This window comes from Apodemus sylvaticus, chromosome 5 (assembly GCF_947179515.1).
Source record: "Apodemus sylvaticus chromosome 5, mApoSyl1.1, whole genome shotgun sequence".
Classification (NCBI taxonomy): Eukaryota; Metazoa; Chordata; class Mammalia; order Rodentia; family Muridae; genus Apodemus; species Apodemus sylvaticus.
This window is the reverse complement of record NC_067476.1, coordinates 46,416,777-46,560,955: the sequence shown is the minus strand read 5'-3', so window position 1 is coordinate 46,560,955 and position 144,179 is coordinate 46,416,777. Positions and strand designations below refer to the sequence as shown.

Here is a 144,179-nt window from a genome sequence, read left to right as displayed (position 1 = left end):
GAAATCATCATATTCAGAATCATGATGGAAGACTGCATTTACTGTTTATAGATTTCAAGACTATAACTCATATTACACACACTTGAGATAATTGATTGCCAATTGGGCAGTATAATTTTTTTTAATCTGCTGCTTAAAATATTCCCCTGGGTATCAAGAAGTGAATCTAAGAAGTATGATCTTTAAAAAAAAAAAAACAGACAAAATAAAACAAGAATTCCCATGATGCACTCATAGAGATTGCTTTCAAAAGTCAAAAAAACATGGTTCACTATATGCAAAATCAGACAAGAAAAGTTATAACATGTTTTTCAGTACAGACAGTAAAATTACTATATGTGACATTTATCTGCAAACCACAGTGACGTGTACCTGTTCTTATTACTTGGATGGACATCAGGAGTTAAAATGCATTAAACAGTTTAACCCAGCACAGTCTCAATTTGATCTAGAAGAGCAATTTTACTATCCTCTTGTTTATAAAAAATGTGTCTAAAGTATTGAGCACTTTACAAACCTTTTGGTTATCTCTGCAAAGCAGCCTCCACAGCTAACTCTCATAGCATACTGCCATATCCCCCTCTACTCACCACAATGAGTTAAAGGCAGACCAAGCCCTCAGCAGCATCCTTTGCCGGGTTTTTTTTTTTTTTTTTTTAACAAGGCCTCACCAGCCCCTTCACTCCAGAAGTGATGGTTCGGGAGTTCACAGCAGGCAAAGTCCTCCCCTCAGGTTTGCTGCACACTCCAAGAGTGGTACCCTGCATTTGCCAGGAGATTTAGCTTTCATGCTTCTGGTCATTCTTCCTACCCACAAAATGAGACCTATTTCTGGGCTATTCATAACTCTCCTTCCAAAACGTTTCAGAAACGAAAAGCAAGACACGGTGCATGATTTCCGTGCAAGATCTCAGCCTGCCTGCCTGCTTGCTGCTGCCAATACTTCTTACTCTTGCTGGTGATGACATCGTGCAAGCTCCACAGCACTGATGCTTCCTTATGTAAGTCTGTCTAGGTCAAGTGTAGGAGACTCACTACCGGCCTGTGGAAACTCATGGAACTCTTTCTTCAGGTTAACACTTCAGGGGCTATGAAGGCTGCAGGAAGCTGAGCTTTAACAACATACATCTTTTGGGGGTAAATATTTTTTTGCATGATTTGATCTTTTTTTTTTTAATCCTTTGGCGGGCTCCTATCAACCAGGCTGATAGGTGCAGGTAGGCAATGCTAAGAAGTTCCAATTCTGTCAGCATGCTTGAATAAGCATTGAAAGTCTTGCACTGATCCTAGCTTTAAGACACGATTAAAAAACATTCTAAGTTGAAATTTGCTAAGGAAGCATTTTTATGGTGTTTATTTGATGTTTAAACCAAGTAGGATCCGTTTGATCTGAGGCATCGCAGGAGAGCATTGTTAGCTATTGCTGTGAGAGTGAAAAGATTTACTGCAGTTCTCCCCTGCCTTGCTGCCCTTGTTCGCTGAGAATTTGCTTGTCTTGGAAATGAGCCCTGTGTCTGCTGCACTTGTCTTCTGCCGTGCGCCTGTTTGTGACAAGAATGGAGCTTGAATAACCTGGTAGTTAGGGGACCTCTGCAGATAATAAATCCTGCCTACTTAGTATCAGGATGAATACTGCAGCGGCTTGAGTGTCATTTGATACTAGCGCTGAATGCGGTTGGGTTAGCCAGCCGCATTGGGGCAGGAGGGGCTGTGCTTAGGAGATCTGGAGGGCTGAGCCCTGGTTTGATGTGAACAGTAACTCATCAAAAAGTAAAAAGTAAAAACAGAGGAGAACTGGTTCTGTTGCAGACTATCTCGCTTTGTGTCCTGCTGCAGGAACTAGTTAAAAACGGCAGACTCGGACTGCACACTGCAGAACTTGCAGGGCAAGTCTCATGGTGCGGTTGCCGCAGCGGTGTGAGATTGGCAGGAAATTTTCACACAATTAAAAACGAGATGATGACACAACAGAGGGCACCTCATTTAAAAAGACAGAGGGAGTTTAGAAGTTGGAGGTAAATGCAGCATGTTTGAATGTTTGACTTCCTAAATGTCCTTGGCAAGAGTCTGTGATTGGAACTCGATTGTCAGAGTTAAAGGCATAACGGCTCTGTAATCTGTCTCGATTATCTCAAAAGGCAGAGTGGAAAGTTTCCTGTCATTTGCTTGGGTGTCTTCAAAGGAGCTCTGGTGCAAGACGGGCTAACTATGGGATGTACTCTGGGTAAATCATTGAAAATTGCTTTAAATTCTGCGCACTGTTAAATTAAAAGAATGAAAATGAACGTTATGGAAATCAATTTCCCTGGGTGCCATTTTCACACTGCTAAGCATGATGAACAGGGGCGTGTTGATCATTCGGCTGAATTTGTGCTGTATTTAATTGACTGAAGATGTACACATTTTCCCAAATCATTTGAAGAGACAGTTACGGCTCCCTAAAAGACTGATTTTATATTACTGATGTCAATAGCAATGATCGCCATGGATACAGCTTGGCTTAGCTGACCCAATAGATCAAGGTTACTCAGTCTAGCAGAAATAAAATGTTAAAAATAAAGAATACATACAGAATAGTATTTATATTATTTTCTTGGATGTCTTCCAATTTAGGGTATTTTATATATTTTTCATATAATACTTATTATATTTAGGGTATCACTCTTCTCCTTAATGTTATCTCCATTGGCTACTAAAAACCTACAGATGCCTTCCTTTTCAGATTTTTTGAAATTTGAAATATGTCTAAATTAGTTTGGGGCTTACCACTTATATGATTATATTCCTTTGGGTGAATTAACGTTAATCACTCTATATTAAAGTGAGATTATATGAAGGGTGAGATTCAAGTTTACACACCTATACACTTAGGCCAGCATTTGTCATTTCTAGTCAAATGTTGGACAGTGGTTCTCAGTGGTCTGAGAATGCTAGCTACATCAGCATCTGAATGCAACATTTAGAAATGCAGTTCTTTGAGCCTCAGGGCAGGCACACTTAGAACTTCCCTATATAGGTTCTAGAAATACAAGTTTTTAACCTCCAGGCAGTTATGAGGTATGTCAAGATTTACAAAGGACAGTAATTTGGTCAGGTATGAAAATAGTTTTGATACGATATCTGAGTATGTGTTACATAATTAAATTCTTCTTGCCTGGCCTGACTAACGTTAGCCGTGGACTGATGTTGGCCATGCTGTGTTTTAAAGGTTTGTGCAGTTATGTACTGTATATGACGTACACAGTGTTGGCAGCAATACTGGCTTTTCAGCAGGTCCGTGTGGAATGCTAGCTCTTTGAAGCTAAATGGTGTGATGGAAGTGAGCGAGAGGACTCACCTCTCCTGTTTGCTCAGTGGGACTTTGCACGTGTCACTGGCCCCTTTAATGCTCAGTTTCTGTCTGTAAAGTAAGTAATTGTTCAAACACAAGATTCAGGCTGGGCCTAATTGGGTGTCTTAGTCAGGGTTTCTATTCCTGCACAAAACATCATGATCAAGAAGCAAGTTAGGGAGGAAAGGGTTTATTCAGCTTACACTTCCACATTGCTGTTCCTCACCAAATGAAGTCAGGACTGGAACTCACACAGGACAGGAACTTGGAGACAAAGGCTAAAGCAGAGACTATGGAGAGTTACCCCTTACTGGATGGCTTCACCTGGCTTCCTCAGTTTGCTTTCTGATAGGACCCAGGACTACCAGCCCAGGGAAGGCACCACCCACAAGGGGCCCTTCCCCCTCAGTCCCTAATTGAGAAAATAAATGCCTTACAGCTGCATCTCATCAAAGCATTTCCCCCAAGGGATGCTCCTTTCTCTGTGACAATTCCAGCTGTGTCAAGTTGACACACAAAATCAGCCAGGACATTGGGGTTTGGGGTTAGGAATTCTTAGCAATGGGTCTATCTTGGGCATAGCAGAATTCTGACCACTATCACTGACTTTGTACTGATGTGCTGGTAGAGACTAACAAATGTCCCCTAAAGGCAGAACTGATCCCACGTGCCAATTTAAGCACATCCAATTTAGATTGGGGGAAGGAAGAGGACTTATGGGACTTGCGGGGAGTGGGGACCCAGAAAAGGGGAAATCATTTGAAATGTAAATAAAAAATATATCAATAAAAAAAAGATTATCTTTCCTGTGAATAATTACGTTGGAGTAAACAAGACAACAAATGTGTTACTTCTCCTGCTGGTAAGTTAAATTGACATAGAAATGAGTATATGCCCACATATGTGATACACTAAGTTTAGACTGTATCATGTTCATGAAAGTGCATATGCAATTCAATCAAGTCCTAGCTGACTGTGGAAAGTTAAACTCTTTCTGCAACTTTCCAGCAACCTAGCTCTTCATGACCCTGTTTGTCATGAAGTCTGGTTTTATGGACCAAGCTATTCTCCCAGATGGCCCAGACTCCCTCTTCTACTAGTTTATTCCAAATATTTAGCAAAGCTAATGACTTTTAGATTTAATAGATTCCACTGAAGATAGGGATTTCCCTCCCCTCCTTGCCATCCCTGCAGCATCCAAGAGTCCCCCAATTTCCTCATGTGCCATATACAGTAGTCTGTCTTTCTATAGCTTTTTTTTATCCAGATGAAGATACACAGACTCATTTAAGGACACAGGCAATCAAGGACCTCAGTTAGGACTATGCACCCAGAATGAAATAGATGGAATATATTATATCATAGAACTAGAAAGAATGTTATATTCACAATCTTCTTTGCATCCAAGTTATATTGACTCTCGGGGCCTTTCAAATTATGGTCTATGTTTGAGCTTCAGAAAGTCAAGGGATCTATTCCCATAAACTATTATCTCAAAAAACTTAGCAACATAGTTCAGATATATTCTACAGTGAATATGTATGGTAGAAATATACAAACTTTGCAAAAACACAAACGTATACATACATGCATACATATACATTAGCACATCTACTCATAAATACAAGCAGGCACATGTATACAAGAGCACACATGCACACACACTTTTTCTCCTTCTAAGCATTCTTTTTTGATATCCTGTTCTACAAGTATAAGCTGTCTTTCTGAGATATCAGTGAACTCAGGAATCTAGTCAAAGATGTATATAGCTCTATTTCTATTAAGCAAAATTATTAGCTGATAATTGTAATATTTTATCCACATTTCTAGGTAAATTCACACATTACATGCTCTAAGAACCACAGAAGTATAAAAAGATAGGTTCTATTGATGCTATTATTTTTGAGAAAGAAAATAAAATTGACATCCCAAGGTACCAAATCTACTTCTCTCTCTTCTGTTCTACAGAACAAAACAGAACAGTGTTAACTGTGAGTTAAAGTAGAATCCCCACATGAGCCATAATCCTAGGAATATAGCTAAAGAAACAGAATTTTGTATTTCAAGACGGTTTTTGTATGACCCCTTCAGTGCTTTTCACAGTAGCCACAGTGTGGTTCCACGTAGGCATTCACCAATGGGAACTTACCAGGAGCAAGAGCCTGGGGCTGTCTCTGGCCTTCTTTAACACAGTGACACTATACTCTTTTGTGAGTTTTTATTATATATATATATATCATGTAAGAACAAAAGAAATAAGACATGGAAAAGCTGCCCAAATTCTGTTGAAACTATCCCATGTGGGTATGAGTGGTATCCCATATGAGTAGAACTTCTTCCACATGAGTATATCAATCTTCTATATGACATTTCCTAAAACTAATATCGTGGTCTTGTAATGTTGGAAAACAAGAAAGGACCAATAATAGTAAAGATTCTCTGGTTTCCAGTGCCAAGGTTCTATTGAAATTGTTAGAAATAGCTTTGTATTGAACTGTACAATGAACTGAGGACAGAAAAGGTATTGGTTTGTCCTTCCAACTTACTAAACATTGTCCTCCTAGCAACCAACCCTCTCCCGCCAATATAAGTTCTCAACTGTGATTTAAAAACAATTTAGCCAATCAGATAAATGCTACTATTATGTCACTGTCCCTTCAGGAAATAGAAATTTCCCTCTTACTGTTAGACTGGAACACTGTAAGTACTTGGTATTATCTTCTTGGCACGGTTTTCCTGATTTCCAGGTGAGCATGGCTCCAGTTTTCTGTCTTTGTCAGATGCTCTGGGCCCATGGGATCTGGAATTCACAACCCTCCTGCCCAGCACTAGCCACGTGCTTGAATCTGACCCTTTTTCTGTGCATACATAACCGTCACCTGATTCTACCAAAAGCCTCAGGTACATTTACAAGCAAAATCAAGGCTTGGCCTAGATGTCCTCTCCCAGAAAACAAAACAAAACAAAACAAAAAACAAAGCAAAACTGTGTGAAGGAAAGGTTACTGATGGAGTAGTAAATGGTACTGCACCTTGGCAGGGAAGCTGGTTGGGATCTACCAGCGTTTAAAAGCAGATGCATTTCCTGAGAATGTGTTTCAGAGAACATAGTGGAAAGGTGCTTTTAGGTTAATAACAAAGAAGTAAATGAGGTCATTTAAACCAAACAAGTTATGTAGCTATATATAGTGCATGGTATCATTATTGAAAACCCGTATTTTGTATACTTGAACACATAAAGTATACAAAATACATAAAGTTTCAGAAAAAGAATTGTTTACATCTACTGCCTATGTAGAATCTGCTTAGGCAATAAGAACATCGAATGCTAGTTTCTCTTTTATTAATTTATTTTCCTCCATATATTGCAGTTCACAGTTCACGGTTTACCATGTCTTCTCTCCCCTCAGTCCATCTCCTGAACCTCCCCTCTGCCCCATCTCATCTACTCCTCTTCCATTTCCCTTAAGAAAAGGGCAGGCTTCACAGGGATATCAACCAAACATGACATATCAAGTTGCAACAAGACTAGGCCCCTCCCCTTGTATTAAGGCTGGACAACGTGACTCAATGGAAATAAAAGGGGGAGCCCAAAAAGCAGGCCAAAATAGTCAGAGACATCCCCTGCTCCCATTGTTACAAGTACCACAGAAGACTAAGCTACAAAACAACATAATATAAATGCAGAGGGTATAGGGAAGTCCATACAGGCTCACTGACTGTTGATTCAGTCTCTGTGAGCCCCTATTAATCCAGGTTAGTTGATTCTGTGTGTTTTCTCATGGTGTTCTCTGGCTCCTACAATCCCTCGTCCTTCCCAGGATTCCCCTAGCTACACCTAATGTTGGGCTGGGGGGTCTCTGCATCTGTTTGCACCCATTGCTAGATGAAAACCTCTCATGTTGATGTTGCTAGGCTCCTGTCTACAAGTATAGCAGAATATCATTAGGAATCATTTTGTTGAGTTATTTTTTCAATAGTGTTTGGTTCTACCCTAGGTATCTTAGATATCCATCTGGGTCCTGACCCTCCAGGCAGTATCAGCTCTGGGCTCTCTCTTTCTCTCTCCATGGATCTCAAGCTGAACCAGTCATTGGTGGGACACTCCCCCAATTTTTTCATCACCACAGTACATCTTGTAGGCAGGAAAAATTGTAGGTTGAAGGTGTTGAGGCTGGATTGGTATCCCAATCCCTCCACTGGATATGTAGTTACAGGATAGAGCTAGTTCATCCTCTCTATCCCCACTTTTTAGGAGTCTTAGCTAGGTCACACTCGTAAATTGCTGGGAGTTTCTATTGTGCTAGGTTTCTGCATCACTCCCAAAATGAATGATGTCCTTCCCCTCATTCCAGTTCTCTTTCCAGTTCTCTCTCTCTCTCTCTCTCTCTCTCTCTCTCTCTCTCTCTCTCTCTCTCTCTCTCTCTCTCTCTCTCTCCTCTCCTCTCCTCTCCTCTCCTCTCCCTCCCTCCTTTCCTCCTTTCCCACATGATTCTTCTTGTTCCTCTCCCTACCCACCCTAATCTATCCATAATAACTATTCTATTCTATCTTCCAAGAGAGATTCATGAGATTCATGTGTCTCCCCGCCCTTTGAGCCCTCCTTGTTTCTTAGCCTTCTGGGTCTGCCGATCCTTTACTTTACAGCAAATATACTCTTAAAACTGAATGTGCACCATGTTTTTCTTTCTGAGTCTCACTATGGATGATTTTTTTTCTAGATTCAATCATTTGCCTCAAATTTCATGATAAAGCTGGTATAAGTATGTTGAGCAAGTATACTTGTGGTAGGATAGACTGTTCTTTGGGTATATTCTCAGGAGTGGTATAGCTGAGTCCTTAAGGAGCTTTAAGACAGGGTTTCTCTGTGTAGCTCTGGCTATCCTGGACATCCAGACATCTATATAGACCAGTACGACCTCACTCAGAGATCTGCCTACCTCTACCTCCAAGTGCTGGGAATAAAGGTATGTACCACCATTCCTGGTTGTACCCCATTTTTAATTGGATTATTTGGTTTGATGATGTGTAGATTCTTAAGGTTTTTTGAGATTTATGCCTGTACCATGTCTTTTTATTATGATAGCTCTGTTGAAGAGTGTGCAGTGATGTGGATGCTTTAGGAAGTTCTTTTATTGTACAGGACTTTTTTTTAGTTATCCTGGGATTTTTGGTTTTCCATATGAAGTTGACAATTGTTCTTTCCAGGTCTGTAAATAATTTTGTTAGAATTTTGATGGGTTTGCATTGAATCTGTAGATTGCTTTTTATTATGTTAATCTCACTGAACCACGAGCATAAGAGATCTTTTCATCTTCTGACATCATCTTCAATTTCTTTCTTCAAAGACTTTAAGTTTTTATTATATAACTGTCTTAGTTAGGGTTTCTAATTCTGCACAAAAATCATGACCAAGAAGCATGTTTGAGGAGGAAAGGGTTTATTCAGCTTACATGTCCACATTGCTTTTCAATGACCAGAGAAAGCCAGAACTGGAACTCAAGCAGGTCAGAAAGCAAGAGCTGATGCAGAGGCCATGGAGGGATGTTACTTGCTGGCTTGCTGTCCCTGGCTTGCTCAGCCTGCCCTGAACTGAAGACTACCAGCCCAGGGATGGCACCACCCACAGTGGGCCCTCTCTCCTTGGTCACTAATTGAGAAACTGCCTTACAGTTGGATCTCATGGAGGCATTTCCTCAACGGAAGCTCCTTTCTCTGTGATAACTTCAGCTTGTTTAAAGTTGATACACAAAACCAGCCAGTAGAATTGGCTTTTCTGTTTCTTGGTTGCAGTTACCCCAATATATTTTATATTCTCTTTATCTACTGTGAAAGGAGTTGCTTCACTGGTTTCTTTTTTCTCAATCCATTTGTTGTTTGTAAGGCTACTATTTTTTTATTTTTTATTTTTTTTTCAGTTTATCTTGTATCCAGCTGCTTTGCTGAAGGTATTTATCACCTGTAGGAGTTCTCAGGTAAAATTTTATGGGTTGCTTGTGTATGCTATCATATCATCTGAAAATAATAATACATTAACTTATTCCTTTCCGATTTGTATTCTCCTTTTGTTGTCTTATTGCTCTAGCTAGAATGTCAAGTACTATACTGAAGAGATATGTTGAGAGTGGACAGTCTTGTCCTGGATTTTCATGAAATTGCTTTGAGTTTCTCTCCACTTAATTTGATGTTGGCTATCCACCTACTGTATATAGTCTTTGTTATGTTTAGGTATGTTCATTTTATCCCTGATCTCTCTGAGACTTTCATCATGAAGGAGTGTTGTGTTTTGTCAAAGGCTTTTATAGCATCTAATGAGATGATCATGTGGAGTATTTTTCATTCTGTTTGTTTGGTGAATTACATTGACAGATTTTTATATATTGAGTCATCCCTGAATCTCTGGAATGTACCCTACTTGGTCATCTTGAATACATATTTGATGTGTTTTTGAATTAAGCTTGTGGGTATTTTATTGAGTTCATGAGGAAAATTGGTCTGTAATTCTCTTTCCTTGTTGAGTCTTTTTGTGGCTTGGGTATCAGAGTGACTGTGCCCTCATAAAATGAATTTGGCAATGTTCCTTCTATTTCTATTTTGTGGAATAATTTGAGGATTATTGATATTAGCTCTTGTTTGAGTGTTTCCTTTACTTGGGGCAGGGGGATTGGGAACTGTTTTAAATGATCAATTCCTTGTGATTCCTTCCTTACAAGTTATAGGTCTATTTTAATTGTTTATCTGATCTTGATAAGTGGTATCTATTGAAAAAGTTGTCCATTTCTTTTAGATATTCTAATTTCATTAAGTTTTTGAAGTATGACCAAATGATTCTTTGTATTTCCTTGGTGTCTGTTATTATGTCCCCCTTTTCTTTTCTGATTTTGTCAATGTGGATATTTTCTTTGCCTTTTAGTTGGTTTGGATAAAGGCTTGTCTCTCTAGTTTTCTCAAAGAATTAACCCTTTGTTTCACTAATTTGTTCTTTTGCTTTCTTTGTTTCTATTTTACTGATATCAGCCCTGAGTTTATTTCCTGCCATCTTCTCCTCATGGGTGTGTTTGCTTCTTTTATTCTAGAGCTTTTAGGTGTGCTGTTAAGTTGCTAGTACTAATTCTCTTTAATTTCTTTAGGAAGGTTTTTAGTGCTATGAACTTTCCTCTTAGCACTGCCTTCATTGAGTGCCATAGGTGTATGTTATACATTCATTTTCAATGAGTTCTAGAAAGTCTTTAATGTCTTTCTTTATTTCTGTTTTACCCAGTAGTCAGTCAGTAGAGAGTTATTCAGTTTCCATAAGTTTTTAGACTTTCTGCTATTTCTGTTATTGTTAAAATCCAGCTTTAATCCATGGTGATCTGATGAAATGGAGAGTTGTTCCAGTTTTCTTGTATCTGTTGAGACTTGCTCTGTAACAGAGTATGTGGTCAATTTTGCAAAAGTTTCAAAAGTTCACGGAGAAGAATATATATTGTATTTATTTGGGTGAAATGTTCTGTAGATATCTGTTAAGTCTATTTTAGTCATAAAGTCTGTTATCTCCATGATTTCTCTCTTTAGTTTTTGTCTGGGTGACCTGAAGCCTCCCACTATAAGTATATGTGTTTTGATGTGTGGTTTTACAAATGTGGGTACCCTTGCTTTGAAGGGCATAGATGTTTGGAATTGAGAAATCATCTTGCTGGGTTTTTCCTTTGATGAATATGAAGTGTCCTCCATCTACTTGATTAATTTTGTTTTGAAGTCTATTTGTTCTATTTTAGAACGGATACACTAGCTTGCTTCTTGGATCCATTTGCTTGAAAAAGCTTTTTCCAACCCTCAACTCTTAGATAAGGTCTAGCTTTGGCGCTGAGGTGTGCTTCTTATATGCAACAGGATGGGCCCTGTTTTGGTATCTGTTCTGTTAGCCTGTGTCTTTTTATTGGGTAATTGAGTCCACTGATATTGAGAGATACTAATGATTAGTAATTGTTAATTCCTATTATTTTGTTGTTGTTTATGGTAATGCTAGTGTGTGTGTGTGTGTGTGTGTGTGTGTGTGTGTGTGTGTGTGTTTCCCTTTATTTTTCTGTATAAGATTATTATTTATTTCCTCATGGGTGTAGTTAATGTCCTAGGGTTGTAGTTTTCCATTTGTACCTCTACAGGGCTGAATTTACAGGTAGATATTGTTTAAATTTGATTTTGTCATGGAGTATCTTGTTTTATCTATCTATGAGGATTAAAAGTTTTGCTGGAGAGCTGAAGAGATGGCTCAGTGGTTAAGAACATCGACTGCTCTTCCAGAGGTCCTGAGTTCAATTCCCAGCAATCACATGGTGGCTTACAACCATCTGTGATGGGATCTGATGCCCTCTTCTGGTATGTCTGAAGAGATCAATTGTGTACTCATATATATAAAATAAATAAATAAATCTTTAAAAAACTGTTGAGTATACTAGTCTAGGCTGGTATCTATGGTCTTTAAGAGTCTGTAAGACATCTGTCCAGGCTTCTGACTTTTAGGGTCTCTGTTGAGAAATTAAATGTAATTCTTTTTTTTAAGTATTTTTAGTTTATTTTATCGCTTTTATTTCATCACATTATCCTTCTTTTCAGGCATTCTCTTTTTGCTTTTTTTTCTATATATTCCTTATTTACATTTCAAGTGATTTTCTCTTTCCTGGATCCCCCCTCCCTGAAAGTCCCATAAGCCCTCTTCCCTCCCCCTGTTCCCCAATCCACCCTTTCTCACTTCCCTGTCCTGGTATTCCCCTATACTGCTGCACTGAGCATTTTCAGAACCAGGGGCCTCTCCTTCCTTCTTCTTGGGCATCATTTGATATGTGAATTGTGTCTTGGGTATTCCAAGCTTCTAGGCTAATACACACTTATCTGTGAGTACATACCTTGAGTGTTCTTTTGAGACTGGGTTGCCTCACTTAGGATGATATTCTCCAGTTCCATCCATTTGTCTAAGAATTTCATGAATTCATTGTTTCTAATGGCCGAATAGTACTCCATTGTGTATATATACCACATTTTCTGTATCCATTCCTCAGTTGAGGGACATCTGGGTTCTCTCCAACTTCTGGCTATTATAAATAGGGCTGCTATGAACATAGTGGAGCATGTATCCTTATTACATGCTGGGGAATCCTCTGGGTATATGCCCCAGACACACTGAAACTAATAGAAAAGAAACTGCGGAAGACCCTTGAGTACATGGGCACAGGGGAAAATTTCCTCAACAGAACACCGATAGCTTATGCTCTAAGATCAAGAATTGACAATGGGACCTCATAAAGCTACAAAGTTTCTGTAAGGCAAAGGACATTGTCAAAAGGACAAAACAGCAGCCAACAAATTTAAAAAAGATCTTTACCAACACTACTTCTGAGAGAGGGCTTATATCCAAGATATACAAAAAACTCAAGAAGGTAGACTCCAGAGAGTCAAATATCCCCCTTAAAAATGGGGTACAGAACTAAACAAAGAATTTTCACCTGAGGAATATCAAAAGGCTGAGAAGCACCTAAAGAAATGTTCAACATCCTTAGTCATCAGGGAAATGCAAATCAAAACAACCCTGAGATTTCACCTTACACCAGTCAGAATGGCTAAGATCAGAAACTCAGGAGGAAACAGGTGCTGGAGAGGGTGTGGAGAGAGAAGAACACTCCTCCACTGCTGGTGGGGTTGCAAGCTGATACTACCACTCTGGAAATCAGTCTGGAGGTTCCTCAGAAAACTGGGAATTAAATATAATTCTAAAAATTCTGCCTTTGTGTGTTATTTGGCCTTTTCCCTTGTAGCTTTTAATATTTTTCTTTTATCTGAATGTTCAGTGTTTTTTTTCCTTTTTTATTGAATATATTCTTCATTTATATTTCAAATGTTATGATCAGTGTTTTAATTATTAGTTGACTAGGGACTTTCTTCTCAAATTCAATCTATTTGGTCTCTTAAGAGGTATTTCTGCCTCTTAACGTTCTTGTTAACGTTAAGAAATTTTTTCTATGATTTTGTTAGAAATATTTTCTGGGCCTTTGAGCTGGGCAATGATTGATGTGGGTGATAAAACACAGAACAGAAGTCTACAGAGGGTGCCTTAGGGATCCAAACCAAGGGCATGGGAGGTTTCTGAGTGCAGCTGGAGCTCCTACTTGTTCTCATTGCCTGGCCTGAACCTGCACTCTGGACACTCACCTGAGTAGGGGCAAGTGCAAGAAGAAGGAGCAGGCAGTAGGGTGCTGGCGTCGGTGACTAGGGTCTTTAGGCTCTGAACCCAGGTTGCAGGAGGGATCAGATAGAAGGTGGAGCTCTTCCTTTTCTGGCTGGCATGGCCTGCACCTAAGCAGTAAATAGGAATGCTAATTTTTACTGAAAGAGCTACCATGGTGATCTAATTTTCAAATGCTACTTCAAGAGTAGATTAGGAGATAGTGTCTCTGGGTTGGAGTAGGAATGCCCAGGAAATGATGAAAGGAGATGAATTGTTGAGTTGCATGTTCTGGGTACAGAAAAACAGGTAGCCTTATAAATATTAGGTCACATGGGGCATGAAATCAGAAGGGAGGTTTATTTAGGAGGAGAAAGGAGACCCAAAAGAAGTTGGAGAAGGGGAGAGGAGTATGGGGTAAACAAATAAAACAAATATTTGTTATATACATATACACATGCACATACACAAACATATACATATACCTATGCATATACATATATATCACGTACATATGCATGACATACACATATACATCATATGCATTATATACATCATATATATCATATACATCATATACATATGCCTATACCTATAAATATACATATGTATATTATAACATTATTTTGCATACCAAATTAAAATTTAATTAAAATTCTTAGGAAAGGTGTAAAAGTACTAGCTTAAGTTGTGATGTATCCACCAGAGAAGACTGCATGGTCATGGGTTTAAGACAACAGAAAGTCTCTATTAGCTGGATTGAGACTACACCGGGTGTTTATGATCTTGTACAATACTGAACCTTTCTCAGAGTGACCATTTAAACACAAAACCACCTCCTGAATTGACACACCTCTGTTAGTAAGAACAGTTAGCCAAAAGCAGAACTCCAGAAGCCAAAAAGCAAAGGTGGTGCATTTAGAGATTGTCCTAGAACTATCAACTTTGGTGGATTGGATCTTTGTCTTTGTTGTGGCTGGCAGTGCTGTCTATGCTCTGGGTTTTTAGGCACTAAATCTGTAGTTCTCAATCTGTGGGTCATGAGTTTTGCACAGGGATTGCCTAAAACTATCCTGCATATCAGATATTTACATTACAGAAGCAAAACTACAATTATGATGCAACAACAAATAATTTCATGGTTGGGGCTCCCTACAACATGAAGTGGTATTAAAGGATCGCAGCATTAGGAAGGTTGAGAACCACTGGGCAACATGGTCCTTGCATAATGACATCAATTATGTTCAAGTACCTGTTGTGACAGTACTCTACAGTACCACTTTTAAACAACAGTGTCTACCGAAATCACATAGGGCATTTCATCAAAACATAATTTCTGATCTGGCAGATTGTGGGACAAAAGAAATGGTCCAAAATTTCAACAGGCCCCTCAAAGATAGAGATGTTGTTCCACTGCCACACTATGAGAAGAAACATGGCTTTAAAACTTACAAAGTTTTATGTTCTCATGTTATCTGTGTCTTCACAGATAACCGACAGAGCCAGAAAGAAGTTGCCTTTTTGAAAATGTGCTGAGAAAAAGAAAGACACAACACTAAACATGATATTTAAAACATGAATCATTGTCAGAACTTCATCAGTGTGAACCTCTCATGCTCAGAAAGTCTACTCTTACTGTCACCAAATGTAGACTTGTGGCTACTAAGGCTCTGACAGACAGACAGATTCTTCTTCTCTTAATGCTCCTGTGGAATTAGCTGATGTGTTCACTTGGCAAGGGTATTTCCAAACAGCCATATCCTTTCACATGCAGTAGAATGAAGAGTTATGTAGTCTCGAGTCCACCCCACCACTCAGCATGGCCGCTTGTGAAGGCTGGTTGGGAGTCTCCAGAGCCATGGGGTTCGCAGGATCTTGGACATCCAGGGAAAGGGGAGTTCCAGCTAGTCCTTGTGGAGATAGATAGTCCTTGGCATGTTGGTGGCAGGCCTGGTGGCTATCATGGCTGAGAGTGCAAAGAGGCCTTCTATGGGATACTAACTAGACTGTAGATCTCTGTAGGCGAAGGCCTTCTCCATGGCTCCCCACTGCAGATCACAATGAAAAGAGGCAGTCCACGGTTCTAAACAGTTTATTGTTGTCATGGCGGAAAATGGATATGTAAAACCATACCCCCAATTCTCAGCGTGGGCGTGAGATGATATACCTTTTGCCGGGAGAAATGTCTGGAAAGGAAAGCTTATTGGCGTGTCCTCTGGACCTCTAGGTACCTCATTAGCATGGAGAACTCTGTTTGGGGCCTACTTGACTTTGGTCAAGTCTCTTTTCTTATTGTCTTGGTCTGAGATGTTAGGGATGCCTCATCTTCATGAGAAAGGACCTTGGGCATTGGCCTTCAGGGATGACCACAAATCTATGGAGGTGGGGCAAAGGGCTGAGACTGCATGACAGGGGCCTGGTGCCAAGAAAAGGTGAAGCTCCTACTATTGTCTCTTCAGGGTCTCTGGGGCTTCAAGCCTTTGGCTCGACCTTACCAAGCTTCCTCTTATGGTCCAAGCCAAGTAAGAAGAGGTGTCATTTGCTACTTTCCTTCTTGGCCACATACACCACATTACATTTGTCAGAACTTGGCTGCTGCTTTTTCTTTACCTCAAAATCCCCTTTGCTTGGGCACATTTAGAAGTGTGTTTCATCTGTGTTGTCTATGTAAGCACAATGTGATCTATTCTGTACCAGTGAAGAAAAGATACATCATCTCCTACTTTTCCCTTGGATTCCAGACACTTGACAATAGGTTAACAATAATGTGGTACTACAAAGAGATTTATATAAAAGAAGAATCCTACTTTGAAGATAGGTTGTTATTTTCCAAATGACATTTTATCTTCTCCTTGGCCAAAATAATCAAGACTTCTGAGTTTTGGTTTTGTAACCTATAAAATGATGGTGATAAGATCAATGTCATGAATTTCCCATGAGAATTCAAATACTCATCCTCTATTAAGTCTTAGCAATAATCTCCATATCTTTGAAATCATTATCAGATGTAACCTGGAAAGAGAAATATTTAAATATCAATACTTTTTTTCCCCTGAGAACCGATCCTACTACAGGAAGGTACTAAGTATCAAGGTGCTAAGCAGAGCCATTTACCATAGAGATTTTATCTCTATGAACTATGCTAAACCTATGAATGCTTTTTATAGTAACTAAAACTGTTTTCTAAGTTACAATTATAACATGACCCCCTTTCTCCCTTCCCAACTCTTCCCATCTATCACTCTGCTCTAATTCAAATTCATGGCATCTTTGTTATTTAATTGTAGATAGATAGATAGATAGATAGATAGATAGATAGACAGATAGATAGATAGAAAGAAAGATAGACAGACAGACGGATGGATGGATGGATGATAGATAGATAGACAGATGGATGGATGGATAGATGATAAATAGATAACAGATATATATATATATATATATATATCTGAAACACACAGCATTCAATGTGATACTTGAAACACAAACCTGTTCAGTCCATATAATGTTACCTGTATGCATCTTATGCCAGAGCTGACCACTTTGCAGCAGATAACAACTCAGGAGCTCTTCCCCAGGGAAAACCATTTCTCCAGCTCTCATTTCCCTATTGATTATAGTTCTTCCTCTACAGTGAGCCCCCTTATCTTCCCCATTTCCATGTTAGCATCCCCATTGGTGTTGTCGTTGTCCAGGTCTTGTTTAGGCAGCCATGTTGATGAGACGTCATGGGCGTAGCCTCTCTGACATTCGAAGAGACACAGTCTCGCAGAAAGCTCACTGTTCCTCTGGCTCTCGCACTCTCTCCAGCAACGATTGCTGAGCCATGTGAAATAAGATGGCACTTAGCTGTAATCACCTGCACACAGTGTGACAGCTGTGGGATGTTCCTAGGAAGGTCAGTAGATGTTTCCTTTCAAACAGGAAAAGGAAACAATGTTACCAATAAGCCTTCAGGGGAATAGGAAGTTAGCTTATTCAATAGGAATTACATATTTGCTTATACTAATAACAAAGTTCAGTTTTATTTTGTAAAAATGAGTTGTCTTCATAAATATCACCAATTTCCTTTAATATAAAAAAAAACCTGTATACTTAATGTGAGCTAATCTTGCATACACAGTCAAGTGCTGTGATTGATTTTAGAATATAGTCAAATGGAAAATAGCTATTTGAAATCCAATAAGTAATTGATGATATTTTGTCACAGTTTTAGTTGGCTTACCCTTGCAAAGGAGGAGGATTGCTGAGAAAATGAGATGAGGGAGGAACCCAGGGAATATATTTAAACGACTTGCTAATGTAAGAGCGAGTATTTGTAAGCTCAGAGGAGAATCCAGCATCATGACCAAGTTCCTTATGACTCCCTGTATCTTCGTTGTTTCTTGTTAGAGTTCCATTCTCCCCTCACCCCTCTGTGAGCATGGAACTGGGCAAATTAACTGAAATACTGTAATACACCTAGGTCCTGCCTTCAAAGCCAAGGTCTAGTCCTTCATCTGTTTCCCAGAGAGGTATACAACATAGGCATGGGCAGCATAGCATTTTATTTTCCAGCCTAATTACGTGCCGTCAATCCTGGCTATCTGAGAGGCAAGACAGAAGGACCATTTAGGCCCAGAGCTTTGACAGTAGACCAGACAAGATAATGACTTTGTCTCCAAAAAAAAAGTTTCTTTGTTTTCCTGTGATACTGATTTATTAGCTAAAGAAACATAAACTCTGTTTTCAGATTTTAATGAAAGTTTAGAACCTTGGAACAATTTTCTTCCAGGTTTCTCCTTAGACTTGAATGAAAGCCATGAAGGTTGTACTCTCATGTCCTTGAGTTTGAGAACTTTGTGGTCAAATTTTAAGAACTGTATGAAAAGCTATGCATGGGGATGATTGCTGGTTTTTATGATTTGCTAAACTCAATATTGGTTTAGTCCTTCCCCTTTGCTTAATTCACTTTACATACGATTGCAACCTTTCTCCCCCCTCGCTTCCTAGGCCTATCCTAGGACATGCTGCTCCCCTCAATGACACCTCACCTTCTCCTCAGAGAAGGGGAAACTCCCATGGGTACCTACCCACCAAGGCACATCAAAGCATAGCAGTCTAAATGTATTCTCTCCCATTGAGGCAGACAGGGCAGCCCAGATAGGGGAATGGCATCAAAGGCAGGTGACAGAGTCAGAGACAGTCCCTGCTCCAATTTCTAGGGTATCTACATAAAGATCCAACTGTACATCTGCTACAAATGGGTAGGGGGTCTAGGTCCAGCTCCTGCATGCTCTTTGGTTGATTGTTTAGTCTCTCTGAGACCCCATGGGCTTTGCTGCTGTAGAGCTTCTGGTGTTCTTGACTCTTCTGACTCCCTCAATCCCTCCTCCTATCCTTCCCCAAGCCTCCCAGAGTTCTGCCTAATGTTTGGCTGTGGGTTTCTGTATCAGTTTCCATCAGCTGCTGGATGAAGCCTCTCATAAGACAGTTATGCTAGAGTCTTGTTGGCAAGCACAGCAGAATATCATTAATAGTGTCAGGAGTTGGCTCTCCCATGGGGTGGGGTCTAACGTTGGGGGAGTCATTGGTTAACTTGTACCTGAATCTCTGCCCCATCATTATTCCTGCACATCTTATAGGCAGGGCAAATTTGGGGTCAACGGTTTTGTGGATAGGTGTTCCCCTCCTTCCACTGGAAGTCCCACCCAGTCCATCACCTTTTGTAACAATAACTTCTATTATATCCTCTATTACATTCTTATCTGCCAAAACATGAGTGAAAATCAATCATGGTATATTTAGACATCCTCCACTCCTTCCCATTTCACTTCTTATGTGCCAATGTTGTTGCTCAATATTCATTTTCTTCATCGTAAATGGGGAAGAAGTTTGAATGAACTTTTACCATTCCAAACTGTCTGTATAGCCTTGAACAAGGCATACTATCTCTCTGGATGTCACATTTCTATTATCGAAGATAACAATTGTCTTCTGTATGGTCTGAGAAAACTTTGCAGCTCCACAATTCCTTAACAATAATCAAAAATTATATTCAAATACTTGTTATCACAATGCATGACATTAGACATTATAAAATCAAAATTAACAAAGGATATTTTTTCATATTAGGAGATTTTATGAATTTCACTGTGGAATTTCAATGCCTTCTGGTCTTGAGAAAATTTGAATCGTTCAAGGTGCTAATTCCAAGAGACCCTCTGGCTTATCTTAAAACTAATAGGTAGAAAGACCTAGGCTAGCTTTTCTACTTGAATCCCACATTTGTTCTTTATTACCCATGCTCTATCAACAGAGTTGACATCCCATTGTAATCTCCCTTTTTGGCCACCAAGCAGCCAGCTCTTGCTAGCAAGTGATGGAGTGATAGCAAAGCAATGGCTGCGTCCTCTGGATAAGACCAAGCCACAAAAGCAACGGCAAGGGATCTTATGCTCTCAATTTCTTCTCTTGTTGGAAGCACTCACGGAAGAGGGACAGCCCACAGCTTACCTGTCAAGTTTCTGTATCCACCAACTAGAGAAGTAGAGACAGCCAAGAAACAGTTGCTACCATTCTTCTCTTTTCTGAGATGAGATCACACAGGATCCCCCAGGAACCAGGAAATGGCCCTTTCAGTCTTTGTTGATGGAAACATACTGGGAAAAAGAAAAAATAAAAACTTTTCTTCCTTAACTAAGCCACAAAAGGTATATAAGATACAATATGCTGGCTCCACTGTTGCTCATTATGTAGAAGGTAGACAGATATAAATAGGAACCCTTTAGCACAAGTCCAGAAAGACCAGCAAACAGTGTAAAATTTCAGGGGTCCTTTTAGTTTACATTTTTATGTTTAAAAAGTGAGCATTTTAAAATTTAAGTATATAGTTTTAAGGGTATTCTATACCCATTTCTTAAAATCTTGTATTTTCTTTCACATCAGGTCTTAGATGAAGAATAATTAAAGTAGTTAGTGTTGTTACTATTCTGATGAATCACGTGTCTGCTACTAAATGACAAGCTATTCATTAAAAGCACTCTTGTACAATGAATGGGATGTTAACCTTTTTCAGAAGCAGTATGCAAAGAAACATTTATTCTCTCACAGTTAACATTTTCAACGTAATATATGACCATATCCCATAAAAGTAAACATAAATTTATTTTATAATTAACAAAAGGAGCCTATTCACTGAGAGCATGGGAAAAGCGTCACAGAAAACGATGCTTGACCTAGCCTCTTGAGACACAGGTATACTTCGCCTTGTGCAGATGGCTGAAGGTTTATCAAAATGTAGAAGTCTTGAGAGAAGACATACAAAAAGAGGAAGAGGGGTGTGTGCATTGAAAATGCCCTGTCTTTCTCATTGACTAATGTGAGATGGAAACTTCTCAAAGAAAGGGCTCATTTCCTTGCCTTAATGGTGTTAATTAAGCCTGGGAAAATTCCATTATGAGCAGGTAGTTTTGAAGTGAGTAAATTCAGATTTGGACACCCACAATACAACCAATATTTGATATTTTTAGGGCTTAAAGTTCTCATTCAGTAAATCAAGTGGTTTTGAGTACACAGAAATATCAAAAGAGATTGGTACAGAGACGGTCTAGGGGCTATCTTGTATACTCAAATCAGGGAAGTCCCAGATCTTCTGAGATGCTGGAACTGTGACATCATTAGGAACCCAGGGAGTGTACTGGATTTGGATTTTTTTTCCCTCCTTCTTTATTCACTGTGAAATTTCCTGTAGGCATCCTGCCTGCCCTACCTGGTTCTAATGCTATGGTGACAGAAGAGAGGAGGTTAGTTCCATAAATCACAGTCATGTCAGGGTTCTTTAGATGGGCTCAGTTGGAGCACACCAGTCCCCGCCCCCTGTCCTTGATAGACAAAAGCACTCTGTCAATAAGGAAGAAGAGATGTTAATACGATTATTAAGAAAAAATACACAGCATTGACTTCTGGAATATGCTAGCAGGAAGTACTAAATCACTAAAATATGTCTTTGGGATGCTCTTATCTTTATGTGCATATATTTAAATTCTAAATACTGTTCGTATAGAGTGTGTGGCCTTAGAGTAATAGTATAAATACTACTCCTTAGTTCAAATGTTCCCTGCTGCCTTTTCATTTCTAAGTTTCTAGTAATTAGTTGCCAAGCGTTAGTCACTCCAGCTTCTTCCAGTGTTCCTCAGACTGAACCAGAGAGGGCACAACACTTTTTTTAGACACTGAGTAACTACAAATTATTGTGCTTTTTTGGAGCTGAAACAGGAAGTTATCTTAATTTTTTAAAAAGACAACTTCTCACTATGTAGTTCAGACCAAAGCTCAGGCTGTGGCCATGTTTGTGTCTGTGCCTGTGTCTGTGACTGTGTCTGTGTCTGTGTCTGTGTCTGTGTCTGTGTCTGTGTCTGTGTCTGTGTCTGTGCCTGAGGCTGTGGCTGTGGCTGTGTCTGTGTCTGTGTCTGTGTCTGTGTCTGTGTCTGTGTCTGTGTCTGTGTCTGTGTCTGTGTCTGTGTCTGTGTCTGTGCCTGAGGCTGTGTCTGTGTCTGTGTCTGTGTCTGTGTCTGTGTCTGTGCCTGAGGCTGTGTCTGTGTCTGTGTCTGTGTCTGTGTCTGTATCTGTGCCTGAGGCTGTGTCTGTGTCTGTGTCTGTGTCTGTGTCTGTGCCTGAGGCTGTGGCTGTGGCTGTGTCTGTGTCTGTGTCTGTGTCTGTGTCTGTGGCTGTGGCTGTGCCTGAGGCTGTGGCTGTGGCTGTGACTGTGGCTGTGCCTGAGGCTGTGGCTGTGGCTGTGGCTGTGGCTGTGGCTGTGGCTGTGGCTGTGGCTGTGGTGATGGCAGTGATAATGGAGGTGCCTGAGCCTCGGCCTGTGGATGGAGCTAAGTCTGTGACTGAGGCTGAGTTTATGGCTGAGGCTACAGCTGTGTCTGTGTCTGTGTCTGTATCTGTGTCTGTGTCTGTGTCTGTGTCTGCGCCTGAGGCTGTGTCTGTGTCTGTGTCTGTGTCTGTGTCTGTGCCTGAGGCTGTGTCTGTGTCTGTGTCTGTGCCTGAGGCTGTGTCTGTGTCTGTGTCTGTGTCTGCGCCTGAGGCTGTGTCTGTGTCTGTGTCTGCGCCTGAGGCTGTGTCTGTGTCTGTGTCTGTGTCTGTATCTGTGTCTGTGTCTGTGTCTGTGTCTGTGTCTGTGTCTGTGTCTGTGTCTGTGCCTGAGGCTGTGGCTGTGGCTGTGTCTGTGTCTGTGTCTGTGCCTGAGGCTGTGTCTGTGTCTGTGTCTGTGTCTGTGTCTGTGTCTGTGTCTGTGTCTGCACCTGAGGCTGTGGCTGTGGCTGTGTCTGTGTCTGTGTCTGTGCCTGAGGCTGTGGCTGTGGCTGTGGCTGTGGCTGTGGCTGTGGCTGTGGCTGTGATTGTAATTGTGGCTAATGCTATGGCTGAGGCCATGGCTGTGACTCTCTCTGTGTGTTTGTGTCTTATGTCTGTGACTCTCTCTATGTGCTTATGTCTGTGTCTCTGTCTGAAGCTGAGACTGAAGTTGTGGCTGTGACTGTGTGTGCCTGTGTCTATGTCTATGTTTCTGTCTGTGACTATGACTGTGGCTGTGACTGTGACTGTGCCTGTGACTGTGACTATGGCTGTGGTTGTGGTTGTGACTGTGGCTGTGGCTGTGGCTGTGACTGTGGCTGTGGCTGTGACTGTGGCTGTGGCTGTGGCTGTGGCTGTGGTTATGACTGTGACTGTGACTGTGACTGTGGTTGTGACTGTGTCTGTGGTTGTGGTTGTGACTGTGGCTGTGGCTGTGACTGTGACTGTGGTTGTGGCTCTGGCTGTGGTTGTGACTGTGGCTGTGGCTGTGACTGTGACTGTGACTGTGGTTGTGACTGTGTCTGTGGTTGTGGTTGTGACTGTGGCTGTGGCTGTGGCCGTGGGCTAACTATGGCTGTAGCTGAGAATGACACTGTGACTGTCTCTGTGTTTGTGGCTATGGCCATGGCTATGTCTGTGGCTGTGGCCATGGCTGTGGCTATGACTGTGGCTGTGGTTGTGACTGTGACTGTAACTGTGTCTGTGTCTGTGGCTGACTGTGGCTATAGCTGAGACTGAGACTATGACTGTCTCTGTGTTTGTGACTATGGCCATGTCTGTGTCTGTGTCTGTGTTTGCGACTGTGGCTGAGGTTGGCATGCAATTTCTTAACCCATAATAATTTTGAACTCATATTTGTGATCCTTCTGCCTTAGTATTCCAAGTTCTGAAGTTTTTAAAGTGTACAAGCAGTCCACGAGACTGAAAATCTGTTTTTTTGTGCATGTCTGCTAAGTGTTCTATCGAGTGTATTTCCAGTCCCATGCCCAGAATTTTGGTCAATTGCTTCCTTACAGAAACTAAGAAAGGGGCACAGGAGATGGCCCATGAACCTATAAATAAGGACTTGTAAAAGTTTTTATAAAGACACAATGAAGATTACATCTCCAGAATTCTAGAATGGAAAAGGGTAAAATATTTGCTATGTCCCAAGGAATAATGAATTCTTGAAGTGAGGGCCTTATTTTTATTATTTGTTTGTTTTGCTTCACAAACTATGTGGTCTAGAAAAGTCTCAATAAGGTTCAGAATGCCTCATTATTCTCAATATACAATGGGAATAGCTATAGGAATATTAACAGTATATGCTTCACTGTCCTGTAGTACAGAATAGACAGTTTAAAATATAAGGGATATTGTTTTTTAAAATGGCAAAGCATGTGTGTTGACTTTCATCAGCATTGAGTGTGCTAAGTGACAAGAGAAACAGCATAAATGAGTTTATGCATGACCAAATGTGAAAAACCAAGTATGCATTAAATTACAATATATAGCTTAGAAAGTTCAGTTCCTGTAGCTCCCCATAGTTCAGCATGGGTTCTTCATTGTTTTGGGAAGACCTAGTGGACACCAATGATATTGAATACATTTGTTCTGTGTTTAAAAGACAGTGTGACAATTCAATGGCAAGTCATATCCGGGAGATAAATAGATATATTACAATAAAAGTCATTGGAACCATGGAAACAGGTATAAAGACAATCCTATTTAGTGTCATATCCTATTTAGCTATAGATAGGGGAATATAAGCTTCAAAACATGCTCATCACTACTGAGTTTAAAGTTAAACTCACCTCTGTCTCCTTCAGAGCTGTGCACTATAACATGAAAAGCACTGTGAACATGGTGCTATAGAAGAAAGTATTCTATGAGGTCCCATTTGTCAATTCTTGATCTTAGAGCATAAGCTATTGATGTTCTGTTCAGGAACTTTTCCCCTGTGCTCATGTTCTCAAGGGTTTTCCCCAGTTTCTTTTCTATTAGTTTCAATATGTCTGGTTTTATGTGGAGGCCCTTGATCCACTTCTTGGAGTTGAGCTTAGTACAAAAGAAAGAAAGAAAGAAAGAAAGAAAGAAAGAAAGAAAGAAAGAAAGAAAGAAAGAAAGAAAGAAAGAAAGAAAGAAAGAAAGAAAGAAAGAAAGAAAGAAAGAAAGAAAGAAAGAAAGAAAGAAAGAAAGAAAGAAAGAAAGAAAGAAAGAAAGAAAGAAAGAAAGAAAGAAAGTATTCAAGTAAGTTCCTGATGTAAATTCATGACTATGTAATAAAAGACCACCCTTTTTTCTCCAGACATAAAACAGAACAAATTTCATTCATAGGTTCCATAATCTGTAACGGTAACAATGATTTACTTGTAAGGAAAATCAGGTAGCATTTACAAACAAAATTAGCACAATTTTTTTTTTTTTTTTTTTTACTTAAAAGCCACTCTCTCCAGTTCTGATTGTTTTAATCTTTAAGTCAATAGTTCCGTGATAAGCAGAGCAAAGGGGAATGAAAAAAGACGTTTGAGGAAGTAATAAAACCGAGAGAGAGACAGAGACAGAGACACAGAGACAGAGACACAGAGAGAGACAGAAAGGGGGGGAACCTGAAGGAAGAGGTTAAGACCGCACAAATCCAGGCTGTGGGAACCTATTTACTATGTGGCCACTAGATGGCACTGTAACGTTAGGTGCTGTCTCCACTTTTTTCTTTCTTTCTTTCTTTTTTTTTTTTTAAACAAGCTATTTGCTGATTTGTATTAGGTACCATAGCGTGAGGCGAGGATGAAGCCGAGAGGATACTGCAGAGGTCCCTGGTGCGTGTGCATGTGTGCGCGTGTGTTTGTGTACGTATGTTCTGCCCCCATGAGGCCGCAGTCGTTGTGAAGCACTTGGTCACCTTTTGCAAGAAGGAATCTGAACCGTTGCAACTGAAGGTGCGGACTGGTCGTGGGGAGATGTTGTTCCTCGCTGCAGATGGATAATTTTCCTTTTTATCGGGTAAGCCATCTGATTATCTCATTTTAATCTTCTTCGGTGGTGGTGAATTCTTACCTGGCAATCCTTGGGGAGAAGAGCCTACGGAAATAAGAGTTGGGGCAGAGCAGGAAGTCTATTTTTGCAAGTGAATTTCAGACCAACTGTCCCCCTCCTCCTCCCCTCCTCCCCTCTCTTCCCCTCCTCCTCCCTTCATTCTCCTCCCCTCCCCCTCCTCCTCCTCTCAACCTTCCATGAACTGAAATCAGGTTCGTTTTGCAGTTCAGCATTTTGATAGAAGGATGAGATTCTTTGGCCTAAAATAACTTGGCATGGGGCCAGCTCTTCTTAGCTCGCCTGCATCCTCCTAGTCAAGGTCTGGTCTTGAAGCCCCCTCTGTCATTGGTGCTTTGGAACGGGATTCGATGGCTGTGAATAGAGGTCATAGCGTTCCTAAAGATGATGCAAAAATTAGACACCACAGAGGAAACAAGAAGGCGGCAGCGGGGCTGCTTCTGGAGCTTGCATTGCAGGGGAGGCAGCTTCTTTGGGCAGAGGCTTGACTCCCCCTAACTCTTCACTTGCAAATGAACTTTAGGGAAGTGATAAAGAGTCCCCTGTTTCACACAAAGCCGGATGGGAAGGACTGACTTACTTTTAATTAGACAGAGGTCACCAACAGCAATGATACTGCAGATGCTGCTCGGCTGACACAAAACCACTGCGAAACCTCTTGCTTTCTGAACAGGGCAAAACTGTTTCTCGGGATGGCTGTGAGGCTTTTCACGCCCCTTCCTTACCTCTCCCGGTTTCCTTCTCTCCTACCTGTTCGAGGTCTCTGTTTAAAGCCCTCTTGCCACATCTACAAAGCGTCTGCCGCCCCTCTTTTCAACAAAGCAGTCCAAATAAGCTTGTGAGCAGATGCTTTTTCATGTGTCTGACGAAATGACTGAGTCAATCCAGGCTGTCTTTCTGTTCAGATGTGCATGTGACTAAATATTTTCTAAGTCGCAGTAGCGAACTTGCAAATTGCCAAACGCTGTTGCTATCACACCTAGGAAATGTGGCTTCTCCTCGGGCATGGATCTGCAGGTTTGCACTGTCTAGCTGGTGCGCTAGTGGGGTAGGCAGCAGAGCGTGTTTCTCCAACCCGAGCTGTAAATCATCCCGAGAGGAGGACGCCAAACAGGAATAGGAAAATTCCATGCTGAGGTTGATGCTTCCTGATTCTCTCCCTCCTGCCCAAGGAGAGCATAGAATGGCTCACCTCTCCCTTTTGCTGCAATACCTGACATGCTGGGGTGATGAAAATGAGAGCTTCCACACACTGATTTGCCTCCCTGGAGTCCGACACTTCCCTTTCCTTTCAGAAGCAGAATAACTGTGGTGGAAAAAACTCCTCGCAAACTCCCCTTCCTGGCTACTGATTGGTACTGCCATCAAACACTGCATCTCTCTTTGTTGGAGGAGTGTGGCGATTTAGGCCTTCCTCCACAAAGCTCCTTGAAGTGATTTTTAGATGGTGTCTATTTTAGGAACATAATGTGTAGACAGGAATGGATGGCCACAGAGATTTACGGGAAAACAATTTCGCAGAGAAGATGAGGTAGCATTATAAACCGCCAAGACCCAGCACAAGTGGCTGGTTATGTCACATGGACCTGGCAGTGGGACTCGCTCTTTTAAACTCCCTGCCACTCCTGTGGCTTTTTTCCTTCTCTCCATTACATTGTTTGTTCTTGGTTTTCAAATGTCTATTTCAAAGGCTAGAACAAGAGAGCTCAGACTGGCAAAAATAACCCATTGGATTTCACTGTCAATACTATGTCTTCCTTTCTATGACTCCCTCTTGCTGGGAAATTTGCTATCAGGAGACTCATTTATAATAGCAATTCCTCTTTAAGGAATGGCGGAGAGGGTTTCTCCATCTGTGGAGGAGGCTGGGACGAATGATTGGAGGCCTAATTAATTATACAGTATCCAAGAAGGCAGTGGGGAGAAAAGCTCACAAACCGCCTTCCCATCCAAAGAGATCAAGAACAAGTGGACAGACTGAAGGACACAAGGACCAGAAAACCTCAGGATTCCACTCCACTGAGAAGCCTTCTCTTGTGGAGAGGTGCTCAAGATTCACACACACACACACACACACACACACACACACACACACACACACACGATGATCAGAGCTCATTTTCTGAGTGTTCCTGACAATGAAAGTTAACCTGGGCTTAGTTTTCGTTCTCTGTGAACAGCAGAAATGAGGTAGTCCTTGAGGGACCACAGCAGTCAAGTCTGCCAAGCAAAGTTCCATCCAAGTTGTCCTTTCCCTCCAGGTTAGGTTAGGAAGACAAAATCTGCCAGGTACTCCCTGTCATTTCCCTTCAGCAAGAAGGCCTGATCTACCTTGGAAGAGAGGGAGAGGGAGAAAGAGTGCAGGGAAAGAAAGAGAACCTAAACAACCAATGGGCTGAGACTTGTCACACTCTGGGTCTGTGGAGGCAAGCTCAGGGAAGTAATCACTTCCCTTTGAAATTCTGAAATGCCAATTAAGCAGAATTTACAGCTCAATTTGTGTTTCTCTGGCTTAGGGTAGGCTGGAAAAAGAGACTTGAAGCTTGGTGCATGTGTCTGTGACAAATCCACAAAGTGCCTCCAATTATGCCCAAGACTCTTCTCTTTTATCTGTGTGCCCAGAGGCCAGTTTGTTAGAGAGATATAGTACTTACTTTGTACCAGGTACTTTTCTAAGTAATCCTTCACAAATGTCCTTTTGCATCCTAGAAGTATGTACTATTGCTAATTTGACAAGGGAAGACATTAAGGCCATGAGACTAGATCACCTTGTCAGTTGTTACACAGATCAGTTGCAGAGCACAAACTTGAACTCAGAGCGTCTTGCCCAAGCCTCTGCGTTCTAGACCACTCGTGTCTGTGTGATGGTAGAGCCATTGGTTAGCCCAAGCAGTGCAGACTTAGAAAGGGAAGCATAACTTCTCACCATCCTCACATACCAAGATGTCAAAAAGTAATCTTCCAACTTTAAAGAAATATTTTTTTAAGAAAGACCTCCAGTTGTCCAAGTGTTGAAAGATGGAAATTACAAGGGACTTCTTACCTATATTGTACCTTCAGTCTAATAATAGAGAATAGAAGAAAATGCACAAAGAATATCAAAGTCATTTAAAGAAAGAGAACACAGCATAAAGACATGTTAGGAGACAGAGGCTTGAAGAGGAAAAGAAGGTGGAAATGTGGCCTTTGAGGTAGACATCTTAATAAGGCGAGGGATGGAATATCCTGTGTATGAATAAGGAAGAACGGTTGAAACACAGGGAACGGAGACAGCACAGAGATCCCAAGACAGGCCTGCACTGATGTGAGGGGAGGACCCTCTGAATGGGCGGCTCTTTATGCAGAGGAAAGAAGGAGATAAGTTTTAGGAAATGATAAAGAGTTCTAACAGCTGCCCCCATGCCCACAGCTGAGGAGTCCTGGTGGCTGGACACAGACTCTTAAAGTGGCTTCTATTAAAAAGCATGAAGGAGATTGGCTGAATAAATTCAAGCCTCATATTTTATACTAACAAGTTTCTAGGTTTAGAAAAGTAATCTGTTAGCCGGGCAGTGGTGGCGCACGCCTGTAATCCCAGCACTCGGGCAGAAAGAAGCAGGCAGATTTCTGAGTTTGAGGCCAGCCTGGTCTACAGAGTGAGTTCCAGGACAGCCGGGGCTATACAGAGAAAGCCTGTTTCGAAGAAAAAGAAAAGAAAAGTAATCTGTTCATATTTATAAGAAGCTTTTTTTTTTTAACAACTTGTTAAGTCGCTGAGGAAAAATACTGTCATTCCTAGAATGCAGTGATCTTGGCTAGTGTTTTTGTTTGTTTGTTTTTGGTTGGCTGGCTGGTTGGTTTTGTGTGTGTGTATGTGTGTGTTGCATACACACATACACACACACACACACACACACGCGTGCGCGCGCGCGCATACACACACACACACACACATACACGTACACAGCTCCATCAGAGTGATTTCTACCAGATAGTCTGTAGTGTTCTAACCAGTAACCTCACCAGAATCTTTCAATAAATTTGTGTATGTGTGTATGTGTATATGTATACCTGTGTGAGTGCATGAGTGTGTGTGTGTATGTCTGTATGTGCATGTGTATACATGCATATATTTATATGTACATGTGCATATATATGTATGAATATGTATACATATGTGTGTATATACACATATACACATATACACATGTATATGTGTTAATATACATATATGTATATGTACATGTACATATATGTATACATTTTATATATATACATTTGCATGTAAGAAGAAGCATGTAGACCAGTGTTTCCCTGCCCCTGCAGCTGGCACACAACAGCTGGCCAGTGGTGTTCAATTAAGCCATGTTTCGCAAATAAATATGTGTGAGATTTTAAAAAAAATTGGAGAAACAGAACTCAGCTTGAAATTAGTGTTGATAGATCTTTGTTCACTCAGCACCCACAGTCTAAAGGAGTACAACATAATCGGTAAACATTTTAGACTTCATAACTACCTGTTTTCTCTTTGCACTCAGATCAGACATAAGAGTCCTCTAGGAGATGTGGATTTCCAACTTAAAACAGACCTTGGTTTCAAGTTTGCTTCTGTAAGCAGTAAAAACTTCTGTTCAGCACCTCTGGTACTCTGTTGATGACACACCTCTAGCTTTAATACAATATCTACAGGCTTTTTGTTGTTTTTGTTTGGTTGGCTGGTTGTTTTTTTGTCACCTGTCTTTTTTTGGTACTACATATGCCTAACTCTGTGCAAAACTGCACAGTTATTTTGTTTTGTTTGCAGTGTTTTTGCCGCTGGCTCTTGGTTTCTGTCTCTGGTCCATTTGAGTCAACTTCTCCTGAAGTATTGTTTAGGGCTCATGCTTCTTGCTTTGACTTGGGCGCATCTACTTAGCTCAGAACACTTTCCTGAAAGGACTGGATTCTCTACCTCAGTTGAGCTTTTTTAGCAACGGTGCTGGTGATTCATTTGTGCTATTGCTGTCATTTATTTCACACTAAATATTGAAGACATTTTTTTTTAAAAAAAGAAAATGTCACCAAAAAAAATTACCTTCTTGGAAAACCTCACATAGACCTAAAGTTTTTTGTTGTTGTTGTTGGGTTTTTTTTTTTTTTAAAAATATGACCCATATTCTCCCATTACATACTTTTGAGTATGAATGTACCTTAAATTTTTCTTCTTCTCATTGGGAAAGCATTTGTTTATGATACTCAATGAAAGCAAGGGTGATAATTAAGTCCAGCGTTTTAATGAGCCTAATCTTCCTGAGAAGAGACTGCTAGTTATTTCCAAGAAGAGTCCCTATTGCATTGCATGTCCTCTGCTGAATACACGTATGTGATGCTCATTCCCTCATTAGATGCTGCTTTGTCACCTTTGTCTCTCAAATGCCATTAGGGGTTCTGTTGGACGTGTAATTATACCTCTCACCTAAAGTTGGTTTTATTTTAGATGCTTTGGGCATACATAACCCAGCACTGAATATTGAGCGGTTTAAACTACAAGAGTATTTTTCTTATGGCTCTGAGACCTAAGTGAGATCAGGTGTTGAGATATTGACAGGTAGGGTTCTTGTGATGCTTCTCTGCTTGGCTTGCTGGTGTCATGCCCTGTGATCTAGTGTTTGTTTCTTCTGTGATCCTGAATTCACAACGCTTGCTTTGATATCTAAATTTCCACTTATAAGGCAGAAAGTCAGATTGTGTCTAATCTTAAGACCCCTCCAAATACACAGAGATATGAAGTAGGGAATTTGGGCCTTAGACAAATGAACCTAGAGGCCAATGTGATTTGTCTTGTAATGGTTGCCTTTGGCTTGCTTATAATGACTAAAATAAACAAGGAAGACTGAATTGGTACCATTTTTTGTTGCTGATAACGTGATTAAAATTGTATTAACGATGGATTTTCATCATTCATGCCCTTCTCCCACAGTAAGGAGTAGTGTGGGCATATGTTGATATGCTAATGAGGCAATCAGCTAATTACCATTATATTTAAAGAAGCAGCATAAATAACATGATGTGCAGAAATGAAAGCATATTTAGAGCCACCATCTGTGGTAAGGAGGAAGGCTTTTACTCATTTTAATTACAAGAAGAACCAAGACGGATCCAAAACTTAAGAGCTTATGGACAAATTTATAAATAAAATGATCAATTTCAAAGTGTTTCTATAAGCAATAGAAACTGGGACAGCTCATTTAAACAAAGTGCAATGTCTTGGGAAAATGTTGCAACCCAGAGTCCAGCATTTGCATCAAAAAAATGGCAGAAATGAGAGAAGCTGGAAAAGTAGATGACCCAAGGTTAGACTTTCAATGCTGTAATCTCCTAAAACAAACTGGCTAACTGCTTTCAGGCTTTCTTGCTATTTGTGACACAGCTTTTGAACTACAGTGTTAAGAAATCAGTGTCTGGCTGATAACTTTGGATTATCCATCCAATCGTTTTAATTAAGAATAATCTGGACCTTGGACTGTCACTTCCACCAAATGATTCCCACGTGAGAGGAAGCATTTCAACCCCATGAAATAAACCCAATAAAACAATCTACATATACTATGTTAAATCCTGATCTATATATCATTTATATGATACTACAGTGCCATTGAACATAATGTATCAAATAACGTTTAATTCTACACAAAGCTTCTGAGGATACAATAGCACAAATCCCAGAAAGAAACAAATGTTTGTTTCCCCTACAACAAAGAAGAAAACTACTGTTAGAATTGGTAGAGTCTGCTACATGAGATTGTGATTTCTGTTTTCTTCTTATAATTTGTTTAAAGTCAGAATGTTTTTTTTCCTTTTAATAAGATAGAACATGTTCATTATATAGATATAAAATATAAATGATAAAGAAATAACATAACTTCAGAACATTACACAGCAAACATCAGGATTAACAATTTAGTTGTGTAGTTTTTCCCATTTTATTGATTTGTTTCTAAATTCTTTAGTTTGTAATGGCAAAAAGTATTTTTGAAATAAGAATATACTGTTTTTAAAAGTTAAAAGAGGCTAGAGATATGGTTCAATTGTGGAGCACTTGCCCAGTATGTGTGAGACCCCCAAGTTTGATCCCTAACATTAATATATATATTTGTGTTAGAACACATAATTTATCAAATGGCACTTGGTAAATCAATTTATAAGGATAAGCGTTATATAGTCAAAATAGTGACCATGAGATAAATGAGAAAATAGCCAAATATTTTAATACTTTTATCACCTAGAATATTAATTAAATTAGTCCTTATTCAATAATATTATTTTACTGTTCTGACAAAAGTGTAATAATGGAAATTTTGGAAAGGAATCTGATACGTGATTAGTTTTAAAATAAAAAACCTGAAATTGTGTAGTTTTGTAACCTAATGTCTCTAGTCAAACTTCAGAAAAATTTCAGGAAATGTACTTGTACTTGTGGAGTATCTGTGATTGGCTGTGGGTTTTAGGAGAAAAAGAATGAGTAAACAATAGTAAGCAATAATAAAGATAGTAAACAATAAATATACAAAAAAGCATCACATAAACATTTCTATCTAAGAATTCAGTGGATTGAAAATCCTGGAAAGCGCAACTTTGAGAGAGACTTGACAAATATCACTGGCCAGCAGTTTTGATCCTCCCCTGGAATGTGATATGCCATTTTAAAAAAGGCCAGTGGTATTTTGAGCTATGTAAGTCAGTGTGTTTGGTACAAAACCAAAGAACCAACAGGTTGGTTTCAGGTCTAGAATACCATAATCTCAGAGCCAGCTGACCTAAGCAGGTCAGGTTTCAGATAATTTGAAGTGTCTAGAAGATTGAACACCAGTACTTTAGGGCATTAGAGACAAACAGTCCAACCTGTGTGAAGAAGGCAGGAGTGTCATTTGAAGAATTGTTAGCTGGAAGTTTGGACATAGATAAGAGCAGGCTGTGTAGAAATCGTTAAGGGGAGGAAATGAAAATAAGGTGAACTTCTTCTATAGAATAACAAAGTATCAAACTCCAGGGAACACTATAGAGTAACAAAGTATCAAACCCCAGGCAACAGTGTAAAGTAACAAAGTATCAAACTCAAACAGCTTCTCCTCAGGAGATAAACTGTACCTGCTCACCTCTTAGCTAATCTCTTCTTTGTCACTATGATTTTGTTGACCCTGTATTCTCATATACTCCTCACTTTTAATCTTGTCTCCATTTTGTGACATTTGTAAAAAAAAAAAAAAAAAATCAGTCATGTTATCAATTCAGTTTTTAGTCTTTGATGCTCTCAAAATGTGCCTGCCCTATCAAAACTAGAACATTCTTAAAAATTACTTTTGCAGTTATTTTTCATCTTACCCATAACCCTTATGCATTTAGGCATACGTTTAGGCATCCATCATATCCCAGCTGTCTTTAATAGTAATATAAAAACACTATTTCTTTCTTTCACTGTGATGTTTATTTATATTTACAAAAACAATTTAAATTTCTCTGTTAATCCTTAGTAAGGCAGTGGTATGAAGAAACATTAAAATTTTCCCAGCCATTTGCTCCTAGGAAAAATAACAAACAATAAAATGAAAATCCAATTCCCTTAAAAGTGTCTGTTTGATGATGCTGCAAAATTATTTCATCTGGATCCCCAGGGCTTGTCGTTTGTTTGTTTGTTTGTTTGTTTGTTTGTTTGTTTTGCGCCCTGTGTGCTGTAATGTAGAGTGTAAACTGCAATACCATCCCCAGAACACACCTGCATGGCTGTGAGTTACCAGCTGAACTGGTTCTATTTCCATTGACCACTATTACAACTTGGATAAAAACAACAGGTAGACAGGTGCAGAACATTCCTGCTTACATTTTAAGTAATTTTTAAAAATTGGAGAAGTGATCAAGCCATCTCAAGGGAAAAAAAGTAATTGTCAATATGTATTGCCCGTGACAAACATGACTATTCAAGAGACAATTAGAACACTGGAACACTTTTATTTGCCACCAGGAACTTCATATTTCAAATATGAAGGATTTTCTGATGTGACTAATGGTGATGTTGGCAGACTAATGAGGAGAGGTTGTAAAAATTTAAACTTTATATGGCACGGGCAGCTCACAGTCTATAAATGGGCAATGCCTATGACATATATCTCTGTGGATAGTAAATCACCAGGTTTCCACACAGTTTTCTGCAAGACCAAATGTTTTTTCGCATTCTCCATCTAAATATAAATTAAAATCTGTTAAATGTAAAATAATCTAGATATTAGGTTAGATATTTGCAAATGTATAAAATTATAAAACCCATGCCATGTTAAGTCCTTTTCTTTAAAAACATGGTCAATTTCCATTAAATGTTATTTAGTCAACATTTGTTTATGACTGGTGCTCACACAATTTTGATATTTAATGCTTTAAGATTTCTCTAATTTTTAATAGCAATGAATTTAATTCCCAGAAACTGAAGCTTTGTCACGTCCTCAGTCTTATTCAGACCAAGCCATTACTTAGCACATGTAGTGTGGCCCCGAGTTACATCCCTGGTACCCAAATTAACAAAATAATCTTAACCACATAAACAAATTTGAAGATCAAAATTTTATGATATGGCTGAGTCTGATGACTGATCTGCTTTTATAGTACAATTAATTGTGTGTGTTTTGCTGTTAACAGGCACTAATTGAGATTAAAATGCAGGCAATTGAGTCCCCTTAATTTATGCTACATGGATAAAATATTTATCATATTATAGTAGTTTTAAAGTTTCCTGCTACAATAAAGGGATCTGTGAAAATTATCAACTTGCAAAGCTTTAGTAAAAGAGAATAAGAGTGTCCTGAAGTGAATCAGCAAATTATAAATATTCATTTAAACTTTCACCATTCTTTACTGAAATGAATGTAAGCACTTTCTATTGATCTAAGCCATCTCCTTTCTCCCTGTCCCCCAGTTAGAATCTGAACTCTATGTTCAGCCCTAACGTGCACATTTTACTTCCGTTGTCCAGTCTAGTGTGATGGTGGATACCTGTAATACCCGAACTCCGTAAAGATTATCAATTTGTTTGTTTTTATAAGGAGTAGAAGAGCTGTTTTTGAGTGTTAGAATGTATCAGTAATTTTGGGGATGTGCTGGCGTTTTCAGTCAGAATGGAGAGAGTCAGTTTCCTTTGCTAATGGTGGTCTTGAGCCAGGGTCGAGAGCTGAAGATATCCCCTGGCTTAGAGTGGCTCATAAGAGTCTCAGTGAGGAGGGGTCGTCATCTAAGCTCCATCACCAAGGGGGCACACAGTGAGTGAGGAGAAATCCGGGGCTCGTCGACAGGATTTTCGGATTGTTAGGTACGGATAGCAACCAAAGGTGGAAAAAGTGCCAACCAGTCCAAGCTGAACAAAATGGGATGTGCCTGAAGCCATCCAAGGAGAGCCACCTTGGCCACCGAAGGCTGGGGTGGGGAATGCATTCTCACCACCCGCGCAAGACAGAGCAGGGATGCTAGACATTCAACAACCACCATCTGATGATTTGGGGAATGTTTAGGATAGGTAGTAAGAGAAAGCTTACCAATAAGTCGTTGCTAGATGAAATGAATGGGATTCGGGAGAACTGGATCTACAGACTAATCTTGGAGTCCTGATCCAAGTCGTGGCGTCACTGAAAGGGAGATCAGCTCTCTTACACCAAACTCTCAGTGCAACGATTTATTAACACAGAGATGCAGGTGAGGGCAATGTGCGGCTGTGAGGGGAGGGAAGGTGGTCATGCCGCTAAGACCACAGCAACAAGTAAGAAAGCAAAAGAAACAGGACAGCAAGAGGCAGAAGAAGCAAGGGAGTGTTTCTTCATGAATGTATTTTTAAGGGGTAAATATGTGCTGGAGTGAATTTGTAAATCCTGATTGGACATATTAGCCAAATAATTGATTCTTATAGTTGGTCCTTGGTGTTTTATCTGAGGAATGAGTCAGTAGCCAAATAAGGGAACAGACCTTGGAGAAAGGGAGATGAAAAGATGTGAAAGGACAAATCTGTGTGCAATGTTTGCCATGCTCGGGCCTATGTTTGCCATGTCAGAGCCTGCTAGAGCACCTTCAGTAAGATCACTATGAATTTTGAGGCCATCCTAGGCTACATAGAGATAGGCTAGCTCAAAGCAAACAATGACAATGGCAACAACAACAATAAAAATCCTCCATTATTTAAAACTGGAGTCGGGGTTTAAAATCTGATACAAGATGACTGGCTTCCATGGACTGTCTAGGTCTATCTCTTATCCTGTGGCTTGCCTACCCTACCACTAATCCTGGAGAGTTAAACATGTCTGTGAGTTGTTAAAGCTGCTGCCAAGCCTTTGAAACTTCTTCATTCTCCTCTGTGAGAGCATGACCTCTCATTTCCCTGAGCATGACTCAGTTTCCTTCTGAGATGTGCCTATGCCCACTGTGGGCTTCCGTCACAGCACTGACTGGATGCACCTCATGGTGTCAGCTTGTCTTTCCTTCCGTACATTCTTTGAGGTGTGATGTAGTGTCTTGTGTGTGACAAGGTACCATCACCACTGTCTATTTCAACTTTGTATGCTCAGTAGTTACCTAGTAGAAGTAAGTTAAATGAAACCAAAATAAGAACATTTTATACTATTCTTTACTAGTTCTATACTTTAGGGACGTTTTAAAAATACTATTATATAAAGTAAACCTAAGAAGCATATAATAATTTTGTTATTTTATACGGATATTAATAATATTACTCAGGTACGCTCCTATCAGTATGTATTTTTTCTAATTAATTCTGACATTTTTCTCAAATGACTATCTGCACCTCTCATTATTTTATTCATTGTCTCAAAATTTTAACTTCTATAATTTTTAGACATCTATTGATGTTTATTTGGAGCCAATTTTCTATAATGTAATTGTTTTGATAGCTATAAATTTCCTACTTATAATGCTATTATAAAAACAGAATATTTGAAAATGCATAAAGAAGAAAATAATATTCATGATCTCATAATTTCTAATTCTCTATATTAATCATGGATGTTGTTTAATAGTTATATTTTACTCTACCTTGTTTTTTGTATAGTAGGATTTTATGATATTTTCAATTGTATAGCATGTGCCATATATTAAATATTTTTAGTGCCATCAGAAAGAATTATATAGTGTTATCTATTAATAGTTTTAAATTTACAAAATCCCTCCTATAGCCCTGGAAAATTTGTCAGATCATGATTTTTGAAAGAAAGTTAAAATATCAAATACCTTAAATACATCAAACATGAGCTGAAGAGATGGCTCAGAGGCTAAGAGTACTGGCTGCTTTTCCAGAGGTCCTGAGTTCAACTCCCAGTAACCACACAGTGGCTCACAACTATCTATAATGAGATCTGGTGCCCTTTCTGGCCAACAGGCATACAGGAAGGCAGAATGCTATATTCATAATAAATATTTTTTAAAAAATATGAATCACAATTTGTGAATTTGCTGAGGAGACAGAACCCCAACAAAGTCTTTTTAGCATATAAACCATGTATGACTTGAGAAGCAGTAGGCTTAAGAATCAGAGACCCATTCACTCACACTCAGGAATCCCATAGAAATAATAAACTGAAAGCTATGATATATAATATATATTATATACACATTTATATATATTATATACTACATAATGATTAATATAATATAATATAATATAACAATATATATAATGCAGAGGACCTGGTATAAACCCACGAACGCCCTGTGCTTGCTGCTTCTGTCTCTGTCAGTTCATATGAGCCTTGCTCAGTTGATTCCAAGAGCCATGTTCTCCTGATATTCTTCATTCCTGACCTCCTCTTCCAAAGGGTTCCCTGAGCTCCAAGGGGAGAAATTTGATGGAGACATCTGATTTAGAGCTGGTAACACTGTAATATTAAAAAAAATGCTATAATTATTAGTTTAACTGAAAGTATAGTCTTTTATATCCACCATCAATGATGTATATTTATTAAATACAATTTTAATATGCAATTCTAAGTCACATAGATCATCTTAAATTTCATGACTTGTAAAAAATAATGTTATGTTCAAGCTCATGTACATGACCTTCATTAATGGTGTGTTCATGGTCATTTAAGTGACCTTGCCTTCCTTTCCTACGTTAGTAATAGGATAGATAGTACCTGTCTAAAGTAGAACTCTAATTCTGTGTGGTTGTTCCATCCAGGTTATATATGCATAGGGTCTAGGAAATTGGTTTATTTATTTTATCAAACTTCCAGGGGAGAGCTTGTTTATGAGTTCATTGCTCTTGCCAGGGATTGAATAAGTGTTGGGCTTCTGACCTCATTAATGAAATATGAGGGCAGTCTGCAGTCAGGCTTCTGGAAGAAAGCTTCTCACCTGGGCAAGAGTCACAAGGGGAAATAAAGGTCTTCCTTATGACTGCTACAGCCTCTGTGGATGTCACACCCTTGAGCATAGTCATCTTGGTCAGCCATCATTGATGCTGGTGGAACCACAGAGTGTAAATCCTTGGAGAAAGTATTGAACCACCTCAACTGCTCATTGGAACCCTCATCTTCTGTAAACTCTTAGCTTGTGCTGTTTGAGGACCCTAGTCAATAAAACAGTTGATGGGCTTATATCTAATATGTAATGCTATATAGGCCTCTCCTAAAATTATATTCATATATCTATAATTAGATAATATAGAATTATTCAAATTAGTCATTTTAACAAATGAATAAAGACATTGAACCAGACACTATAATAGCATTTATAGTTATTGGGTCTCCAAGTTAAACAGGAAGTTTGGAATAGCAATAAATAATTTTCTCATCATTCACTCCATTGTTTGCTGTTAGCTGATGTAACCAAGTTAAACAAAACCAAGACATGATTCTAAAACAAGAAAACCAAAACGATAGCTGAGCAACTATTACCACTGAGTGAAGTCCATTGAACCTACACCGCAAGGATGTGAGGGGTTGTCTCTGAAAGTTGTCCTCTGGCTTTTACAAACACACATCATGGCATGAGTGCACCACCACTCACACATATAACACACACACACATATACACATAAACACATACCAATAATAATAAAATTAAGTTCATAAAGAGGGAAATTAATGAAATATTGATATTATGTGAGAATTGTGTTATTATCTTTTTTGTAGTTCAGTGCTTTTTAACACAATTAGAGTTGTAAAACCATCATAAGATCATTTTATAACATTTACATCAAGCATCAAAAGTACCAAATACCATCAGTTGGCCCCTCTACTCCCACTCAACCCAAGGCAATCCGATTTTCCCTTCTGCCTCTAAACATTTCCTAACAGAACAATTCATAATGTCCTATTTTGTAATCCAATCTTCTACCTAAAATATTTTTGAGATTCACCCAATTTGTGTTATATACATTATTTCCCACACATTCTCTAGTCTAAGTGTCATTTTGTTTAACCATCACGAGTCAATTGGTGCATTTGTGAATTCTACATTTTAAATACTATAAATGTCATTGCTAAGACTATTTCCATGTGGATTGGGCATAAGATAAAAACTGTTTCCCTTAGAACTTAACTTGAGGTCATTCAAAACATCACACCTGAGAAATTATCTAATTTTAATTAGAAATTTTAGATAATTTTAATTAGAAATTATCTAATTTTTTTAATCAGAAGTATTCTCCTATAGCTAAAGCCTTTAGAGTTGTTTTTATTCCTTGGGATATACTTTCTCATGATGGTGATGTTAATTGTTTTTATTCACACAAGCAGCCCTGTGCTTTCTTATCCAGAAATACTAACTGGCCAAATCATTTCAAAGTTTAAAGAGAAAGAAAGAAAGAAAGAAAGAAAGAAAGAAAGAAAGAAAGAAAGAAAGAAAGAAAGAAAGAAAGAAAGAAAGAAAGAAAGAAAGAAAGAAAGAAAGAAAGAAAGAAAGAAAGGAAGGAAGGAAGGAAGGAAGGAAGGAAGGAAGGAAGGAAGGAAGGAGGGAAGGAAGGAAAGAGGGAGGAAAGACAGAAAGAAAGAAAGAAACAAACAAACAAAGAAAGAAACAAAGAAAGAAACAAAGAAAGAAACAAAGAAAGAAACAAAGAAATGAAGAGAAAAAGAAAGAAACCTCTGTTGAACTATTGGTCAAGAATCAAAAAATCCACTGATAATATATACTTTAATCTGCTTTTAAATCACAAAGGGGAAAAGATTAGATATAGAGAAGATACAGTAGCCTAAATGAACCTTAAAGCTGATTGGATGGACCAAGACCTTAGTCTTAAGACTAAGGTCTTTTTGTCTTATCAAGTTTAAACCTTGATTTATGGATGAAAATACACATGTTAGGAAGGTAGAACACTGTGTCCTTACATTTTGAAGCAGCTTCTAATAGGCTCCCTGTTACCCCATCTTCATGTCCACAATCTATTCCAGTATATTGTGTGACTTTTTGTGAAAAAAAATCCACAGCATTTTTTCTCCAGTATATAAGACATCTACCCCTCCCTGTGAACATCTCAATAACATCTCATCCTTCTATATACAGACAAACTTTTTCAGAAGAGATTTCTCAAAGTCTGTTTCTTTGTGTGGTTACCTTTTACCCAACTGTATTACATTTCAGCATGGCACAACCAATACAATGAATATGGGCAAACACTCTGCTGCCTCAGCGCCCTGCCTTCTTCCCAAACTAGATCATGCTATGATGTTATATGGTGTTTGCTATCTCTTTGTAAAATTCACTCTTTCTTGTTTTTCTTGTCTATAAAATGGAGATCACTACTTTCACTTTCTACAAAGATTGGCTATTAAATTTTAAGAATAAAAATACTCCCAATGCCTGCAAGCCTGAATCAAGAATTTTTTTTTAACTTCGGGCCAACCTGAGATATTCAAGAACTGGGCTGCCATGAGTCCTGGTGGAAAAAGAAAACCAGCAAAAGAAAGAATGAGAACGCTCATTTTGATCAATCTCTAGTGTCATCATTTTCTTTAGAGAGCTTTGACAGATCATGTCTCTGGAATTCTTTCTTCTGCTCTCCATAAATACCACCAACGAAATTAACTAACCAAAGTGAGTTCTGTTTCGATTGACTCACTTATTCTTCATTCAGCGGATATTTATAAACATGGTCCCAGGCACTCTGCCACGAACAGAGATAAAGTTCCAGCTAATATGATTCAGAGGAACGACTCTAAGAGCCTAGACTTTGGCAAATCAGCATTCACCCTTCGGCCCTGGATGTATATGGGACCCAGTTGATAATGCTATTTTTCCTTCTGACTTTTGCTTCCTCATCTATAACATACTGATTCCAATCTACATTTGCAAATCATAGCATAAGGGCCAAAGCCACGTTTGCCAAGCACATAAAGTAACGCTTGGCATTGATCAAACGCTTTCAAACACTGTCATCATTTTGTTTTGCAATTTTCTCCTAAATATCAAAACGTTATCTTAATTTTGCATGCCTCACATACCCACAGCCATTTCCTTTGCTTCTTATTGCAGTTGAGTTCAAGCCTGTTGAGGAGGGTTCTTGGCAACATTTTCCCATTTCCCCTCCCAAAGTCCTGAAGGAACTAATCATTAATCACATCCTCTCCTGTTTGTCTGTGTTTCAAGAGTGTGTATGTGTGTGTGTGCGTGTGTGCGTGTGTGTGCGCGTATATGTGTGTGCGTGTGCGTGTGTGTGTGTGTGTGTGTGTGATTTACTCAGTCCATTTATATTAAAATAGAAACAATAACTAGCTCACACCAAAGAGCCTAAGAACCTGTAGCTGTTTGGTTCTTAAGGCTGCTTCAATAGTCAGAGTACTTCCACAGTGGCTGTCTCTGGCAACCTGGTAGTTGCTCCATCCACAAGACTGGGTGCCTCAGCAGTCTCAATATAGTAGTCAAAACATGGATGGTATCTGGAAGGTACCTAGACCTTAGTCTGTGATGGGAGCTAGGTACCTGGGTACCACTAGTCCTGATTATCAGTAAAGGAACTGGCTGCAGAAACCAGATGGTCAATAAACTCAACAGCAAGAGGAAAGACTAGGTCAGCAAGCTGTGAATGAGCTTCCTTCCACTAAATCTTCCTTTATCTCGGTGGCCACCAGAATCTGCTACCCACACTTGAGGAAGGATTTCCCACATCAGTTAAGATCATCAGGACCATTCTTTAGTTGGTGTTTCCTACTCAGAGGAAGTGAAATTGTGGCAAGTTGACATTAAAATCAACCATTGCAAATGATGTCTGGTGTGTCTCTCTTAATAGAGCATGTCCTTCTTCAAAGCGGAAGTTGTGTCTTACACACACACACTCACGCATGCACATGCACATACACTCACACACATTCTCACATATCCTAACCCAATCTGGTAAGCAGCTGAAAGATTATTCATTTTTTTAAATATTATTAAGCCATGCCATGTGTTAAAGTCCTGCATGATCTACAAAGTAGATGGCCCTAAAAAAAAAATCACTGAAATGTCATTTGTTGAATATTGCCTTCTCAGTATCTAATTTATATGTGCATAATGTATATTTAAAATGGTACATTATCTAAATAATTCTCACAGACTTAACAAACAAAACATGTCTCCGCAACTCAATGGCTTCTGGATACTGAAAAGTATCTTACTATGAATAATAAAATATTTGAGATTACATAAATTGTTATACTTAACATTCATCTTTTCAATCACCAAATATATTTCAAAGTATATGCAACTCTTCAATCTTAAGTAAAACCCTTCATTATAATATTGATTGACTCAGTAACATCATTTTACCATTTGTTCTACATTTAAAAATGTAAATATTTTCATGTTATTGGTTTAAATCACAGCAATATTTTCTTAGTTCAGTAGGTGTGTTAATTTAATGATTATGCATGCTGAATGACATTTAGACATACAATAATTCCAATTTTTGATATTATTACATCCTGCTTTTTATTTTATAATTACAAAATTATAATAGTGTTAAACTGTCAACTTCTAAAATTTATAATGGAAAAGGAGTTTGGTAGTAAATGGTTTCAAGAGTAAATATATAAATAAACTTACAGACTAATAATGATAAATGGGGAAATAAGTCTTTAATGCAATTTTAGTGAATACAAAGTTTTACAAATACTAAAACACTAACTGAAAAGATGTTGTTCCCTACCTTGATGGTGACCCTACAATACCCCTCATTAACATATATGTATATATGAATATAATATAATTTATATCATAAATTATAAGAAAAAATTGAGAGAAAAGCAATGTAAATAATGTGAATTGCATGCAAATATTTCTACAGAGCACTTCATTAGCGACATGCATTTTCTAATCCATTAGTGCTCTACAAGACTACTCAAAATCAAGAACTGGATGTAAGGGCTTTGCATATTTTAAGTAGTTTTTATACCCTGTATTTTCAGTTGAGGTCTAGATAATCTAATATATGAAAGATTTTTAACTGATTCCTGTTTAAACCAGTTCTCAGGGGATGCCTGAAAAGGTTTACAAACCCTAGAATTTAAAGGGAGCAAGTTAGCAGGGATTAATGGACGCAATGCACACAGAATTCTAAAAACTGACATTTCCTTCTAGGCAAGAAATAGACAGAAGAGTTTTAAAATACAAGCAAAATGTTATTTTCATTCATTTGCCAACTATTAACAATATAAAAAAGAATATAAGTTCTTGTGATTTTGTATCTAAATGGTTAATAGAATGTTTCGCTTTTCCTAGTATCTAACTCTAGGAAAAGACATATTTGGAATATTGTACTTGAGAAAAGAGGTCAAAAAAAGCTTAAGACTGTCTTTGCTGTTTGTTTGTTTGTTTTTGATTAGATATTTTCTTTCTTTGCATTCCCAATGTTTTCCCCTTTTCAGGTCTCCCCTTTGGATACCCCCTATCCCATCCCCCACCCCTGACTACTTAGGGTTTGAAGTAAGGACCAAAGGAATCAGGATTCAATTCAGTGCCAGGCTGGACACATATTGAGGTCTAAACAAGTCTATCACATAGCAAGACTCCTCAGACAGATAAAAGTAAACAACAACAAAGAAACCAGACATGGATTAAAAAAATTAACAGCATTGTGATACCACTGAAAGCAACAACAATTTTTGCTAAAAGCTGTACTTTGTATGCAACATGAGCGTTAGTCATTGCTCGCCTTCCTTCTATTATGCTGGTGTCTTTGCTAAGTAGACCAGAAAGGCAAAGATCACACAGCGCTTATGATAAATCAGTAGAGCTAGAATACTGAAAAAGAGATTCCATTTTGGAGATGAGAAAACCAAAGGGAGATATGGTAACTTTATTCACACCGATGTGTGTGTCCTACGTAATCTGAATGTGTAGCCATTTCCATCCCAGTGGAAAGACAAACTGCTGGAGATGAAGAGAAATTGCAGCCAGGTAGAATCTCATTTGCTTATTTCTTTTTTGCTTACTAAACAACTTGATCCAGCTTGTAAAAATTAAATACAGTGTCAAACAGTGTAATAAAACTCCAGCAAGCTACAGAAAGTGGTGAAATGTTGTCAAATGCTCAAGAATTATTCTTTGCTGGCCTGGATTTGCCTTTGTGCTTCCTAACAGCTGATGGGGAAAGGAGAGGGGCGTAACAGGTCACAGACTGATCCCACAGCCTGCGCAGTACAGTTCATAATTCAAGGAAAGCACACTACAAGTCTCTGGTTATTCCATGCCTTCTAATATGCATGTGCCTTTAGATTTGGTTTAAATAGTTCTTTGGCAGTTGGTTGACTCATTGATTGTTACTTAATGATTACTTTTTGTTTTAGTTCTACTGTTTTCCTAGTAACTAACAAATCACCAGATGCTACAATTAGGTATCTTTCTAATAATATGTCTGCTAAATATAAAATTTTGATATTTTTGTCATACATAATTTATTTTCTACATGTGGACCTATTTTCAAGCATTTAAAACACTGCATAATTTTATACTGAGATGTTGTGGATTTTGAAATGTGACATTCAGAATGTTATTTGCTATTCTGTCAAAAGATTATATAATAATGTAAAAACAAATTGACCTTTGATGGAAAATAGACTCATTTTAAAATGATTAACATAACATGATGTGAACCAGGTCAAGGCTTGCTCTATCAGACGGAGGTCTTTGGAGTCTAAATTGGTTAAATGATACTATGAACTGTTCAAATTATTGAATGACTGCAATGTGTGTAGTTCATTAGAAAAGATTATATAGCTCTAAAAATCTGTCACTTTCCAAGACTCCTTCTATTTTAGTCTTAAACTATAGCAACAATGGCTGCTTTATTTTTTCTCAGACTTTTCTGTCATGATTTGTAGCATGGAGATTTAGTGTCTCAGATATGTTGTTAAGACAAATGCTTGAGATCATCTTGAAGGCCTTTAAAAAAAAAGATCTTTACCTGTTTTTAAAAAAAACTTAATATGAATAATTAGGATGATATAATTTTCAAAAGACACCTACAAGCTCACCAAGGTTTTTAAACATTTCCCTATTGAATTTTTGTTTTTTACTTTAACTTTATTTATAATGTTGCTCTATGGTTCAGTCCCACAGTTTTGGGCTTCCTAAACATGCAATCTATATTTAGCAATATCCCCAGTTTTAAAAGGAGTGTTTTTCCACTTTATCCTATTTTATTAATATTTTTACTCAATATACAAATTATTTCCTTATATTATCTGTATGTATGTGCCATTAATTAATTTTGGTACTTAAAAAAGTAATTTAAATCTGTAAAACAACAATTTCAGGACTTAAAACAAGTATTGAAATTATTATACACATAGGGCAAATCACTCCATTACTTATATTTCATTTTGTTGAACTTTTCCATTATTCTCTATAATCATAAAAGTTCACATAAAAACCTAGAAATTCTTCTACCATGGTCCATGAGCTGATCAAAAGGGGGTAGAGATGACTCATTTAGGGATGAACACTCAAAGTCACCTATTTGAAAAAAATTGATTATTTTTGAGAGCAACACTATCTATGGGCATAAACAAACATATTTGGAAAGTAGTTTGGCAGCATTGCATTTAGCAAAACAACAGTTCTCAGTCCCCATTACTGCCTATGAATTCCCTAGCCATAAGCTTAGGACTGGGCTTACAGTGATCGGCATGAATCCATCTTGGGAAGCAGGCTTCAGATACAATCAGAAAGTAGTTGGTTACCCTCATAATAATCAGCCCTTACTGCACCAGTAGGCACATTCTCCTGGTAGGTTGGTCACAAATGATTTAGGCCATTGATGACTTTCTCTGCTAGCAGTTTGCAAATGCACTTTCTGGGACTATAAATGCTAACCAGCTGAGAGGAAGCTTCCAGGTCAGTTTCAGCTTGACTTCACTGTTTTCTATAACCAAAGGCTGCGGATATCTTCAGCAACAGGGTGCTCTCATCCATTTCTGATGAGCAAACAAAGGCAATGACCATAGCTCCTACTGTTTTATGGGCAGACTGCTGGGGCCTCTATGAACAGCAACTCCTAGCAAAGAAATAATATAAAAGGAGTGCTAAGAAACATTGTTTCCTTTCAAGTCACAATGGCTATGGTTACTTACACAAGATTGGGCCCATGATATTCAATGACACAGGGTAGGAGGTCCACCACTGACGCCAGAGGGCCATTGGCATGCACTTAAGTGCCACTGTGGGAAGGCAGGGAGTTTCATTCAAGACTGAAGCCACTTGTTAGCTGTCCATGCTCCAGTAAATGACCCCCACAAAACACCCATGTTTACGCAAACAGCTTTAGTCAGTTTATGACCTTCCAAAAAAAAAAAGGAGCATGAAACTAGGAAAGAATTTATTGGGAATATGTGGAGAGCTGTGCAGTACTGCACCTTAAAGATGGTGCCCGTTTCAGCAAAAAGTTCTGCGTTGTAAGAGATAGAGGTTCCCCATACGGGCCACCACTTGTTGCCGCCTATCTCGGCCAGTGAGGAAAGACGCAACACACGAACTCTTCCTTAAGCAGTTTATTCAGGAACCTTGAACAATCTTCTGACCCCTGACTTCTGACTTCTGACTTCTGACCCCGGGAAACACCCGTGCAAAGCTTAAGAACCCCCTAGACAGCCAACCCATGTGAGCCATGTGGTGCAAGCAGATAGGTCCACATATGCGGAAACAACCGTAGATCAACAGCCACAACCAAATAAGGAGTTGTTTACCACAGAGAACACTCTCTGTGGCACAGGAGAAGGCAGAAACGGGCGCCATCTTTAAGGTGCAGTACTGCACAGCTCTCCACAGGAATAAGAGGTTCATTGGGTGTGGGCTATCAGGGTAATAAAAATGATCAATATACATAATGGACATGAATGAGATTGTCAGAGAATAAATTAAAAAATAGAAGGCGGGGGGAAGCCCTGAAGAATCCATGTGTGGCTCATGCCTATAATCCCAGCACCAGGAGAATGAGGCGGGGCAATAAAAGACCAGGTTAGACTATAGAGTGAATTACAGACCCCATCTAGGTTACAGAGCAAGACGGTGTCTCACAAATACAAATAAACAAAGGAAGAATTATGAATAATTCTAGAAAAGTGTGACGTGAAAAGGATTTTCACATTATGCTTGTGTCACAGAAGACTTATATTAAGAACTTATTTCAACTTAATATGAGTAATTGCTGTATTTATAGTGGGCATGCAGTCAGGGAACCAAGGGCCTAAATACAAACAAGGTAGAGGCAGAAGTGCAGCTGAGAATTGGCCACCTAAGCAGATGAACCCTCTCTTTATCTTGGCGACTCCACAACTGCTGTTTTTCCTGTTTGCCTCTTTTTTGTTGTTGTGGTGGTTCTTTGCTTGCTCCAAACTCCTCCCCAAATTCAGCTCTAGATGATTTTGAGTTTATGTTTCCTTGACATTCTGACTCATCCTTAGCACTGTGTAGTGTTGCACAGGAAGAGACCCTGATTTTCTCAGTTAACTAAACTTACAGTTTGGTCCCTTGTGACCTGTTTCTTCTGTGCACCTACAGCCACAAAAAGGGCTGGACGTCATGTGCACTGTGTGCAGCTGTCTGTGTACAAGTGACTATTGCGAGCCAGTGTGTTAAAGGGTATGAGGGCTGCATTGTAGGCTTTAGAACTGATGGCACTGAAGCCAAGAGACAACAAAAAAATTTCACTTAGAACTAAATATTCTAAGTTTAATGATACCACCAAGAAAAAAGTCTATGTCTGAGAAGCTAAGTCTCCAAGACAGAACTACTTCCTTCTATTGCTTAAATCAGTTTAATCTTGGATCCATCTTTAACAACTTCACTTTCTATGAGTGAACTCATTCCCTTTGACCCAAAATTTGGTTTTGGTAGAATAAAGCTGTGGTTCTCAACTTTCCTAATGCTGTGACCCTTTAGAACAGCTCCGATTCCTGATGTTGTGGTGACTCCCAACTATAAAATTCTTTTTATTGCTACTTAATAATTGTAATTTTGCTATTATTATGAATCATAATGTAAGTATCTATGTTTTCCATACTCTGAAGTGACTTCTGTAAAACTGTCAGTCTACCCCCAGAAGGGTTTCAGCCCAAGGGTGAGAACCACTGGTATAAAGAATGTTTACTAGTGTATTATTTTTCAACACACAGTTATTCACTCTGTAGGCATCCTGAATCCTGATTACCATTAGGTACTTTTGAGATGGAGGCTGCAGCTGTGGCTTTCCTTTCTCAGCTCTAGATTTAATCTACAGAACAAATTCTTTTAAAAAAGCCTTCATTCGATTAAAATTAGTAGGGTATTCCCAAACTCCTTAGGAGGTGGAGCGTGTTAGCTGAACGAAGCTTGGTGAACTGCTTGGTGATCAAATATCCTTTAATTTGGCAATGACACATATGTTAAGAGCTGGGCCAGGAAGAAAATGGCATTGTCCTTTCCTTTAGTCTGTAGTGAGTAGGTGACCAAAGGGAAGTAATACATTATGAATCCGTTTTGCTATTAATATTCAATTGAAAAATTACCGAGCACAGTATGAGAAGCATTTTGGCCCAAGATGTCAGGCAGAAGCATTCTCTTTATGATTTCAGCACGTTGGAAGAGAGAAAAAAATAAAAAACACAGGATACAGGAGGACGTTCAGTGGACATTGTTCTATGTTTTCATTATACAGTGTGTGCCCCGTTGCTGATTTCTTCTCTGCCTTCCTTTCGATGGATAGTATAATGGAGTGACAGCAGAAGGGTTAAGGTTGTCTGCAACCAGTCACGTACATGGGATTCTGAAAATCTGCTGAGTAATGCTTGCAGAGGAGGGAGGCGTGGCCCTTTCTCTGCAGCCCAGTTCACAGGCTGAGCCAGGACGTTTTTTTTTCAGCTCCTTTATAACCCTCAAAATGAGCTTCAAACTGAAGGAAGCATGACATAAATGCATCAGAATTCTCTTTACTCATCTCAGGGATATCTAGGGATTTCTTGGGAGACTTAAAGTTTGAGATTGTCATAATCATCTTTATTTTCTAAAGCTTGTTTAATGATTTCTTGAGTTAAATACCTTTCTTCACATCCAGCACTCAATGGACTTTCTACGAGACTAGTTTTGTGAATTTTCAAAGCCGCAATCTCTTTTCTCTGTCAGCTGAAAGCAAGATTACCACCACTGAAAGTAACGGTTTTAGTGCCATCTTTGGTGCCCTGGCATGCTGCTGCTGTAAAGCTGTGTGTTGTGTAACTTTGCACTTCAGTCAGGCAGCCACGCTGCTCCCTTTGTCCCATTAAATATTGAAGATTAATTCAATATTATATTGATGATATCTGTACCAATGTATATTGTATAGCATGATGCACAAAGGATATCATGATGTCTGTCTCATGTGGATCATAACTTAATAAAATGCTGGTAATTGAAATAAAACACAACTGTGGCTTGAAATCATTTTGGTAAGTTGTATGACTGTTCGATACAAATTTCAGGAAAATGAAATTGTATGCTTTGGTTAGTTATTTAGGCATAACAAATACCAGAATGGACAAGACAACATAATGTGTAACAGTCAGCTATTAGGAGTAGATTAAAGTCTTAGGAGTTTGCTTTAAGTAGGCTTTAATAACTCATTAAAAAGTTGGAGCAGATTCTAAGTGTATATCACTCTCCTGGGTTACATACAAGGGTTTGTAGTGATAATAACACATAACATATTAGTTACATTTTATAATAAAATACCTCTCTGCTTAATGAATGCTACAAACTGTGTTTAACTGAGGAAGGCCTCAAGGTCTGGTTACTGTTTAAGGAGCATTAAACACCAAATTCATATTACCACTTCACATTTGGTAGGAATATTTTATATCACTTATAAAATTGAATGGAAAAATAGTCGGTTACTTCCTCCAAGTGCGTATGCTAATAATACTCACAAAAAAAAATCACAAAAAAGCACAAAAAAACCAACAAACAACAACAACAACAACAACAACAACAAAACCATAGGAGGTCCAGGCTCTCTGCCAAGATGACTGTCTAGGGCTGCCTCCTGATTCTCGGAGGTATGACTTACACTTTCTTTCTTTTCTAGAGTTTCTGTATATATAAAATCAGGGGTCAAAGTCAAAAGTCAGTTTCATTGATACTGAAATCAGCAAGAAAGAAACCCACTGTGGGGACTGGAATGAGAATGACCCTCATAGGCTCATGTGATTGGTTCCCAGCTGGTAGAGGGAAGGGCCAGGAGGTGTGGCCTTGTTGTAGGATTTGTGGTCTGGTGCTAAGATTTAAGATTTCAATACTCTCTCTCCCTTTCTCTCTCTCTCTCTCTCTCTCTCTCTCTCTCTCTCTCTCTCTCTCTCTCTCTCTCTCTCTCACACACACACACACACACACACACACACACACACACACGTTGCTCCCTTCCCCTCTTCCTTTTCTCCCTCTGCCTCCAGCTTGTAAATCAGGATGTAGCTCTCAGCTAGCTCTCCAGTGCCTTGCCTGTCTGCCTGCTAGGCTCTTTGCCATGATGATAATGGACTCTGAAACTGTCAGCAAGCCCCCAATTAAATGCTTCCTTTTATAAGAGTTGCCTTGGTCATGGTGTCCCTTCACAGCCATAGAACAGTGACTAAGACAACCACTGAAGTGGAAACATTCAGTACTAAAATCTTTGAATCCCAGATTGCTTAGTGATAAGAAACTGGCTCTCAAGGAGAGAAAGCTTTACCAACCAAGGCTGGCGTTGGATTTGCAGATCCTATGTGAAGGTACTGCTAAAATCAGAAGCCAGGTTTCAGAGTACAGCTCTTGAAAATATTCTCTAATGGTTCTTTACATTGTGTTAAAAAGTGAGATGACCTTCCTTTTTCAAGTTTTGCTGATCTGAATCCTCCCATTATTTATCTTTGTCAATTTAACTTTTTTTTTTACAAAGAATTATTGTTCTACTAATTCTATGTATTGTTTTAAGGTTCTCTTTAATTTCCACATTGATTACTATTCTTTCTTGTTGAGGCATATGATTTTTTCTTGTTTTTGTAAGTGTTTGATGTACAATATTAGGACATTTGTTCGATATCTCTTTGATCTTTTTTATTACTTCTTTGAGAATTGCAGAACAGTGTGCTTTGATCATATTTGACTTCTCTTTTGGCTCTTTGCCATTCACCACCTCTTGTCTACCCACCTAACTTTGTGACCTTTGTCTTTTCAGTCTTGCAAAACTTATTGGTGTGTAGTCTACTACTGGAGAGCGGTCAACTAACCAGGGGTTACACTATTCTCTTAGGGAAAAAAATTGTGTCTCCCTCTCCAAGCAGCTAACAGTTGCCAGTAACTCCAGAGTTTGGCTGGTATTGCCCAGATCCCTTCTCCTGGCTAAGATTTGGGCTGGCTATATACAGGTACATATGCCTATATTCTCTGTGGAAAGAGCTATGAGTTCCTATGTGCAGCTGCTCTGCTGTGTTCAGATGATAATGTTTCCATGTCACCATCTACCACCACAGGCTCTTCCATGTTCTTCCCTAAGCCTTGAGGGGTGGGGGTAACAGTAAGTACATTCCCTTTTGGGCTGAGCATTCTGCAGTTTCTTCATCTCGATACCTTAGCCAGTTATGACTCACTGCGGAGAGATCTTTCTGATTTGTTTTAACACTCACAGCTACAAACTCTCCTTCTAGAACTACTTTTTCTATTCCAAAGAAAAGTTCTATTCTTTTAGGGTGTGTTTTCCTTTTCTTTTTCTTTAAATTATTTATTTTATGTATATGAGTACACTGTTTCTGTCTTCAGACACATCAGATCCCATTGTAGATGATTGTGAGCAGCATGTTGTAGTTGCTAGGAACTGAACTCTGGACTTCTGAAAGAGCAGTCAGTGTTCTTAACCACTGAGCCATTTCTCCAGCTCTAGGGTGTGTTTTCACTCACGATTCTAGCAATTTTTAAATTTCCTCTCTGACTCTTTCTTTCACTGTCTGACTTGCCATTTAAAAGTATCCTTTGCAGAGGCTGTCAATACAGTCTTAGAGGCAAGAGAACTTGTGTTCAGATCTATAGCACTTAAATAACACGCCTGTAATTGAAGCCTTGCAGAGACAGAAATAAGCGGATGCTGACAATGTGCTGGCCAGTCCAATCTGGGCAAAGCAGCATACCACATGTTTAGTAAGAGACTTGTCTTAAAAACTGAGTGAGATGCTGACTAAAGAAGAGCCCTTTGCACACATGCATTGACCTCTAGCCTCCCCATGAATGGACTTACACATCCATATGTAACTGCACACACACATACACATGAACATGCACACACATACAAAAGAGTGTAATGGTCAGTCTTCATGTGTTTGTGCATTTTCTGTAGTTTCTCATGCTGCTGATTTCTAGTTTGCCTCCCCTCTGTTCTGATGTGATGGAATTATTTTGATACTTTTGTATTGGTTAAGACTTGCTTTGCCACATAGCATGTTGCTTATTTAAGGAAGTTTCCATAGGTTTCTGAGAATCAAGTGTACCCTTTATATACATATGTTGGATTGAATAGTCTGTATATATCTTTTAAGTCCTTTTATCCTATGTTATAGTTTAAATTTCTTTATTGACCTTCAGCTTGGATTAATGTATCTAAAAAATTATTGTGTGATATTGTAATTACCAACTATTATTATTCGAGTGTATCTAAAGTTTTGTCTCCATTAGTGTTTTATGAAATTAAGAACTCTAAAATTTGATGTGTATCTACAGTTGTTTTATTTCTTCTTCCTCCTCCTCCTCCCCCTCTTCTTCATCTCTTCTTCCTCCTACTTCTGCTCCTCCTCCTTTTCCTTTTTGAGACAGTCTTTCCAAGTAGCTCTGTTCTGGAACTGTTAATCAGACTGGCCTCAAAATCATAGAGATTGGCCTCTTCTGCCTACCTTGTGCTGAGATGAAAGGTGTGTGCCACCACGCCTGCCTCAGTTCTTAATTACGTGTCCCTTTTATTGCTCACTTGGCCTTCTTTATGTCTTTTGACTACTTTGTTTTAATGTCTACTTTATCACATTTAGAACAGCTACTCCAAATTCTTTTCAGATTTCACTCACTGGTTAGATTGTCTCACTCCTCTAACAGTGGCTGACTTTAACCACAGGGTATGCTTTTTGATATAGTAACAGGATTAATGGTTTTGTTGTTGTTGTTCTTAGTTTGCTTGTTTGTTTTCATCCAAGCATATAGGATGTCAATTTGTGTCTATTACTGAGTTCTGGCTATATACATATAATGTTATTCTTCTTGAGAGATGTTTACTAATTACTAAAATTTTGTTATTTGTTTCTTTCTTAATTCGTATAAAATTGCTTTGTTATTTTCTGTCCTCTTAGTGGGGTTTTGTTGATTCAGTAATATTCTTCCTTCTCCTTCATTAAACCATTTGTCATGTGGTTTTCCAATGGCTTGTTTATTTTCTTTTGGGTTCTTCATTTTTTTAAATAAAAATCTCAATTTGCCTTCTGAATCTTTCTTTCATACTGCTGACAGTTTTTATGTAGTTTGCTGTTTTGCTCATCAGTTCTGCTGACATTTTTTCCCGTGTTGTTGACTTTCCTGCTTGTCTGTATCCTCTTAGGATTCATTGATCAAACAAACTTGTGAAATCTTCATCTAGATGTTTATGAATTTCCATGTTTGTGAGCAGCTGGGGAATTATGACCTTTTGGGGGGATCCATACCATATCCTTTGTCACATTCCTGTGTTTCTATGCTGAACTTTTTATACCTTTGGGTTTTGATGCATCTCTTGAAGTTTTGTTTGAGTATTTTATGTTGAATAACTCAGTCATTTTTTTTCTCCTTGCCCTCTTTTGTTTCTTTGTTGTTTGTAGATACCTCACAAGGAGGCCCAGAATGGCTGCAAACTTACTAAGTGTGAACCTGAAAGCCAGATCCTGTTATCCCAGCCTCCTCAGTTCTACAATTACCATTATCTTCCACCACACAGAGCTGAGCATATTACTCTGGAGATTTTGGTCACCAGTCCCAGTTAGAGAGGAGATAGCAAACTGCTATGATAGCACCAACATCAAGCAGTCAGACTCTTTAGTTTGGGGTAAATGTGGATTCAATAAGTGAAAGACATAAGGAAGGAGACACAGAAAACAGAGTTGAAGGCAACTTAAAGAGAAAAAAACTGTACAAGAGGAAATGAATACCATGTAGAACAAGAAAGGGTACTGTTATAAAAATAAGTTATTTTTTAAGAAGAATGCCGTTAAAATAATAAAAGATAAGGTCAGAATACTTCTAAAAGTATACAGAATGAGAAGAGGAGGCACTCCAGTTAAAAAGAAAAAAAATCAAGATTATCCAATAATAGGAAATATGCATAAACTAAATGAGAGAATAAAAGATATGTTTTAAGAATACAATAAAAAGTGCTTCTAAGAGCTTAATAATGACAAGAGGGAAAGTGGAGAATCCCCAGAGTTAAAAAAGAAAGAGGGTGGTGGTGGAGTGCTGGAATGAATTCCTTCCAGGTCTTAGAAAATTGGAGATTACCAGTTACATGGCCATGGTGGGAGACTGATGTCTTGCCTGTAGTTTAAGTTTCCTGATGCTCTGTCAGACACTATTAGTTTGTTGCCAGAGCTGTTTTTACATTGGTGGCTTTTCTTTGTATATCAGAGTCCACAAATTTTTAGTCTGTGTCCTGGCAAGGTGCTGTTACCCCCACTGAGACAATCCATATTGCATCCCCTGAGGTAGCCAATATCCCAGTTGTGAGGTGTCTCCAAGTGCATTGGGCATGTACTGAGTGACCATAAAAGAAAGCTCTAGATAGATGGAAACCTGTCTTCATGTGTTCGAGAACCTCTAAGCTTTTCAGTGAGCCTACTAGTAGAATATAGTTCTGTATTTCATGGCTGGAGCCTGAGTTTGCAGGCTCTGCAGATTATCAGGCAAAGACTTGGCTCAATCTGTTAATCTACCGCTGACCTCAGACTCAGTTCTCACATACCAGGTTTGCTCTCAGTTGATTAGATCTGATTCTAAATACTAATGTCAGGGCTCTCTTTCCATATGCATTTTCTTCCTGCCTGGACTGAACTTCCCTCCAATGGTACCTTTAGTTTGTCATCATAGGGCATCCTGTTCTCTCTGGGACAACCTGCCCTTCCAGGTCCTTCTTTTGCCCTAGGGCTATGGCTAGCCAAAGTCAAACTCTCCAGGTTATGGTTTTACCCTGGTCTCTGGTTCCCAGTTTATCTCAGGATTTCGTTTGTTGTTTTTTATCACCTCAAATACATAAATTAATTTTATTTATTGAAAATTATATAGATGAATATTGCATTTGCATAATTCCTTCCTTCCTTCTCATCTCTCCAACTCCTCCCAGGTTGTGCTCTCCTAACGACTCCTTCCCAAATTCATGGCCTCTTATTCTTAGCTCAGTTTTTTAACAGTAGATTTTCAAGATCTTTCAGGGCCTGCACTCTGGTTCCCACAGAGTGACTCAATAGGAATTTTCTCTACCACAGACCTGTGCAATGAAGGACCACTGCCTCACCAAGAAGTGAGATGGATTTGAAGCTAGTGTGTGCTGTGAGACCGTCCTTGGTATTAGTGCCCAAGTCTCTTACCTGGCTTAGCTTTTGAAATGGCTTCTGCTTCTTATCCCTCCCATGGAGCTATGAAGGTGAAACTATTTGCCTCTTATGAGTCTGTCACCTTCTCTGGACTGTCATTCTTTTGGCTGCCTTTTGGATTTTCAAACCTCTTCATTCCTCTCTTCTTCGGAATTGATCCACTTACTCTGACTCCTTTCTGTTTTTCTATATCTGTTTTTCTTTTCTATTAGACTGTGCCTGGGGAATGTCTGATTCATGTTAAATGATAGGCTCTTACCTATGGGCATTCATCTCTATTATGCCTGGAGCAGAGAGAAATCTGCCTTCCCAATGTGGACAACAAGACTTCCATGTTGACAAAAAAAAGGGGGGCACAGGCCCATAAATGCACTGTGAACATTTTGCCTCTTGTAATCTTCCCCTTCCTCCCCCTTCACCTCTTCCTTCTTCTCCCTTTTCCTCTCCCTCTTCCTCTTCTTCCTCTTCTTCTTCTCCAGAAACACATAGTAATCTTATTTTTATTGCATCAATAATAATAACTGTCCGCTCTCCAAAGAGAACTCATTCTAAGAAAAATCATTCTCTTAGAAAAAAAATCAAACTATGGAGTACATTACATCCGTTTACTAGGTTATTATAATTTCTCCATCATTTATGAAAATAAATTGCCACTGTTATAGCATTTCTCATAGTCTACAACAGCTCTACTCCCGAGGGCTTCATATTTCAAGTTATATTATGAAGTCAAAGAGTTTTTCGCAGACTATCACACCATGCTTACTGTCCTCTCTTTGATTTTAAGTAATTCCTACTGTGTACATTTAAAGCATCAATATGATCTTATAGGCTACATACAGAATGGTAAAATTGTTCACTGTCATGAAACAGGTAAATGTGTCTATCAGTTTATATAGGTACTTTTTTGACAAGGCCAACTAAGTACTTTTTAAAAAAAATCTAGACTATGACACCACTGCATTAACTGTAGCCCTCACGCTGCACATTAGCTCTCACACTTGACACCCTAGAGACCCCCACACTTTATTCCCTTTGATGCACATCTCATTTCATTTTTCCAATCTCATGTTGTTGATGCAGCATTCCCTGACACATGGTAATCCTATAAGAACAGAACCATTAAAAATTAGTTTGGTGGGCCAGGCAGTGGTGGTGCACACCTTTAATCCCAACACTTGGGAGGCAGAGGCAGGCATATTTCTGAGTTTGAGGCCAGCCTGATCTACAGAGTGAATTCCAGGAGAGCCAGGGCTACACAGAGAAACTCTGTCTTGAAAAACCAAAACCAAAGGGAAAAAATGAGTTTGGCTCATTTCCTCCTTTGAATTAACAGTTCACAGTCAATCCTGTGTTCTCCTTTCTACAAAAACCAAACCAACTGAACCAAAATCTCCTACATCCTAAGTCAGATTAACCCACATTAGTCATGAGAAACATTGATGCAAATATCACAGCTCCCACTTTGTGGCGGTTTGCATGAGATACTTTTCCCAATCTCAAGCATTTGAATACTTGGTCTCCACTTGGGGACCTCTGGGGACTCTTTGGAAGTATGACCTTCCTGGATAAGTATGTTACTGGGATTGGGCTTTGAGGTTCTGTTCTGTTTTGTTTTTGTTTTTGTTTTTTAAATAATACATGTCAGTCCCTGTTCACTCTCTCCTGCTTCTTCATCTCCCTTGTTTCATTCACCCTCTTGGACTCCAATTCTCTGGAAACATAAACTAGAATAAACTACTATTTTCTGTAATTTTCCTTGTTCATGGTATTTTATCACTGTAGCAGAAAAGCAACGAATACACCATTCAAAGGGAATAAGAGAATGTTTATTGTGGAAGCAAACTTGAGTGGCTTACAATCAGGGTACTAAGTTATCCTAATCCCATGTTCCAATGTGGAAGCTATTTCACCAAGTTCTATAATAGAAAAGTGAAAACCATGAGTCAAGGTAATTGTAAAATACTTTGGTGGGTACATTAGAGAAGCAGTCTGCAGCCAGGCAGATAGGCCTCAGATGTTATCTGATAGCAGCTTCGAAGCCCTTCCATTAGTTGGGAATAGGATTTTGTTAAGTCAATATGGTACAAAGGTTTTGCTTTTGTTGTGGTGGTAGTTTTGTTTGTTTGTTGCTGTTGTTTTTTTTTTTAAATCTGCTTATCAACATGTTATAGAGTCTGATGAGGGGCATCTCTTTAGGGTATAAAGGATCAGGTGCAGAGACCTAGGGTAAGATATTGCTCTGAGAGAGAGGTTAAATTGGAGATCTCCATTGGATCTCTCCCCCAGAAGCGGAAGAAGGGAAGGGAAGACTGTAGGAGTCAGAGGCAATGAAGGAGAGCAGATCATTGGCTCATGGAGTCAACTAAGCAGGGCTCACATGGGCTCAGAGAGACTAAAGTGGCATGGGGCTTACATAGGTCTATACCAGGCTCTCTGCCTATGTGTTATGGTATCTTTGTGGTTCCCCCTAATGGTGGACACTGCTATGTTTCACCTGCTCTTGGGAATCTTTTCCTCCTAATGGGTTGTCCTGTCCAGCCTCCATAGGAGGGTTTTTTGTCCTATCTTATTGTTTCTTTGTCCAGTTCTGCTGTCCTTTCTTGGAGGCCAGTTCGTTTCTGAAAAAGAAATGCAAGTGAGTAGATCTGCAGGAGAGAGGAGGTAGGAAGGGGCTAGGAAGAGTGAAGGGAGGATACATTGTGGTAAGGATGTTTTGAGAATCTATTGTATGTATGTATATACGTATACATATACATGTACATATATATATCATATACACATACACATGCACATGCACATGCACATGCACATGCACATGCACATGCACATGCACATGCACATACACATACACATACACATACACATACACATACACATACACATACATATACAAGGAAACTTAAGTAAGCTTCCTGGATCAGCAACATCCCTTACCCTCAACGGTCACCCAACTTTTAATCAGCCTCACAACCTTTGCACACACAGCTTCTTTCCAGGAATTTTTTCTTTCTTTTTTATTAGATATTTGCTTTATTTGCAGTTCAAACGTTATCCCTTTTGCTCATTACCCATATGAAAACCCCCTATTCCATTCCCCCTCCCGCTCCTTAACAACACCCCCTTCCACTTTCCTGACCTGGCATTCTACTACACTGGGGCATCCAGTCTTCAAAGAACCAATGGCCTCTCCTCTCATTGGTATCTGAAAAGGCTACCTATGTAGCTGGAACCATGAATCCCTCCTTGTGTAAGCTTTGGTTGGTGGTTTAGTCCTTGGGAGCTCTGGGGATACTGGTTGGTACATATTATTGTTCTTCCTGCAGGGCTGCAAACCTCTTCAGCTGCTTGGGTCCTTTCTCTAGCTTCTCCATTGGGGACCCTCTGCTCAGTCTATTGGTTGGCTGAGATCCATGGGTATTTTGATCCCCCTTCTAAGAAGGTCTAAAGTATCTACACTTTGTTCTTCCTTCTTCTTGAGCTTCATATGGTCTGTGAATTGTATCTTAGGTATTCCAAGCTTTTGGGTTAATATCCACTTATCAGCAATTGCATACCAGGTGTGTTTTTTTGTGATTGGGTTACCTCACTCACATAAAACCAGATGCACTGAATCTAATAGAGGAGAAAGTGGGGAAGAACCTGGAGCACATGGGCACAGAGGAAATTTTCCTGAACAGAACACCAATAGCTTATGCCCTAAGATCAGGAATTGACAAATGGGACCTCATAAAATTACAAAGTTTCTGTAAGACAAAGGACACTGTCAAAAGGTCAAAACAGCAACCAACAAATTGAGAAAAGATCTTCACCAACCCTACATCTGACAGAGAGCTAATATCCAATATATACAAAGAACTCAAGAAGTTAGACTCCAGAGAACCAAATAACCCTATTAAAAATGGGGTAGAGAGCTAAACAAAGTATTTTCACCAGAAGAATTTTGAATGGCTGAGAAGTACCTTAAGAAATGTTCAACTTCATTAGTCATTAGGGAAATGCAAATCAAAACAACCCTGAGATTTCACCTCACGCCAGTCAGAATGGCTAAGATTAAAAACTCAGGAGACAGAAGGTGTTGGAAGATATAGAGAAAGAGGAACACTCCCCCACTGCTGGTGAGATTGCAAGCTGGTACAACCACTCTGGAAATCAGTCTGGTGGTTTCTCAGAAAACTGGGCATGACATTTCCAGTGGACCCTGTTATACCACTTCTGGGCATATACCCAGAAGATTCCCCAGCATGCAATAAGGACACATGCTCCACTGTGTTCATAGCAGCCTTATTTATAAGAGCCAGAAGCTGGAAAAAAACCCAAATGTCCCTTGACAGAGGAATGGATACAGGAATTTTCTGTCATGAAAATGAATTAGATATTGAGAAAAAAATCAGTGGTCTATCTTTTTAAATTTCTTTAAATTAATTCACAGTGATGCACAAATAGATCATATGTGCTGCAGACATGTATGTGTATTTTAAAGGGAAGTTTCTATTAATCTGAAGGGCTAAAGTAAGTTAACTGGATTTCAGTCAAGTTGCAGAGTGATTTTAGAATAGAAGACTTTCCTCAGATGTAAGAGTGCCAGACTTGTCAAGTAAATAATCAAGTTGTCCAGGAAAATGTGGATTTCTAATAAACAATAATTAGCTATCAGCATGGCTCAATGTCCTGCTATTTAGTCGGAAGTACAAAAACAAAAAACATTGTTTATTACAAATACAAACGTAACTACATCTTTTCTGTCTACCCATTTAGATTTATTTTAAATTTCTTACAATTCTCTTCTCTCTCTCTCTCTCTCTCTCTCTCTCTCTCTCTCTCTCTCTCTCTCTCTCTCTCTCTCTTTCTCTCTCTCCCTCTCTCTGTGTGTGGGGGTGATGCAGAGGTCAGAGGAAACTGGCTGGGAGACAAGGGTTCTCTTCTTTTGTCATTGGGATCCAGGACTGGAAATCATATTTGCTACAAGTATTCTTTATATACCAAACAGTGTTGCCTTTATACACCAAACCATCTTGCCAACCTTCTATGAGGATTTCTGAAGTCACTGTGGTCATTCATATTCTCATGGGCTCACTGACATAAAACTCACCTTTGGTTTTGATGATTCATATTTTCCAATCTCAAGTTAGAAAATTGAGTCCCAGATGAAGTGCTGGTGTTCAGGACTCCAAAGAATGAAATAGCCCGTTCCAAATGATTTCCCCTTTCCCGGATCCCCCCTCCCCATATGTCCCATAAGCCTTCTTCTCTCCATCCCCTCTCCAATCACCTCCCTCCTTTTTCTCTGTCCTTATATTCCCTTCCCATGCTAGATCAATCCTTTCCAGGATCAGGACCCTCTCCATACTTCTTCATGGGAGTCATTTGTTATGCAATTTGTGCCTTGGGTATTCAGGGCTTCTGGGCTAATTAATATCCACTTATCAGAGATTGCATTCCATGTGTATTCTTTTGTGATTGGGTTACCTCACTTAGGATGATATTTTCCAGATCAAACCATTTGCCTAAAAATTTTGTGAATTCATTGTTTCTAATTGCTGAGTAGTATTCCATTGTGTAAATATACTACATTTTCTGAATCCATTCCTCCTTTGAGGGGCATCTGGGTTCTTTCCAGCTTCTGGCTATTATAAATAAGGCTGCTATGAACATAATGGAGCAAGTGTCTTTATTGCATGCCGGGGACTCCTTTGAGTATATGCCCAGGAGAGGTCCTCTGGAAGTCTCATGTCCAGTTTTCTGAGGAACCTCCAGACTGATTTCCACAGTGATTGTACCATCTTACAGCCCAACCAGCAGTGGAGGAGTGTTCCTCTTTCTCCACATCCTCGCCAACACCTGCTGTCTCCTGAGTTTTTGACCTTAGCCATTCTGACTGGTGTAAGGTGAAATCTCAGGGTTGTTTTGATCTGCATTTCCCTAATGACTAATGATGTTGAGCACTTCTTAAGGTGCCTCTCAGCCATCCGAATTTCTTCAGGTGAAAATTCTTTGTTAAGATCTGTACCCCATTTTTAATAGGGTTATTTGGTTCCCTGGGGTCTAACTTCTTGAGTTCTTTGTATATATTGGATATTAGCCCTCTATCAGATGTGGGGTTGGTGAATATCCTTTCCCAATTTGATTGTTGTCGTTTTGTCCTTTTAACAGTGTCCTTTGCCTTACAGAAACTTTGTAATTTTATGAGGTCCCATTTGTCAATTCTTGATCTTAAAGCATAAGCTATTGGTTTCAAAAATCAAATTTCCTGTATTTTTTTTTATTTTAACAGTACTATTTTACAGTTCTTCATCATTTGATCTTTGAGAAAAAGGACCAGAACCTCAAAACTAGTTAGAACTAAAGAATGTAGGGTATACATTGAACTTTATGTTCTGTTATCTGACATGTTTATGTGTAGTGGGTAATATTTCATTAATAAAGAATACTGCCGCACTAAGCCTCTGCACCAAATCCCAGCAGGTCCAGCACCCACTCTTTCCAAGTATTTGGTGAAGCATGACTCTTAAACCTAAATAATTAATCAAACATCTTTATGTATATAAAACTCCCAATTACATAATGCCAATTTGTAATGATAAAGTCTTATCCCAATATTTCTAACCTCTCCAAAACACCAGAAATATGTCTGATGCCATCTGAATATCCACACCTCTCTCTCTCTGCTCCACTTGCTCTTCTAGTCCACCAAGCCTCCCTCTCTCTCCTCCCCTCACTTCTCTTAGCTCTTCCTCTTCTCTCCCCTCCAATCACTGGCCTCTAACTGCCTCAATGTGAACAGGTAGGAAATATCTTGCAACATTTATGGTTTTGAGCTTAGTGTTTCAAAATTTCTTTAATTGAAGTAAGAATTAAAATGCACATCTATTTTTTAAAAAAAAACACTTTATCTGAGATTTACTAATAGAGGTTACATGATTTATTCTTTTACTTTTAAATGAATTGGTAATAACTCAAGATAGTATTCCTTTTCCTTGCCCTTTCACAAATGCACAAGCAGACAGGCACACACACACACACAAACACATAGACTTAAGAAGTCAAAAAAAGGTTTTCCACATTTTAAGTTAATGCCAAAATGTTTAACCTTCATTTTCACCTATTCTGGAACTAAATACATGACTCCATTAAAGTCAGAAACACCAAAATCCCAAAATAAATCAAAATCTTAGAGCGGGTTTCATAAAGATTCTTGTGAAGAAAATTGCTTTAGTCTCAAGATCCCCATATTATGATTATTTTCCATTCTCCCCACCACCCTATGATCTTCACTGTCCTGCAGTGTCTTATCTGTAGCATTTATTAAATGACTACTTTCAGAATGAGCAAAACTGATTGTACATATTGTGTGTCATACATCAAGATAAGAATAGATTTGGTTCAGTGTCCCAGATGCTAGGACAGATGTCCTGGCATCTGGTAATGTGCCCTCGGTACAAAGCAGACAGTCATTTGCTGGTGGCACACAGAAAGCTAAGAATTCCAGAGGGGTCTCTATAAACCAGACCAGTACATCACAAAAGAAAGACTGGGTGACTGGCTTTAACTTTCAAATTGAAAGGAAACAAGTATAGCTTTAAATAATAAATTGGTTGTAATTTTATATCATGCATGATAAATACTGCATAGAGGAGATTAATATCGTGAGGTTTTAAATCAAGAAACTATGTCATCTTTTGTGACTTATTTCCTACAAATTCTTTCAGCACACTCTGTGCTTACATGATTCTTCTCATGAGCCCATGGGATTACAGAGAGAACGGTGTCATTGACCAAACCTTGTGAAGGGTTCAGATTTTAAATGTAGTATGTTTATCAACCATCTTGATGCAGGCCACCCACTGCTGGCCTCAGGCTCTCTTAATTCAGAGCAGTTACTGTGTTTCTAGATCATCCAGATGAGAGGAAGTGTGGGACACCAGAGAGCCATTTGCCAGGGAGCTGATCTGTGTTTAATACTCTCCTCTCTCGTCTCTTCTCAGCCTCTTTGGTCTGCAATGGCCTTTGCTGATCTCTGTAGCTGTCCCTGTGTTCTGTGTTTCTAGATGAGCTGGTTTTGTAAGAAAATATTAGGATGAGAAGGGCATCTTCAAATTAGCTTTATGGTAAAGAGACATCCACACCCCACAAAGAATTCTACACTTTGGGATATTTCATGTGTCACATATTTTAAACATCTTTCTTGCTCTAGCAAATTAAAGACTTGGACCATTTTTCATCCTGTGTGGTCCAGGCAATATGCACAAGAATGATCAGTGAAAATCACAGAAAACTTGAAATAAGTCTGAGCTCTTAAGACTATTAATGCCTCTGAATAGAGAAAAGACTCTGCCACAGACAGGAGTGTGGCTGGTGTCTCTTGGGTACACTGTCTCATCGTACCATGTGTCCCATATAATGTTTTCATATAGATCATAAATACTGCATTATTCTAAGGAAATCATGGTTAAGTTAGGTAAATATTTGCAAAGTGCAGTTATAACTATTTGCTCCAACATCACATGTTCATTTGTTTGCCTCTTGTACCATCTGAGGGAGTTATGCATAGTGTTTGTCTTTTGTTTTGTTTATTTTTTACGTTACTGTTTCATAGCAATGAAGAGACAAGTGCTGACTCTAGGAGAATTTCCTCCGTCTGCTAAGCACAGCTATGTAATTGCCATCTTCACCAGCACCTGGGGAAAAAATGCCCTACATTGCTTGACTCCATATAGCTACAATGCTATAACTTTGTAGGGTTTACAGTAATGTGGTTTCTAAATAAAACTGAATTAAAATCTCACATTGCTACAGAGAGAGGAATGGAGACAAGAAAATGAGGAGGGACTGGAACTGACTTATGTCAAAACCTTCTTTTAGGAAGTTTAGTTAGAACACTAAACTTCTAGTCGGTGAGCCAGAGCGGCCACATTAGATTCTCTCTTCTCACCAGGCCAGCTCCTTCTTGATATCTTAAATTCTACAGCATAGACACACTGATAGACAATGACAGTTCTAGCAAACTGTGGTTGGGCCATTCGCTCAACACGGTGTGGTTTCTTTGTCCTTTTTAGTAGAAGAATACTTTTTTACTAGGCATCTTAACTTAAATAATTGGCTTATGATTGATAATACATATTCTTTGTTGTTTATGTATGTATCCCTGTGTGAGAGTGTGTGCATGTGCTTATGCATGTGTGTGCTCATGAATGTGGACATGTATATACACAGGAGTGTGGTATGTATATGTGTGTGTGTGCATGTAGAGTGTGTGCGCGCGTGCATGTATGTATGTGTGTTCTTGTGCACAGGTGGACCAGAGTTAAATATCACATTTCTTTCTCTGTACTCTCCACAGAGTTTTTGTGACAGGATTTATCACTTAACATGAAATTCTTGATTCAGCTAGACTGACGGACTGACAGACAGTGAATCCATGATGCCCCGTCTCTGCTTCTCCAGCACTGGAATTATAGGCATAGGCTACTGCAGCAGTTCTTTCCATGGGTATTGAAGATCTAAACATAGATCTTCATGCTTGCACGGCACCTGCTTTACTATCCCCTCCCCAGCCCACTCTTTCTATCCCGATATAGGCCAATTAGCATTCCTTGAACGAACTTTGCTGAGTTGCTTTATGATTGTCAGAAAACCCTGATTTCCCTGGTTGCCTAATAATGATGTGTTCCTCATCTAGAACTGTAGGTGGAACCTCATAAGGTGTAGAAGGTCAAATCTCAGGCAACATTTGTGTCTAAGAAGCAAATATTCCTAATTAATTTAATCCATTTAGCAGCCTGGTCTTTGATCAGTGTCATACACTGCCACATTAGTAAGAACACTGTTAAGTCATTACTTTTAGACCCGTTGGAGCCTATTAGTTGGCTTTTGACTTCCAGTGAATGTGTCTTCTTATTCCAGGATCCAGGCTGAGGAAGGAGCATCCATTTGAGATATGCCGTTCTCAAAGCAAAGGAACTAGGGCATGAGGCTGTGTGGACACACAGTGCTTCAGTGAAAGCTTGATGGGAGTCTATGTGTCTCATTCCATCAGTCAAAGTCTATTACTCAGAACTATACAAGGGCAAGAAGGACACTGCAGGATTTCCACTGGTTGGGAAGACCTGAAGGTTATATACCCAGGTGAATAATTCTGCTCCAACTAAGTGTGTATTTGGCCATCAACCCCAACTGAACACCAAGAAGTGCCACCTCACCACATCAAATCCATCTTGGCCTCTCTGTCTTTTAAGTGTATTGTCAAGATTGGAAGTTTAGAGTCTTCCATGTCTAGGACTAGTCTAGCTATGCCCTATTAGACTGGGTCATCCTGTTTATGATCCTGCAATCTCCTCACAAGCCTGAAGACTCTCACTGCTCATCCATATGATTCTCTCCCCTATAACAGAATATCTGACATCATATTTGAGATACATTTAAGACTCTTTCAAGAGAGAAGAGGACAATTAGTATTAAACTGAAACCTCAAGAAAATAAAGTCTGCATACTAGTATATATATATATATATTTACATATAAAAACAGAGCTTATACAAATGTGTATTTCTCAAAGTTGATAGTCTGTAAAAAATTTTCTAATGGTTCTTAGGCTCTTGATCAGAGAACATTTTATGCTGTCAAAATATCTTTTGGAGATGGGTATGGTGGTCCATACCTGTCATCCCAGCACTCAGAAAGCAGAGGAAGGTCTCTGTGAGTTCAAGGCCAGCCTGATCTAGACAATGAATTATAGGACAGTCAGGACTAGATAGAGAGATCCTGATGGAAAAAATTTTTTAAAAAAAGCTTTTTGTTTAGTTTCATATTTTGGTGGTTTGGGTTTGGGTTTTGGTTTTTGATTCAAAAATGCAAAGAATGCATTAAGTACATGGCAAGCCTTATAGAATTAGTCAGTGTTTGAGTGAGCAGGGAGATGGCTCAGTGAGTAAAGACATTTGTTGACTAGAGTTTAATCCCAGGAATTTACATAAAAGTACAAAGAGAGAACTAACTCTTCAGTGTTGTTCTCTGACCTCTAGTGGTATGCCTGATAAAAGTCCCCATATACATATGCTATGCACAAACACAACAATAATAATAAATACTTTTAGTGACTTTTGTGAGACCATAACAATAATATTTCACCTGGCTTTAATTTTTGGCAGTAGGATATTTTGCAAAGTAGACCAAAATATTTTATTAAGAAGGGTGCTATCTAGATGACTGATGTCCTCAGAATAGTGGTAGGACTTGTAGGAGTTAACCATCATTTCAGCAAACTCCAGCTAATTTTCATTATAAATACCATGTGATTTTTGAAGAAATTACAGATATATGATTGCTTCACACATAAAATTTTGCAGCATAACATAGCTAAGATGTATAATAACCATATTGTAATGTATATATACATATATATTATATGTAACATATATATAGTTACATTTTTATTGTGGTTTAAAATTTTTTCCTCACTTCTTTTCTTAAAAAGATTTACTTATTTTATGTATGTGAGTATATACATGGTATTCTCTTCAGAAACACCAGATTCCATTACAGATGGTTATAAGCCATCATGTGGTTGCTGGGAATTGAACTGAGGACTTCTGGAAGAATGAACAGCCAGCGTTCTTAACTGCTGAGACATCTCTCCAGCCCCTAGATTGCCACTTCTATTTTAACTTCTTTTGGAGATTTTAGTGTTTGTTGTTGCCTTCTTTAGAATATCTTGTCTGGGACTGGAGAGATGGCTCAGTGGTTAAGAGCACCAATTGCTCTTCCAGAGGTCCTGAGTTCAATTCCCAGCAACCACATGGTGGCTCACAACCATCTGTAATGAGATCTGATGCCAACTTCTGGTGTATCTGAAGACAGTGACAGTGAAATAAATAAATCTTTCTCTTACCTCTCTTACCTCTTGGCACTCTCTCCTCTCTGCCCCTCTTGGGCTCTCCTCCCCTCCCCCCTCTCTCCATGTGGTCATGGCTGGCCTCCATTTCTCTACTCTCTACTGTCTCTGCCTTTCTCTGCCTCCACTACCCCATTAACTCCCATCCTCTGCCCTGAATAAATTCTACTCTATACCATGAAAAAAAAGAAAAAAGAAAAAAAATATCTTGTCTGGCCAGGCAGTAGTGACACATGCCTTTAATCCCAGAATTTGGGAGGCAGAGGCAGGAGAATTTCTGAGTTTGAGGCCAGCCTGATCTACAGAGTGAGTTCCAGGACAGCCAGGGCTACACAGAGGAGAAACCCTGTCTTGAAAAACAAAACAAACAAACACACAAAAAAGAATATCTTGTCTATGTTTAATTTTTCTGATGTTATATACTGCACGTTAATAGTAAAATTCTTGACAACACAATGCCTTTCAGACACATCTTCTATTTGAGCCTCCATCCAGGCACTTCTGAGCCAGAAAGCTGCACTCAGTGCATGTCCACTTGTCATGGGAGCACTTGAATTCAGAATGAAGGACCATTGTGTTAAGCTTGCACAGTGCCTTCATAGTTAAAGGGACCCATGTGTGATACTTTTAAAACTGTCTATGCAGCCTCAAAGTCCACCTAAAAAATAGAGACCTTTAATGCAGTCAAAAGATTGAGTTTGCCCCCCCCAAAAATGACAAGGAAGCCCAAGTATTTTCCAAAAGAATAATCCGTTCATTTTTTTCTTGCCAACTTTTATTTCTTTTTATTATTTTTGTCTATTAATGTAATGCATCACTTTTCTTTCTTCATAACTATGGGAGTTTGTATCTTTAAAAACTTCTTATCTTATATTTGTCTTTAAAATATGGCTCTCTCTTTGAAGCTTTTCTCACCATGATTTTTTGACTATCTGTATTGAAGGCTACAGGGGCTTGTCTATCTAACCAATTCATCCAAAGGCACACTAAGGTAAAGAGAACACCACAAGCCTCAAGCCATGTGTTCCTCAAATGAGGCGTCTCTAATGAGAAGTGTGTTTCCACAAATGGGGACCATTTTCAGTTTTCAGTTTAAAGGTTGTCTTAGTCAGGGTTTCTACTCCTGCACAAACATCATGACCAAGAAGCAAGTTGGGGAGGAAAGGGTTTATTCAGATTACACTTCTGCATTGCTGTTCATCACAAAAGGAAGTCAGGACTGGAACTCAAGAAGGGTTGGAAGCAGGAGCTGATGCAGAGGCCATGGAGGGATGTTTCTTACTGGCTTGCTTCCCCTGACTTGCTCAGCTTGCTCTCTTATAGAACCCAAGAGCACCAGCCCAAAGGTGGAACCACCCACAAGGGGCCCTCCCCCTTGATCACTAATTGAGAAAATGCCCCACAGCTGGATCTCATGGAGGCACTTCCCCAACTGAAGCTCCTTTTTCTGTGATAACTCCAGCCTGTGTCAAGTTGACACACAAAGCTAGCCAGTACAAAGGTTTAAAGGGTTTAAGTTAAAGTTTTTCTTTCTAAAACAATGGTTATTTCTGGATGGAGAAAGTATAGGTTTGAACTAAAATTTATAGATTTTGCCCATAATATTACTTGAAAACATTAATACTGAAGGATATTCGACAGATTCAGATATTTAATAATCAACCTTATGGAACAGGTCAGCATGCCTAAAATTACAGTTATCTGTTTTCTAAGCTAGTGTTTCTGTACACACACACACACACACACACACACACACACACACATACACACACACACACAAAGGGAGAGAGAGAGAGAGAGAGAGAGAGAGAGAAAGAGAAAGAGAGAGAGATGGAGAGGTGGCATGGTGGGGCTTAGAGGATAACTTACAGGAATTATCATCTCCATCCACCATGTGGGGCAGACATCAAGCTCAAGGTCATCAGGCGTGGCAGCAGGAATCTTTACCAAAGCCATCTCTTTAGCCCCAGATCATAATTTTGACATGGTATTATTCTTATAATTAGTATAACTTATAGTTTACTTTTTGGTAGTATTTGAAAACAAGATCTAATCAGAGAGTAAGAAAGAGCTTGCCCCTAGCCTGAATATGTTATCAATATAGTTTTAGTTAAATTACTCACGTATGAGTGTAATTACTGTAACTGAACCAGGTCATAATCATAACAATAGATTTGAAATGGAATATTCACCAAAAGTATTTGTATATCTTCTTAGCTGTTTGTTTATCCAGTTGGTACCCACAGTCAATAACCCTGCATTTTTCATTTTTTCTTATACTGCTTTTTATTTATGTTTTAATTATATTTAATCTTTTTTGACAATCCCATAGCTATCCCCCTCCCATTCTGCCCTCAGACAGTTCCTCATCCCAGTCTTCCTTCCTACCCCAAACCCTCACCTCCAAGAGGATGTCTCCACACCCCACACTCCCCCCAACACTCCTGTCAGGCCTCCCTAATCCATGGAGCCTCAAGTCTCTCAAGAGTTAGGTGCTTCTTCTCTCACTGAGGCCAGACAAGGTAGTCCTCTGCTGGGTATATATCTGGGACCTTGGAAAAGCTAGGCCAGTGTCCGTAAGCACACCATAGCATCAGTAATAGTGTTAGGCCTTGTAGGTGGCTCATTTCTACTGAATAGGAAGGATTGAGGTAGCCACTACTGTTCTGTCCACACAACGTTATGGAAAATGAACCCTGTTGTTGAACCCTTTCAGGAAGACTGAAATTATCTACAAACAGAAAGTATGTATTTAAATTATGCTGCCATCCAAAATTTCAATATTTACATACAAAAGATAATGCTAAAGCTATGAAACAGCAAAGATGAGACCAAATGTATGCACAAAGACACCAGATTAAATACAAATGAGAAGAAAACAGATGACCTTATATGCTATACTCGGCAGGATTGTCAAGCACTGCACACTGTACCTTGGTCACAGACAGATGGCCCCATGAGTTGAGCTAAGAAGTCCCAATCCTTATTCATGTATCTGTCCTAAACTCAAGGCACAAATGTGACATTTGTGGTAATGGTGGTATCCACAGACGTCATTTGCTGCCAGTCCCAGAGCATGGCAGCCTTTTAATTATGTTTCTATCATGACACTTGATGATAATAGTACCTGTCATTAGTTTGTGGATTTTCTATACTATACCTTTTTAATCATATTGTAGAGTTTATTTCTACATATAAAGTGTTTAAGGTAATAAAAGAGCAGACCACACTGTGCTGAGTATACTGGACTCTTTGATACATTAATGTTGAGTTATTTGTCTATACTATGAAGTCCATTTAAGTATTCTATTATGTTTCTACATTAAAATTATCTAGTGATGTTTTTCTCAATATCAATGTGTTTAAGTGGCTGTATATGGTTCAGTTCACCTCCAAACATCAGATCATAAGTATTATCTACACATCAAATAAGTTGAATCCGCACTAGAATTCATAGAATGAAATCATAAATTGTGATGAAAGACTGTAATCCAAACAATTAGGAGAGTACAACATGAAAATTGCAATTTGAATGCCAGCCTGAGCCATGGAGTAAGTTCCACACTACCCTTGGCACATGCTGGGATCCAAACTCAACAGTCATAAACAAACCAAAAGATGGGATTTATAGAATAAAAAGACAAGGAGAATAAGAACAAATAAACACACTAAGATAGAATTCAATGCATCTTTGGACTCAAAACCATCAAATAGGTGAGCAAAATTCTCAGACGGGGATGATCTGGATGAGTGGGATAAAATACAGTGATTTCATTGCCATGAGAGGGTGCCCGCCCCTGACACTATTAATGATGCACTGCTGTTCTTGCAGACTGGAGGCTAGCATAACAATCATCTGAGTGGCTTCACGCAGCAGCTGATGAGAATACATGCAGAGACCCACACCCAAACATTAAGTGAAGCTCAGGGAATCTTGTTGAAGAGGGAGAGGAGGAGCCAGAGAGGTTAAGGACACCACAAGAAATCCTGCAGAATCAACTAACTTGGTCTCATAGGAGCTTGCAGAGACTGAACCACCAACCAGAAAACATGATAAGATGGCTCCCTATGTGTAAGAGATTTACAGCTTGGTCCTCATGCGGCACCTATAATACAGGAGCAGGGGTGGTCTCAGACTCTATTGCATGCCTCTGGATCCCATTCTATCTAACTGGACAGCCTTGTCTATCCATAATAAAAGATATGCCTGGTCCTGCAATAAAGACACATGCTCCATTATGTTCATAGCAGCCATATTTATAATAGCCAGAAGCTGGAAAGAACCCAGATGTCCCTCAAAGGAGGAATGGATACAGAAAATGTGGTATATTTACACAATGGAATACTACTCAGCAATTAGAAACAATGAATTCACAAAATTTTTAGGCAAATGGTTTGATCTGGAAAATATCATCCTAAGTGAGGTAACCCAATCACAAAAGAATACACATGGAATGCAATCTCTGATAAGTGGATATTAATTAGCCCAGAAGCCCTGAATACCCAAGGCACAAATTGCAAAACAAATGACTCCCATGAAGAAGTATGGAGAGGGTCCTGATCCTGGAAAGGCTTGATCTAGCATGGGAAGGGAATATAAGGACAGAGAAAAAGGAGGGAGGTGATTGGAGAAGGGATGGAGAGAAGAAGGTTTATGGGACATATGGGGGAGGGGGGGATCCGGGAAAGGGGAAATCATTTGGCATGTAAACAAAGAATATAGAAAATAAAAATATAAAAAAAAAAGATATGCCTGGTCCTATACTTAACCTGCCAAGGTTGGGAGAGGAGGTTGATATCCATGGAAGGAGAAAGGGAGAGGGGGAGGGGGAACAGGGGAAGGGAGAGGACTGGGAGGAGAGGAGGGAGGGGACACTATAGTTTTCTCTTAGAGATGCAGGCATCAAAGCTTCAATTAATTGTATCAGAGCATGCTGATTTTAATGAGCTAACCAAGTATTCAAATAAAATCTATACCAGGCAAATCTAGGACTCTGGGAAGTTTTGATACAGCTATATATATGAAATTTGAGCTCTTATTAAATATACCTTAAAAAGGATGCATTTTCGATTTGGCCTTGAGGTCTGACTCTGTGCTCCAGAGCTGAATTTTGCCCAGATCTTCATAATACATGTAGAACTGCAGGACTGTAGACTCTGCAATTTATCAGAATGGCTTCCATGAAGAAAAGCACATTGTCACTTGATCCAAGAACATTCTACTATCTCCTGTGCACATAGCTTTCTTTCCAGTTTAGTTTATCTCCATCCCAGCCATATCAATGGCACTTGTTGCACCTTGGATTGACATTGTCAAAGAGACTCTACTAAAGCTAATGTAATTCTCAGGCCATAGATCCAGTCAGCAACATCTCAGGAATACAGAGGGTAGCAATGATTATCTTTTTATGTGACTCTGACTAACTGCAGCAAAGTCGAATTGCTTTTTCCTCACTTGTTGATCCTCAATGGCTGCATTTTAGATCTCCTCAGAGACAAGGTTTTGTTTTGTTTTGTTTTGTTTGTTTGTTGTTTGTTTGCTTGTTTTTATGTGATAACTTTGATTGATCTATCATCCTGTGACTCTGTGGACATAGTCTTCATCATACAGGTACATCTCAGGGTGAACAGTTTATCAGTGATGTGGTGACAATTATCATAATGTACTTAGAGCAATATTGAACCAATGTTTAAACTCTTAGCCTAGTTCCTCTATTAGTAAAGCACAAAACTAAATATACTAGGATGCTTGACTAAAGCTCAACATAGAGAATGGATTTGTTTAAATGTTTTACTTTTTATCCATGTCAATTTTGGAGGAGACATAAATTTGGGTCTTCTGGCCCACATTTCTAGATGAGCATTTATTGATATTAATAACCTTTAATATTCTCCATGTTTTTGGCTCTTCCCTCCTTAGGAATCTCACATGAAGAGTAGAGCGTAATTAAAATGTGCAGGATGACAAGATGGAGCAAACAGTGCTTGTACCACCAGGACCTGACAGCTTCAACTTCTTCACCAGAGAATCTCTTGCAGCTATTGAAAGGCGCATTGCAGAAGAGAAGGCTAAGAATCCCAAGCCAGACAAAAAGGATGATGATGAAAATGGCCCAAAGCCAAACAGTGACTTGGAAGCTGGGAAGAACCTTCCTTTTATCTATGGAGACATTCCTCCAGAGATGGTGTCAGAGCCCCTGGAGGACCTGGACCCCTACTATATCAATAAGAAAGTAAGTGTTTTTATGAGGCATATTTTGCCACTAACTACATCCATTGGACTATTACAGAAGCCTCACATACTAAATTAGCACAGCCTTAACCATCTTTCTGGTTAAGAAATGAGACCATATTTGTGGGTGTGTATGCATATTCATGAGAAGTAAATAAATTATATTATACCATATGGAGCTGCCCCAAATGCCCCATGACAGAAATCCAAATATAAGTATGAGTTGTTGTAGGTAGCTAATTTAACAAATTAAAAAATTCTCACTGAAGATTACAAGGACTAAGCAATTTTGACTACTTTTTTTGTACTTTGAAATGTTGAAGTCATCCTGAGTTACAAAAGACCTCAAAATATATTGTGTGAACATCTCATGGAAGGAAGTTTTACAACATGAGAGCTTTTTATTTCTTTGCTATATTATAAATAATAAATAACTTCCTGAAGAAATCATTTCTACATGGAATACAGTTATGCAATATACAAGGGTATTTTGTGTTGTTGTTTTGTTGCTTGTTTTTAAGGGGAAATGATTTATTTTGGCTCATAGTTCATATATATAAGATTGTTGGGGGCATATTGCAGTGCCAATTCTAATACACACACACACTTTATCTTAACAGTATTATGTCTACAAAGACTCTGTTTCTAAGAGAGATACAGTTTCATACTGGCTTGAACTTTTTGAAGACACCATCCAGCCAAGTACACTTGCCAGTTCTTAACGTGGGGGAATGCATAACCAAGCAAGTAAAGTTTTTCATTGACCATGAATCCTAAAATACTCCAAACTTTTAGGGACACTTTACTGTTAGCCTAGTTCCTGTCAGAACAAAAGCTGCCATATGTGATAGTTTTGGGTGAGAGAAATGTCTTAGTTAGTGTTTCTATTATTGGGATAAAACATCAACACCCAAGAAAACTTGAAGGAAGGTAGGGAAGATTTATTTCAGCTTACAGTTCTACATCACAATCCATTATAAAGAAAGTCGGGGCAGAAAATCACTGCAGGAACCTGGAATCAGCAACTGAAGCAGAAGCAATGGAAGAGCAGGCTCACTGACTTGCTTGGCTTTTTTTTTTTTTTTTTTTTTTTTTTTTAAGAGCACCTAGGATCAGTCTCCTGGGGGTGGCCCTACAACAACAGGCTAGGCCATGCAGCATGAATCATCAATCAAGAAAATGTACTTCAGGCTAGCCTCGAGGCCAATCTAGAAAGGGCACTTTGCCAATTGAGGTTCCCTTTTCCAAAATGACTATAGCTTATGTCAAGGTGACACAAAAGTAATCAATTAAAGAGATTGTTCATTCTATAATTACTATCTGTCAGAAGTGAATATAAGAAAATTGTGATATAAAGATCCAGATGTGTTCTACAAAGAACTGGGTTCATTTCATAAATTGTGTTTATTTAATTATTTATTTATAATTCTCGGGGACACGCAGTGTTTCAGTGGCACCTATAGTCAAGGTTAGAAAGCCTTTTCCTCACCACATTTCCCCCAAATGTGGAGCCTCCAATTTACAGCCCAAATCCATCATCTAACAGTTATTATTTATTTATATGGAAACATAGATAAATAAAATGATTTATTAATGATAAAAATTGCTAAGAGGTGGCCCTATCAAAATACAAGGTTGAAATCCAACATCCCAGGCTATTGTGTCCTTATTTATAAATCTATACATCCCAGCCTACTCTGTTCTTATTTATAAAGAAATGTTTTTATTTATAAACCTATAAAGGTTTCAGAAAGACCAAATGGAAGCACATTAAAAAGCACAGTAATTCACTATATGGTAACCAGACTGTCATAGTATTGTATTGCTATGAAAAGACACCATGACCACAGAAACTCTTATAAAAAGTAAGCATTTATTTGGGGCTTGCTTACACTCAGAGGTTTAGTCCATTATCATTATGGCAGGGAGCATGGCAGCACCCAGGTAGACATAGTGCTGACGAAGTAACTGAGAGTTCTACTTCTGGATCCACAGGCAGCAGGAAGAAAGAATCACTGGGCCTGGCCTAGCCTGAGCTTTGGAAATCTCAAAGCCCTCTCCCATGGGACACTTCCTCCAACCCAATAACTACTTCAAGCCACACCTTCTAATCCTTCTCAAGTAGTGCCACTCCCCTGATGACTAGGCATTCAATTATTTAGGCTTATTAGGGCCATTCTTATTTAAACCACCACACAAACTATCAGATAATTTTTTTTCCTTTTAAGTTAAAGAGCATTCAGACTACAAGGCCTGGTTTTACACAACTTTAATCCCAGCAATTAGGAGGCAGAGGGAGGAAAATCACTGTGAGTTTAAGGCTAGACTGATTTACATAGCAAATCCTAGGCCATCCAAAGATACATAAGAGACTGTCTTAAAAAATAAAATCAAATTAATCAACCAATCAACAAATAAATATAAATTAAAGAAAAAGAATATGTTTTCAAAACCAAGGACCTTTCAGATTGATGAAAGATACTGTTTTGAGGGAAGGTTCTGCCCATGAATGGTCCCTGACTGTGTTATTTTGAATTTTAAATTTAAAAATAAAATTGCATAAAGAAAAATGGAAAAGAAAATCACACAACCCAGTGACAAATACTTAAAGCTTTCACAAAAGCTCAAGGTACAAGCCCAGCTCTGATGGAAAGACTTGGCAGTCAGATCAGCTTTCCTGGGCCCCCTCTAAACCTGCCTTTGACATCAGCTGTCCTTATCTTTAAATGCACATTGTGTGAAGAAGGAAAAACATTCTGACATTTTGGGACAAATCACATTGTGCAAGCAGAACAACCTGATAAGGGAAATATTGTTATCAGGAAGGAGTTTTTCCAAGGAACGATGTGTCCTTCATTTTTACACTATTCTCCACCAAGGAGATCTCCAGATGTGAGACACTGGATAGCAGTGCAGGTAGAACTATCTCTAGAGCTAAGTTTTTTAAAACAGACATGTTATGTGCATCATTTTTCAGTTTTTGAGATAGCAATTTCCTATGTATCCCAGGCTGGCCTTGAACCACACTCTTCCTTTTTACAGGTTCTGGGAATATAGGACTGTGCCAGCCTGTCCAGCATAGAGTACATTAGAGCACATGGCCAAGCCACATTCACACTGCCTTCTATCACAGCCCTCTGTTTTAAAATCTTCTTTAGGTTGCTTGTGTATTATGTTAACCTGTCTTAAATTTCCTTTCATAAGTAGATTGTTTCATTATGGTAAAATATTCATAAACATTAAGTTTTCTCTGATTTACATTGAAGTTACTTAGCAAAATCTGAGTCTTTTAAAATAATACTTCTTCTAATATTTGATCACTAATTTTGTTTTAGTGACTCCTACCTGTCAACATTACAGTAGCCTTAAACCTCATATATATATATATATATATATATATATATATATATATATATATATATATATATATATATATATATATGAATGAGAGAGAGAGAATGGGAGACTGGGAAGAAAGGAGGGGCAGGAGGGAGGGGAAGAAGAAATGAATTGAAACAGCCAAGGGGTCTACTGGTCAAAAATCATTAAGGGTGGGAGTCTCCATGACTGTAGAGACTGTGAATGTGGATTTGTTTTGCAAAGTGAGTTGAAATATGCAAACATCAATGGCTCCCCTCAGATTGAACTTGATATAGTTAACAAGTTATTTTTATATAAATCATCATGTTCCTTTCTTAGTAAAATGTAGAATGATTTTTAAAAGCCAACTCTCTAAGACCCTTTAAGCCTGTGGTAATATTACATCCAACATTTGGAATTACAATGAAGAGAAATGGATTGGCTTAAACACATGGAAACCATAGAGTCCAAGGTTGAGAAGCTAAACCATCACACGGTGGAAAGACTTCAGGCAAGGGAGAAGAAGCTTGGTCTGAGCATACACTGGAAAGGCACCAATTCATTCTTGAAGGCAAAGCCTTCATTGAACAACAACCTGTTAAATATCCCACTTTGTAATACTGCATAATTAAATTTATGAGTTTTGGGAAGGGCAAGTATTGAACAATAACTTTGAGCATGAAAATGGTTACAGAATGTATTGTTTATGGTATACGTCAGGTTAAAGTACAAGTGCACCATATGTGCAGAAAGTTGTGTGAAGGTCCTGTAGCACGCCAGGGCTCTCTGTGTTCTTTTCATAAAGACAACCAATGCCATTGGGCTGACAGAAATGTCACTGACAATGGTGTATGGGAGCAACATATGCCCACATATTTTTATCCTCTGTGTCCCAGTTTCTGATCTGCCAATTATGTAATAATCAAACATTCTACTAAAATTATTAAAGTGATTTAAACTGCGATCAGAGATACTATGTTAGCAACTGAAGAAACAGTAACAACCGTGAAGTGGAAAGGAGAAAGCGGTGTTGCTGTATTGCAGAGTTTCCATCTCATGGTTGCTGTCCTCAGGGGACCTTTAAAATGTGAGTCCAAGCTGAAGACTTTCTATTTGTTCCTTCACTTTGTGTAACAAGGACATTTCCGCTTGTGAGTACAATTTTTTCTTATGGGACTTTTTTTTTTTTCGGTTTCATAACTTGAGCTACTACTGTACCATTTGCCCATACATTCAACTTCACCCACTCTTTGTTCAGAAAACATCTCCGCTCTTATGTTCTTAAATTTACAGATGACTCATTAGTGCCATGGAAAGACATATCCTTTTGACAATGTGGCATTTGACTAGAAATAGAAAGATATTCTAGATCTGCAGTGAAAATAGAAGCTTGTTATATTTTGGAATATAGAAATGTATTCATTTAAAAACTGTACTGTGTCCTTGAATGTCTCCTAATGTTAAAAGCAACCTATTGTCTCCAGCAACAGTCCTAAAATGATGGATACCATTTCTGTCCTGGGATTCACATAAGAGGCTTCGAATTTATATCTCATTTGTCATCACATGAATGTTTATGATCGAGGTACCAAGTGCTTATTTTGTTTTCTGTTAGGGTAAGGAAGGTTTTATTTTTCTAGGAAAATCAGCTCTTAGTGTCTGCCTCAGAAAATGTCCCAGAACAAATAAAATACCTTTGACATTTAGTTAATTCCAGTCATATTAGTTAAGAGACCCTTTGGATAAAGGAACCAAAACTCAGCAGAAACTACTTTGAAAGAGAGACAAAAATAAGAAAAAAAGTGCAAACTTATGGCCAAATCTAGTTTCAAAAACAAAAGACATGGAATCTAACATGATACCATCAGGACAACCCTTGGACAGTGTGGGCTCAGCTTTGCCTTGTGCTGGCTTCCTGTGTAGGTGGGCTCAACTACACATGGCAAAAATAACCCTCTGTCACAGTAAGTTAACATCAACAGCAGAGTAACCTCAAGAAAAAGTGCATGTGTTTTCCAAACTCTGACAAAAGCTGTAGAATTCCGTCTAATCAGCTTGCCTGGTCTATTTCAGTGAGCAAAATTTCTGGACCAGGTAAGGATCACATGCTGACTCATGTCCTAAAGAGTGAGACACATGTATTCAAGCCTCAAGGACAGACAGTGGAGCAGAGATTTTCGCCACAATGAAATGACAGAAACTTCTAGAGAAGTTATTCTGGATAGGCAAAAATGAACAACTGCTCCCTCCCCTGCACAGTATACACTTGCATTTTAAATTCTTGTTGGCACCTTACAGGCTCTTGGAAGACAGCTTTGGTCTCAACTTAAGAATAGTAAGACTGAGGTTAAATAGTTTGTCCAAGATTGCAAAACTAATAAGTAAGTTAGTGGCGTGTTCCCAAACCCTTGCTTTTTAAAATCAAATCTTTCATATTCAGTATCAGCATCTAATATAATTCAACTACATTCCCTGATGGATCCTAAGTGGGTAATATACACATTTGTGTGGGAACCCAACTTAAATGGTGGGCTTCTGTGAGGAAATTGCATCTAAATTTAGATGTGAAGACAAGTTTCTGTGAGAAGGAAAACATAGAAGATGCTAACAGTGCATCTGGGCTGCATATGAGGAGGAGGCATACGACAACAAATCTGCTATTATACAATGCGCTGAGGTTAGCTAAGGGCATTTGTCTTAGACAGGGTTTCTTTTCCTGCACAAACATGACCAAGAAGCAAATCCGGGGAGGAAAGGGTTTATTTAGCTTACACTTCCACATTGCTGTTCATCACCAAAGGAAGTCAGAACTGGAACTAACCAGGTGAGGAAGCAGGAGCTGATGCAGAGGCCATGGAGGGATGTTCCTTACTGGCTTGCTTCCCCTGGCTTGCTCAGCTTGCTTTCTTATAGAACCCAAGATTACCAGCCCAGGGATGGCACCACCCAAAAAGCGCCGCCCCCACCCTGGATCACTAATTGAGAAAATGCCCCAGAGCTGGATCTCATGGAGGCCTTTTCTCTACTGAAGTTCCTTTCTCTATGATAACTCCGGCTTGTGTCAAGTTGACACAAAACCAGCCAGTACAACATCATTTAGGAGATCTTAAAGAATATTCTCTTTCTTTTTCAAGGCAAATAACTCCATAGGGTTCTCTCCATCTGCCCTGCTTTCTCTTCCGACCTGATAAAATATAAATGTAATGTAACAGAATCTCCCCTCTGTACACAGTCCTTTTTTTGTAGCAGAGTAGAGCCAAGGTTAAATTATAATAATTGTAAAGTATTGATATGTATAATTTTTGCTATGTGTGCACAATGCTGTTTAACTTTTAAATTATTTTTCAAGGTTTGTAAATGTGGCGTGGATGACTCTCAGATACCTATTCCCCTTTCCAGTCTCCAGTCATTTCAGCTTGCAATCCATGGCTTAAAGACCTTACTCATAACTAGGTGGGGGCAGTGTTAGATGAGGTTAATCTGCTGCAGATAAGCAAATGTTGTGAGAAAAGCTGTGAGAAGACTTCGTCATCCCCCATGAGCCCAATGAGAAGGAAAATCTTTGCTCAAAGCCTAGGATATAAAAGGAGAGGAGGAGGAGGGAAGGAGATCATCTAAAGATTCTCAGACAGGAAAAAAACTTAGACCCATGGAATTGACCAGAATAAGAAACACTTGCAGAAATGGAGACTGATAGGAATCTCTTATCATCTGAAACAACATCAAACTTTGAAGCATCCCTCTTATGGGTACACGACTCTCATTCTGCCCCTGCCCCTCACTGCAGAACCTCTAGAAATGTGCCCCGCACTCTGATAAAGTTAGGACAGTTTCCCAGTCTGACCACCAGAGGTATAGAGTAGAGCTGTGCACTCCAGCCCATCTTAGAGCCATGTTACTATTTCCAGACTGGCACTTTCTTCTTCATGGTGATACAGTTCCAACTACCATTAATTAATAATTATATTTCATTAGGAATTACATAAGGCCTGGGAATAGGTCACCGGAGGAGTGCTTATTTAGCACTTGTTGGACCTGGCTTGGATCCCAGCACCTGGAGAAGAAAGTTACATTGAGTTTGAAACTTGAAAAATATGTATACTTATTGATTTACTCCCTTGTGTGAAAATGCATCCAAATTCCAAAGAATTGACTACCCAATACACTTTTAGGAGACAGATGATGTGAGTGAAAAATTGCCTGTGATCTAAACTTTCAGGCAAAGAATATGTTTAGTCTGCTTATAACCCCTGATACTTATTTGTTTTGTCTTTTGGGAAAAAGTCTTATTCCAGACCTCAGTCTTGCCTTAAACACTCAACAATCCTCCTGCCTCAGCTCTGGGCTGCTAGCTTTACAGGAGTGAGGCTCCTCCACATCTGGATATACTACTCTTAGAATACTTCTTGCTATCCAGCTTGCTTTCATAAGTTATCTCTGACTTTCACCTGCAGCTAACTGTTAGAGACGCTAAATGGCATGAGTGAAAATTTCGATGTAATCTCTGTCACGTCTCTGTTTTTTGACAACGTCTAGATGAAATACAAAATTAGAACTGAAGTTTTAACTGTATCCTTTAAAAAATACTGACTTTTGGTTGAAATAAAGGTTTCACCAACAGGCTGTATATTCAGAAACCAAAAGAGCAAATACACCACTTGTCAAATTCAAGTTTCATCCTTGACAGTAATCATAGCAATAAGTCACTTTCTGGAAGTGCAGATATGAGAGAATGAGTAGATTACAACAAGGAAAAGGGACCAGTCCATATATCCTGTATATTCATTGAGAACTGGGGAATTACTACTGATCATTAACAGTTGCTTCACCCACCATCATAAAGTCATCTTGGTGATTTTTAATTTTTAAATATTTATTTATTTATTATATGTAAGTACACTGCAGCTGTCTTCAGGCACTCCAGAAGAGGGTATCAGATCTCATTACAGATGGTTATAAGCCACCTATGTGGTTGCTGGGATTTGAACTCAGCACCTCTGAAAGAGCAGTCAGTGCTCTTTAACCACTGAGCCATCTCACCAGCCCTTGTGATTATTTATTTAAACATGGAGTACTAAGTATCCAATTCTGATGCCCATCATTGAAATCACAGCTTATGATTTAACAAGCACATGCCTTTCCCTTTCTCAAGTGAAGTGACTTAGTCTTAGAAAGAGTTCAGAATCTCAAAGGTAGAAGAACAGACTCAGCCTTATATATATCCAATTCTGCAGTCTGTCCTTTTAACTTGAGACAAATCTGTTACCTTTCCAAGGGATTTGGGGGGGGTGTCATTAAACTGTTCATTACCAGGGGTGCTTATCAGTCTTTGATCAGACACCTTATGTTTTCTTTAACATCTATATTGATATTTTTCCAGCAAGGCTTACTCAAGAGTGTGACTTGGTCAGTCAATGAGTAGTTGAAGGTCAGGTCAAATCTGTTCAGCACAGACAGACATTAGCTAGTGTGGTTATAGGCACCTAAAATACAGTAAGACCAGATTGAGAAGACTGGAGACATTGTGAAAAATTCAAATGAAATACCTCAATGATTTTTATATCGTTTTATCTCCAAATGTCCATATTTCAGTTACATTGGGTTACAGAAAGCACCACTAAGGCATTTCACCTCTTCTTCGGCTTCTCATGGAGTACTAAGACAATCTGAAATCCTTGGTTAGAGGTCAGGTTTCTATTTTACATTGTTTGTATTGGTTAGTGCTCGGCTATCTACACCTCCAACTAGTCACCTTCTAGATTCATTTGTGCTACTGTCAGTAGCTGAGCATTCCTTCACTGATTTAGATGTGTGTGTTTTCTTTTCAAAGTGCAGCACAAAGCTTTGCAAATGTAGTGTTAACAAGTTACCTTTTGAACCTAAATTAGATCCGAGCTGCTTTTCGGGTGTCTGCTCCATGCATAAGACTTAACTTTTGTCATATAAATATTACAAAAACACTATTCAACTTTAGTGACTAGATGCATAAAATAACAGGCCAGAAAAGCCATAAGGCACATAGGAATACTTCATGCCCATAAATACATCTATAAACCAGTTTTTATACATAGAGGTTAGATCTGAATTTATTCATTATGCCTTGTTTAAAAACTTGTTCCAAGGAAGGAAATTATTCTGGTATTAGAATGTTCTCACCAAGTGCTTATATTTCTACTCCATTGAAGTGATGAGATTAAAGCATTATTTCCCCTTATAGTAAATGAACTAAGGGATGGGTTCAAGCCACCAGATGTGGCTGGTGAGGTTCTACTAAACAACACAGTCTGGTGCTTACCACTGGGGCCATTTGCACATGTAAATAGAGAAGACAAATGTCAGAGGGCTGGTAGTTTTGCAGTTAATGCTTTGTTTCAAGTGAACATTGGTCCCTTTGGATTCTGTCCTCCATACAGCCCCTTCAGCACAATGATTCTGAGTGCCACTGTAATTGCAAACTGACTTCTCAACCTTGGAAAAATTATGAGGAATATAAATACTGTCATGTGAAGAAATAAATAGCAGGATAGTTGTAAAAAAGTAAACTAAAGTCCTAAATCAAATTTAATGACTTCATAATGATTGTGATACCACATATACTGGGGTGCTATCCAAGTCTGAATACTGTCTCAATCCCAAAGCTATTGAAACTAAACCCATAAACACTTCAGAGTGATGTATGCGAAGCTTGCATATGCACATGTTTCAATCTAAAAGGAATTCACCCGTAATAGGGTAAAAAACAATGAAAATGGTTCTGCAGTGCTGGCATTATTGTTACAGTTCTTGGCAGTGGTGGGAGGAAATCTTATGAAAAATTAAAACACAAAAAGCATGCTGTGCAGACAAACCTCACCAGTCTCCTGTTTCAACCCTACATTGCTGTCACACATTGCACATAAAATTCTTTATGAAACATGTGGTTACAAATTATTTGCACTTAACAAACAATTCTATCAAATATGTCATAAAGACTAGAATTGAAAAATTAAGAATTATGTCAAGGTGTTACTTCATTCAGTGGTCTTCCAAATTTTCAATTTCTAATCAGGACTGAGGTTGCCGAACTTTCCCAACACCACTTTGCTGAGTTCCAGTGCCTGGAACTTGCTCCTGTTTCTCTCTTACTATGTTTCTGAATCTCACCTTTGAGTTCTGTTTGAAAGGGGGGGGGGGGGTTCTGTGCTTCCTCAAGCATCTGTTGGCCTCGCTAACAGTTCCTGTTCTGTCCTTGCTTCCTCTTCTCACTTTTCTATTTTCTGTCAAGTGTCTCTGTAGTGGTGACCTTTCTATTGCCTTGACAAAATGCCATGACTAGTGCAACTTGCAAAGAAAGCATTTTATGTAGGGGTTCACATGAGCCTGTGACTATTGTGGGGAAAAGCATGACAGAAGGCAGGTAGCAATGGTGCTGGAGCAGTAACTGAGAGCTTGCACCAGATCCATGGACAAGACACACACACACACACACACACACACACACACACGAGAGAGAGAGAGAGAGAGAGAGAGAGAGAGAGAGAGACAGAGACAGAGAGACAGAGAGACAGAGACAGAGACAGAGAGACAGAGACAGACAGATAGAGATAGACAGAGACAGAGATAGAGATAGACAGACAGAGACAGACAGACAGAGACAGAGTCAGAGGATAGAGAGACAAAGACAGAGAGCCACAAACTGGGAATGCTACGGACTTTTTTTTTTAATATTTTTATTTTCTAAATTCTTTGTTTTCTACAGACTTTTAAAACTCCAAAACCTACATCTATTAAGACATGACCTCCAACAAGGTCCTTCCCAAACAGTTTTGACATCTGAATCCCAAATATTGAAATATGTAAGCGTATTGGGCCTATTCTCCTTCAAACCACCATAGTTTCCTTTGCTTATCGTTTAAAGAGAAGGTGACCAAGGTACCCTATGCATGGCAATTCTGAGTATAGCCAGTCTCCTTGGGATGAGCCTGGGAACTTCCCTGCCTGCTGAACTACCTACCATTGACCCTCCCAAGACTTCTTATCCCCAGCCTGTGAAAGAGGCCACAGTGAACCTGAAACTCACTTGTTATCTCTATCACCATATTCATTTCAAAACCAGTCTATAGTATTATAGGAAGTAAGAGTCTTAGTTGAAGAGTATACATTCTTTCTAGTTACATTTTTACTATGGTTCCTACTCTAGTCTCCAATATTTCTATCACATTTTACTGGTTGCGTTTCTGGATAAGGAGGTATAGGCAAAGGTTTTGAAAGATAATCGGCCCTAAGTTTTGCTCTTTCTATGTCCTTGAGTGCTCATATTCCTTAAGGCAAGGGCATTTCCCTTACCTAAGTCCATCCATGTTTTATGATGCAATCATGGGGTTTTTTAGGGACAAAAATATTGAATGAATCTGATAGAATAACAAGGACTATGTACTGACCACAAGTGATTGCCACTGGAGTGTGTTCCTCCCTCGCAGACTTCTTAATGTAGTCTCCCTTGTCCTGGATGCACCCATTCAGGGACGATTAGGCATGTGGTCAAAGGTCAGGCTTAGAGAAGCAGTACTTTCCCCACCCTGTTTATCTATTACACAGTGGCATTAATTGCCAAAGAACTGAAATGAAATGGGACAGCCTACAATCATTTGTTTATTTTATCATTATTTTCAACAGACACAGGGTTGCCTGTCAAATCGCATTGCAACTTCCTAAACACAGGTTTTACTCTCAGTGGTTGGGTTTTTTTGTGTGTCACAGCTGAGAAGATACCAGCAAACCCCCACTGCTTAGAGGATAATTTCATAGCACATTTAGAGCATCTCTGTCTGAATCCCAGAGAGAAAGGGCTAATTTAAAACAGCAACTCTGTGTTCAAGGGTTGCTCCATTTGAAAAACCTCAAGGTCAAAGTGAAAATTAAAATGAAGATCTGTTAGTGATCTGAAGTTTAAATATGAAAAAGAAATGCTATCAAAAATGCTTAGTAGAAAACAAATAGCACCTTACAGATTGTGCCTCATAGCAGGGGATCCATTGGGATATGCATAAGACTAGAACATGGGAATTTTAAGGAATAGATTCATAAATATTTTCAAAGCTGTGCTGGGGACATTATTCAGTGCTGGATCACTTGTATAGAACTCTGTATTATAGGTTCAACACACACACACACACACACACACATGCACGCACGCACGCACGCACGTAAGCACGCACGCACACACACACACACACACACCCTGAGCTAGGAACATGACTCTATAGTAAAGTACTTGCTCAACATGCAAGCCTTAATTGCATTCACTATACTGAGAAATTAAAATAGAGTAATAAAAAAATAAATTCAAACCTTAGCATTTTCTCCATTTAGTACGTTATTCACAGATATGTCAGCTTCTTCCACCTAGGCATAGTCTGAATATCATCAGTAAGTGCCTTAGAAGAACTGTGGCAAACTATACCATATTGCTCCATTGCATGGTGAGTCTTCTTTTTTTCCCCTCTGCACACTGATCTTTGCTGGGTAGTACATCTAACTCCTGTGATAGACTCTCTTCATGTTTATGGGTCCTAAGTTCTCCAGGGACCTGGAGCTTTTCCTTCATGCTGTTGGGAGACAGTTGGGATTAGAATTCAAGTGTCAGCTAGCTCAGAAATCCCGATACAGGATTTAGCACTCCTGGTCAACAAGACACCCTCCAGGGAGCCTGTCCTCCAGAATCGATGACTGGATGCTGTCCATCCAATCCAAGTGGGCCCGATGGCAGCTGCTTTTGTTTTTATTACCAGCGGAGTGGGATAATGTTTATTTTATAAGCACAGACAGTGAAGGAATATTTATTTTTAAAACATTCAGTTCTGTTGAATGATTTTGCATTCTACAGGATTAATTTTCCAGATACTTCATCTAGGCAAACAAATCACTATGAGAAGGAATTCTTGTGAATGTTAGAATGAAAATGAAATGTGTCCCCATTTCAAACTTTGGCTTAAGTAAGACACTTAAAATATTAATGAAATAAGGACATTCTCCTGGCTAATGTACAAACTCAGGTAAGTGGTTGGTGGAAGGTAAGAGCCCTGGTAGGTTTCATGTCTAGGATATAAGAAAGAGCTGGTGTTCATGGTACACACCAAAAGTGATTGTCCTGGTTGTCCGAATTGGAATTATTCACTGTAACCTTATTGGAAAATAGAAAGTCAAGTTTATACTTATGTGTTTATTCCTATCTTACAGACTTTTATAGTATTGAATAAAGGGAAGGCCATCTTCCGGTTCAGTGCCACTTCTGCCCTGTACATTTTAACTCCCTTCAATCCTCTTAGAAAAATAGCTATTAAGATTTTGGTACACTCATATCCTTTTGCAAGTGGTTGGTTGGTGTTAACTGTATAAATTGTGTCTTATGTCTTTTATTAAGTAGAAAAAATGTGCAAACACTTTATAGTTTTCATCTAGCATCTTTTATTGGTCACACAAATCTCTTTTTGTAATTGTAGTGCTGAGAATTGAAATCAGGGCCTGAGATATGCCAGGGAAACATTCTATCTTTCAAGACCCCACCAACACTAAACCCTGCTCTACACTCCAGGATTCCAGCCAGGGAACAGTGCCAGTCACAGTAGATGGGTCTTCCCATCTGAATTAACAAAGCAGTCACAAGAATTCCCCAGAGACATGCCATTAAGCCTGTCTCCTAGATGACTCTAGATCCTGTCAGGTTGACAACTGATACTAGCTATCATATGTGTTAAAACCCATAAGTTTTGTACAAAATAGCTATGTCTCTTGTCACCATCTTTGTATAGAGTTGCATAGAATATTCAGTAAAATTAATCACAAAAAAATTTACTTTCAAAGTAATGTACGGGTTAGATACAGATATGATGTACGCCATTTTAAAGACCTTGGGATGATCTTGTGAGCATATATGAATCTCAAAAGACTTCAGGCTTAGCTAGTTATTCAACCTTCTGATCACCTTTATGAAGTTCAGTAATATTGGCTAACTACCAGATTTAAGACATAGACTATGACTCGACTATAACATGTCTACTAAATCATACTAAACATGTCTATTTAGTACAGATTCAGGGTAGAAGCTAAAACTATTCTAAACTATTGAAAAGAGTTTGTCTCTGTGGTTCCCACAGGGTTTAAACATTTCTGCAACTGAGTCCCGATGTGGATATTGATCATTGAAAACATCATTTATGACTGATTCTCTTTTGGTAGCCTTGGTCACAATATAAAAATACTATTGTGAGTATCATAAGGTCATACTAGCAAAATTTTTTTTAAAAAATCCTAAATTCTAAAATCTAAAGACTTGACCAAATACAAGGCCTGGGTTTGATTTGTGCCCTGATACTACAAAAACAACAACTAAATAAGACACTTTCATTAAAGAAAAAAAAAAAAAACAGCCAGCTCTACACCAACAAAAGGAGATACAAAACAAGAAAGTAAAATTAAAGCTAGCAAAAACAAAAGTAAATGTCCTTCTTTTTGAGTCCAGTTGATCACAAGTAAATCCTTAGTCCTGTTAATAGTTTATCATTGAAAACTAAAGATTCAACCTATAAAAAGTGTCTATAGTCACTGAAAAGGTTTTCCATCTTAGTTTGTATTTCTAGTGCCATCATGTGGTCAGTTGATATAAACTTTCTTTACACCTAATGGAAATGTTTTGTGTTGTTAATCAAGTGTAGTAGAAAGAGTACCTGATCCTAAGATAGAGAACTTGTGTTTTAAGATCCTACTGACCATCTGTTTTCTCCAGCATGCAGTGGTTATTTCTGGTATTTCTAAAATATTTTTTACTGCCATTTTTAATGGCCTTACTATCTTTTCTTCCTTTGACTTACCACTCAGTGCATACATATTTCTCCAACGGCATTGTCTCCATGCCTGTCATACACATTGATTACTTTAATCTACAGGGCCAAACAACAAAGTCTGTCCACGCTTAACATCCGAGTGTTGAGTGTAGGTGGAGCCAGAGGGCGGTGAATGCACAGAAAGGAGAAGTGACAGAATGGCCCGAGAACAGGTGTCACTGCGGAATTTCAATTACATCCCAGTGGAGATGACTCTTGACCTCCACCCATCTCCCCCTTTCATCTTCTCCTGCGGTTGTACCTAAACTCACTCAGAACACAGCTACCCAGCACTCTGCCCCATACTCGTTGCGTTGCCAGTGAAGTCAAAATTCTATCCACTACTGATGAGATCTTGGTATTGCAGAAATGCACCTTCCTTGGCAATATACTGTTCTAATTGTGTAATTAATTCAAATCCATGCTTTCCGCTCAACAATGTTGCAAATCCACATTAAATAAATTTAAAAAAAAAGAACGTGTACCTCTCCCAACTACCCCCACTCCTGCTTAGAAATGCTCCTGGGAGGTAATCATGCGGGCTTAAAAACAACTGCAATAGCAACTTGTATTCTGATGCCCTTACAAACTCTCATTTAATCTGAAACGGTAGAGGCCACACTATGATGCATATTTAACAGGAGAGGACAGTGAAATTTAAGGAGATTAGGCAATATATTTGCACATGTTTATCCATTAAGTCCTGCTGAACTGAAGTTTGGGTTTTTCAGAGTTACTTTTTTTTAAATATAGTACATGAACTTTCTTTCATATGTTCCTTAACACTAACCTACATTATTCAGCATGTTAATTATGTGCACTATTTTGACAAACTGTGTATTTATGACAATGAGTAACCCTCCTGACTGGACAAAGAACGTAGAGTAAGTTCAATTATATATTTTAAAATGTTTGCTCCTCTACATATATTTGAGATTTTTGAAACTATGTCTCTATGTAGCCTTTAAATAAAACTGAAGAATGTGTTCTATAAAGCCATTTATAGAGACAGTTTTAAAGTAAGACACCAGTCACTGGGTCCCAGGCTTGTTGGTGTTGGATTTAAGATTTCTCTTTACTCTTATAATTGATATGAACTCTACTAGAAAATGCAATGGTTTTCTGTTAGGATCCAGTATTTGAAAAAAAATTGATGGAAGTAATTGCAGAAAGATAGACAGTTTATGCTGGTTTTTTTTATTCCAGATAACCTCCACATGAATTTAGCTAATTAAGAATCAAAATGGTTAAGCTGTAAATGCTACATTAAGAACTCCACTGAGTCTCTTGGTTATTGGCATTCATACTTCATCCAGGTTTATATCTATTTTAAGTGTGATCATCAAAAACTTGACTAAAATTTCAGGATTATAAAATTTGGAAATTCAGTTGATGGAGGCTACACAGTCTACAGTAGAAGTTCAGGAAGCGATCTCAAAGTCTGGAAGAATCACTAATGATACTGACCAGCTCTTAATACCCCAGTGGAAGGAGGGGCACAGATTCTGAAAAAAAAAACATAGGAAACTATGTACATGATGGATTCTGAAACTATTCAAGTTAACATGTAACACACACACACACACACACACACACACCAAACTAAATAACATAAATATTGTCAAAAGTATTGAGGTGGAGTTTTTTCCCTTCTGAAGAAAAATCATCTCATGTTCCTTCATGTCTGTTCCAACTCGAGCTCACGGGCTAACTCACAGGAGGCTCTGCTTCTGTTGTTACCAAGCTGTTTCAGATAATAGCTAGACTGTGTGTGTGGCATGCATTTCTCACACCGATCTGATGCCCCTTATTAAAGGACACTCCATGTAGTAGGAATTTCTGTTGCTCTGATACAATAACTTAAGCAACTTAAGGGTGAAAGAGTTTATTTTTATCCACAATTCTAGGTTTCACTCTGGTATTTCAGGAAAGTAAGGGCAGCTGGTCACATCACATTCCCAGGCAAAGCAGAAACAGATCAAATGGGTGCGTGCTTAGTACTTATCTAGAATCTTCTAATTTTATGCACCCCAGGGCCCTAAATCAAGGACTAATGCTGCCCAGTTTCTACTAAGGGAGTCAAGACAATCACCTACAGTCATGCCCACTAGCCAGCCAGAGCTAGCCAACCAAGTATGCAAGGAGACTATCTTCCCCAGTGATTCGAGGTTGTGTCAAGTTGGATTTACAAACTACCCATCACAGAAGTCAAGTTTAAATTAATGTTGTGTTTTATTTCAATGGAACTAAAATCTATTGGCTTAGTAGTTTCCTTTGTTGGTATCCATGTTTTCCGAGGACAGACTGCTAAGAAGCTGATGTACTCTGAATGAATATTACAGAGGCCTTAATTTATTCGGCTACTTGTTTCTAGGTACACCTTCACAGGAATATATACTTTTGAATCACTAATAAAAATTATTGCAAGGGGCTTCTGTTTAGAAGATTTTACTTTCCTTCGCGACCCATGGAACTGGTTGGACTTCACTGTCATTACATTTGCGTAAGTGCCTGCTCTTTTGGAAACTTGAGAGGAGAATATAGTTTGGTTTGCTGTCTATGCTCAGGTTTTTAAATGACCTGCTTTAACAGTAAAAACATGCTGGAATGATTTAGGCAATTGAACTCCATGTCTTAACATTTACCTCAAAGGAGTAAGCCCATTCCACTGCTCCATGAGAAGTAGCTACTGCAACAATTTTGATCTCAATTAAAATCTATCAGAAAATGTCATATATGCTGGTCTCCTCACATAAATACTCATAATACTGAAGCATAAATTATTTCACTCCTGAGCTGGAGGATGGTTTTGAAAGTTCACACAGCAAAATTTGTACTGGTCCCACAAACATGCACTGACCTTTCATACTCCTGTCTTGCCACACTCCCATGGCTTCTTTTGTTACTTTTATAGAATAGGAGAAAGCAAGTAATCATGCTGGAAATAAGATTATAAGATGAAAAAGACATTAGATACATTATAAATCAAATAAATGCTTATTTCTTGAGCAGACATACCCTGCCTCTATTTCCCTTCTGACTCAATTTTTATTCTTCCTCCTCCCCCTCCCTTTCTCCCCCTCCTCCTCTCCCTCTCCTTTCTCTCCCCCTCTCTCTTGTTTTCTTGGCTCTTCTTTATTTTACTCTACACAAACCTTTTCAATACACACTGAGTTGTACATTCAGTCCCTACTTTCCTGTCTTTTCCTTTTTGCTAGTGATAAATCATGCCCCTCCACACCAGGAAGAAAGCTGAAAATAATGGGTACTATTCAAGAATAGCCAAAAGTAGGTATGGAGGACAGTGGATTAATACCACTTACCCCACCTGGGTAGCTGACTTTCTGGGTATCAGTGAGTGAAGGGATGCGCAGGAGAGGAGATGGTACCCTTATGCTCAGAAGTGAAAAGACTGGATGTCTGGTCTTAGTTGTATAACTTTATATCAGATTGGAATATGAAATCTGTTCCCATGACATCTGTTCCCATGTGGCCTGAAAGCCACAACTTTCAGGACAGTATTTGAGACTTCTCATTCTTGATAATAAAATAGAAATAATAACAGAGGAGCCTTGGACCACATAAGATGCTCTTGTTAATTTGTCCAACTTCTATTCAAAAGTTATGTTAGGAAATGCTAGTCTTGAATGGTGGGGCAATGGGCAATCTATTATAATCAATAATTTCCATTGGATGATTTCTTGTATTATTTCTTTTCTAGCTGAAACCATAGCTTGTGACTTTGGTTCCAGCTAATTAATTAAATTAATTTTCCAAATTCACATATAGTGTTTCTACCTTGCTTTGTAAATGGCATCAGGTATGTATATTTTAGGAAATTTACATTTAGTTGTGGTATTTATCATGAAAATAAGACTACATTGATGATGAAGTCTAAATTTTAATTTTCAAGTTACACTATTATCATTTAAAAGCAGTAAAATATCTTCATAAAGTATCACGTAAATACTAGTGTCTTTTAAATCTTAAATAATTTACAGGTAAGTAACAGAGTATGTACACCTGGGTAATTTTTAGCTCACATTTAGAGCACTAAGTCTAAAGACCATTCCCATAATTCTAGGTAGAAGTCATTAGTATAAAGCTAAGGCAATCGTACCTACCAATCCTTTTTTGCATCCTGTTATTGTGTCTGTGTGTGAACTCCTCCTTACAGATATGTGACAGAGTTTGTGGACCTGGGCAATGTCTCAGCATTGAGAACATTCAGAGTTCTTCGAGCGTTGAAAACTATCTCAGTAATTCCAGGTGAGAGTTATATGAAAGCATATAGGTCAGTCAGTGAGTTAACTCTGAGACTTTTTCAGCCTGGCCTCCTTGCTTGCCGTTCATCATTACAGAAAAGCCAAGAATCACAAGACTGAGTACTTCCTATAAAATTACTCATATTATCTCTAGAGGTTTTATCAACCTTTGTGTTTAATTTGTGGACACTGATATGCAACCCAACCAATTTCTACTATAAAATGTATTTTTATAATGTCAAAGTTGTTAAGAATTTTTCCCTATAATATGTATATATTTTTAATTTTTATTCATTATACTCACTGATGCCTGTGCAAAACAATCCCATTCGTGGCTGACAAAATACCAACCACAAGATGTAAGGACTAACCTACGACAGCACTCAAGCTATGTTTTTAAATGAAGCTATAGAACTTTTTATAGGAAAATGTCCCTGCCATTGACAGCATTTTGGGACTTATACATTATAAGTGTTTTCAAGAGAATTGTGTGAGGGATTTATTTCATATTTCAGATGCTTACTACACTTCTTTCTTTCAGGCCTGAAGACCATCGTGGGGGCCCTGATCCAGTCAGTGAAGAAGCTGTCTGACGTCATGATCCTCACTGTGTTCTGTCTCAGCGTCTTTGCTCTAATCGGGCTGCAGCTCTTCATGGGCAACCTGAGGAATAAATGTGTACAGTGGCCCCCCACCAACGCTTCCCTTGAGGAGCATACCATAGAGAAGAATGTAACTAGGGATTACAACGGCACACTTGTAAATGAAACCTTGTTTGAATTTGACTGGAAATCATACATTCAAGACACAAGTAAGAATCACCATTATGAGTACTTACCCTTTCATAGTTTGCCTGCTTCCTACCTATTCACAGACTAAAGATTTTGTAATTGTTTAGAAAATTGGCTGATGAAACTTTTGAAAATATTTAAGCTTACATTTTTATTGGACTTTTTTTCTCTTGGAATTTGCTTGTTTTCTTTGACAAGAATGCTGGTGATTTAACCCAGGACTTCGCCCAAGTTGGGCTGTTGCTGTACCTCTGAGCTACTTCTTCTCTGAACTCTGAACATCTCTAGCTTCTTCCATAAACCTTAAATAAGGTTCATTCTTTATATGATTTATGAACCATTTGCTATAAGCTATTGATTTATATTCTAGAAACTGAAAAATGTAAATTATAAATAATTTGAAAATTTTGCCAAGGATATGAAACTACAACAGGAAAATATATCATCTTTTTCTTTTGAAATGTATAATTATTTGAGATATCTGTCATTCTAATCTCCTTCAGATGATGAACTGTTTTCTTTTAATTTCACAAAAGTAGCAGAAAATACTGATACCTTTTCCTAAATGTTCCATAAGTGCCCATGGCTTTCACTGTTACATTAATAATAAAGAAAATCTTGTACCATTGAGTATTGATATCCTTAATATATTAACAGGATTTGAAGGAAGAAAAGGAAAATCTCATGTGTTTAAGTGGATGGTGTGGTGGTATTCATAAACTCATTTAATGAACCTAAAAGTAGGACTCAACTTTCCTACTCTCCTAATGTGTTTCAAAATACAAGTATGTATCACATGACTTCCTTTTTGTTTTTTCTCAAACAGGATATCATTATTTCCTGGAGGGTGTTTTAGATGCACTACTGTGTGGAAATAGCTCTGATGCAGGGTAAGCTGATCATTTGTGTGAGATGTGAATACGTGTAATATGTTCTCACACATATGTGTGTGTATCTCGTTCTCTAGAAATTCACTGATAACAGCAACTAACTTTATTCATACTGTCAGTAATTATGATCTAAATAAAACAGAAAATTATCTAAATATTAAAGTTTCTTCTGTAAAGCAGGAAGCAACACTTTGATCTGTAATGCTATTTTGTTGATGTAAATATCAAGCTATGAGTCACCTTTGGAGGCTCCACAGAGAGGGAAAAATCTTACTTAGCAACCTCAACACCTTATAGCTAATAAGATACTATGGAGTCAAAGGGGGGAAATGTATCAGCAATTTGGATTCCACACTCTTGTGTCCTTTAAGTAGTAACTATATTGTTTTGTAAGTGTAGGCTTCTACCAGAATAAGAAGACAGCAGATTGTCTTGTCATACTTTCTTTTTCCCCATTTGCAGCCAATGTCCTGAAGGATATATGTGTGTAAAAGCTGGTAGAAACCCTAATTATGGTTACACAAGCTTTGATACCTTCAGTTGGGCATTTTTGTCCCTGTTTCGACTGATGACTCAGGACTTCTGGGAAAATCTTTACCAACTGGTAAGAATCTGAAGAGATACTTACTGCATTTAAGTAAAAGTGTGTAAGAACACAAACTGAGTCATGAAATGCTAGCCGCAGCATGATACAGTAGAGAGCGAATGACTCAAGACCAAGGATGCGGGCTCCTCTGTCCCATTGATTACAATACATGTTAAATGGAGTAAAGCCAAGGAGAGTAATTTTGTTGTTTCTCCATGACTTGAATTCTATTTCTCATTCATCTTAGACACAGTTCGTCCTAAACAAAAGACAAGTCTTCCCTCTGCCCTGTCCCCTGCTCAAGTATTACCTTTTCCATTGGTCTCTTAATTTCCATGAAAGGCTCAGCTTTTTCATGACAGTCCCCATTGCTTTCCATCAACTGGTATTCCTGGTGAGTCCAAGAATCCCTAACTATGACTATGAATGCTTATCTCAAAGAAGAAAGAAGAGATAGAGGTTAAAGAAACACTGAAGGGACACAAATGCTAATTTTGTCAGAGTTCTGCCACATACACAAGTAAGTTGAAATGTGAAGTCACCCAATACTGATGTAATTGTAAAAATAATTCTCATTTTCTTGTTTCTAGACATTGCGTGCTGCTGGGAAAACATACATGATATTCTTTGTGCTGGTCATTTTCTTGGGCTCATTCTACCTGATAAACTTGATCCTGGCTGTGGTGGCCATGGCTTATGAGGAACAGAATCAGGCCACATTGGAGGAGGCTGAGCAGAAAGAGGCGGAGTTTCAGCAGATGCTGGAGCAACTTAAGAAGCAACAGGAAGCTGCACAGGTACTCAGCAGTTCAAGTCTCATCTCAGACTTTTGCTTCCCTCGTCTTCTGGTATCACCTCTTGTACCGCCATGTTACAAAGAGCTGTAATGAAACAAACAGCAGTCATCTGACAGGACTTGAGGGAGCTGAGGACAGCAAGTGCCAAGGACTTGTGTGTGTGAATCTTCTCTTTAGTTTCAGTTGACCCAGTCACGTCACTCAGTTATACAAAGGTGTTTTTACACTAGCCACAGAAGACGTTTCTTACTTAATTTTTATCACTTTAAGTAGAATCAGAAATAAAAGGAAAATAGTAACTTTGGGGTTTTTTGTTTTTGTTTTTGTTTTCTCCAAGTAAAAAAATCTTTTACTCAAATATACTGGCTTTAGAAAAATATTATAAGACAACAATCTTTTCTGACAAGCAAATTCATTAGTTGTCATATAAAGCCAGTTTGGCCATTTCATTAAAGTAATTTCATATTTTCTTTATTCACAAATACAATTGGGATTGCTCCATTTCCTTTATAACAAAAATGTTCTCTCATACAAAACCATCCACTAGACAAAGAAGCATCATTAGCAATATGGAGTAATAAAAGATGGTTTACTTGGTCTTTCCACGACTTGTCAGTGTACCTGGTGCACTGAATGGAAAAAAATAAATCCTATCTCCCACATTCCCTTGTGGTTTCTGAATGAGACATACAACTTCATTATGTGTATTTTCAAAAAGACTAATAAAACTTTATTTAAATCAAATTCTATTTAGAACCATCTTGACCATAAAAAAACAGTGACTTCGGGCATGCTACTTTATTTGCTGCAGTTCTATATTAAGGATATTGTAGGAAGAATGCTAAGAACTGCTAACTTCTTAACAGAACAAGCTATGGAGATATCATGCTGTGACCACAAAGCATGTTACCCCCATAACTAGTAAGAGCCAATGTTGAGATGAAGATTGTTGGGATGGCTTTTGGAGACCTGAACATCTTAACTTGCATAGCAGAAAGCTCTCGACTCTCCTTCCAATAGACAATAACATCATGAGGGAATGAGGAAGAGACTGTGATACCTTTCATAATGTTGATTATGTAGAACATATCGACATATGTTGATAATATGTGGAAAGTATTGAACACTTTGATAAACATGGAAACCTGAGAGGACCCCGTCTCACTACTTCATTACCGGCTTTGAGTAGGATCTTGAGTAATTCCTCAGTTTTTCTTCCATGGTCCAGCTCATTTTTCAGAGAAACGAAGATAATCCTCATTCTGCACTAACTTTTAGAATAGGTTGAACCCTACAATATTTTTATATTATTATTGATTGCCAATGAATCTTATGAATCTTTGTGGCATCAGGAAGAGTTAATAAATGTTAGTATGGAGAAAAGTAGATTATTTTTAAAATCCATTATAAGTTAAAAAGAAGAAAATCCCTTCATACCTGGAAAAAAAATCTTCTAGATGATGTTTGCTTTAGTTAGCTTGTATTTTGTATGATATGCCAAACTTGAGCATCTTAAAGATTTTAAGAAGTTGTCTCTTGCACCACACTGAAATGATTTCTCCTCTATACAGCAGGCAGCGGCTGCAACGGCATCAGAACATTCCAGGGAGCCCAGTGCAGCAGGCAGGCTCTCAGATAGCTCTTCAGAAGCCTCCAAGTTGAGTTCGAAGAGTGCAAAAGAAAGGCGGAATCGGAGGAAAAAAAGGAAACAGAAGGAGCAGTCTGGAGGAGAAGAGAAAGATGATGATGAATTCCACAAATCTGAGTCTGAAGACAGCATCAGGAGGAAGGGGTTTCGCTTCTCCATAGAAGGGAATAGACTGACATATGAAAAGAGGTACTCTTCCCCGCATCAGGTACGCACTGTGGAGTTCTTGGATGCATGAATGAGAGTGAGTCTGCTAAAGAGAGAACTTAAATAGATGGATGGATTTTCATCAGCCAAATTGACTACTGTAGCATTACCATTAAAACCGTTTTTTCCCTCCATATAGATATGTGAAAGTTTTACTTCCCATCTACATATATGCAAATCTGCCCTTAGGTGCTTTTAAAATAACACAGGGTTGGAAGCCACTAGAACTGGCTTTTCATGTTAAATGTGCCTTCTGGTAATTGTAAGTAATGACATTTAATCTTGCAACTATAAAGCAACATCAACCAAATCTGGACTAGGGATTAGCTACTCAGAAATGTACCTTTGTCATCATCAAAGAAAGTCGGGACAGGAACTCAAAGGCAGGAAACCTGGAAGAAAGAACTGATTCCAAAGTTGTAGAGGAGGTGCTGCTTTCTGGCTTGCTCTCCATGGTTTGTTTAACCTTCTTTCTTAGAGAATCCAGGACTACCTGCCTAGGAGTGGCTCGATCTACAATGGGTTGGACACTCTTTCATGAGTCATTAAGAAATACCCTAAAGCAGTGGTTCTCAACTTATGAGTGGTGGTCATTTTGTGGGTCACATACCAGATATCCTGTATAGCAGATATTTACATTACAATTCATAATAGTAGCAAATTTGCAGTTATAAAGCAGCAACAAAAATAATGATATAATTGAGGTTACCAAAATATGAGGAACTGTATTAAAAGGTTGAAGCATTAGGGATATTGAAAGTCAAATAACCTATATATTTTAATAATGTGAGCCTATTAAAGAAAGTACTAATGAAACTTTGTACTCTCTGAATTTATATATATATATATATATATATATATATATATATATATATATATATATATATATAATCCACAGCTAAAATGTTTGTATTTATAGCAAAAATTATTATCTTTCTGTAACTTATTTATTAAGGAAGTCTGTTTATTTTTTAAATTCTTATTAAAATATAGAATAAAATATGAATACACTAAAAAAATGTAATCTACCTTTGGTTAATTTAAGACACTATGTTGGCTGTCTTCCCATCACTTCTTTATCAATTGTCCCATGAACTTAGAAAATATTAGTCATGATAAACGTTACTGAAAAGTGAACTATTCAGAATTTTTAATTTCTGGTTCTACAGTTAATTCGTTTTACAGGTGAATTGAGAAAATAACATGGTTTTAGGAATTTGAACTGGAATAGTCTGTGAAAACTATTGTTGGAATTATCCAAAAGGAAAAAGAAATTAAAAACAGCTGCCATCTTGTTGCCCATGTGCATTGCATCCATAGAGAGATTCGTAAGGATGTCTCTATTTAAACTTGAGACATGGTGGCTGGGCATTTTTCTTCCATTAATTTTAGGCTGCATTCCAGCTATCTGTTGCTTAATATCAATGACTGGAAGCCATTCTGAACTGAACTAATTTAATCTTATCTGGTTAAATCTGCTACCCTCTCTAAAATGACAATGAAATATTCTTCAACTTAAAACTTGCGAAACTATTTCAACAAGCTATTCTAATATAATTTTACTTTGTTGTCATGTGTTCTCCAACTTTCAGTCTCTGTTGAGTATCCGTGGCTCCCTGTTCTCCCCAAGACGCAATAGCAGAACAAGCCTTTTCAGCTTTAGAGGGCGAGCCAAGGATGTGGGATCCGAGAATGATTTCGCTGATGATGAGCACAGCACCTTTGAGGATAATGAGAGCCGGAGAGACTCACTGTTTGTTCCCCGAAGACACGGAGAACGGCGCAACAGTAACCTGAGTCAAACCAGCAGGTCCTCCCGAATGCTGGCGGTGTTTCCAGCAAATGGGAAGATGCACAGCACAGTGGACTGCAATGGCGTGGTTTCCTTGGTTGGTGGACCCTCAGTTCCTACATCGCCAGTTGGACAGCTTCTGCCAGAGGTGATAATAGATAAGCCAGCTACTGATGACAATGTAAGAAAGTTTTACATAGTTCAGGCATGGCTGGCCTATGATTGCTGCACCAGCCAGTGTTTCTACAGAATGGAACTCTTGAGAATGATTCCTGGTTGGTCGAGCTGAGAATGCATCTGCATCTTGTAGCACCTTTAATAGACTAACCAACTAAATGTTAGAGCCCCAGCACTCCTTGCTCAAATCTGAATGCATTACCTACTGTATGTGCTAAGAATTAATTGAACAATAATTACAGCCTTGGATGATTTGCTATGCACTCATACCAAATCTACTACATATGGAGACATCACTCCTAATGCCCTATTGTTATAAGATTAAATGAACGAGTTTTAACTGTAAAGGGTGAATAGTAAATCTTCCCACCAGACTCTTCAGTTTATCTGGGCTTTAGTTCAGATTTCCAAAAACACTGTGCATAGATAGCTTCACCATTACCTAAAATTTCTAGGGTTCATATTTATCTCACTAAAAAATGCTGATATAGGTATTCATAAAACCAATCTACGCAGAGACACCAATAAATCGTTCCAGATAAAATAATTGTCTGTGTAATAAAGGAGTATTGTGTGTTTGTGACTGTACATTTAGACAAGAACTCTCTAAACAAAGGCTACTTCCTCTTAACTGTTCACTCACTTGGAAATATATCAGCATGACGAGGCATGACTCCGTGTAAATTAGATGACTTATTGCTTTGGTACCCTGGATGAAACTGTTGCCCCTGCATCACAGGTATAGATTAGCATATACTTTGAAATAAATGACCATATGTCTTATGCTTAGAAAATGAGATGACAGCTAAGTTGACTGTAGTCTCCAGTATTTTATTATATTGAAATGGCTACTTTCTTGAATGTGAAAGACAGCTTGATCATATATAAGATTTTAAGGTATTAGGATTTGACAGTGGGTTCATTAATTGAAAACCAGCTATATATGCCTATGCAAAGCTTTACTAGATATAGTATGGCCGCATCATATTTCATAAGAGTATAAAATCAAGGGATGAAAATTTTAAATTTTCCTTTATGACTACATGGTCAACAGTTTGAATATTCCAGGTTAATGATCCAATAAGTCACCATTATCTGCCATTGTCCATTAAAGATGAAGATGCATGATGCATGCGTTTCATGAAAATCACTGTCTCCATTTGTTTCTGTGCCATATTGCTCAAGCTAATTATTTAATGCCTTAGTGTTTGCTTTACAGGGAACAACCACTGAAACTGAGATGAGAAAGCGGAGGTCAAGCTCTTTCCATGTTTCCATGGACTTTCTAGAAGATCCTTCCCAGAGGCAACGAGCAATGAGCGTAGCCAGCATCTTAACAAATACGGTGGAAGGTTTGTAGCAAATCCTGCCCCATCGGCTCAGAAATCGCGCACTGCCTTATGGGAGTCAAGTGTCTCTACTTATAGGTTGGCAAGTACACTCTAACAGCAAAAGAAAAAGGAGCAGTCCTACTAGTAAATGGGAGGTCATGTATTCTGAAAGTATTGAATACTGAGTTCAGTGTTCTAAGTTTCTGAACTTTCAATGTCCTAATAGTACGTGGGAACTGTTAGAGCTTTCTAATCCGTTAGTTACAAATCCTTTGTTGTAATTTGCTCCAAACCTCAGAGCATGGTTCCTTCCATTATGATCTGAAATAAATTTAAGAATGAAGAGAATAAAAAAGAGAGAGAATAATAAGTCACTTCCACAAAATCAAAGCATAAAGGAGTGATTTTTGATATAACATTAATCCTTGTCCTAAATCTTAAAATTATATAGCGTATCAGTAACATGGAATTTTACACACATTGAATAAATAATTCCAAGATTCAATAAATAATACCCTGCTATGGAAGCTTTGTCTATATGACCAACCACTGTACTAGAGGCCAAGTATTAAGCAATAGTGTCTATGTAAAAACAAAACAAAAAAAATTATTTCATTCCTATCTCTACTTTATGTACATGTCTGATGATATCATTTTATCAAGTAATTGTCTTTGCAGCAAAGAGAAGTATGTTTGCTACTGAGAATATGTTTAGTGGATCTAAAATAAATTTGTGCTCAGAAAATAATTGGTTATTATTCCTTCTATTATTTTAAAATCTAGAACTAGAAGAATCCAGGCAGAAATGCCCACCCTGTTGGTATAAATTTTCCAACATATTCTTAATTTGGGACTGTTCTCCATATTGGCTAAAAGTTAAGCATATTGTCAACCTGGTAGTGATGGATCCATTTGTCGACCTGGCCATCACTATCTGCATTGTGTTAAATACACTGTTCATGGCTATGGAGCACTACCCCATGACTGAGCACTTCAACCATGTACTCACAGTGGGAAACTTGGTAAGTGGACAAGAAGGTAAATGTGTTTGGCTTTCGAATTTTCTGCTTAACAAACTGTTTATTATGTTCAATAGCTTATTATCACTCTTTCAACCACAATTTCTGCATCCCTAAGACAATGTTATCCAACTGGCTATGCATTGCCTTTTGCAAACTAATGACATTTAATGTCTGTGCAAAAACTGAGAAACAGAACATAGACCTGTAATAATAATTAAAAAGTCAGTAGTGGTGTTATTAAGAATCTAAGGCCATGTTCTTCTTTAAAAGATAGCACTGTGTCCTAGGTCTAGATGGTTCAAATAAGGTCATGGGTTTTTTTACTTATATGTTCTTTCAAAGAATGATCAGCAACACAGAAGTGTCTCCATCTTTTTTCCTTCCAAAGTCTAGGGAGTCTAAGTTCTGCTTAAAAGAATTGTTCTAGATATAAATCATGAGATATCGACAGTACCCAGTGCATTTTGTACATAATATGATTAGTAAGCCTATTTTCAGTGAAAGTTTCGACTTAATACTCCCCATTTTTTACTTTAAAGCATAAATAATTAAAATTTTTTTCCAGCAGAGTCAACTTAGAAGTCTCAGTTTTTATTTGAAGGAAGAGCTATCTAAAGTATAACATATATTCTAATATAATATTTAGGAGAACGTTTAGGATTTTGCTGATATAGGCAATGTAAATATGCATATGCTATAGTGCATTTATATTTTTCAATCTCTACTATTTAGATTCTGGAAACAAGCTTTTAGTGCAAGTGACTAATATTAATGATAGTGATGAAAATACAATAAGAAAAGATAAACATGATTTGAAGGAAATAAAGATAAACTAACAAATAAAAACTTTTTGGGCAAAATCTTGTCTAGGTGATATGAGGTCTGGAGAGAAAAGGAATGGAATGAAATGGCATGAACATTGTCAAAATTGTACAGTGCTATTCAAATTCTAATTTAGCTGTCTTCTAGTTGGTTAATAATACATGGGCATTTTACATACCTTGATATATTATTCTCTTCATCTGTAGTAGAATAATTCCAGTGTTTACACTACCTAGTTATTGGAGCTTCTATGAGCATAATACAGTAAACTAATATAAACCAGCCTTGTCAAATAAATTTATAGGATAATCTTAAGGTGAGTAATGGAAAAGTAGAAGTAGCATTAGCCTTTTATCTTAAAAAATATGTTATCTTTGAGATTATTATTATCTACTATAATTTGAATAATTTTATTTTGATCTTAGGTTTTCACTGGGATCTTCACAGCAGAAATGTTCCTGAAAATCATTGCCATGGACCCTTACTATTATTTCCAAGAAGGCTGGAATATCTTTGATGGTTTCATTGTGACACTCAGCCTGGTAGAACTTGGCCTTGCCAATGTGGAAGGATTGTCAGTTCTCCGCTCATTTAGACTGGTAAACAAGACAACAGCAATAATCATTGCTTTCCCCAGTAGGAAGTGATAGTGGGGAATGATAGTGCTTCCATATACTTTTCCACAAAACTATTAACATTTTTAAGATTTTTGTGTAGGCTGATACCCCTAAATGGGGAATACTATCTCTCAGATAATATTTGTATTTTTTTAATAAAAGCACTTTCTTCTGAAAAGTATATTTATATAAACTTTCCAGTATTGTCATTAATAGTTTGCAGTGCTGGGTTACATAACCCAGAGCCTTGAACATGCTCTGCCACTGAGCTATCATTTGTCCCGTCATGTAAACACTAATATGTTTTTCTCTTGCCATGTTGAGTGTTGTTTCTAATGACTTGTACAATTAATACTTTCAAACTGCCGAAGTGTGTTTAATAGAAATGGTTAACAGCTTGATAAAAGTTGAAAATGTAAATAGTCTTTTGATATTTACATAAAATTATTCACATAATTCTACTACTAGAAGATACTTTCCATCAAAACAAAAGTTTGTAGGACTGTTAATGATAGATAGATAGATAGATAGATAGATAGACAGATAGATAGATTCATATAAATGACCTAAAGATTGAGGAAGAGTCATAGTAAATATTCCAGGTTTAGCAATGCATTATATTTATTTATATTTTTATTCTAACATAATTTTAATAAATAATAAATATTTGGGGAAGGAATAAAATATGGAATGCAAAAAATTGATTAATTAATTAATTAATTAAAAATAATAAAATAAAAAACATTTCCATTTTATTTACATCAAAGCTCTCAATGCAATGTTACTTAGGACCTTTTTGACAAATGAATCCTTTGGTGGAAATTATTCATGTTCAGATGTCAATATGACACTATAAAATTTGTTAGGTGGTCTCAGAAGCAAATTAAAGACTATAGTTTCCAACATACAACTAAGAATTCACTTTCAGAGAACATGAACCCCATTATTAAAGTCTGGAAAAGCTAGATTCTTCCTTCAAGGACTAAATATTAACTACGAATCTGAGAAAGTTAGAGCAAGATAATGTAAGCGGAATTTTTTAGGAGTGTAGTGCTAGCAATGGAGCCTCATGGCTGTGTGCCTGCTAAGGAGGGGTTCTGCCTCTCAGCTGCAGCCCCTTATTCTTTAGTGAGTCTCAAGATAATTAATGCTTGTGAAGATCATAATAATGTATATTAATTTGTTCTCATTTTCTAGCTGCGAGTGTTCAAGTTGGCAAAATCCTGGCCCACACTGAATATGCTAATTAAGATCATTGGCAACTCAGTGGGCGCACTGGGCAACCTGACCCTGGTGTTGGCCATCATCGTCTTCATTTTTGCCGTGGTCGGCATGCAGCTATTTGGCAAAAGTTATAAAGATTGTGTCTGCAAAATTGCCACTGACTGCAAACTCCCACGCTGGCACATGAACGACTTCTTCCACTCCTTCCTGATCGTGTTCCGTGTGCTGTGTGGAGAGTGGATAGAGACCATGTGGGACTGCATGGAGGTCGCGGGCCAAGCCATGTGCCTCACTGTCTTCATGATGGTCATGGTGATTGGGAACCTTGTGGTATGTACCCAAGTTAGATATGTATTTCAGAAATACATCAATAACATAAAAAAATTGTGCCCATTTTATTAAAAAATAATTTTTATTATCATTAATTTTAAATGCTTCTGATCTTAAGTTATGTTTATTTTCTTATTCTAAAATACTACTGTAATATGGCCTAATATCACAATATACTATAGTAATATAGAAATACATCTTAAATGTATGCACACTAATATTACCCATAATTTTTATTTTCAACTCTATATTTTACAACTCTATTGTTTTTTGTTTGTTTGTTTTTATTTTTTCTTTTATTTATTTATTTTTATTTGATATTTTATGACAGGGTTTTTTATCACTAGTTGTCCTGGAACTTGCTCTGTAGATCAAGCTGGCCTTGAACTCAGAGATCTTTGAACTCTGCCTCTCCCTCCCAAGTACTGGGATTAAAGGCATGCGCCTCCACTACCTGGCTTCTCAACTACATTTTATGCCATCACTTCATCACATTTAGTTATTAAATTGCATAGGAGTGTTAAAAATTTACACAAATCTGCCAGGTTGTGTGTGACTGTGTGTGTGTGTGTGTGTGTGTGTGTGTGTGTGTGTGTGTGTGTGAGAGAGAGAGAGAGAGAGAGAGAGAGAGATGTCTGTGTGTGTGAGAGAGATGTCTGTGTGTGTGAGAGGGAGAGGGGGGGACATTTTGGTATAGAATAGTGTTAACAAGAATGTTCCATGCATATGTTGAAGACTTTCATCTGAAATATGGTCATGATTGTGACTTTTCCAATTATCACCCAATAACATAAAACCATCAAAAGATAAACCCCGAAATACATTTAAATGCGTAAATGCAAACATTAATCATTTTTAAATTTAGAATTGTATCTTAGTAAGTGTATCTTCTTTTACTCACATTATTTTAAATATAATGATAAACTAATTCATTCAAATTCTTCTTTTCATGGATGGGAAATCTTTCGAGCAGTAGAAAGACTCTCTCATGTATGTAGAGATGAAGCAATTCCACAAATCAGAATGTCCAAAACTGTTCTAGGCCTGGGTGCTGAACCCAGGGCCTCATGTGATCTGACCTTGGCCCCCCTGACTTCTGGTGGTGACTGTGCTGTATCTTGCTCATATAGCATGCGGTTATTTATTCTATACCTAAGGGAATAAGCTATCCTATGTTCTCTGTGTTGTGGTGAACACAAACTTACGTCTGTTTTCAAGGTCCTGAACCTCTTTCTGGCCTTGCTTCTGAGCTCATTTAGTGCAGACAACCTTGCAGCCACTGATGATGACAATGAAATGAACAACCTTCAGATTGCTGTGGACAGGATGCACAAAGGAATAGCTTATGTAAAAAGAAAAATATATGAATTTATTCAACAATCCTTTGTCAGGAAACAGAAGATTCTAGATGAAATTAAGCCACTTGACGATCTAAACAACAGAAAAGACAATTGTATATCTAACCACACGACAGAAATTGGGAAAGATTTGGACTGTCTGAAAGACGTAAATGGAACCACAAGTGGCATAGGGACTGGCAGTAGCGTGGAAAAGTACATCATTGATGAGAGTGATTACATGTCATTTATAAACAACCCCAGCCTCACCGTGACCGTGCCCATTGCTGTGGGAGAGTCTGACTTTGAAAACTTAAACACGGAGGACTTTAGCAGTGAATCAGATCTGGAAGAAAGCAAAGAGGTAAGACACTATAAATTGGAAAGATGTATGTGTATATGTATATGTACATGTACATGTACGTGTACGTGTATATGTATATGATGTATATGTATATATATATATGTATTACAATGCCTGTATTAATGATTGCGTAGAACCTTTTTGATATAACATCAAGTATTATTTCATTGAGATACCAAAGATCTCAGGGAGATGAATGCCAAAGAGAAGTGTAATATACTGTTGTATGAGTTTTCTCATTCTTCTTAAAGACTATTTGTTAAAGGAAATAGTGAATGAAAAACTTGCACCATTAGTTACTTAATCCTCATAATAAATAGAGAAGCAGCATATTATTGTAATGTTTCCAGTAAAAAACAAAACAAAACAAAAAAACCAACCAGCTTTGGTTGGTTAAGAGCATGTAACCTGTGAAGGGTGGCACCCCGCCTTGAACCTGAAGCCTTTCCTTTAAGCTTTTGTATTTTTGTGTGTGTCATCTCAACTCAAATACATTGAAGTGAACTTCAGAGAGAAGTTCTCCATACAAACCCTCACATTAAAAGATTATATAATGTGATAAAATAACATGGTGCTAGGAACTGGATGGCTTTCACAAAATATTTATTCATAATTCTGGAAAGTAGACATTTCAAGACTATGGTGTCACAGGGTCAGTGTCTGGGGAGTGCTATTTGCTAAGGTTGTAGACGTTTGCTTTCTCATTGTGTCTTTACAAGACCTGCCTATGAAATGTGCACAGAATAGAAATAGATGTGTTGTCTCTTCCTTAACTTGTAAGGGCAACACTCTATTGGGTTAAAAAAAAAAAAAAACCTCGGTGTTATGATTAATTTGATATGTAGGGCTCATGTACAAGCCCTATTCTCAGATATGTAGAGACTCTCATTTTCAGCATTTGAATTTAGAACAGAAGAATAGGTGGCAATTCAGTCCATGAGATCATACTTGAAAATAATAAGCTAAAACATTCGTGGATATTAGGACTGTCTCTACCTTGGGTTAACTTACCTTTACTATTTCTCAACAACCAATACATTCCTGTGAGCATATTACTAGCTATGGAGTTTAGTAGTTTGTGAACTACAGTGAGATTTCTGTGATATAATACTATTATACATTGAGAAAATGAGCAATTTTGTATGACAGTTCTAAAGTCAATAACTAAGAATCTGTGATCCATGCTTTCATGAAAGTCGCAAAGATAACAAAGCATATTTAGAGCTTACAAAATCTAAATACTTTAAAGATATCTATAGGTCAATGATACTCTACTCCTAATAAAAATTGGCTGCTATATCTACCATGATTAAGGGAAACAATGGTGTATCTTGATTGGTAGTTGACTAGAGCAGAAAGCATAGACATAAGACATAATTTTAGATTGTTGAATATGTCCATTTAATGATGATTCAAGCTTTTATAATAACTTTTTGTGTCATATGGGTAATTTCCACTTTTAGGAGTAGGAGCTGAAGTTAAATCTAGCAATAGCTGCATTGAAATATTGGGGGGGGGAGGTTGTTGTGAAAGAAGGGAAAGCGAAATAACATAGAGATGAGACAGTGGGGAAAATACTAATACCAATGTCCGTGGAGATGGATTTAGTGTGGAAGTAAGATGTATTTTTTTAAAACTTACTAAATTTCTTAAGGACTACTATGTGAACATTATCTTATTTAAATTGTTTATTTGGTACCTGGTGTTTTCTTAAAAAATAAATGATAGACGTCAACTAAGAAATAAATGTTTGCTGGGCACAGTGCCTCATGACTAAAAGGTAAAGTCAAAACGACCAGGAATTCAACATCTCAGCTGTATAGTTAGGTCCAGGGAAGCTTGGAACATATAAGAACACATCTAAAAGTAAACATATCAACAAAACATCTTATTTAAACACTTCATTCTAAATTTCTGATAAGCTAAATTACCAAAATTATTTCCAGTTTGAATCTCCTCAAGACCTTGAATCTATAGGTATACATGTAATATTGAATGAATAATAATAGTGGCTACTTATTATGTACTGAGTAAATATTACAGATAAGCTATTGTATTGTAAAAACTCTCCATAAAAAGTATTTTCCACTGAAAATTAACATGACTCACATTTGTACAGCTTATGTTTTGTATTAATAAGAAATAGAAAGAACACTGACATCTTCATCAATGATTTTCCACAGAACCCCCAGAACCCCTAGCAATTCTTTCTCTATGCTCTTGTAGCTCAGAAAACTGCTGAGTTAAAAATCATAGATATTAGAATAGTAAAATCATTAGAGATGTAATGTTTCTAAATTAAAATCAATTACCCAATTAGAGTTTAAAAGCCTGTTACACCATTTTTCTTTATTTTAGCATAGTAGAATAGATTGTGTCAGTGCAATTTGCCTATTGTGGAAGTCCCCAAACAGGGTGTACAGAGAATACAACCTGACTTTATATTGGGAAGTTAGGGTACTAGAGACTGATGTTAGGGAAACAGAAAAGATATGGGGCACTAAGGGCTGGTGTTTGAGATTCCCAGCTGCTTTATAAAAATCTACTGTCTCAATCATGTCTTTTTCTTTGATATTACATTGTTGCTCTGTTGATAGTCATTAATAGTGTTCATTTTGATTTTTAATGTATACATTAGAAATATCTCCTAAGGCAGAATATACACAATGGCATATAAATATTCATGTTTAATGCTATGGAGTGTGGTGGCTAATGTGCACTGTCTGCTTGATTCAGTGAAGAAGCACCTAGAAAACTGTGAGGTGCACCCCAAGGTACATTGGGGAGGTTATATAAAGGGTTAGCTGAGGAGAAGACTATGAAGGAAAGGAGGAAAAGGAGAAGATGATGATGATGGCAATGAAGAAGATGAGGAGGAAGAAGAGGAGAGGGGAGGGGAAGAGGAGGAAGAAGGAGGAGGGGAAGAGGAGGAGGAAGGAGGAGGAGGAGAGGAAGAGGAAGACCAAGAAGGAGGAGGAGGAGGAGGAAGAGGAGGAGGAGGAGGAGGAGGAGGACCATGATGACAAGCAGCAGAAGATGCTTCACCTTTCTGTTTCCTTGTTCAGCATGACACGCACTGCCTGCTCAGAAACTATGAGCCAGAAGAAAGCATTTAGGCTCCATTTAAACTATTTTGCCAAGTATTTTAGCCCTTCAAGTCAATAATAATTGATAAACAGAGCATCAGGGATCTTGTTTATATGTGTATGTGTATATTTATCAATTCAGTAAAAGGCTAAAATTGAAAATGTCATGCTTTGTTCATAGATAAGTACAGGCTCCATTCATAGATAAGTTCCTTCCAGACTATTCTCTACTGCATCTCTCTCTATGTGCACATAACCGAGCTGAGCATAACCAGCCACCTGATTGGTTCCTTCCAAAGAAACACCAAGTTGTTGCTAGCTCTGTTGCTGTGTTTGTGTTGTTTCATCTTCAAGATCAAAATTATTTTCTGTACCAGAAAACACCTTTAAAAGCAAGAAAAAGAGCATAAGTCTACTGTGAAGGGAGACAGCTCTTAGCATCAGGGTCGCAGTTAGTAAGTAATTTTGGAACGCCTTAGTGGACAAGGCAAAGTGGGTATTTGAATGCAATGCAGTCTCTTCGTGTCTTCATCTCACCTCTTAAAGAACCCTGCCAAGTACATATGGATTGCACAGACCAGAGGGTTTATATGTAAAAATATACCAGGCCTCTAATTAACTAGTCCATCAGGGGATTAATAAATTAAAGATTGATTAATAACATAATAAATGCTAAAGTGGATTTAACATATTTTATTAATTTCAGAACAGTGAGAGACATACTTTAAAAAGCAAAAGTCAATAGCAATTTAAGAATATAAAAAAAGAATTAATCTACATCATTACGTTTTAAATTAATAAACTACTTGTTGGACAACATTGGGTTCGCTCTTGCCTAGGACCTTTAGAATAGTGTATGAAACATGTCTGTGTGCAAAGTTGATGTGAACCCCTCCCTCAGAGCTATTGAGCTTCCTCCCTATTTGAGTGCCAGAGCTATCTTAGCCAAAGAACTGCACTTAATTTTTTTGTTTTGTTTTAACAATGAGAAAATAATAAATAATAAGCATACTTTTGCTTTTAGAGTTCTGAAACAATGTTTTATCTCTTGATTAAAATATGAGTAACAAATTAAATGACAACATTGAGACTCTTTTTTAATTTAATTCATATATTAAGACTTACAAACACATACACATTCGTATGCATGTGCACACATACACACACACACATGAGTATTTGCTTTTAAGTCTATCTGTGCACTACCTACATACCTGCTTCCCACAAGACCAGATGAGAGTGTCAGAACCTCTGGAGCTGGAATTATAGATGGTTGAGAGCTGCCATGTGGATGTTGGGAATTGAACCTAGGACCTCTGCAAAAGCAGACTGTGATCTTAGGTTATGAGCCATGTCTCCAGCCCCAGTATTGAGACTCTTAATGACATAATAACAGGAGTAAAAGTATAAGATGCTTTTACAAATTTATACGTATACTAGTATAAGTACTAGTATCTTTTTAAGATATATATATATATATATATATATATATATATATATATGAGTACACTGTTGCTGTCTTCAGACACATCAGAAGAGAACATCAGATCCCATTAAAGATGATTGTGATTCACCATGTGGTTTCTGGGAATTAAACTCAGAACATAAGGAAGAGAAGTCAGTGCTCTTAACCACTAAAGCCATCTCTAGCCCAGTACTAGTATTTTTAATATTAGAATTATCCACAAGTATCCATAAGGTGTTTACAAAAAAGAACAGTATACTGAAATTCAAAGTAAAGCTTAGTAAATCAAGATAGAAGATATTGTACAGGATAATCTGACCTCAGGTCAGTTAAACTGAAGTTAAAATATAAATCAGAAGACATAATTCCATCTAAAAAGTAAAGGAAAATAGGCCTTTATGTAACTAAAATTTTGGAAAACATGGTTGAGTTTTTACACACCAATGTTTGTTTTCTTTTCATTTTTTGCCTTACTGTCCCATTATATCCTCATTAAAAGGAATTATTTCAATAACTCAAAAGAATAAAGTATGAGTAGAAAGAAATAATGTAAGCCTCAGACTATCTTTATGAATCAGGATGCCAAATATAAAAATAACAAGGAAAAACTGTCATTCTGTATATATTCTTTAAATATGCTTTGATAAAGTGAAAATCTTATATAAGAATCCTAAAAAACATCAACATGTGAAATATGAATATAAATATAGTCTAAATGAATTTTATCGAAGCATGTACCTGTTTGCCTCCGACATAAAATAGTATTTTGAAAATGCATCAAAAAAAATTACAGTGCCTTTTCGGTTCTTGCACTTTTTATTCCAGGCATTTCTCAGATAAGTTTTTTCTTACGACAAGAAAAATAGTACTTAGTTCATTCAACTAAGCGATCTTTTAAAGGTAGAATAAGAAGTCAGTACTTCACATGTCAATGAAAACAGTGGTCACTGTGAAAAAGATGATATGGTTGGCAAGATGACAAGCCAGCTGTACACAGTACCTTACTAGTGAATGCCACTGTTCTAGCATGGCTGCTTGACAGGTTTTTGTTCTACTTGACACTGAAAAATGATAGCACTGAAGATGAGGTTTTATCTGAATGATATTGTGATTCTTGATACAGACTAAAATATCTTTAGAGGTCTAACAGATCACTGTTATATGCTCAGCGAGTTTAAATTTCTATTTAAAATAAAGTTTATCTAAATCCCTGCCCACACATAAGTTTGTTCAGAGCACGGATAGGATTTCTAGTAATGAATGAATGTTGATAAATACATAAAGACTCTTAACTTCTCAAATCAATTCATACACACACACACACACACATATACAGTGAAGAAGGTTGGATAATCATAATATGCTACTCACAGTTTTTTTCTATAAGATAAAGAATAATTCATGAAAGAATGATGGTACCAATTATAGCTATTGATTATGACTATTGAAGTGGCAAATCTCACCCTAGAGCTATCACCTTACAGCCAATCATAGATTCCAATTTTGTTGGGGATAAGACATGGAAATCCTCAAAATGGGCATTGTAACTCAAGCACATAGTCTAGTCATTTATTATAATCTATTATATAACCAAGTGCATGAGTTATCCTAGGATATGTTTTTAGGTCAGAAAAAATGGTTGAATCACAGATAAGGTCATTCAAAGCAAATGAAGTCCAAGTGTAGATTTAAAATCTACCTGTTGCTGTATCCTGTGCGGGGGAGGGGGGAAAATGATCTACATGCTAAAGGTGTAAACAGGCCACTGTCATAATTGTTTTTAAAAAGTTAAAATTATCTTTTAGTGAAGAATCTATGTATAATGACAGAGGTAATCTTTAAAATGGACACTCAGAACTATGACTGGTCTTTCATGTCAATGCAGATCCCTGTGACCTTTAATTTTCTATTTCACAAGAAATTTAAAAGAAAGGGAGGCAGTCAGCTGGATAGAGACCCAGGTGTAGATGCCATCTTCCTTTGATGAAACAAAGAAAACTCTGTTTCATATATATGAAATTATTATTAATAGTTTTAGCATTAGAAACACTGAGTTTCTAAGACATTGATGGCACCCAATGTATCTTACTTGACTAAATTACCAAGAGTACTAATTATTCTTACCCAGATTTGAGGGCCAGCAGGATAAGTTAATATTTTCTGCTATTTTTGCCATCCTCAACTCCTGAAAAGCCAAAAAGAGAACCATATGTCCAGTTACTACTGCCAAACTCTGAGAATTGCTGTTTCTATTTACTTAGCTTTACATGGGATATTAGTATAATCATTACTTATTGAGGGAAAAGCTGACATTCCCATGCATTTATTGCTCTGTTTCTGCAACACTTTAGGTTCTAAAATATTTTCCAGTAATGAACTCATTTAACTAAGAGTCTAAGGTTGTTTGTTTATTGGTGCATTTTAACTTATTTTAAGACATCTTTTCTCCAAAGGGCACATGAAATATTAAAATATGAATACATTTATAATAAATAATTCTGGTCCTCTGATCAGCCTAACAATTAGTAAGTGAAAGTTAAAGCACTGAGTTATAATTGCTCATCAGAATTGAAATACTGTTAAAGTAATATAAATGTTTAAACACAGAATAACTTAATGATTTTATTTTCTTCTAAGGTAGATTCTCTGAACTTCATTTCCCTTCTCTCTCCCCACTCCTAGTAGTCATAGCACCCTCCCCCTTTCCCAATCCACAGGATAGAAGTTTCCTCACTACGTGTTGCTGATGGTTATTTGTAACATACCAGCACAATGCAACAATCTGCACACAGAAATTCCTGGAATAGGAATCAACAGCAAAGTTTTGCCATTTTCCCATTCCCTCTTCTGAGTCTTCATTTTACTCTAAATTTACAGAGCACCTTACCTTGAGAAAAATAATCTCTTCTTGGTATCTCATTCATTGGGGAATTAAATTAAAAGAATTTGCTTTTTATGACCATTTTATGCCCAGAAACTCAATGAAAGCAGTAGCTCCTCTGAGGGAAGCACAGTAGACATCGGGGCGCCCGCAGAGGAACAGCCTGTCATGGAACCAGAAGAAACCCTTGAGCCCGAAGCTTGCTTCACTGAAGGTAAAGATGCGAGTGTCCTCGCTTGCCCTTCACCTGTGGAGTGCCGCCTTTTCAGCTGTTGATCACCCAAAGTGTGTTGCTTAAATTTAATAGACCTTGTAGTTAGTGAGGCCCACAGGCTTGCTTCAGCTCATAAAAGCAATGTGAGGAAGGACACATCAAACCAGGTCCAGGCAAGTCACCTCTTAGCAAACTCAGACAACTCAGGAAACCAAGTACGCCCTTTCAGTAGCACTACGAGAATACCCATGTGTGGATGAAATGCATATCGCTACTCTATACACTTAAGAGAGAAGGTTTCTGTCCAGTTATTAGCTTCATTTCAAAGTCCTGTTCTAGAGTTGCTCCAACCAAACACAATAATTTCAGTCAATAAAGAGTCAGATGCAGATGCTAGCACCCAATCAGTGGACATAAGCCAGGGACCCCTGTGGTTGATTTGAGGAAAAGCTGGAAGAAGCTGAGGAGGAGGGCAGACCCATGGGAAGACCAGCAGCCTCAACTGACCTGGACTGCTGAGATCTCTCAGACACTGAGCCACTAACCAGGCAGCATACACTAGCTGATATGAGGCCCCCCAACACATATACAGTAGAGGACTGCCTGGTCTGACTCAGTGAGAGAAGATGTACCTAACCCTTGAGAGACTTGAGACCCCAGGGAGTGGGGAGGTCTGGTGGGCTGGGGATAGGCATATCCTCTTGAAGACTGGGAGCAGAGGAATGGGATGGGGAGTGGTCAGGGGGCAGACCAGGAGAGGGATAAAGACTGGACTGTAAAAAGGGATTAAAGAATTTTTTAAAAATTAAAAGAAGAGATGAGAGAAAAACAACAACCAAAGAAAAACTACTTGTCATTATTTGTAATTTACAAAGAGTTTTCTTTGAAGGTAATGTTGTGTAGGAGAAAAGGCAAAATATGAAGATGCTGTATGTTTTCATTGATTTCCCACTGGTTATAAATATACACTTGTTACTTTAAGGTTAAAGCAAATTAGGCGTAGCACTGGTGGCGAAGGGATGAAGCTGGGCTAATGTGATGTATAATGGACATGGTAGAGCTATCTTCCATACTCCTATTGGAACCTTGTGCTTGTAGGCTGTGTACAGAGATTCAAGTGCTGTCAAATCAGCGTGGAAGAAGGAAGAGGGAAACAATGGTGGAACCTGCGGAGAACGTGCTTCCGAATAGTTGAGCACAACTGGTTTGAGACCTTCATTGTGTTCATGATTCTCCTCAGTAGTGGTGCCTTGGTGAGTGAACCTTAACCCAAGGTACTACAGTAGCAACTGGGAAAATCTCACATTCTTTAAGCCTCTGTATCCCATTGCCTTAGTTACCAATGAGTCTTCAATAACAACACCTTTTTATCTCCCAGCCAGAAATTTAATGACTAAATGCATTCCTGGGTTTGTATTTATGTGAGTACACACATTTCTAATCATTCATCAATGTCTGCTTATCAAGAATGAGATCAAAAATGGGCCCTTTTGCTTAGTCGTTATAAACAAAGTAAATTAATATTCCTCTTTGCTTAACTGAACATGACTATGAAAAGAAGCATGGTGGAGTTCATGTTAGTGCTATTACAATGGTTATATATCCTCTGAGTTCTAATGAACTCATTGTGGGCACTTGGTAGGTCCTTGGGGAACTCTTCTCTACTTCTTTTCATGTGAGTTCACAATTCTTGGGCTACTCAGGAAACAATGAATATTGGCAATACTAAACAGTGGGCACCATGAGTAAGTGGTTATTAAACGACTGGACTGTGTTTACAGGAACTCGTTTATTTCATCAGAACCTATTTAAATTTAGATGAAAATTATTTGCACATATACAACAATATTAATAAACTTAGATATAAAAATATAATTAAGCTATAAAGTGGATAGATTAATGATAGAGAGATGATAGATAGATAGATAGATAGATAGATAGATAGATAGATAGATAGATAGATGATAGATGACAGATACATAGATTTAGAAAAATTATACAATATATACATAGAAAATAAATACAAAGTGTTCAATCAGTGCCTGATTGAAACACAATGACTTGAAAGTTTTAAAATCAGGTATATATTTTCCTATAAAATTATTGATGGAATAAATGTCTTCTACATATCACTACCTACATATCTGCATGTCATAGGTAAAAATATCTTTTCATCATTGAAAAAAATATATATTAGAAGTAAAGTCCCAGCTTAGGTTTTAATTAGTACAGCACATAGTTGGATCTAATTGAAAAGTAATATCACATTTCTATTAAGTAATGTCATATTATACCTACTAAAAAGTAAAATTATTAGGCAGATGTGGCGGTACCCACCTTTAATTCCCGCACTCAGCAGAAAAAAGTAGTCAGATTTTTGCAAGATTTTAAGGCCCAACCTAGTCTACAAAGTAAAGATAGCCAGTGCTATTTTACAGAGTAATCCTGTCTTGAAAAACAAACAAACAAATAAACAAAAACAAAACAAAGAAAAAGAAAATAATTATCAACAAAAAAAAAACCCAAAAAGAAGTTAACTACTTAGTAAAATAAAATTGGACAAAATGTTGATAAACCGTAATTAATGCTTTATAAAAAGAATCATTATTTATTGATTTAATCTCTCCCCAATAGAAAAAAACATAATAATAAGATTAATTTGTTTTTTTTTCTCATGGTGCTAGAGATCAATCTCCTGGTCTCAGGTATCTTAGACAAAGGTTCTAGCCACTGAGTCACTCCCACTGCATGGAAACAAAGACACACAATGGCTGCCATGGTATGTGACATTAAGACATACTTCCTGGCCTAGCCAATTGACTCAGTAAATGACAATTTTACTTCAGGAAGAATGGAGTCATGAAGACATTCCTCCACCCTTTGGTTTTAGTAGCTATCTAAAGTATATCTTTCCCTCTGGTTTATAAGGAAAACCCCAAAGAGTTACAAACAATAGTACAACTGTGTCACTGTTCCTCTGTCCCAAGGAAATAGTGTGTATATATATTCAGAAAAATCTAACTTTAGGATTCTAGTAGCATTTGAAAGCTAAAATGTATAACATTTTCTCTCTAGGCCTTTGAGGATATATATATTGATCAGCGAAAGACGATCAAAACCATGCTGGAGTATGCTGACAAAGTCTTCACTTACATCTTCATCCTGGAGATGCTGCTCAAATGGGTAGCCTATGGCTATCAAACCTATTTCACCAATGCATGGTGCTGGCTGGACTTCTTAATTGTTGATGTAAGTATCTTCCATATCCTGCCTTTTGTTTGAGCTAGTTTGTCTTGTTTGTATCCTAATTCTAAAACAGTGACTGTCTCTAGCCACTGTGTTGTGAAGAGAAGATAGGCTGCCCGGCCCTAAACTGAATAATAGCATAGAACTTAGAAGTTCTGGACTAATTTATCAACTAATTTAAAAGGGGGAGATGACATCTAGTAAGAAAAACAAATTTAAAAAGTTATATTAGTAATATATAATGTAAATGATTTTTTAAAAAGACATTTAAAGGGGATGGTGTTTATTCTGCCATGTTATAAACCAGACAGACTCCAGATTGGAACGTCCCCCACTTATTCATTGATGTTCTTCCCCAATAGTAAAGAATATCAAAATACAAAAGGGATAATGAGTACTACTGCAATTTTATAAATCTTTGTTATGTACTGGAAGATTTTATGGAGAGATTTTTAAGTCTATTACAAGTAAGGTTGCAGAGATTAGGGGAAGACAAGCCTACTTTATGACAGGGAAGAATTTTTTTTATGTAAATGAGATTTACAGAAAGTCCTTGGTATACCAAATATCCTTATGGAGAATTTTAGTTATTAATAGTGAATACTTCATTTACTTAAAACAAGTAACTAGGCTACTCAGTGAGGCCAAAAAGAAGTGAGGGAATTGATAGAAACCTCAAAGGAACAGTCAGTTTTCCAGAATAGAGAGAGGAAATTAATCGATAGGCATTAGCCCGCGCTCTCCTAACTCGTAGTGCGTTTAGGATTTGATATTTTGCAAATTCTATACTCTTAATATTCTTTTATGTCCTTTTAATGTTTTTATTACTTTTGAACTTTTCATACAATGTAAATTTTCCTTCGGTTTGTTTTGGATTATGTTACTTCTCTTTCCCCAAGCCAATCCAGATCCTCCTGTCCTGCTACCCTGACAACTTCATTCTCTTTAAAAAAAATTAAAACAAACAAAGAAAGAAACAAAGAAAGAAGATTAAAAAATAAAAATTATGCAAAAGAAACAAGACAACCATAACAGAAAAAAATAGCACACAAACATAAAAGAAGTCCGAGACCATTTTGGGTTGGTCAGCTACTTCTGATCATGCAGACTGCCCTCAGGTGTGGTTCATATACCCAGTGTCAGTTTTTCTCTCTCCCAGCAACAAATAGCTTCTTGGTTGAGGGTAGAACTTCCAGCTCATGTCCCCTCCCCCCACGCTGCTATTTAGTCCATTTTAAATTTTCCACAGGTCTTGTCCTTGCGGGTCACTGTCTCTGTGAGCTCTTATGTCCCTCACTCTATTGTGTCTGGAACACACTAATTTCCTTGGAGTCATTCCCCACCTCTAGCTCTTAAACTCTTTAGCCTGCCCTTCCACATAGCTCACTAAGGCTCAATCTGAAGAGTTTCATGAAGAGACACTATTTAGCACGGAGAGTTCCAAGGTCTCTTACTCAGCACTGTCCATTTATGGGTCCCTGTTAACCACCATCTACTGCAAGTAAGAGCTTCTCTGGTGAGATTTAGGTGGGGCACTGATCTATGGATAGAGCTGAACGTCATTAGGAGTCATATTGCTGTGTTTATTCAGTAGAATAACAGAACAGCCATGACTAAAAACTATATCTGTTATATTAGTTGATAACTGCAAATTGGACTAAAGCAGTGTTATTTAATTTGTTGTTGTTTGTCTTGTGCAGGTTTCATTGGTCAGTTTAACAGCAAATGCCTTGGGTTACTCTGAACTTGGGGCCATCAAATCCCTAAGGACACTAAGAGCTCTGAGACCCCTACGAGCTTTATCACGATTTGAAGGGATGAGGGTAAGGAAAAGGAAAACTCTGAAACATTGTATATTGTCACAGCTAGGCTGAGTTCAACTTAACTAACAAAAAAATACATGCATGCAAAAGGAATGGCAAACCTTTGCAAACTTGCTCCTTTATCCTTTTCTCTGTTGCATATTTACTTCTTGGTGATATGCAAGAGAAAATAGGCCTCTTTGAAAATGATTTAATATCATTTATCTGCTTTGCTAATTAAAATGACCTTATTTCATAATCAGTCTTGGGAGTTTCCTTACAATTACTAATACAAAGGGGGAGGGTAAGATAAGAACTAACTGGAGTTATATAATAATTACCTAGAGATAATTTTGTGTCATATCGTTCTCTATGAGTTATCTGTACTTAAGGAATCTTATGGAAAATAATATGAATCACAAGTGTGTATGAATACAAATGAAAAATGAAGAGTTGTTGAATATTTTGTCTTTACAATGCCAAAATTCACGATATTTGAATATATTCAAGGGTAGATATTAACCATTTACTGGAGTATAACTAATACTGCCCCAACTGTAACTGAGGGAATAAGTAAGATACTAACTTAAGTATTATAAATACCCAGACATCTTATGACAATAAAACTGTTAAGAAAAAAAAAGAAACAGAATAGGTATTTTTATTCATTACCATACATGACTCATTAACATTAACTTAAACCTCATTTCTCAGTTGCACAGTTTTATGCTGCTCTTTTGAGCAATGCATTTCTCCTGTCTTGTCTTAATTCATCACACGTTAGAATTTCGCATTTGTTGACTTATTGTTAACATGATTATGTCAAAACATAATACAATCATTAATAGAATATATGCAGCATGAAAATTAATTTTTTAAGATCCAAAGTTTATGTTCTCTAAACAAAGCAAATTAAACGTATAAACACCTTGCCCCGTCACTCACACTTACCAACCAATGGCACCACAGGCTTCTCTCTGCAGCATAGAGATGGCATATATAGCCTATGCTCCCTCATCAATAAAAACTTATTATGAATTTTGTTTTACTGCACTCTAAGAAAGTTATGTCATTTTTAATTTCTCTAACATATGTGAAAACTTCTCCTCAGTATATGCAAGTAAGCACAAAGAAACTTTGATTCTCACCCAGGAATTCACATTTGTGTTAAAAAATATACCATGAATTTTCTCTCAGTTATGCAAAACTTAAAATGTTTTTTTTCCGATTTAAAGAGCACTTTCATTTCCAAATAGCAATTTCAGTTGTCAAGGAAAACATCGGTTTTTATACATTTTATATAAAAATATGTGAGCTGAATTAGAATCCACAATTTTTCAACTTTTTTAATGGTTTCTTAAAATTGTTTTTAATACAATCCAGCTATTGTCCATCCCTTCCCCTCTAGGTACCCTCATTGCATTCCTCTTCTACCATGCCTTCACAAGGATGCTCCCCCCTCATCAAGCCTCCCCCTTCCCTGGGGCCTCAAGTCCCTCAAGGATTAGACTCATCTTCTCCTCCTGAGGTCATACCAGGCAGTGCTCTGCTACTTATGTGCCAGGCGCTCAGCCCAGGCCTCCTGGTTGGTGACTCTGTATCTGGGATCTCCCAAGGGTCCATGTTAGTTGAGACTGCTAGTCTTCCTATGGGGTTACCCTCCCTTTTAGCTTCTTCAATCCTTCCCCTAATTCAACCACAAGAATCCTCAACTTCAGCCCAGTAGTTGGATATAAGTATCTGCATCTGTCTCAATCAGCTGCTGGTAGGGCCTTTTAAAGGACAGCCACGCCAGGCTCCCATCTGCAAACACATCATAGCATCAGTAATAGCGTCAGGCCTTGGTGCCCTGCCCCCAAATCTACATTTTAAAATAACGAATAATGCTAAATATATAAAATTGTGAGAAAACACCTCAACTTTAACCTTTTAGAAGATTATTAAATCTATAGTCACATTTTTATATGTAATATTTAACTTTCATTAACAACTGGGTCTATTTTATCTTTTCTAGAAATAACTTTATCAATTACTATTAACAATGCTTTTATCATTTATTGTTAATAATGCTTTTCATTTTTAAAACTGAAGTCATTGAAACAGAAATTCAGGGTAGATGCTAAGAAGCTGATTCCTGAGTAGGATTCCTTGTCTCATAGTGAAGCTACAAAGACCTCAAAGCCATGGCAATCCTCACCACCAGTTTGGCATTGTGAAGTCAAAAATAACCTCTCACTGATTCTGTGTCTGCATTTCTAGTATGATAATTCTTCTACTTTGTAAAAGTTTAATTGTGGATGGCGGTAAGGTTGGGCATGATGATGATTGTAACCAGGAAGTGAGATAGAGTATCTTCAGAAACTCTCATTTTATTCTCAGTAGCATAGAACTGCAATTGCTGTGTCCAAGCCTCAACCAGGCAGCCATTTTGTTTTGGGTTTTCCGTCACTCTTTCAAAGCATGTGCTTTTATGCCACACTACCGAGTAACGCATGCTGCATAGTGCTTGAGAAGGAGTTAGAAAGTAATAAATGAGTTATCATCACGTTGCCCTTTGTGTTTTGCATGTCTTATGCACACTTTTGGCTGACAGCTTTTGAACATTTATTGTATTTCAAATTTCCAGTCCAAATTTTTTCAACTTGTGAAATTGAACCGGAATGAACTGATGTCGTGTGAATAATACCTAGGGTCAAATAAAACTTGTATTTAAATTAGTACTTCTAATTTCCTAAGCTGGGAAAATCGTAAAAACCTTTTCCAAAGAACTCAAGTCTCAGTTGCCAGGGAAACAGACAGTGAGCATCATATACAAAAAGTAACACCAAATGTTCTGTCATATCAGCTAACTAATAATAAACTATATATTTCTATTTTATATAGGATAATCTTGCTCCAACTTGGATGGGGTGGAGCGGTGGTCCCTCCCCTCAGCCCTTTATTATGGGTACTGTATTACCCCTTTTGCTACCTTTAATCCTTGCACTGTGACTTATGTGTAGTGGGATTGAGGGAGGGAATGGGAAGGGTACGATTGCACCCCAGTAGGGACAATACAGTATTTATTTCCAAATCCACTACTTTCGATGAGCTTATATTTCTTTGGGGAAAAAAAAGTTATCTCTGACTTACCATCTGTGGATTATAACCCCAGTAGGACATATCTTTATTACGTTTCACTGAATATGATTTAGCTATTGTATACTTCATTGTCCATTTATGGGGAAATTAATTGGTGAGGGTGGGGGACCCTGGTGTAGGATGCTGATGAAAACGTTTTAATTTGTCAAGCTCATGGTAGTGAAGGAAGCAAATAGCCCTTGTTTTTAAATACGCTGCTGTGGTCCCTCAACGGGACAGCCACATCCCATCAGTTGATTGTTGATGTGTGCAAGCAGAGGCTAAGGTGCAATAGACCAGGTATCCCAGGGTTGTCATTGGTTTCAATCATTCTCATCTTTGTTGCATAAAAATGTGTTATTTGCAGAAGGTAGCAAGGCAAGGTACCTGTGAAACAAGGAAATACGAAAGAGATGTGTTTTAAGTTATAAAACCAAAACACATGAAACGTCAACTTCATCAAAATATAGAGAATAGAATATGCATGGAGAACAAAAAAAAATATGAGCAGTAAAAAAATTGGCGTATAAAACAACTCCTTGTCAGCCACCCCAATTACCTTTCCAGAATCTTAAAAAGTATCACAGTGAAACCAAAAATAAAAACAAGCCTACAATTTCTCTTACTCTTAAAATGTAGGAGTCTTGTGTAAGAAAGATAATTTTTTGTTATTTGGAAGAAAATTTTTGTTTGGATAATTGGGACTTTTATCTATCAGAAATATTCATCTTAATAAAATTTCACAACACTGAGTTTAGGTGATGGCTTTTTTGAAAACTTTTTACTTCTTATATTAAGAACTCATGATTTCTACTTTCTATTTTTTGAATCCTTATTCACATAATTTTTCTGTGTTTCTTAGAAAAACTATAGAACCCATGGTTACTAGTGACTTGAAAATAAAATCAACACCTTTCCACTTAGATGATACATTCAAATGCACTGAAATTTCTAATATCAACTAGAATATTTGTATTTTCTTGATTTTTTCATTGACTTAATCAGAAGTATGAACCCTAAAGAAAAAATAGACTTGAAGAATTGGTTGTGTCACAATACAGGAATTCTGCTGGGAGATGTCTTTTTAAAACATTAGAAGAGACAACCTCTACAATCCACCCATTAAGCATACTTCTTTCTTAGACATCTCCTTTCATGTACCTTATAATCTCAATGTGTTCTTTCTAATTTATTTAGACCAGCTCTTCCTGCTGCATCCCACATGGGAGCCAATTATTAACTGTCCCTAGAGACTGCAAAGAATTAATACACATCCTTCCCTGCAGAACCAAGGGATGTTTGGGCTCTTGGGAGAGGCAATTTGCTTGTGATCTTTTGCTCTACATGTTAATGAAATCACAACTTTAAGTGGATTTTGAGTGGCAAAACCTCTGATCCTGTGCCAAATGTTCTCCAAGACAAAGTTCCTTGTAAAATAGATGCCTCACTGGGCCAAATCTGTGGCAAATTTGCACGTTTTCCTGAATTGCATTCCTATACAATATTTGACATCACAAATTCACTATTGAGCGTTACTTTTAATTCAAAACCAGTCTCCTTTAAAAAGGAAATATCTCGCAATTATTACATTATGCAGACTGCTTTCTTAGTCAGTGATTGCATGAATAATAGAACTTGGATCTCCAGGACCCTCAGAAATGTCAGATGGGCATAGTAGCTCACGTATAATTCCAGAGCTAGGAAGGTGAAATTGAATCTCTAAAACAAGCTGGCTAGCCAGACTAGTCCTCTTGTCAAGCTCTGAATTCAGTTGATGTAATGAATGAATAAGATAGAACCTCCCAACACCTACATCTATACATGTATTTCCCATACATCTATATGCCTCCACATATATGCTCACACATGTGCATGCACACCTGCACACATATGTACACTCAACATATACATAGTAAAATCTCATAATCTAACAATGATATAGAAAAATAATTAACTTTTGCACAGGGCAGTCAGAGAAAACCGTAAGAGTTTGAAATTCTTGAAAAAACCTTGCAGGGTAAGCAGAGAAGTGTATGAGATGCCAATTCTGGTCTACTTTTTGAACCTAACTTATTTTAACTTCATTAGTCTAATTTCCCAAATGAAGCCCAAGCACCAAAATGTCCCTATTGTTCTTTCCAGTACTAAATTATAATTCCTGAACTCAAAGGCCAAAAGTCTCATCTTTGTTAAGGAGACTAAACTGGTGTGTAGAGTTAGACTCAATAAAAGATGTGTTTATTTGAGCCTCGAGAAGGGCAAGATTATTTCAAGGGCAAGTACTTGGCAAGGAGTTTCAAAGAAAGAAGGGTCTCAGTTCTCAGGCTCACACTCCTAGAGGAGTGTGAAGTGTATGTAACCAGTAAGGGAAGCTGAAGGGGAAGTGTATCAGGCTAGCGAGAATCCTTCTGGAGCCAGGTCTAGCACCTGAGACCTAGCACAATCTAGCACAATCCCCAGAATTGACCCCACATAGTGGAGAGGAGAGGACTAGTTCCCGGCAAAGTGTCCTCTGACCTCCATCAAAGTGCACATACAGCAAATGCACACGCACACACACACACACACAAATAAACATAATCGTAAAATGTTTTGAGAAAAGTAAACTCACAAACTGCTGAGTGCTGTAAATGCCAAAGGAAAGGAAATGTTTACTAAGTGCTAGAGATATGAGGTAGATAAATTCATTCTATCTGTGAGGAAAGAACGCAAGAAAAAAATCTGACAATAATGTAATTATTTAATAACTGAGGACAGAGCCAAGAAGGAGATCAGGAGGGCGATCAAATGGGCAAAGGGGGAATATTTGAAGAAAGCAGCGTGAGAGCTACAGACTTGTGTCAGCGCCATGGCTGTTAAAGGCGAAAGCTCACACATTAGTCTGGGCTTCATAATCTCGGCAAACATAGCACTTCAGGTAGACGGGAGATGTATTCAGAAATGAGATACATCTATTCAACTTCGGTGTGCGTATCTCAAGTCCAATAAGCAATAACTTTAGGGTTACATTTAAAAATATATAAAAGTGTTTTTAAATCCCTTAAATACCTTAACAATAAACAAATATCTTAAAAATTAAATTGAAGATAATTTTAAAAAGTAATATGTACAGGAAGGTTTGGGTGCTAACTCTTTTAGAGAGGCCATAAAGGGAGATAGTTGCTCATTAGTTTCTACACATGAGCCTATCTTTCTGCTTCTGCCTCAATAGCACAATCGAGCTAGCACAATCTAGCACAATCCCCAGAACTGACCCCACATAGTGGAGAGGAGAGGACTTTTCCAAGTTCATTCCTCATCTTTCCTATTACTGCTTTCATTTCCCTTGGCCACTAACCCACTATTCTGCATCACCCAGTGGATATCATTTCTTACAGCATTCAGCCAGGGCTCAGAAGTACAAGGAAATGGTTCTTATACTTCTGTCAGACAGGCAAAAGCTTTATTCTATGATTATACTATCATCAAAATCAAAGAGATGCTATTCTGAATCAAACTGACAAAAGCAGCAGGTGTTTGCACATGAGTGGAGTTAATCTCAGACTTCTGTGTTCAAGTCTGAGATACATCTGCCAATTAAGAGCACATGAGGGCCAGCCTTTATCTCCCTCTTAGCTCCTATGTGCAGCTCAATGGCGAGCTATAGAGAAGGAAGTCAGGACTACAGTGGGTCAAATATTAAAAATTCCCATTTTTAATCTGTAGTCCTGAATTAAGGAAGGGAGGGAGGTAAATATCTTTTCCATAAAAATTGGAGAAAATAAATCTAAGCACAGGACTTTACACAATCACGTCAGAGCTGATAAGTACGTTTGACATCCCTCCTTTTCCTATTTTCCTGAGAAAATGATCTCTCTAGTGTTTCATTTAAGATAAGTTTATTGGATTAAACTCAGTAAATGAAACAACTGACATGACTGGAGCTTGAAATAAACGATGTGATGATCTACTGAAATACATGATGCTAAATTGTCTTGCTTCTTATGCAAAAACTATTATTAGTTCTAGCAATGCATGGATAATTAAGGCCAAAAATATATTAGGTGTTTAAAATAGTTTTATATTTATACATCTGGATTTTAATTTATATTTAAAGTATATCGGTCCAATCAATTCATGCCCAAATGTTTTAGTTATGTTCTTTGAAAATTTTTTTTAATGAGTTATTCTCCTGCCTAGGAATTCCTACTTCTCTCTCCTCTTTTTTTTTTTCTAATAAACTACACGTGTCTTCATCCAGTAGCTAACTCCTCCCATTTTGCTTTTTCTTTAGCTCCTTTTTATATTGAATTTATTTCTTTTCTCCATTTCTTTGCATATTGCCTATATTTCTTTTCCTAAGCATAATGTTTAAGAAAGAATGAGTTTTATTTTAAGATTATTTTTGCTTTGCTCTTACACAGATAGGATAAGTAGTCTTGATAGAAAATAAATCAAAGATTCCTAGGGGAATGTCTTTTCGCTTTAAATCAATCAAAAGGATTCTGACTTTTCTTTCTCTCCATTTGTGTATTAGGTGGTTGTGAATGCCCTGTTAGGAGCAATTCCATCCATCATGAATGTGCTTCTGGTTTGCCTTATATTCTGGCTAATTTTCAGCATCATGGGCGTAAATTTGTTTGCTGGCAAATTCTACCACTGTGTTAACACCACCACTGGTGACATGTTTGAGATCAGCGAAGTCAATAATCATTCTGATTGCCTAAAACTAATAGAAAGAAATGAGACCGCCCGGTGGAAAAATGTGAAAGTAAACTTTGATAATGTAGGATTTGGGTATCTTTCTTTGCTTCAAGTTGTAAGTGAACACTATTTTCTCTGAAAATTTTATTGCTCAGAATAATAACAAAGTGATGATTGCAGCTATTATTTAGTTAAGAAGAAACTTCATATTATTTTCTCAGCATTTCAGCATTATCTGTTAGTACAAATTTGTGAATCCAGATAAGTAGAAACATTTACATAGTCAAGAGAGGTCAGGTATTTCCATTTGTTCCGAAGGTCTTATTCCCCGCCCCCCGCCCCTTTTCAGGTTCCTGTCACTTATAAAAAAGTTTGTTATTAACTAAATAAGGTCACTGGTATTTTGTTTTCTATTGCAATTGAAATGCTTGTTTTCTTGCAGAGTGTACTTCTTTGATACATGAGCTCAAACACACACACACACACACACACACCTGAATGGTAACCGATTTGTAGGAATTTACTGATGCTTAGTTACCTCATTATAAATTGGAGACTCGGAAAAGATGGCTGGGTGTGAAGATTTTATTCTCATGGTGGAATGGGAACAACAGAGCACAGGAGTCGAACGCAGGCGACTCTAGTCTCTTACCAGAGCAGCTCTTGTGACTGGTAGTGAGCTCGGCTTTACCCTAAGCATCCTTAGATCCTCAAAATTATTTATAGCTTATTTAAAAAAAAACTAAAGATGTGATTCCTCAAACACATTTATCCAATGACATGTCTATCTGCAACAAAGCAGTGCGTGTACACAAAGGCTAGGTTATTCCTTTAATAAATACTGCTCTATCTGGGATTCTTAAAATGAATAAATAAATAAAAAGCTATGTCACTTGTCCCCCTTTACTTCTTTAGGGCAGTCAGAGCAGAAATTTACTTTATTTACCAGAGAAGGTTTCAGTTACTCAGCTGGACCGAACAAATAAGCCAAGGCTCTTCCCAGCATCCCTACAGCATCAAGCACATCCTTATTATGATTATTTTATAACTTCCTCTCATTTTTTTCTTGAAATCTCTGTCTCTTAGACCCTGCAGCCAACTCTGAATCTTTATAGCTTAATATAATGATTTTTTAAATGTATCAAGTATGATTTCTTAAGTATTACACTAGACCCACCACCTTTCCCTTTCCATTCATCCTAACCTGTACTGATCATGGCGGCATAAGCGCTTCTAAAACATCATTCTGTTCATAAAACCAATGAAAGAAAAATCAGACATTTTCAATGATCCTGTGAAATGCTAAGTGATTCAGAAAATGAAGAAGGAGCTTTCTGCACAGAGCTCTAAAACATGTTCTGCAACCAAGTAAAAAATCCTCAAGTGCTATTTCACATTTGACTATACTGCCCCCCTCTCTGTTGGTTAGTAATTTCATAGAAATCATTCAAATCACTTTTTTATACCGGCAGGAAGTATGTGATGGATGAGTTCTATAATTGCCCTAAGCCACTGACCACTGATACAGCACCCATCTCTCTCCTTGATATGAAAAGGTCTCTTTACTGACTCCTATACATTAGTCTCTGGGCACAGTCCCACATTATCTAAGAGTAGCAAAGATACATCACAAAAATCATACGAGGTTGCCTGTTTGACTAAGGAATATGCATTTCAGGTCCTGTAGCCTCAAACGTGTGTTCTAAGACACATGATAAATGCCTATAAGAGATGAGAGGAGGAATTCCTGTTCAATGTGAAAGTGTCAGTCCTATTTTGCAACATTATTTTATTATTTATATTAATGCATTCTCTTCCGGGGATTACCCCACAGAAAATGAATATAGTGTTATTTCTGAAAAAATTTGGATAGCTTCAGGGTTTTTTTATTTATGTTCATATGAACCATAGACTGTAAGCATAAAGAAAAACCTTAAATACTATCAATTTGATCTCCCAGAAGACAAGATTTCTGCAGACTATCCCAGATCGAATTCATCCTTGCTGTAAACATTGCCAAGTCCACTTATATTTCTAGCACTTTCTTCCAAATTACAATAGCATGTTAAGCTTGAAAATTACTTTAGAGCTGTTTATAAAATAGGAAGATTTATCAGATTGCCATTCTGTTGGATTTTTCTCTTTTTTTTCAAAATCCAAAGAAATTTTGTTATTAAATGACTTTAAAATATTTTTAAACATGTACAGTAAGAATATTTAGTAAGTATCAGTTTTGAAATTTAACCTGAAGTAAGACATGCATGTCCTTTCCAACAGGCCACGTTTAAGGGTTGGATGGATATCATGTATGCAGCAGTTGATTCCAGAAATGTAAGTATTCTTTATACCCAGTGTCTTCTGGAAATATTGATTTGGTGCTTAAATTATCTTACAAATTAGAAAGCAAACTAACTCTATTTTAGTTAATTAAAGAATTGGAAGAAAGTATGTTGAGTTTGTATTTAACACAGCAGTGCTGATGAGAGAGATATTGTACTGAGTTCAGCAAAGAAACAGAAGTCAAAAAAAGAAAAAACCTCAACTCATTTATTTTAAAAGCAACAGATATTCTCCTAAGTGTTTCTATTTGTTATACAAGAGCACATAGAAAAGTATATGACTGCCATCAATAGCTGAAAGGCTAAAGATGCTGGCCTAGACATCTTAGACATGTCATAGCCTTTTCCAAGTTATGCTTTATAAGAACAGCATTCATACATTCACTGGAGCTTGTACCAATGCTGTTATCACTTCTCCTTTATTTGATTCCATACTTTTTCTAGCTTTCAGATGTACTCTAAAATCACAGGCTTTCTCTAAGATTGAGCTCCAAAACTTTAAAGTCTGTGTTTTCTTCGTTCCTGTTATTTTTTTCCTGCTCTTGTTTCGGTTTTCTTTTGCAACCCAGACCTAGCTTATTAAGGAGTCAGTGATAAGCTTGAGATCCTCCTATTCCCCCCACAAACTTCTTGATCACGTCTGGAATTGTGTCATCTCACCTTGTTGCACAGAGTTGGCCTTACATGTTGAGTTCACTTTAGTTCTATGGTCTTTAAAAAGAGAAGACTGTAGTAGTTACCTATGTATACTAAATCTTGACTCCTTTGTTGTGCAGTAAGAGACAACCCTGTGTCTATTTTTATAACCACAAGTTTGAGAGTCAATTATCAATGGAGGATTTTATAAAATAGATCATTGCGCATGTTATTCAATCTAAAAAATTTAAGGACTATGTTAGTGGTAGGGCAAGATGCCAGCATCCAAATGAATAATTCAGTTCTTTAATTTGCTATATAGGTTCATACTCAAATTAATCTTGATGATAAAAGTGTTCTTTCTATAGTTATAAGAACTAATTTGTTTTCACCAACAGTTTCTTTGGTTGTTCTGAAGACAGGATGTTACATTGTGGCCCAGGCTAGACCAGTACTCAACAAGTCTCCAGCCTCAGCTTCCAAATTCTGGGATTGCACAGACACTAGTATTTTCAAATTACTGAAAAAATCAATTAACTTAAGACTTTCCAAATTTAAAGTCTATTGTCCAAATAACAAAATATCAGTTATACTACTTAAAATTATGCAATTAATTCTAGAATGCCAAATTACATGACTTTGTCCACAAAACGTTTTTGGTGCCTAATTTGTTTTTTGTTTTGGGTGGGAGGGGTTGGAGGTTTTTTTTTTTTTTTTTGAGGCTGTCGATGCGGGTATAAAATAATTATTTCTAAGAATACGGTGTTCTACTCTTGTGAAAAAACACCAGTGTGTTTCCAGCATTTAAACCTGCGTTATCAGTTAACCAACGCCCTCCATCGGCAGGTTGAGCTGCAGCCTAAGTATGAGGAGAGCCTGTACATGTATCTGTACTTCGTCATCTTCATCATCTTTGGGTCCTTCTTCACCCTGAACCTCTTCATCGGTGTCATCATCGACAACTTCAACCAGCAAAAGAAGAAGATAAGTATTTTTAAAAAAATTTTTCCTAACACAAGGAAACATTCAACTTGAGTTGGAATTCAAGATGAGATCTTGAATTCAGAAAACAAGTAGCTTATGACCCTTTTCCTGTGTTTTATCCGTGTAATTCCTCACTTGCCCTTATAAGGTATTTGCAACTAGAAGATCACTAGAGGCTAGAAAAGCACGTGAAGGGGAGAAGGAGAGGTTGAGTTTGATCAGAGAACACTGACATATGTCTGTACTAAAATATCACATGTGACTCTATACTGTCATTAAAGAGCCATCAGTTAAAATAAGGTTCAAGGTGTACACTTTTTTGTCCTCTTTTCCATTTGTACTTCTTTCTTCTAGTTATCTAACTAATCGCAACCATTTCCAGTTCTAATTAAGGAATTTTTTGTTTTGTTTCTTATCATTTATAAGTCATGTTTCATTATTTCAATTGCATATGTACACTAAAGAAAGCATGCAAACAAATATAATCACTCCGTAGTTACCATGATCAATATTTCATCTTTGTTGCTCAAACTCTTTCCATGAACATTCTCCTTTTGAACTACTTCTCATTTGTTTTTTCTTTTGAGATGGTCGCACTTTTCAATATAGGCTGGCCCAACCTCATTATATAGCCCTATGTGGCCTAAAACCAGTAGTAGTCCTACATCCATCTCAAATAAGCTGGGACTATAGGCAAACATCTCATTGTCTGACCCTGAAGTATTCTGTGTACTTGTCTGACCCTGAAATAGTCTGTGTGTGTGTGTGTGTGTGTGTGTGTGTGTGTGTGTGTGTATGTATGTGTGTGTATGTGTGTATGCATATGTGTGTTTTGTTATATTGTATTGTGTTATGTTGTATGTGTATTCATGTCAGTGTATGCAAGTGAGGATGAATGTGTAAATGCACGTAAAAGTCAGTGGTAGACATTAATTACCTTCTTCAATCACTACCCACCATAAATTTTAAGACAGGGTTTCTCATTGAATCTGCAGCTCTTTCATTCAGATAGATGGCTGGCCAGTGAGATTAGTGGATTCCCCTATCTCTGGATCCCCAGTGCCATGATTATCAGCACACATTGCCATGCCCACTTAAACATGGGGGTTGGGATCTGAGCTTATATACCCATGCCAATGCATAAAGCATTTATCACTTGATCCATCTCTGAAATACATTTTAAATTTACAGTTATTTATTCATGCCACAGTAGTGTGTAAGTTAATAAACAATTTACAGGAGCTGGCCTCCCTCCTTCCACCCTATGAGTCCCAGGGATTGAATCCAGGTCTTGTGACCAAAGGTCTGTATGTACTAAGCCATTGCCCCATCCCTGAAATGCTTGCCAATGTATAATTTTAAATACTTTTATCACAGATATTTCTTAGTTTCTTGAAAGTGTTTGTATTCATTTATCATAACTTGGCCAATTTCATTCCATCTAATCTTTAGTGACTTAAGTGATATTCTCCTGCAAATCTTTTCTTAGAATAAATTCTAGAGTGAAAGATTTTGCCTCCTTGGAGTAATGTAACCAGTGAACTGAATAAGCCATGTGCACATGAACTTGTTCCAGTTGTCTAACTGCCACCAGACATTCTGTTTAGTTGCTAATATTTGACATCTCTTAAAGGGAAACAATTTAATTTCATATTCTGTGTATCTTATGGCAAATAGCTATGAATGTGTCTAAGTGCTTCCTGGCCAATTATGTTTCTTTATGCCCCATGATTTCATAGTATTTGTTCAATGCATTTTTTTATTTATCATGATTAACATAAAAGAGTGTTGGATTTTGTTGAAGGGTTTTCAGCATCTCATGTCATGATCATGTGAATTTTTTTCTTTCAGTTTGTTTATATAGTGGACTGCATTGAAAGATTTTTTTTTTTGCCATATATTGAACTATATCCCTGGATGAAAAACCTACTTGGTTGTAGTGAATGACATGTTTGATGAGTACTTCTATTTGGTTTGTGAATATTTTATTGAGTATTTTTGTGTAGATATTCATAAGTGAAATTGGTCTGAAGTTTTCTTCCTTTGTTGAGTCTTTCTGTGGTTTAGGTATCAGGGGTAACTGTGGCCTCATAGAATTAATTAGGTGGTATTCCTTCTGTTTCTATTTTGTGGAAGAGTTTGAGCAGTATTAGTATTACATTGATGGATTTCTACATATTGAGCCATCCCTGCATCACTGGAATGAAGCCTACATGATCATAGTGATGTTGTTTCATGGTAATGATGTTTATGATGTGTTCTTGAATTTGGTTTGGGGGAATTTTATTGAGTATGTTTATATCAATGTTCATAATGGTTCTGGGGCATAGCTGTTCAGAATTGAGATGTCATCCTAGTGGATTTTTTCCTCTGATGAGTATGCAATGTCCTTCCTCATCTCTTTCGACAAGAGATTTGGTTGAAAGTCTATTTTATGAAATATTAGAATGTCCAGCTTGTTTCTTGAATCCATTTGGTTGGAAAAACTTTTTCCAGGCCTTTACTCTGAGGTAGCGTCTTTCTTTGTTGCTGAGGTGTGTTTCTTATATGCCACAGAATAATGGATCTTGTTTACATGTCTAGTCTGTTAGTTGGTGTCTTTTTATTGGTGAGTTGAGTCCACTGATGTTCATATATGTCAATGACCAATGACTGTTAATTCCTGTTATTTTGGTGTTAGTGGTGGTTCTGTGTGTGTGTGTGTGTGTGTGTGTGTGTGTGTGTGTGTGTGTGATTCTCTTCTTTTGGTTTTATTGTGAGATGATTAATTTCGTGTGTTACCTTGGGTGCAGTTACACTTCCTGTGTTGGAGTTTTCCTTCTAATATCCATTAAGGGGTGGATTAGTAGAAAGATTTTCTTTAAATTTGGTTTTGTCATGGAATATCTTGGTTTCTCCATCTATGGTGACTTAAAGTTTTGCTGGGTATAGCAGTCTGGGCTGCTATGTTGTCTCTTAGAATCTGCAAGACATCTGTCCAAGATCTTCTGGTTTTTAGACTCTCTGTTGGGAAGTCAGGTATAATTCTAGTAGGTCAGCCTTTATGTGTTACTTGGACTTTTTCCCTTGCAACTTTTAATATTCTTTCTTTTTCTGTATGTTTATTGTTTTAATATGTGGAAGGAGAATTTTCTAGTCTGGTCCAATCTACTTCATGCTCCGTAAGCTTCTATAGTCATCCCTTTCCTTAGGTTAGGGAGTTTTTCTTCTACAATTTTGCTTAAAATTTTTCTAGCCCTTTGAACTGGGAATTTTCACCTTCTTCTTCCTATTATTCTTAGGCTAGGTCTTTTCATAGTGTCCCAAATTTTTTCTGGATGTTTTGAGTTAGAAATGTTTTACATTTGGCATTTTATTTGACCAATGTATCAATTTCTTCTATTGTATTTTCTCTAAGATTTTTTTCTTCCGTCTCTTATATTTTGTTGGTGATTCTTGTGTGTATAGTTCCTGTTCTCTTTCCTAAGTTTTATATCTCCAGGGTTGCTTCCATTTGTATTTTCTTTATTGCTTTTATATCCATTTTTAAATGTGGGACCATTTTATTCATTTCCTTCACTTGTTTGATTGTATTTTTCTGTATTTCTTTAGATTTATTTGTTTCCTCATTAAAGGTTTCTACCTGTTTGGTTCTATTTTCCTGTATTCTTCAAAGGTTTTATTTATATCCACTTTAAAGGCATCTATTGTCTTCATAATATGAGATTTAATATCAAGTCTTGCTCTTTGGGTGGGTTGGGATATCCAGGACTTGCTGTAGAAAGAGACCTCAGTTCTGATTGTACCCATACTATATTGGCTTCTATTGATTATTCTGTTGTTCTTGAGCTTGCCATTAGTCATCTATTTTTCTCTGGTGTTGTCTGGCCTGTTAGTCCCTAGGAGTAGTAACCCTCAGAGACTTGTCCCAGATAGCTAAAGGCCTCCCCAGAGGCAGGCAGAGCTGTCGGCTGAGGTGTATGGTATAGATCCTTAATTGCAGGTGGAGGTGTGGACTGGAAAAAGGAGCTGGTTGTCCTGTGTGTCCTGAGTGTCCTGTGTGGGAGTAGCCCCTCCATGTGGCAGGAGGAACTGTGGGTAGAGAACAGGGTGCCGGTCCGAGACTGCATGTGGAAGTGTGGGCCAGGAGGAAGATGAACCATCAATTGTGTCGTTTCTGGGCTTTTTTCCCCTCAATGTAATAATAATGCCAATTTTAATTATATTAAAATTTAAATATTATAGTCACTACAGTGTACTTTTAATTTTCAAATTCAAAAGAGCACAGGAATAACCATGTTAATTTCTTGAAATCTTTTGTTATATTATTGAAATTTTATAAAGGAATGGGCACAATTTTAACCAGCTTTGATTTTTCTTTTCTATACTTTGGAGGTCAAGACATCTTTATGACAGAAGAACAGAAGAAATACTATAATGCAATGAAGAAATTGGGATCTAAAAAGCCACAAAAGCCTATCCCTCGACCTGGAGTAAGAAATATGAAATGAAAATCATATAAAGCGACAACCTGAAATGAGTTTTGTTACTCAGTAAAATTGACTATCATTTCCAGCACACACACATGCATACACACACACACATACATACATACATACACACACACACACACATACACACAGCCTTGTACTTTTTTAGTATCTTTAATCCATGTTTCTAATAGGTATTTTTTAAACATCAAAAGAATAAGAATTTACAGGAAATGTGAATTTGTCTTCAAATGACTTAAAACTATACACCTAGAGTCCAAACTACATAGACAAATATGGTTCTCACAATAGTTGTGTCTTTACAGTAGCTGCCGTGCAGTGTCAAGAAATACAGAAGGATTGAGTGGTACTAGCATCCATTCACTTTCTGAGATTAAGAGGTAGACAAAGATGCTCAGTGGCATACCATCTCCATTTGTAGTTGTTGTTTAATAAGTAGAAATATGGACCATTTTAGAGGAAGTGATCGTTCCAGTAATGAATATATTTCTATATGGCTCTAAAGTCAGCAATTACTTATGTCAGAGTTACTACAATTTGTGATAATAAATAACCATTCATATATTTCCAAGATACATCCACAAATTATAAAGGAAAAAGAGCCCTTATCGTGGTGATTTTTATGGCAATGATTTTTTTCAATAACTTACTTCTTTATTCACATTACACCCAATCACAGCCTCCCTCCTCTCCTTCCAGTCCCACCCTCAAAACAAATCCCTCTCCTTGTTGTCCCCTCCCCTTCTCATGAGAGATGGGGATCCCCCTTTGGTACCACCCCACCTTTGGGACATCTAGTCTAGATTGGGACTCTAGGCACATTCTCTCCCACCAAGGACTATCCCAGCAGTCCAGGTAGGAGGAGGGGATCCAATGGCAGGAAGCAGAGACTGAGACAGCTTGTTAGGGGACCAACATGAAGACCAAGCTATACATTTGCTACAAATGTACAGAGAACCTAGGTCCAGCTCCAGCATGCCCCCGGGGTGGTGACCAAGGCTCTGTGAGTCCCCATGGTCCCAGGTTAGTAGACTCTGTAGGTCTTCTTGAGGTGTCCTTGACTATAGCAGCAATCTTTAAGCTTAAAATATTTCCAAGGATGAATTACAGAACAGATTCTTAGTGAATGTTTCTATTTTGTTAGCCAAATTTATTTGTTTGGTTGGTTAGCTGGTTGCTTGTTTCCAGACAGGGTTTTTCTGTGGAGTCTTGGCTGAGCTGGAACTCCCACTGTAGATCAGGCTGGTCTTGAACTCAGAGATCCACCTGCCTCTGTCTCTCAAGTACTAGGATTAAAGGCATGTTCCACCACTGCCCAGTTCAAGAATTACTTTCTTACAGCAAGGGTGTGTTATGGTACTAAAGTATGCTTAGGATTCTTCAGTGGCCCAAAGAAATAAGCAGACAACAGCATACTGGGCCTAACATCAGCTGACTGCAGATTAGAACCACAGATGGGTAGCAAAGGGCATGTGCTCCCTTTGTTATAGCATAACAAGGAATGTCTTTTTAGTCTGATTATTGTGTGTCTGACAATATCAGCAAAGACCACTTGCTGGGCACAAATTAGTTGCCAAGGAGGAATGTAAATGTCTGATGCTTCAGATACATCCTTGAAATCACAAGGTTCCTTTGATAATTCTCTAGAAATAAAGCAAATGAAAGACTAATATTTACTACATTTATACATAGCCACATTGCATAACTCATCATTGGAAAGTACTGCAGCCAATGAGCTAAAGTTTGACAATAGCAAATCATACACATTTCTTACATTCCTGTAACCTTGATGTGTTGAAATTCACTTTGTTCCTGTACAGAATGTACAGGGAAAGAACCTTCATCAAGGATTGATGTATTCAGGAATACACATGCTTTAAAAAATAATTTAATTAACTAGATATAAAAATGTTCTACAAGGCACTTATGACAAATATTTGTCCTAATAGGTAGGTACTATGTACAATACTAGAAAGTAGAGAATATAGGAAGTACTTAATGTACATGCTGTGTCTACGAGGAAACTCCCCCATTGCTGAAAGTGTCTTTATTTCTCTGTAGAACAAATTTCAAGGAATGGTCTTCGACTTTGTAACCAGACAAGTGTTTGACATCAGCATCATGATCCTCATCTGTCTGAACATGGTCACCATGATGGTGGAAACGGATGACCAGAGTGATTATGTAACAAGCATTTTGTCACGCATCAACCTGGTATTCATTGTGCTATTCACTGGCGAGTGCGTGCTCAAGCTCATCTCCCTCCGCCATTATTATTTCACCATCGGATGGAATATTTTTGATTTTGTAGTGGTCATCCTCTCCATTGTAGGTAAGATCTGTGCAAAGTCTGTCAAATTCCTCCTGATAAAGGTGGGAGTTGGAAACACAAATTTAGAATGGAGGTCACCTCACTATTCAAAGTGAATATGTGCTGGCCAGTGGTGGCACATGCCTGTATTCCCAGCACTATGGGAGGCAGAGGCAGGCAGATTTCTGAGCTTGAGGCCAGCCTGGTCTAGAGAGCGAGTTCCAGGACAGCTAGGGCTATACAGAGAAATTCTGTCTCCCAAAAACCAAATCCAAAAAACCAAAGTGAATATGTTGGTATGTGTTTTGGACTTGTATTTGTTTTTCTTACAAATTTGGGCTTCTAATTCATACAAATATTATATCCCATTGCATCAAATATTTATTTGTCAACCAGTAAAATCTCCCTTATTGAGGTATTAAATAGATCTATGTGGTAAACCTAAATAAAAAGTGATTTTGGATGGTTGAAATTAAATGCTCTATATGCTATACAGATCAATTATTCTCAATCTGTAGGTCGCAACACTTTGGGTATTGAATAGCCCTTTCACAGGGGTCACATAAGACCATTCAAAATCATAGGTTAAGATTCATAACAATATCAACGTTACAGTTATGAAGAAGCAGCAAAAATAATTTAATGATTGATGGTCACCACAATATGAGAAACTGTATAAAAGCATTGCAACATTGGGAAGGTTTAGATCCACTCATCTAGATGATTCTGGTCCTGTAAATCTGGTCTGATGGTCAGGAAAGATACTGCATTAGAGATGTAGTTATGTGGTCACCGGCATGCAGAGTAGAACATGGATATTAGATAATGGGAAAAACAAATAAGAGACAAGAACCAAGTGTTAACAAAGGCTAACAATAGTTTCTTGTGACTGTCATACAGAAAGTTTCCATATTTCTAGAAGGAAACTTGTAGCATGGGACATCTCTTCCTTAGTCCTATCCTACAATTGTGTAATGTAGGATAAGGGCCCTCATGAAGATAGTTAGTCTCACTGCAGATTCAAATAATGCTTCAGAGAAGTGAAGAAGTCTCTGTATGGGGATTTCTTTCCTGATTAAGATGAGGTCACTGCAAATTTTCAAGCATAGGACTCAGTTGGAATGATCTTTGTGTTAGTCCCCCCTCTGAATAAATGGGTCTTACATCTAAAATCCAATCCATATGTTATATGTAATTTTTAATTCCTACGATAATCATGTAAATAGCATCAAAGAGAGAGACGGACACACAGACAGAGATAGAGACTGAGATAAAGAAGGCTGACTAAAGAGAATGATGCCTTTGTGCTTAGAGACATTTGGGTTTTTTGGTTGGTTGAGTGGGTTTTGGTGGGGGTGGTGGTGGTGGTGGTGGTGGTGGTGATGGTGGTGGTGGTGGTTGTGATGGTGGTGGTAGTGTATGCCTTCCCTCTAACTTCTGAGTGCTGGGATTAAAAGTGTGGGCCACCACCACCCAGCCTTAGTTGGTTTTTGTTGTTGTTGTTTGGTTTGGTTTGGATTTTTGGTATATCATAGGAACTTTTCACATGGTATTTTCATTGTTTAATGTGACAAGCATTTTAAATATAATTCAAAACTGTCAATAAAAGGGTGTCTATAGGTTGTAGGCAACAGGATGCCATATGCTATAAAGGGTCTTCCATCCTTGAATTTTATGTTCTAGGGAGGGGAAGTGCATCCTGGGACAAATCAGCTGCAGATACTGGGAGATGGTTGCGATATATGTGTACCATACCCAAGATTACACAATTGAGTCTCAATAATCTGAAAATGACTTTAATAACTCAAATATTTTAATGAATGATTAGTGTGTGGCTTCTTCACTGATTGATAGTTTAATTATTTTCCCACAGGAATGTTCCTTGCCGAGCTGATAGAGAAGTATTTCGTGTCCCCTACCCTGTTCCGAGTCATCCGCCTGGCCAGGATTGGACGAATCCTACGCCTGATCAAAGGCGCCAAGGGGATCCGCACTCTGCTCTTTGCTCTCATGATGTCTCTTCCTGCACTGTTCAACATCGGCCTCCTGCTTTTCCTGGTCATGTTCATCTATGCCATCTTTGGCATGTCCAACTTTGCCTACGTGAAGAGGGAAGTTGGGATTGATGACATGTTCAACTTTGAGACCTTTGGCAACAGCATGATCTGCTTGTTCCAAATCACCACCTCTGCAGGCTGGGATGGACTGCTGGCCCCCATCCTCAACAGCAAACCCCCTGACTGTGACCCTAATAAAGTTAACCCTGGAAGCTCAGTGAAGGGGGACTGTGGAAATCCATCTGTGGGGATTTTCTTTTTTGTCAGCTACATTATCATATCCTTCCTGGTTGTGGTGAACATGTACATCGCTGTCATCCTGGAGAACTTCAGCGTTGCCACAGAAGAAAGTGCAGAGCCCCTGAGTGAGGACGACTTTGAGATGTTCTACGAGGTCTGGGAGAAGTTCGACCCTGACGCCACTCAGTTCATGGAATTTGAAAAATTATCTCAGTTTGCAGCTGCTCTTGAACCCCCTCTCAATTTGCCACAACCAAACAAACTTCAGCTCATAGCCATGGACCTGCCCATGGTGAGTGGAGACCGCATCCACTGCCTGGACATCTTATTTGCTTTTACAAAGCGGGTCCTGGGTGAGAGTGGAGAGATGGACGCCCTTCGAGTCCAGATGGAAGAGCGGTTCATGGCTTCCAACCCCTCCAAGGTCTCCTATCAGCCAATCACTACTACATTAAAACGCAAACAGGAGGAGGTGTCAGCTGTCATCATTCAGCGAGCTTACAGGCGCCACCTTTTGAAGCGAACAGTAAAACAAGCTTCCTTCACATACAATAAGAACAAACTCAAAGGTGGGGCTAATCTTCTTGTAAAAGAAGACATGCTCATTGACAGGATAAACGAAAACTCTATTACAGAGAAAACTGACCTGACAATGTCCACTGCAGCTTGCCCGCCCTCCTACGATCGGGTGACTAAGCCAATCGTGGAGAAACATGAGCAGGAAGGAAAAGATGAAAAAGCCAAAGGGAAATGAACAAAAAACAAACAAAAATAATAAATTGGGTGACAAATTGTTTACAGCCTGTGAAGTCAAAAGGACTTGCCAAACTGACTGTTTTTACACAAATTCACTTTAAGGTCAGTGCCTCAATAAGACAGTGACCCCCTTGTCGGCAAACTCTGTGACTGTGTAAAGGGGAGATGACCTTGACAGGAGGTTACTGTTCTCACTACCAGCTGACACTGCTGAAGACAAGAGACAAGTGGCTATGCAGACTGTAGGGACCAGTCTAAAGGGGTGCAGAGCTATAATTTGGGGGTTAATGTGAAACACTTTAGTATAGTAACTGTATCCACCGTTTGCATTTCAACTGCCACATTTGTCAGGTTTTTTACAAACTCTGTTATTGGATTCATCTTTTTTTTAATCCATGTGTTCTTTGTTACATGTGACTAGTTTTGTAAACAAGGTTTCTGTTGGGAAACAGAGTAAAGGAATTCTTTTTTCCAGTGCAGCAGTCACCTAGGGGTATTGGCATTCATATGGTCCTCCCGTCTGCCCAACGATGTGGTTTTGCATGAGGGCATGCTGCACCTTAAGATCATGCATGAGAAAAAAGTCGCAAGGAAAGCAAAGACAGTTCTGCAACAGTTCTATGCCATCTGTGTTTCTGCAGAGGAAGCGGGGTGGGGGGGAGGGGAGGTATCAAGGTGATCATTAGCTCATGGGCTTTGCTGAGCTGGCTTTGTCAAATCTAGCCCTTAGTCCAAGGAGATTGTTCAGACAGGTCATCAAGTCTTAGGAGGTGCAAACTTCATTCAAATGCCTGGAGTCGTGTTACATTTTCTGTTCATTGTCTCTTAAAAGTCTCTAAATTATGACTCTGACTCCCTACCCCCAACCCTAGCAGGACGAATTGACCAAAAGAACCCTTTGTAAATTCCTGCTTTATCCTGCACTTTGTTTAGCCACCTTCAGCTCTCAGCGAGGTTGACACTGTATGTGTTAATGAAATGCTATTTCTTATGTAAATAGTCATTTTACTCTGTGGTGCACGTTTGAGCAAACAAATAATGACCTAAGCACAGTATTTATTGCATCAAATATGTACCACGAGAAATGTAGAGTGCAAGCTGTCCACCGGCAATATACTGTACTCCGTACCATTGTAGATAGTGTGGATGCTGTCAATGCATGTCGATATTACCATGTTGCGGTATCTAGTTTCTCTCAGCACTCAGAATCTCATTCCTGAGAAACCATAGGTCAGTGGCTAAGTCAAGGAAACTGTTCAGCAGCACTCATTTCTTTAAGTCATTAAGCAATAGTTTGCAGCACTTTAACGATGTTTGCGTTATTTTTAAATTTTAAGTGGATAACATTCAATGTATAGCCAGGCTGTACATACGT

The 144,179-nt window shown here is 38.0% G+C and overlaps 1 protein-coding gene across 10 annotated transcripts; it reads left to right on the top strand.

The window, feature by feature from the left end:
• The first annotated feature begins 74,773 nt into the window (after positions 1–74,773).
• On the top strand, positions 74,774–143,421 carry LOC127685415 (sodium channel protein type 1 subunit alpha). 10 transcript variants are annotated; one of them, XM_052182612.1, is made up of 27 exons: positions 74,774–75,074; positions 88,652–88,770; positions 91,089–91,178; positions 92,669–92,797; positions 94,472–94,563; positions 95,101–95,370; positions 96,177–96,240; positions 96,703–96,844; positions 97,417–97,639; positions 99,202–99,479; positions 101,071–101,418; positions 102,667–102,799; positions 103,562–103,800; positions 105,048–105,221; positions 106,437–106,793; positions 108,012–108,494; positions 116,020–116,140; positions 117,239–117,393; positions 119,216–119,389; positions 121,087–121,209; positions 128,825–129,106; positions 131,269–131,322; positions 132,813–132,950; positions 137,318–137,422; positions 139,502–139,772; positions 141,625–142,634; positions 142,686–143,421. In XM_052182612.1, the coding sequence occupies exons 1-27, from the start codon at positions 74,811–74,813 to the stop codon at positions 142,800–142,802; spliced, it is 5,955 nt and encodes a 1,984-aa protein (XP_052038572.1). In that variant the 5' UTR covers positions 74,774–74,810; the 3' UTR covers positions 142,803–143,421. The 10 variants fall into 10 exon arrangements, with proteins under 10 accessions (XP_052038572.1, XP_052038575.1, XP_052038570.1 ...); XM_052182615.1 differs by having other exon boundaries at positions 97,417–97,623; positions 99,198–99,479; positions 101,071–101,367; positions 141,625–143,421; XM_052182610.1 differs by having other exon boundaries at positions 97,417–97,623; positions 99,198–99,479; positions 141,625–143,421.
• The last annotated feature ends 758 nt before the right edge of the window (positions 143,422–144,179 follow it).

Bases quoted from the DNA above. Each gene is read 5' to 3' on its own strand.
- LOC127685415 (XM_052182607.1), top strand. From the start codon at position 74,811: ATGGAGCAAACAGTGCTTGTACCACCAGGACCTGACAGCTTCAACTTC. The intron at 91,179-92,668 runs GTAAGTTCAATT...ACTTGTTTCTAG, and splicing joins GACTGGACAAAGAACGTAGA to GTACACCTTCACAGGAATAT. The intron at 117,394-119,215 runs GTGAGTGAACCT...TTTTCTCTCTAG, and splicing joins TCCTCAGTAGTGGTGCCTTG to GCCTTTGAGGATATATATAT.